We start from the raw sequence: 103,829 nt of genomic DNA on the forward strand, positions 1-103,829 counted from the left end.
GGTCAAAATAGAATAGAAGAACTCAGAAATGGCATTAACGCGTAGTAACGCGAAAGAGTTTGTGAGCGATGGCGACGGATCTCCTAGGGCGATTCTGGAAACCCCTGTTTCGGAAACAGAGTCCGAGACAGATTCGTCGATTGATAGCGGAAAAGAGGGTTACATGATGCCATGGAAGTCTATGGTTGACGTTTTCAAGTTCAAGTCTGTGCGAAAATTAACTTCCATTCCTTTGCTTTCGGTGAGCCATGATATCACTCGGAAGGGTTTGACCAAAAAACTGGCTCGTATTCGAAGTGCGGAAGATGGTATCGATATTGGAGATATTCCCGCGAAACCCTCTTGGAGGAACTTTGATTATGAAGAGTTAGCAGCTGCTACTAAAAATTTCAGTGCTGGTATGAGCTAGATTCTCTTCTTTCTTTTCATAATTTGGTGAAAGTTTCAGTCTTTTTTTTAATACTAGATATAAGTTTTCCAAGTTTGTGCATATGAAGAAATCTCATAGCAAAGATCAGTTCATTTGATGGTTCTCGTTATGTGGGGGAATCAATCCTCCGCTTTTGCAAGTTGTTTGGTATTCATTAATCAGTTCACCATTAACAGAAGAAAAAAGGCAAGGTTGAATGCGATTTATTTCTATTTTGGTGTGTCTTTTATAATTAATTTTGCAAAATTTCATTTTTATTACAAGCATAGACTCTCGTGCCATTAGATAATGTTTCGTTTTCGCCATAACTTTATTGAATGGCTCAAAGTAGTTTCTATCTTGTGATGAAGAAATGTAACGAGAATTTATATTTTCCAACTTTGTCAAATGAATAGGATTATGAACTCCCAATGTAATAAATTCCAGACTCTGCATTCTTCTACTTTCGATGAGGCATCCCTCGTGGGATGTGACAAAATAATTGGTATGTGTGAGAGATTTATCGTTGAAAAGAGAAATCAGAAAAATGGGGTTTTTAGATATCTTTTGTGGGTGAAGTGGGTTTAGAATTCTATTAATTTATACAACATGGTTGATTCTGTATAGTATTATGGTTGATGGTTGATGGTTGAAGGTTGATGATGAGTTAGTGATGGTAATTTGGCGCCATTAGCTTGTGAGTTGGTTAGTGCCTAACTTTCCCTTGGAAACTGTAGAGAGTAGACGAGCTTTTTGACCAAACATAGGGTTCCTGTTTCTGCATGTCCAAAGAAAAGGACATCTATTCTCACATTAATATTCTTTACCCTTTAGTGCAGATTGCAAGTGTACGCTAGATACTAAAGTCTGACACCATGAAAATATGAATAAGATTTATTTTGTTCCGTTAAGTGCGTCATTAGTTTAATACTATCAAACTATTAGGGTACAAAGAAGTATTACACTGTTACATATTCACAAGCCTGGGTATGAGTTGTGTACTTTGCCCAAAAGACACCTACTTTAATTAAAGGCAATTTTCCTTGAAAATACACAGGCGTGCCATTTTCTGGTGCTTTCAGTTGTCACTTGTCAACCGCATTGAACAGTGTCCCACCCTTTAACCTGTAGGATTGGGCAGTGTGTCCCTTGAAAACTGGCATATCATGTCACCATAGTTTGCAAGAAAGTTACTTCTCACTTGGTTTCATCCATAGCACATGCATGAGCCAACTCATTAAATTTGCTATTGTAAATTTGTCAAGGGTACGGCTTCGGTTTAGTTCACACCTGACATCTTCCAAAAGATGTTTATGATGATGTCAAATGTAGTTGCTACATGTCATATGTTTGTGATAGGGACATTCTTGTATGGGGCAGGAACTAGTGTATTGTTTAGTTTATAGTTATAGTAATCAGGCTTTATTATATGCATTTTGGCTGTTTGTTTCTTTCCATCTAAAGATAAATATTCATTCAATCTTATAAGATATTATCAGGAATGTCCCAAATCATTTCTTATAAAGAATGACCCCACTTGAGACAATGTATGATTAATTTGCGGAAAGTTAGAGTTTTAAATGTTCAGCATTGGACCGAGACATAAATATTGAAAATTGATTGCCTTTGTTTTGAAAAATCTCAGCTTTTAGGCAATGGTGAAATAAGTCTAATGAGAAAAGCCGTTGTCAAGTAGTTCAATAAGACGCCAGTCAAATAGCGTTTCCACAATGGAGTTAATTTCAACGTGACATCGAACTATGCATTTTACCAAAATATGCTTCTGGGTCAAAGTCTTAAATTCCACGGGATGTTGTCACCCTTTGAGATTGTCCTTCTGGTCCTATTAAAGTAAAATGAATATTTCCTTTTGGTCTTCCTCATAAAGAGTCTTTTTGTGCCTGAATTCAGAAACTATACATTAATACTGACATGATCAATAACAGTTAACCAATGACTTTTCGTTCGTTTTAATGTTGTAATGTATGACTTTACAGAGAACTTGGTTGGGAAAGGTGGTCATGCTGAAGTGTACAAAGGGTGTTTACCTGATGGTCAAATTATAGCTGTAAAGAGGCTAATGAAGAATGAAAAGGACGCTGCAGATAGAGCTGGAGATTTTTTGACAGAGCTTGGGATTATTGCACACATAAACCACACAAATGCAACACACCTTGTTGGGTTTGGAGTTGATGGCGGCCTCTTCTTTGTCCTGCAATTAGCTGCGCATGGAAGTCTCAGTTCTCTGCTTTTTGGTGCGGAGATGCATCCATTTCTTGCTTCACTTTTCATGTTTTCCTCCTCTTACTGTGCTTGTTCTATTTTTCATTTCTAACAAAGAGGTGTTCAACATGTCAGGTTCTGAAGGCATGGACTGGGAAAAACGATTCAAGGTAGCTGTTGGAGTGGCTGATGGATTGCATTATCTCCATAAAGAGTGTCCAAGGCGAATCATTCATAGGGACATCAAGGCCTCCAACATCCTACTAAACGAAAATTACGAAGCTGAGGTACTATGGCATCAACTTAAAATATAAACTGAATTTTCGAATTATTTTCTATGCGAAGAAAATAACCCGCGCTGTTATAAACTCAGATTTCAGATTTTGGACTGGCAAAGTGGCTTCCAAACAAGTGGGCCAACCATGTTGTCTACCCAATAGAAGGCACATTTGGGTCAGTGCTGTAGCTTCATTGACTCACATTTCCTATTGTAAGCATTATCCTTGTGTTGTAAACAGTGCATGCATGATATGGTTGGTTGCAGGTATTTGGCTCCGGAGTATTTTATGCATGGAATTGTGGATGAGAGAACTGATGTATTTGCATTTGGAGTTTTGCTGTTGGAGCTCATAACTGGCCGTCGTGCAGTTGATTCAGATAGTAGGCAAAGTCTTGTCAGTTGGGTAAGTCTTCGTTATCTTTGCATTTGGAGTTGTAATAGACCTCTAACATGGACGAGTAAGAAAAGGTTGAAGATGTTTATATAATAAAATTGTGCTTATTGTTGTCAGGCGAAGCCACTGTTAGACACAAACAATGTAAAGGAAATAGCAGACCCCAGATTAGGAGAGGCGTATGACCGTACAGAAATGATACGTGTCATGGTGACAGCTTCCATGTGTGTCCACCATGCATCCTCCAAGCGTCCATTCATGAACAAGGTTAGATTTTGTCTTGAAAACAGTGTTGTAAGTTTTTGTATGATGTGAAAGTAACATTTTGTATGATTGTTGAGTACGTAGGTTGTGCAGCTGCTAAAGGGTGAAGAGACAATTATAGACATTAAGCAGAATTCAATTGAACCAAAATCTCAATTGTTAGAGGCATGTGACCTAGAAGATTATACTTGCTCAAGTTACCTGAAGGACATGAGTAGGCACATGCAACTGATCATGGAGTGATCCTTGTTTAGTGAGATTTGTTGTAGGGATGGAGTGATATATATATAGCAGTGTGAGTGGTTAAATCCAAAGTCACAAAGTCACAAACCCATTGGTGTTTGTTATTTAGCATGAACTTGTAGTGAGCATTGCTATAGGTTTTGACTTTGGATTAATGTAGAAATGATGCACAGCGGAGTTAGGATAACTTGTTTACTCTGCAATGCCTTTCAGACATTTTCACCCATACGTAAATATAGTCTCCAGGAATTCAAATTTCTCTTCCTTGTATTTACGTAAATACAAAACTCAACCTTCATCACTCTGTCATACCCTACACATACAAACCCTAAAAATTGTATCAAAAATTAACTACGCTCATGCTTTTTTCATTTTCATCACTTTTTGTCGCCATTTTAAATTATATTTTAAATATATCTATATATATACACACTTTAAATTTGGTCCCTTTTTGTCGTAATTCAGTTCGAAAACAGTATGACGTGAAACATAAATAGTAAAAGAATCGGACCAACATGTGTCCGAACAATTGCTGTTCTGTGCTTTTTTTTTTCTTAAATCTTTTTGGTCAAGAGATAGCGTGGTTGAAGGGTAGGATTACTTTGGTGTTTGTTGCAACTAATAATCATATTTCTAAAAATGATACAACTCAGTACATTGGTTATTTTTTACAAGGGCGTTATTCCCATGGTATTAGAATAATTATTTGTTGAAAATCATACAGACAATAATTTTAACAATATTTTTTAAATAAAAATGAAACTAGCAAGAACAATAATAAACACCTTTCCATATTTCCAGGGAAATTGCACTCTTTCTCACTTTTATCCCGAGAAGAAACAAGGAATATAATTTTTTTTAAGGTTAAAAATTATCTAGCAAGTATTGGTAAAATTCGTGATTTTCTTCGTACAATCTAGTATTTTCCAAAAATAAATTATCTTTCTGCAATTGAGAATTGTATTGACCTTCAAAAACATGAGGTTGTTTCACTTTTCCCTTTCAATTATTTCATCTACACCTCTGAAAATAGTCTTAGGGTTTAATTTTTTTAATCAGATTTCGAAATTAGAAAAAAAGTTTTTTTCTTTCAAAGATTTTATCGGATTTCAAAATCCGACAATGGAAATGAAAATTTTTTCATCGAGTTTCAAAATTTGATGACGAAAAAATCATTTATCGAATTTTAAAATCCGATCAAGCTTTGGATAATTCTTTATCGGATTTTGAAATCCAATTAAATACAAAAAATGGGGTGTAAAATTTTTTAAAATGCAGATGATAATTTTGAAATTTTAAAAAGAAATTAGAGGTGCAAAGTGAAATGATATAAGGTGCACAGTGAAATTTCAATTTTTGAATATTGTCTTACTCAGATTTCAAAATAAAAAAAAATTATTTATCAAATTTTAAAATTCGATGAGATTTTTCAAAAATGTTATCGAATTTCAAAATCCGATAAAGAAAATAAAAAATCTTTTATCGAACATAAAATCGAGTGTAGAATTTTCTTAAATGTTGAGGACAATTTTGAAATTTTAAAAAGATTTAAAAGTACAAAGTGAAATAATTGAAAGTACAGACCAAATATGAGTTATATTCTAGTGGGTGTTGCTCCCTCCACCTCCACAGCCTTCTCCCTCCACCTCCCCAATTATCTTTAATTCCAATTATATCTTTTTTAAAGTTAAAATTTTTTATTTTTATTATTTTATTATTTTAATATTTAAATATTTAAATATAAACTAATATAAATATACATTATTAAAATACATTAAAAAGATATTCAAAAATAATAAATCAAAATATTAAAATATCTAATAAAATAATAACAGAAACATAAAATTAAAACAAAGCTTAAACGGATGACATCCTTCAACGGATGTCAACATCCGTTTAAGGCGAAACGGATGTCGACATCCGTTTTGCCTTAAACGGATGTTGACATCCGTTGAAGGATGTCATCCGTTTTGCCTTAAACGGATGTTGACATCCGTTGAAGGATGTCATCCGTTGAAGGATGTCATCCGTTTAGGCTTCGTTTTCATTTTACGTTTTAGGGTTAAAGGATTATTGGAAAGATTATTGGAAGGATTATTGGAAGGGTTTAGGGTTTAGGGTTTAAGATTATTGGAAGGATTATGACTACGTACCTGGAGAGGAACCACGACAAGCACATTACACCACAAACGCACTGCACCACGTACTGCACCGAAAGCAAGAGGAAGATTGCTTGATAATTCTTTTCACGATCACTGAGTTTTGCAGAAAAATATTTTACTCATACAAGGAACTACGTAGGTTATCAGTGAAATATGTTATAAATGAGTAAAATTAAAAAACAATAATTCTAAAAATAAAATTTTACTGAGGGACAAAATAGTAAAGGGGAGGTGGAGGGAGAAGGCTCTCGTGGTGGAGGCAGCAATACCCTATTCTAGTTGACTTTTGGATTTGAGGCCCGCGTAACTTCGCTTTTTCCAAAATATTGGGCTTAGAAAGATACTTAATCGTTTTCTTCCTGAACTCAAATAATATCTATTTAGGCGTATTTCAAAAAATGTGGGGGTACAGGAAGAAATTTGGAAATGCAGAAAGCCCTGTCAGAGACAATTGGGCCCAAAATGAAATATGTGCCTCTATTCAATATATGTTTGGTATTATATGCATTTATTTATTTTCAACAAGAGTACATTAGTAAGATATTAAATTTGATAACATTTTTCTACCATATGTTCTCAAAAGACGGAGCTAGTATATTATTTTCTTTTCAGAAGAAAAAGAATGTTAAAGTTATACTTTGATTATATTTACTAAAACATTTTTATGGATGAGTAGTATATTAGACATTTCATGTGCATGACAAAAAGAAAACACTATTAATCACAATTATTTGACATATCATTCTTATCTTGAACCAGTTTAACTTTTAGTTATGACTGTAAAAACTAAAAAGTTATTATTATTGTTATTATTATAATTATAAAATTAAACATAAATGATTTTTATAATTTGATTGTAAATAGTTTTTTTTATTTATTTTGTATGTAACTTTTTAATTAGGTTTAATACATCATTTGCTCCCGAGTTTTAGGCGTTTTGTTCAAAGCCGTCCTATCTTTTAAAAAAGTTCTTTAAGACCCTATATTTCGTTAAAAATGGTTCAAAATTGTCCTTTTGGCTTACCACGTTAAAAACATAATGGTGCAATTGTCTTTGTGATGAAAACTGAATGATGTGTAAATTTTTTTATTGTCTGGCAAGGTGAGGTGAATTGAGTTAGCAAGGTATGTGGAAATGTTAAAAAGTTGAAGTTATTAGGTAAAAGAAAAGGGATAGGTTTGTGCAAAATTATGTGTAAAATCAGAAGCCCTAATTGCAATTTTCAAAATCAGAATCTCAATTCACAATTCACAAAATCATGTGCAAAATCAGAAACCCTAAATTCTAATTTGAAATTCACAAACAATCAGAAACCCCATCTCTTTCCCAACATTTCGGCAATCATCGTCCCATTGTTGTCTTTTTCTTCACCTCAAACACCCACAACGAGAAAAAACTCATTCAAAGAGGAGGAGGAAGGTTGAACAATAATTGAGAAAAATGACCGGTGGTAACGTTGGTGGAGCTCCCGGCCAACGACGCACCTTGGAAAAGATGCAACGACATCGACAATCACGTCTAGCTCCGACACTAACGGCGAGGCGAGAAAAGTTCAGCCGTGGGCAAAGGTGGTGTTGTAGTGGCCTCATGCAAAGAAGATGGAGGTGGGTGCGGTAGGTTTCCTTCTATCTTTTGTTGTGGTTGAATTGAAAAACGAATGAAGAAAGAGAAATTATGAATGCTGAAACGGAATTCTTCCAATTGCACCTTCACCGAACCATGAACCCAAATTGAAGATCACTTTCACCATATTCTTGAACCCCAAATCGCGAATAGATTCTAACCTAATTGTAATTATATTTAATCCTCAATTAAACTTTTTTCACGTGATTCAATTTTATTCTTGAAATTTACACCTTAAAATATATCAAACGTGCCCCGTAATGCAAAACTTTACACATCATTCACTTTTGGCCACGGAGACAATTGCACCCTCAGGTTTTTACGCCGTAAGCGAAAATGACTATTTTTCTTTAAATATGGGGCTTACTGAACTTTTTTAAAAGGTAGGACAACTTTGAACAAAAAGTCCAAAACTAGGGACCAAATGATGTATTAAACCTTTTAATTAAAATATGAATAAATTTAAAAAACATTTAAATTAAAAAATTAATAATTAAATTTAAATAAATGGTAATATAAAGGATAAAATTGATAAAATAATTATTTTAATTTAATTTTTTAAAAGATAAAATTAAAAATAAATATGGACAAAGAAAGAAAATTCTTTATATATAGAAGTAGATAATTTTAAATGTAGCCTCTTTTATTATTTAATCAAATACTCCTTTAGAAAAGGCGAGACTTCTAGCAGTTACTTAAGTAGCATTTAATAAAATGTCAAGGAAAACACAAAAGCAAGGACATCAGATAAGTTTGATTCTGAATTTGATGCGTTTAAAAAAAAACTAGTTCAAAACAATTTGTCCATTCACAAACTGTGACCACCACCAGGATTAACACCGGGAATATTACCAGCAATACCTCCGATTTTCCATATGTCTGCTCCCCCGAAGAGCAACCTTCCGTCGGTGTCTCCAAACTCCTCTAGTAATAATAGTATAGGACAAATTGTTGGTCTTGCTCTCGTCGGGGTTTTCATCATTGCCTTTCTTGCTATGGTTATTTTCTTTTTATTAAGGAATAAGCGAGAGAACAACTATTCCACGCCCTCCCCTGGAAAATCTAACATAAGAGGAGCGGTACACCAGGAGATAAAACATATATTTTCTGCAATCATCTTCGTTGTTATTAGTGTTCTAACCAGTTCCCTTCTGCACAACCAAAATCGAAAGATGAACATCAAAACTAATAACAAGAAAAGTTCTTGTCTTTTACAATTACCACTTCAAAAGTGATATGTTTTATAATTTGTAGCAGTTCTTTAAATATATATATATATACTAATTTTAACTTTTAGTTAGAGAAACTCATTCCATTCTTCTTTATTACTTTCTTTTTAAAAATCTTTACGGAGAAGAACCCAAACATACCTATTATTATCATGTCTAATGATTTTGGTGTGATAAAGTGCAGTTGTGCATTACTTTGTAGAGGAGCATTGATACAAGAAGGCCTAGCACCATAGGACCCATCACAAGAAGGATGGCCAAAAAGATCCAAGATGAGTATTCTCCCCAAGGTCAAATACTATTTGCTATTTTTGGATGGAAAATTGGACAACAAGAAGATGTTACAAATTTGCCAAAACATGGAGAACGGTAAAGTGGACATTTCTACACAAGAAGGGGTATGATTATCCTTCTATGGGGCGGCATTAGTAATTGTTTTTCCTCCACATGTAAAACTCATTTGTCACGTGCTTCATAAAGCTTTCTAGAAGCCACACATTTAGCACATGGGTAGTTATTAGCATTTCAGATCTGAAACGTGTAATATGCTTGCTTAAGTCTTGAGATTGATCTATAAAATCTCATAGGCAAAGCTTGTAGCTCACTTTTGGATTGTAGTAAAGAATTTCTGCTGAAATGTATAGCAAATTCCTTCTCCAAGAGTCACTTCTTAGCTTGATTTCCATTGCAACTTTATTCCACTCTAGGAAGCCTTCTGAGTTGTGAATCACCTCTCCAAGCTAGCCTCCACCTCCATTCACCATAAACACCAACAATCCGCTGCCACACCTCCAAAGATCCCAGCCAATCTGATCCAGAAATTCCTCCAGAATCTGCAGTTGCTGCCGCCACTGTTTACTTGGTTTCAGCTGCCTTCCAAGCCTCCATTCACCTCCAATCTCACGGCACATCTTCAATACATCCCCCTAGATGTATCAAGTGGTATCAGAGCCAGGTTCTAACTTGAACCGTGAGATAAGTGGTTTCATCTTTCATTTCCAAACTGTCATTCAATTCCTGCTATGTCTTGTTGTTCTTCTGAATTTTGTTTCTGTTTCAGCATCTATGATGTGTTTAGGCTTCTATGTTTTGAGTTTTATTGATACCAACTCTATTTGCTTGAGTCTCTCATCATTTTATTTGGTTATCTCTTGCTACTTTGAGTCATTTTAATCATTTGAGCATCATTTCCAGTTTTGTCTTAGTCATGTTTGGTTAATTTGCTGTTTTTGTCATCAAATCTGGTTTTTAACCAAGTTTTACGGTTCTGAAAGTGTTTGGATGTGGCTACATCAATTAAGAGCAATGAACAATCAAGAGATGAGCTCAGGTGTTTAAATTTGCCAACCAAACTCAGATCTGCATTGCTTTTCAGTTTCTGTTCTATTTCTTCCAGAAAGTGTTTATGCTGCAACAAAATTCCACTGTTCATTTGGCATTGTGCACTGTTCTATTGGACAACAATTGAATGAGTTAATGTTTGAATCATTTGGAACATGAAATGATTTGATTCCAAGTGTTTTGTAATGTTGTAAGCATAAAAAAATGCAGTAGCCGATCTGCAAAGTGTATTTGAGTTAAAAAATTCTGCATAATTTGAGTTGGATTGGTACTAGATCATTGCCAATCATTCTTAAGTTGATTCTGCTGATTTGAGCAACTTTCAAATACCATTTTCAAACTCTTTTTGCTGTTTTTAATCCAGAATCAAAGTCAATCTACATTTTGACCCTTGTGGTTGTGAATTTGAGCTGAAAATGACCACTGCAGTATTCCAACTTTGTTAAACCGTGATTTAGCTCATTATAGCTATTTCTGCAAGTCCTAACTCATCATTGAAACATGTTTGAGTCATTGGAATGAGCATATAAACTGTATTGTGCATTTGGTCATTTTATGGGTAGATTTTTGCTGGCTGCCGAGAGCTATGCAACAATTTTTTGAGTCCAAAGTTTCAAAGCTTTGCTGTTGATTCAATAAGAGTGGATGTAGCAAAAGCCATTGGTCCATAAAATATCAAAAGTTCAAGTTAAAAAGAGTGATTAAAACATTAAAAGGCAGAATAGGACCAATACATCTTGATTTCGAAATTCTGGTTGCACCTTTGAACATTGCTGTCAAAATTTAATGCAAGTTCATTGAGACCTTTCAACAAACAGTTTGGTCCACTTTCATTGCATAGCTATTTCGTGCTTGATTTTGGTTTCTGGTCTTTTATTGCGTTTTAAATCTGTTCTAGAGCCATTCCTAAGATCATTTTGAAGTGCCACCGTGATTGATAGCCATTTAATTGCTTGCTTTCTGAATTTTGAACACTCTGCACACCATCTGTTTGACAAAAGTCTTGGTGTTGCTGTCACTTGGATGTGATTTTGCTGGCAATTGTGGTAGTAGTTTCTGTGATTAACTGGTTTGTTGGATAGGTGAACTATAATTCAAATGGCTCATTACAAGTGGAAGCATCAAAGGAAGTTCAATTGGTGAGGAAAGTTATTGAAGTTGGCTCTTGAAGAAGGAAAAGTCGTGACCAATTCTGTCCAGAATTGTCCGACCAGCAACCTGCAGCAGAGTTCCATTATGCAGAAACTCAATTTCCTTGTTTAAGCACTTTGCAGCTGAGAGAATTGTTTGGAATCCAGTAGATTCAAGTTCTTTGAGAGAAACCCAAAGCTGCACACATTGTTCCCTTAGCCTATTTTAACTTTTTCCTTTCCAATTTACCAAATTTCTTTTGTAATTTCCATTGGTTTCTTTGGTTGTAAATTCCAAATCCAAGCAAGTGAGGTGCTAGAGTTCACAAGTGCTCTTCCCTCATTTGTAACTAGACTCAAAGAAGTCTCACAACCAAAAATTGAGTAGTCGGTGAGTGTGTCTTAGATCCAAAGTCTAAGCCTCACCTAGGAGACCTCACTTTAATTGCTTTTCCAATTCTCGACTAGATAGCATATATCTTGTGCGAATAGGAAGCTCTCTTAGGGGTCCGAATTTAGAGTTTAGGTTGTGTCCTTTCTTTGCTTTGTGTTTTCTTTGTTGTCTTTAAGACTTAAGTGGATTTAAGAGTGATTTTGATCTAAGGACTCTAGTAAGTAGCCAGAAGCATATTTGGCAAGGATAAGGCTTGGTACTTAAGCATTCCTAGTGAATCACCTCCCTTACCTGGAATATTGCTTTCAAGTGAAAATCTCTAGTCTTTACTTCAAGAATAACATTTAAGTCCATCATAATGTCTAGAAGGCATTCTCCTAGAATTAGTGATAGTGAAAAAGAACATTTTTCTCTTCAAACTTTAGTTAATGAATTCAAGGAAATAAGAAGAGAAATGAATGAAGAGAAAGCTAATAGAGAGCTTCAAAATGCTGTTATTCAAGATGAGTTGAGATTGATAAGGAAAAGTAAGTCTAGGGGAAGTCAAAGTGAAAACTCTCAAGAGGGAGGGATGTCTTTGAGTATGGGTGATTATTACCCTCATCAGCCTTCTACTTCTAGGAGGCATAGGAGAAATTCTCATGCACCCCACCCCATAAAGAAGTCAATGTTGTGTTGCCTCACTTCCATGGGAAGGACAATGTAGAGGCTTATCTTGATTGGGAGATGAAGGTAGAATAATTGTTTGAATGCCACCAAGTGAGTGAAGAGAGGAAGGTCTCTCTAGCTACCCTAAGTTTTCAAGGGTATGCAATGTATTGGTGGACTGCTTTGGTCACAGAGAGGCTTAGACATCAAGTCCCTCCCATCCACTATTGGAATGATCTCAAGTCTGCCCTTAGGAGGAGACACATTCCCTCCTACTATAATAGAGAACTCATGGATAAACTCCAAAGGTTACAACAAAGGTCTATGACAGTTGAGGAATATAGACAAAAGATGGAGTTGTATATGATGAGGGCAGGCATAGTAGAAGGTCCAGAAATTACTTTAGCTAGATTTTTAAGTGGGCTCAATTTTGACATAAGAGATAGAGTTGAACTTCTACCTTATAGAGATTTGAATGATCTTGTTCAAATGTGTATAAAGGTAGAACAACAAAACTTGAGAAAATCTTCTTCTAAAAGAATTCAAGTTCAACCTACTTTTGAAAAGAAAATTTTTAAAGAAAAAAAGCCATTTAAACCTCTAGCCAAAATAGAAGAGAGACCCAAGAAAGAGACACCCTCACACACCAGAACAAGTGAAATCAAATGCTTCAAATGTCTAGGAAGGGGTCATGTAGCTACTCAATGTCCTACAAAAAGAAACATCATTTTGAAAGGCAAGGACATTTATAGTAGTGAAAGTGACACCCCAACTAGTAAAAGTGAGAGTGAGGAAGAAGAAAGGGAAGAGGAAATATATGCTGATGATGGACAACTTCTCATGGTGAGAAGGATACTTAGCAACCAACCAAGTCTTGAACACCTATCACAAAGAGAAAACATCTTTCACACAAGATGTAAAATTCAAGAAAATCATTGTTCTCTCATTGTTGATAGTGGATCTTGTTGCAATTGTTGTAGCACAAGGTTGGTTGAGAAGTTGAAGCTTGATATTATACCCCATCCAAAACCTTATAAACTTCATTGGCTAAATGAAGATGGGGATATAATAGTCAAGAATCAAGTAAAGTTGGCATTTTCCATTGGGAACTTCAAAGATGAAGTTTTATGTGATATAGTTCCCATGGAAGCATGTCATGTGTTATTGGGGAGACCATGGCAATTTGATCATCAAACTATCCATCATGGTCTCACCAATACCATCACTATCCATCAAAAGGACAAGAAGTTTGTGCTTCATCCTTTGACTCCTACCCAAGTGGCTAAGGATCAAGCACAAATGAAGTTTTTAAGAAAGCAAGAACATGATCAAAAGAAAAAGTCAAAAAGAAAGGAGGTATAGAAAAGTGTGCCACCTAAGGTCACTCAACATGAAGTCCTTTTAAACAAAAAGACTTTAATCAATACACTTCAAGTTGAGCAACCTTCATATCTTCTTCTTTGTCAAGGGACACTTACATGCACATCTAGTGATTCAAAGACTTCAACTCTTTCTCCATCCATTCAAAAACTTTTGAAAGAATTTGATGATCTATTCCACAAGAAATTCCAAAAGGGCTTCCACCCATAAGAGGAATTGAACATCAAATTGATTTCATTCCAGGGGCAGTTCTTCCTAATAGGCCAGCCTATAGGACAAACCCCAAGAAACTAAGGAGATTGAGACACAAGTCCAAGAGTTGCTAGATAAAGGCTTAGTTCAAAAGAGTCTAAGTCCCTGTGTGTACCAGTGTTGCTTGTACCAAAAAAAGATGGGAAGTGGCGCATGTGTTGTGATTGTAGAGCTATCAACAACATCACAATCAAGTATAGACATCCCATTCCTAGGCTTGATGATATGTTGGATGAATTGCATGGAGCACAAATATTTTCAAAGGTAGATTTAAAAAGTGGCTATCACCAAATAAGAATTAAAGAAGGTGATGAATGGAAAACTGCCTTTAAGACCAAGTTTGGATTATATGAATGGCTAGTTATGCCTTTTGGTCTTACAAATGCTCCAAGCACATTCATGAGACTTATGAATCATGTCCTTAGGGATTGCATTGGGAAGTTTGTAGTTGTCTACTTTGATGACATCTTGGTATATAGTCAAAATTTGCAAACTCATGAAAATCATTTGAGAGTTGTTTTAACAATTCTTAGAACACACAAATTGTTTGCAAACTTTGACAAGTGTACCTTTTGTGTTGATAGTGTCATATTTCTTGGATTTGTGGTCACCAAAAATGGGGTTCATGTGGACCCAGAAAAAATAAAGGCCATCCAAGATTGGCCTCCTCCAAAGAATGTAGGAGAAGTAAGGAGCTTCCATGGGTTGGCAAGCTTTTATAGAAGATTTGTTCCTAACTTCTCTAGTCTTGCTTCACCCCTCAATGAGTTGGTGAAAAAAGATGTTACATTCCATTGGGGGGATAAACAACAAAAGCTTTTGAGCTACTCAAAGAGAAGCTCACACAAGCACCCATTCTAGCTTTGCCAAATTTTTCCAAAACTTTTGAGCTAGAATGTGATGCTTCAGGATTTGGCATAGGTGCAGTATTATTACAAGAAGGACACCCAATTGCATACTTTAGTGAAAAACTTCATGGTGCCTCTTGTAATTACCCCACCTATGACAAAGAACTCTATGCACTTGTGAGGGCTCTTCAAACTTGGGAACATTACCTTGTTGCCAAGGAGTTTATCATTCATAGTGATCATGAATCACTTAAGTATTTGAAGAGTCAACACAAGTTACAAAAGAGGCATGCTAAGTGGTTGGAATTCATTGAACAATTCACTTATGTTATTAAATACAAGAAAGGAAAATCCAATGTGGTGGCTGATGCTTTGTCAAGAAAAATTAATCTATTAGCCACATTGGGAGCTCAAATTCTTGGATTTAATAACATTCTTGAATTATATTCACAAGATCTTGATTTTGCTCATATCTATGAGGAATGTCTCAATAAGCCTCAAGGAGGATTCTATGTGAAAGAGGGGTATCTTTTTAAAGAAGGAAAAATTTGCATTCCTCAAGGTTCACATAGAAAACTCCTTGTTAAAGAGACACATGAGGGAGGATTAATGGGACATTTTGGGGTAGAAAAGACCCTTGGCATGTTGAAAGAAAAATTCTTTTGGCCTCACATGAGAAGGGATGTTCAAAGGCATTGCTTTAAGTGTATAACTTGTTTAGAAGCTAAATCTAAATCAATGCCTCATGGACTTTATACTCCTTTGAATGTTGCTTCCACCCCTTGGGAAGAGATAAGTATGGATTTTGTGTTAGGTCTTCCCAAAACTTCTAGGGGTTTTGATTCTATCTTTGTGGTGGTAGATAGATTTAGCAAAATGGCTCATTTTATACCTTGCCACAAAGTAGATGATGCAAGCAACATTGCAAAGTTATTCTTTAGAGATGTGGTTAAACTTCATGGGTTACCTAAGGTAATAGTTTCGGATAGAGATACAAAATTTCTTAGTCACTTTTGGCGGACCTTATGGTCTAGATTAGGGACTAAGTTATCTTTTTCTACTACTTGCCATCCTCAAACAGATGGTCAAACTGAAGTAGTCAATAGATCTCTTTCCACTTTACTAAGGGTAGTTCTTAAAGGAAATCACAAATCTTGGGATGAGTACCTACCTCATGTTGAGTTTGCCTACAATAGAGTAGTTCATGGAACTACTAAATTGTCTCCTTTTGAAGTTGTTTATGGTTTTAATCCTTTGACACCCATGGATTTAATACCCCTTCCAAATTCTATTGATTTTATTCATCAAGATGGGGTATCTAAATCTAAATTTATCAAAGATTTACATCAAAGGGTTAAAATTCAAATTCAACAACAAAATGAGAAATATGCCAAGCAACATAATAAGGGCAAGAAAGAGTTAATCTTCAATGAAGGAGATTTAGTTTGGATTCATCTTAGAAAGGAAAGATTTCCTCAACTAAGAAAATCCAAACTCAATCCTAGAGGAGATGGACCTTTTAGAGTGATAAGGATTAATAACAATGCATATCAACTTGATCTTCCTCCTGAATATGGTGTTCATGCTACCTTCAATGTATCTGATCTTAAACCTTTTTCAGGATTTGATAGTGAAGATGAAGACCTTTTGGATTTGAGGGCAAATCCTTCTCAAGAGGGAGGGGATGATACAAGAAGGCTAGCACCATAGGACCCATCACAAGAGGATGGCCAAAAAGCTCCAAGATGAGTATTCTCCCCAAGGTCAAATACTATTTGCTATTTTTGGATGGAAAATTGGAGAACAAGAAGATGTTACAAATTTGCCAAAACATGGAGAAGGGTAAAGTGGACATTTCTACACAAGAAGGGGTGTGCTTATCCTTCTATGGGGCGGCATTAGTAATTGTTTTTCCTCCACATGTAAAACTCATTTGTCACGTGCTTCATAAAGCTTTCTAGAAGCCACACATTTAGCACATGGGTAGTTATTAGCATTTCAGATCTGAAACGTGTAATATGCTTGCTTAAGCCTTAAGATTGATCTATAAAATCTCATAGGCAAAGCTTGTAGCTCACTTTTGGATTGTAGTAAAGAATTTCTGCTGAAATGTATAGCAAATTCCTTCTCCAAGAGTCACTTCTTAGCTTGATTTCCATTGCAACTTTCTTCCGCTCTAGGAAGCCTTCTGAGTTGTGAATCACCTCTCCAAGCTAGCCTCCACCTCCATTCACCATAAACACCAACAATCCGCTGCCACACCTCCAAAGATCCCAGCCAATCTGATCCAGAAATTCCTCCAGAATCTGCAGTTGCTGCCGCCACTGTTTCCTTGGTTTCAGCTGCCTTCCAAGCCTCCATTCACCTCCAATCTCACGGCACATCTTCAATACATCCCCCTAGATGTATCAAGCATGGGTTTAGTGTGATAAAAACGGAAGTAAAAAACTATTACCCTAAACAGATGTGAGTATCTGCCATCGGATGTCAACATCCGTTGACGGATACTCACATCCTTTTAGTGTAATATTTTTTTCACCACTTTCCCAATGCACCTTCAAGCACCACCACCAAAATCGATCTCTCACTGAGTTCCTTACACCACCACCAATCTTTGTAACCGCCCACTAAGTATACTGCGAAACACACTCACACCACCACCACTCTCACAAGACAAATCACCACACTCTTACAGCACAATGAAACACACTCTCAAGCAGAATGAAACAACACAATGAAATAATGAAACAGTAAGGTAAAGAGGAAGAAGAGCTTGTGTGTTGCCGCTACATGCATTCATATAGGGGACCATTATTAGGTCATTAACGGAGTGGGTAAAAGTTGAAAAATATTAACCTTAAAAATTATTTTTTACTGGAGGACAAAACAGGAATGGGAAAGTGCTGGAAACAGTTTGTGATGGTGTAAGAAGCAACTGCCCCATTTTTAACGAAATATGGGACTTACTGAATTTTTTTAAAAGGTAGGATAATTTTGAACAAAAAACTTATAACTAGGGACCGAATGATATATTAAACATTTTAATTAAAATATGGTTAAATTTAACAAATATTTAAATAAATAATTAATAATTTAATTTAAATAAATTGTAATTTAATGGATAAAATTGATAACATAATTATTTTAATTTTTTTTTAAAAGATAAAATTAAAAATAAATATGGACAAAGAAAGAAAATTCTTTATATATAGAAGTAGATAATTTTAAATGTAGCCTCTTTTATTACTTAATTAAATACTCCTTTAGAAAAGGCAAACTTCTGGCAGTTACTTAAGTAGCATTTAATAAAATGTTAAAAGAAAATACAAAAGCTAAGACATTAGATAAGTTTAAGAAAATACAAAAGGAAGGACATTAGATAAGTTTTATTCTGAATTTGATGCGTTTAAGAAAAAAAAAGACTAGTTGAAAACAATTTGTTTTGGTTCCAGTTAAAATGGTGAACTGAATAAAAAAAGAGAATAGCACAAAATATTTATTTCATCTTAATTTTTATGGTTATTTTATATTTTTAACCATTAGCTTGTAATGAAACTCTTTTAACGCCAATATCTGACATAACAAATAATTTTGAATCTCTAAGATAACAAATAATAGAATATAAAAGAAATTAATGAAATTGATATAAACTAACACAAATACGGAAAAACTGACCGTTAATAAAATTTGACCCACTCTAATATACATTATTTTGAAATATTTCAACTAAAATAAAAATCAAATTTTACATTAGATAAAAAATAAATAACCATCATATAAAAATGACATTATTTAAAATATTTAACGGTTAAAAATTAATATGTTAGTCGATTTTTATTCAGATATCCTATTATTCACTTGTATTTAAAATTAGAAAATGAACATTTGTAAAAAAGACATGATTTTTTAACTTTGGGTGTATTATTAGTCCGAATGAGTTAGTTTTTACAGAAAAGTCGTTGCTTGCTTAACTATTATAAAAGAACAGTAAAAGAACTTTTATAGATTAAGACTTGAAAATTTTGTTAAACACTGTAGAATAATAATGAATTAATAATGGAACATTGTATTCCCGTGTTTCACAGAAATGTTAAAAACAGCAATTTGAAAGACAAGATGAATTGGCAATTAAGGTAATTTAGCAAAGGTGAAGATACAAAAGTTAAGAAGCATTTAGGGAATGTTGTGCAAAGATTAAGATGCAGCAAATATTTCTGATTTCTTGAGTAATTAGTTACATATCCAGCTTCCTACTGTAACTAAGACTAGCGAACTCAAAAACCTGATTTTTTGTTTCTTAGGAGCCTAAAGGTGTTAATTATAGAGGAGCTATATAGCTTTTGATTTGTTAGCATAAGATGTTGTAGTTGATTAGATCAATAAGACTGGTGAGGCCAAATAAAGAACTCAGCTGCCGTTGTCGCCGGTGGAGGAAGTGCGGTAAGCCCAGCTACATTGCCCGAAGTGACGGTGGAAACTGCCGTGGCAGCGTTGGTAGGATGAAAATGTTGGAAAAGGTTGTGGTGATAATATGCTGTTGAAGAATCAAAGGGAATTCCACAAGGGATCGAAGCAACAGGCTGGTGAATGGCCGAGAAATTTATGCTTCCACTGACGTTTCCACACGGTGGATTCTGCTGACTGCTGCTCACACCAACTTTCTGTTCCGATTCAAGGGAAAGCTTCAAGCGTTTTGCTGCCCCACCCACTGGAAGAGCACTCTTCATTATAGCTTCCACATCGTATCTATTCATCTCAAAATTTGTTACTGCGTTTGCACCTCTGAACTTTATAGCTGCAATGTCATATGCCTCCGCTGCCTCCTCTTCCGTTGCTGTTACAATCTCAACTCAGTTACTTCATCACACAACAACTATGGATACTGTCAAACACGACAACTATGGAAGAACAAAATATATATATACCGAATGTTCCCAGGTACAGATCTTTGTTTCCAGCTACGCGGCCAATTCTTGCTTGCCACCTTCCCTGTTGATGATGTCTGCAGGATACAACTTACAAGTATTAAAACAGAATCTAACACCAATATGTTATTTTTCTTGTATAATTTTAAATTTTAAACTCCAAACCTTGTGACACCTCTGTATATGGAAGCTCCCCTAGAGAACCCACTACTTTTCCTGCATGAATGAAACTCAAAGTTTCAGTAACAGCATAGAAGTGCTGTGATAAATTTTTATAAGCTGACTCAAGCAAACCTCCTCAGTGATGCAATGAATTCTTGCTTCGTTACATGCTTCATCTCCTCCAATTCCTTTGAATAATTGGACACCTGAGAAAGATGATAGAAAATAAGGCAAGTGATGTTAGTTATAATACTAATCCATGCATTGTACACAAGCGTGCAATACACAGACGAAGCACAAACAAGACACAAAACGGAACAAAAGCTAGCTATCTCTTTCTTTTCATTCTTGTCACGTTAGTATGAAGATACCATGCACACCCTTTCTTGGCACCTTAGCCTGAACTTTTTACATACCAAGTAAAGCATATTTCTTTCACTCCAACCAATTTCTGAAAAGAGAGATTTTTATATATACAAGCGTATTAAAATATGAACACACAACATGCACGATTCCTTGCGTAGAGTGTAGGTTTTCACTCGTTGAATATGGGTAGGATTTCATGCAACTAAGATCTATCAAAAACTGAATACAAGAAAGAAGTGACTGCATTACAGGGAAGTTGGTGGTAGCAGTGGGACCCCAGTACTTTAGAGCTGCCAAATCATAAGCTCTCGCGGCCTTTTCTTCCTTATCGTATCCACCTGATAACCACGACAATGGGTTATGTCACAACCATCTCTCAAACAACGGAAAAAGTTTAAGATATTATTAAGGTTATTGAACCAAATCTAAGTGAAAAGTACTACTTACCCAAATAAACTGTACAAGAGTCAAAAAGTTGAATGACAGCCAGAAATGCACCAAAGTCCCGTTCCATGCAAAGGAAAAGCCAAAAATATCAAACATCAGCTACCGGAATAGTCAAAATTATCTGCCAAAAATTACTTTTCTAACCCAAAATGCAAATGGCCGAAAAGAAAAGTGATCATATGCTTGCCAATTGCCACGGTGCATGCGCACAACAAACCTTTCTTTTTTCCTTTATTTTTTTTCTCTCTCACGCCCTTTATGGCTGCTAGATAGGATGAAAACAACTGTACACTGGATTAGATCCATCAACCCCATCCTCTTTTCCTAGAACAAGGACTAGTCGAATTTTATTTGTACTAAAAGGCTCCATCTACGAAAAACATTAATTTAAAGACAAAGATTGATGGTATCCGTGCAAAGTGATAATCAAATTTTGCTTTCAGGTTAATAAAAATCTCAACAATCATAGTAAGTAGATAGCTTATAGTCAAAGACATATCCCGGCATTAAAAAACAGACAGAAAAAAGAAATGCCGAATTGCCTATCTCTCATGGGAACGAATTGTAGACAAATATTTTCGTCCAATAAAGAGGCTTGGTAAGAAAAACATTATTGTTATTTGTCTCTGGAACATAGAATCTAAGAAATCCCGTGAGTTTGTTTCAGAACATTATTCTGAGATGGGGGCCAGAGGCAGTGTGGTTGAACCCTTCAGAGCTACAGTAGACTCTCCTCCTCCGTCTTAATGTAAGGAAGTACAAATTTCAATATGGGAGTGATGGGTGATGTGGTCAAACACAGCTTTCCCTGGCAAGTGGGAAAGCAAAAGCAAAAGATAAAGCCCTAATGCACCATATCAGTTATGACTCATGACTAATGAGGAAGGGGAAGGACGGATAGATAAGATACTAGACAAGAAGGTGTCAACAAAAGCGTACGGAACAGGGAGAGAATGCAGAGAGAACAGCAACACTGAGAGATTAACATGTCTGACCAGACAAGAAAGCATAGACACCCGACTCACAAGGGGCAAAATGGCGGCACATACCACCGTAGTATATATGCATATACACCCATCAGTCAATCATAAAAAGGACTGTTTACAAAGAAACTCCAGGTGTCCTACCCCACTCCAACCATTAACTGCTCCTTCAATGCATGCAAGCCACTTTTCAGTGCTATATGATCACACCTATTCCTTCCTTATTCTCATTTTCTTTTTCTTTATTTTAAAGAATAGAGAGATAGATAGATAGACCTTGACGCCCTTTCCTGGCTTGACCCTCCCTCCTGCAACTGTTGTCCCATAGATGGGCTTCATATCTACCTGTCCATCGGTGTCTGCAGAATCACAAAAAACATAATTAAAGGAAAATCACAATCTAACATCAAATAGATGTGAGAAGAGGCCAAATTTATGACCTTGACCTCTCTCAAGCCATTGTCAACACTCCGCATCTAAAATCCCTATCTTGATATATTTTCACAAATAGACAACAACTCGCAAGCTGCTTTTTTCAACTTCCAACGTGTCAAAAGATCCTTTCGGTAAGAAAAAGAGAAACCTCATTTTTTAGTACAAGCACCATACAAACAAACAAAAAACATAAAACAGTAATGGATTGATTCAATAATAATAGTATTACATAAATGAAAAATTACTCTACCTGGTGACACCTCTGTAAATAGAAGTCCGCTGGCCGAAGGTATCCACGATCTTCTTCGAGCTACCGGAATCTGCTGCCACCACCGCCTTCTCGGAGCTCTGTGCCACAGCCAGAGAGAGAGTGCCGGTGGGACCACCGGAAAACGCGGCGAACTCGTTCCCAGAGGACTCAATAGAGTGAGTCCCGAACTCGCTGGGTTGTGTTTTTCCAATGGACGCGGAATCATCAACCTCCGAGCCAGAGTTGGTAGAAAAAGCTTGAAATCCAGCAATGGTCTTGAGATCCTGCTGGTCACCAAAATATGCAGAGCCGTGGTGGTCATACATGTGAGTCAGCGAAGAGTCCTGAGTCTCCGTCTGGCTGTCGGAATAGCGCATCACCGCAGAGGAGTCACCGAGAAAGTCCTCAAGCTTGGGCGGTGGCGCATGGCTGACGCTTTGGGACTGGGACTGGGAGGATTCGACAAAACTGACGTCGCTCTGGTTCAGATTCTGGTCCATCAGCACCTGAGGTTTGAGGTTCCCGTTTCCCCACCCTGCACAGAAAACGAACATTTTCAGAGATCTCTCAGTTGCACTTGTTTTATGGAAGCAGCAAACAGTAACTGGTAAGTAAGCAAGGATGTAAGTAGTAAGTAACTACTGTATATTACCGTTGGTGTACAAGTTATCGAGAAAGTAGTGATTCGAGTTAGTTGCAGAAGCGGCGTCGTATTGCACGAACTGAGGTTCCGAGGTTCGGAGCATTTCCATGGGGGAGAGGGAGAACGATAGCCAGTTAGTGGCACGTGCCATTGATTGGTATAGGAATAAGAATGGTGCAAAATGAAGTGCTGAAATAAAACGTTTCTGAAGAAGCAGAAAATGAGTAACAGTTGATTGAGAGACAGAAAAAAAGGCTTAAATAAAGGGCGAAAACTGAAAGAAAGTCTTACTCCGGAGAAGCGTTACTGGTTGAACAGATAGCTACTTCTTCTCCATGTTAGAAAGCAAAGAATAAATTAAGAGAGAAGCAGAAGAATGCATGCAAGGTTGGGTTGCTCGTTTTCAGAGAAATGGTGAGCAAGAGAGAGAGATTGTGAGAGGGTGGTGAGTTGTTTATATAATGGCAAGAGTTTCAGCGTAAAGGCAGAGAGAGTTTGATTTTAGGGAGAGAGATAGAAACGGAAGGGAAAGAAATAATAAAGAAAGAGCGGAGAGAAGTGACTTTTGGCTCTGCGCGGAAGAAAATTTGTCTGAAACACGTCCGCGAAAGATCCGGGCTGGGGCTGTTTGATAGGGTTGGGTTGAGGGAAGGGTGAGAAATTACGAAAGTGGGGTTTGGGTACTTGGATGTTTTTTAAGGAAGGAAAATTAAATTGGGTTTTGCCACACTTGTCTTACATGCAGCTGTTCCGGAAATGGTTTGGGTCCAGTCACAAAATTCAAACCCGTAACTCTTGTTCCCCCACTTCCTCATTCAGCCAACAAATTTTGTCACTTTTCACATTCAAATACTGCCACTAATGGGACCTGCACCGGACGGATACACATTGTTTTCTGATTATATTATTGCTGTTAAACATTATTTAAATATTCCTAATGTTTAATTATTTTATACCATGACGTTTTATTTGTATTAAAGGGAGGATGAATGGAAGTGAAATTTTTTTAATTGATTTAATTAATGAAATAGAATAAAGTTTTTTTTTTCAGTAGATAAATTTGTACAGTGATTATATAATGTTCGTGTTAAAAGTAAATTTAGATTTTATTTTGATAAGATTAAGTTAAATTAAAAATAAAAAAATAAAATTTTTGCACAATATTGAAACCGAATTTTAAATTAAGCTAAACTTAAAATAATAAATTTAAATTGGTGTCAGCGTGGCATCTAACTTATATGGTATAAACATACAAGGCAAAATAACATATAAAAAATAATTAAATTATAATGATTAAATAAAAATAAAATAACATGTTCATTTATTTTAAAATTTTCTAGAATTAATTAAATTCTTGTTTTAAGTCACCAACTCTTTACTAAAGTCTCTTAAAACTTGTGTAGAGATTCATATTTAAACTATTCAATTATTTCCTAATTTTGTTCACTATTCTAAATTTTGTAAATATTGAACATATTAGTGGAGTTTGGTTTGTTTGAAATTGCTGCTTAATGGATATTTATTATCAAGATGTTGTACATCAGCTTGATTAACCTGCAATATCATCAAAGATCATTCACACTAGTCATATTTAATTTTGATCTTTGTCTGATCCTATTGTACAGGTAACCAAGTCATCACTTTCAAGTTTGAATAAAAGATCTTAATTATATTTTCATAATATGTAGCTAACTAACATGCAAAACTTTAAGTGATAATGAAAATACATACATGATTGAGCAAAGTACCCAATGTCCATTAATTTTTGAAGGATATCATCATGTTTGCTGAAGAAAAAAAAAACATGTTTGATTTAAAGTCTCTCCAACAACTAGTAACTTAGAATAAGAACTATATTAAAACTACGACAATTTTGTCATTATTTTTTTTAAGCGAATATATTAATAACTGTGGTCAAGTATGGATTAAATATATTAAGATACACTTAATACTTTTATATTCTAAAACAAAATCGTGATAAAAATTTTTTTAAAACGGATAATATCTCAGAAATACACAATAATTTTACATCACTTAATAATTTCACATCACTTATAAATTGACGTGAAACGTAATTTAAATACATTTTCTTCCTTTTTCACCTTCTAAAACATCTTTTAAGAACAACAAGATAAAATTTCGATCTCTAAATCAGAAATTATCTTAAAATACAATAATTAACCTTAATAATATTTTCGACTTTGATAAAAACCAGTATAAATACCTTTCAATCCAAATAAGACATACAATCATATAAAAACAAATAACTTTACAAATGCGTAAACAACATACAAACAATTTAACATGTTTGTGAATGACAAGATTATTTCTACAAAACAAGTAAAAAAAATACAATGATAATAAACAAAAAGAGTAAACAACTCAAACTAAGGAAACAAGAACAAAGGAAGCATAAAGCTGAAGCACTGTTTTTGCATTCACAAACTTTTAGTGACACTTCTTACAAGTATCTTTGTTTACATTGAACATGATCAAACAGTTCAATGTAGTTCAAGCAAGATTTTTGCCATTAGGAACACCAAAAAGTAAGAGTATAAATAAACAAACAAAATAAAAATAATGTTCTTATAATATCATCCAGTGACGGATTCATGCATAGTAATTATACAAAAACAAATAGATATTTATAGTTTAATTATTTTTAACAAAATAAAAAAAGTGATAATGTGTATAAAAAAAAATTGAATAATCACTAAGAAAAATAATAAGCATAAACTTTTTTCGCTCATATATTAAGATTTAAAAGAAATACAGTTTCATATATAATTGGTCACCAATAATCGAATATAATTATGTTTTCCGGATAAATAATGAAAATAAAAAGTTAATAAAATAATAAATAAAATAAAACAATATTACTTAAATTTGATTAATTTTAAAATAATTCGTTTTAACATATATTGTTATTTTAAATTTTTATTCATTAATTTTGTTAGTAAGTTTTTTCAATTCAAAATATACTTTAATTCTAATTTATATGTTTTAAAAAAATATTTCTATCATCAAATTGTTTTAAAAAATTATTTTACTAATTTTTTTTAAATATATTAATATAGACAAAAATAATTTCATTAAGTCGTTACTCTAATTTTTCTTTACTTTTTTATCCAAATAATTTAGAAATTTTAAATATCTTTTTTATTGAATGAAAAATTAAAGAATGAACGTCATCTTTATTAAATGAAAATTATAGACTCAAAATATTATATTTTTATCTGGTTGTTGTTAATAATAAATTTTGTATTTATGAGGATTGTTAAAAACATTTATTTTAATATATTATTAAGTTTATCGTTTTATAGTAATTAGTTTAAAAGTTCCTTATTAAGGTATACGTAAATATTTAAATCAGGCCCACTAAAAATACTATCTAACAGAATTATAAAATGTTTAAGTATCAAGTCATTTATGTTTTATTTTATTAACTTGGATAAACAATTAAAATTAACAAAAGTTCATTTATTGAATTTATGATTCACATTAATAGATGAGAGACTTTGGTTGTATAAAAGTTTGACCCCTTATTATAATAAGAAATATATGGAATAAACTAGAAGAATAGTTACATTACATAAAATTTTAGAGTTTCAAAAAATATTGTGATGATAACAATTTTGTAGAAATTCTATATTTAAAGAAACAAAATAAGTTAATGTGTGTTACACATTAATTACTCAAAAGGTGCAGATTTTAAAATAAGAAAAGATATGGTGCAATTTAAACTTTTGTTAAGTGGATATATACAATTTAAAGTCTATATATTTATAATCAATAATTTTATATTCATTCCCCTCTTAGTGAATATTACCTTTACATTTATATAAAATAATAATAAAAAATTATCAAAATTATTATAAAATGTTAAAGTTAGTTAATTTAATCAATATATTATTTGAAATTTATTTCTTATTCTTTTTGTTTTTTCTAGAATTATATAATTATATACATTGACATTATATTACTATAAAAAAATTGTATGTTAAAAAGTCTGTTGATAATAGTAAAAATAGTTGATAATTTAATTTTATTAATGACTAAAATTTACTGATATGATAGTTGTCAACAAATTTTATTAATAAATTTTTTAATTTGTTAAAAATTATTAATAATAACAAATTTGCTTATAATTATTTATAAATAAATATTCATTGATAATTTTTGTCAAAAACTATTAGTAAAATTTATTGGTAACAAAATTTATTGACAAAACAGACCGGTCAAATATGTTGGCAACTGAAGTATTTGTTAATAATATAAATTTTAATTTGTTAATAAATTTAACTAATAAATTTTTATAAACAAACTCATATTCATCAATAATTATTAAAAAAAAATTATTAACAAAGCAGACCCTTAAATATGTTATCTACTGAAATATTTGTCAATAAGGACTCGTATTCATCAATAATTATAAATAATCTTATTCATCAATAATTATATATATATATATATATATATATCTCGCAATCTCATTTATACTCTTTAAACTATTCACATTCTCGCCATAAATTACATTGTGTTTATTATTTAACTTTTATTATCGTTTTTTTCATTTTTCTTTTATTTCTTAAAAAAATACATCAAGGTACAAAGTGTTTCTTCTTTTTCGTGGTATTTAGGAAATTATTACCTCACCAATAAGTGTTACTTACATTATTATATATATATATATATATATATATATATATATATATATATACACACATGTACTTAATAACTCTAGTAGTAATTTGAGAAATTATTCTTCTCACCAATTAGTGTTACTTTATTTTTATTAATTGAAAATAAATATATTCACTTACACGAAAAATTAGTATTGTGTAATGATTAAAACTATACATTAAAGACAAAAAAATGTATCACAACATATCACATGATAATTATCTTATTTACTTGTAATTTGTTATGCTTAATTTGTCACTCATTATATATTAGTGTGTTTCTTTTTAATAGAAGGTAAATTAGATTCAACAATAATATAATTAATATATCTTTTTTTACTCTGTTGATATCTTTTATTTTATTGTGACATTTACCAAACAAGCCCTAGATTATATATATAAAAAAAAGTCATTCACGTTTTAAAAACACTGATACAAATTTTCTCAAGAATGTTAGTACTTTGTTTTTTGAATCTCATCTTAAAAACATAGATTATAAGGACTTGGATTTTATGGGTAGCTGTTTCAAATATTTTCTCTATTTTGACGGTGTGTAATTAATATCACGAGAAGCCAAAAATATCATAAAAATAAAATAATAGTATGAATTAAATAAATCTATTTTAAAATATATTTTTAAAATCAGAATAAGTTAATTATAATATCTTACATTTGAGACTATCATCTGTGTATTTTTATTGGAGTCCCGATCATTCTTTTACCATATTTCTGAGTAAAAGTTATAGAATGGTGAAGTTTAGTTATTGCGAGTATATATAGAATTTAAGAAAGTCATAAATGATGAAGAAATCCGAAAAGTCAATAGAGTAGTAATTGAGAAAGTGGTTGATTGATAGTAGTATTAATTAAAGTTGAATAGTGTGAAATTTAATGGTTGTAATTTATTGGAAAAAAAGAAAATTGATAGTAGGATTTTAATATGTCCTTGAAAATAGCGTTTGGTGGTCAAAAGCGTGGAGAGAAGAGAAGGAAGAGAGTGCGTCCAAAGGAATCAGCTTTAGTGATTCTATGCTATGCTACAACTATTAAAAATGAACCTTAATTTTAGCAATGCTTCATTGCAGTTCAGCCTTTTTAACGGTATTTCTTTAAAGAAGCGCCTAATATATGTCTATGAATAATGCATAAACCACACCAAACACAAACTTCAATTCAATTTTCAGCTTTTTTCTGTGGCACTTCTAACAGTCAACACCCCTCTATCTAGATACTCTCATCAACTTCTCTTCATTAACTCACCATCACACAAAGACACATCAGCCATCCCTACATACTTCCTTACAAATATTAATGTAAATTTCCTCAAACAAACAAAAACATCTAACTTATTATACTTCATATCTTCTGTTGGACCTTCAAGATGTTAGTATCTAATTCAATATTATAAAATTAATTTAAAAGAAAACGAAGGTCGAAGTTGTTCTTTTCAGTGTTTGTGTCCTGTTTATATTTTCAACTCTTGCAAATGTGTGACTGATTCACGTGCGATAGCTGCAGCAGTTACGGGCATCAGCACCGCCGTTAGTCTGGCTTGCCACCGCTTCTTTTCCGATGGGCATGTAGGACTTTTCTTCCTTTGCAGAACCGAAAGCACATTGTTACCGTACTTGGTTATTACTGATTACTCAGGGTATTGTCGTTGTTGGGGAAAGAGAAAAGATTGTGCATGTGCTACATGCAAACACAACATAGCGGTGATGGTCATGCACTTATCCACATTGGACCAGAGAGAGAGAGCGTTGAACTTGAAGCGGTGTTCACGACACCACGCATTTTCTTGTTGGACAAAACCTTCTTACCAAAATTAAATTAAACTTTTGCATTATATATATTGATTATTTTTCTCTACCTATAGGAAAATAAATCTATAGGTATACTCTTACTTATAAATAAAAACCAAGTATCTTTGTGAGTGCTAAAATATATGCCAAATTCTTATAATTACCCAAATAAAATCATAAATTCATTTAAATTTGTAAATAAATAAATAAAAATATAAGTAATTCCTGATTATAATTACATGAATGGTTAGTTTGTTGAATATTATATGCCTTACAAAGTTACAACTTCCATCCACATCAACTAGTATATATAGCCGTGGTTGAGATAAATTATGAATGTCGGGTTATAGGTTTCAGAAGTTGTCAAAATTAAAAAATATACGTATGAAAATTACGATGTTTTGCGTCTTGGACAAATTATGATGACCTTTTGAAGTGGAAAACAATAACTCTTCTTAATTACCTTTGGCTAATCATTCTTAGACATGTTTATCCAAGTTGGGAATCAATGAAAGCACGTCCCTGTTCAACGAAAGAAACTTCATGTACCTTATCGCTTAGAATATATGCTACTGAGTTTATTGAAAACGTGATGATGACCCACAATTCAATCAAACAAAAGTGAGTTTTTTCATGCAGGAAAACTCTTATCATATAATCCAACTTAACTTTTCTATCCTTCAGCTTTATCGTAATGATTCTTCACCACCATATTTATTCTAGTTACGATGGTCGACTACCAGTAACTATTCATCTTCTATAACAAAGTGTTTTGAATTATACCATTACCTTTTTATGAAACAATTATGTCAAAATACTTTAGCAAGCGGTTCACACAATACTTTACTGATCGACTCATGTCCCACCACTTTCACTAATGTTTTACCGAACGATTTACACAATGCTTTACCGATCATCTCATGCCTCAACGCTTCCGCTAATACTTTACCGATCAACTACCATTCCTGTAGCAAATCCATGTACACCGCCTTGAGTGCCAAGAACAAAATTCAATTTATTGATGGCACCATACCCTGCCGCAAAAGGAAGCTGATTCCTACCATGCTTGGACAAGATGCAACAACATGGTGGTCTCCTAGCTCGTACATCCAGTTTCCCTTGACATACGCTGAAGTATTCTATGGATGGACAGCGCCTAGACCATATGGGACAATTTAAAATCAAGATTCTTTCAAGGAGATCTTCTACGCATCTCTGAATTACAAAATGAAGACGCCTCTTTGAAACAAGGAGCAATATTCGTGATGGAGTATTTTACTAGGTTTCGTGTAATCTGGGACGAGCTTGACAACTTTCGCCCCGAGCCCACCTGTTCTTGTGAAGTTAGGTGTTCTTGCAGCTTAACTTCAGCGATTTCCAAAAGAAAGCATGAGGATTGCGTCCTACAGTATCTTCGCGGATTAAATGAACAATACGGTAATATTCAGTCGCATGTTTTGTTAATGGATCCTATGCCTTTCATTTCAAAAATCTTTTCTTATGTTGTTCAACAAGAAAGACAAGTTATGAGCAATAATTTCCTCAACAGGCTGGAAATTAAACATGTCGCTACTGTGGGCATTGTCACTTGTTCCTATTGTGGCAAGAATGGTTATAATGAGTCAGTTTGTTTCAAGAAGCATGGATTTCCTTCAAACAAAAATACCATTGTTAAGAAGATTTGTTCTCATTGTGGCAAAACTGGACACACAATTGAGGTATACTACAAGAAACATGAGTTTCCTCCAGGTCATAAATTCCATAACGGCAAAAGTCTCATGTCCACAAGCCAAAATACCAGGAATGATGACAACGATCAAGAAGTACGCTTGACACAACAACAATATCAAGCTCTCAAGGCCCTTATCAAATCTCCCAGTAACCTAGGGGTCTCATCTACTAATCAAATCAGTTCTGTAATATCTGATTCAACTAATACAGGTAATTCCGTTTTTACTCTTTTCTCTCATGAAGGTAAAGATATTTTATCTTGGATTCTAGATTCAGGCACAACAGATCATGCATGTTGTCTCTTCTCTTACGAACTTATATTCGTATGAAAATATTACTCCTGTAAGTATAAACTTACCGAACGACATGAAAACTATTGCCACGCATAAAGGAATTGTTAAAATCAGTGAACAAATCTTCCTAAAAGATGTTCTTTTCATTCTAGATTTTTGCTATAACCACATTTCTATATCAAAGTTAGTTGCCCATAATCATCTATGCATTATATTCACTAACAACACTTGTTTCATTCAGGATCTGAGCACCAACAACAAGATTGGTTCAGTTGAGCTACATGGAGGATTATAGATTTTTCGTGGCCCAATCCGAACCACACAAAGTGTTGCTCAATTTGTCGAACGACCTGCTCAATCTGTCGAACGACATCTTATACCCCGATATATTTGTAAGAACATTTGGCACAATAGATTAGGTCATTTGTTCGATAAGAGACTTGAAATTTTGAGATAAAAGTATGGTTACATTGATCCTAAAACTGAGACTTGCAATGCTTGTCACACTGCTAAACAAAAACACCTTTCTTTTCCTTCCAGTATTACACATACCTCTCATGCTTTTGATCTTATTCATATTGATATTTGGGGACCCTGCTCTAACCTCTCATTACATTCTCATAGGTACTTTCTAACCATTGTTGATGATCATACTAGGTATACTTGGGTGATTCACCAATATCGTGGAAATCAAAAAAGCAAAGCACGGTTTCACGAAGCTCCTCTACAGCAGAATATCGTGCGCCCCAAACCGTTTGTGAAATCCAGTGGCTCAGCAATCTCATGAAAGACCTTCATCTACCTCCTTCTCAACCTGCACTCATCTATTGTGATAACATGTCTGCCATCAAAATCGCTACCAACCAAGTCTTCCATGAACGAACAAAGCACATCAAAATTGACTGTCATCTCATTGGGGAAAAAGTTCAATAAGGCATTGTGAAACTTCTCCCTATACACACTACTCTACAGCTTGCTGACATATTGACCAAGCCTCTTCCTCCTTCCACCTTCCATAACATTAATTCCAAGCTTGGCAATCTCAACATCTACATCAAGCTTGAGGGGGCTATCAGAATACTTTACCGAACGGTTCACACAATGCTTTATCGATCGGCTCATGCCCCACCGCTTCCGCTAATGCTTTACCGATCGGCTCATGTGATTTTTCAACGATCGGTTCATGCCCCATCGTTTCCACTGCTAAACGATCGGACGTCTCCGCCTATACACGATCTGATTACCCGTCTGATTCATTGTATGTTCTACCGAACAAATCTTGTCTCACCACCTCTAACCGTTCAGTGCACTCGTTCGCCTCACATCCTGACTGACCGTTAGGACAGTTCGACTCTTTGAAACCATTACTCTAGAATTTCCATTTATTTGCTTTTACCGCCTTTTTACTCTATATAATTGTACTTTTTGCTTCTTCTTTGAATAAGAATTCATTCATAATTAATATTTTTCAAATAAAGCTCCAAGTGTGCTTCTTTCTCTTTGCTTTTGTAAGTTTGTCTTAGTTTCTGTTTTGTCACGATGCACACAGAATGTTCATTGCACAGTTTACCCAGAATCTCCTTTGTAGCTAATTCATTTTGAGAACTCGTGTAGATATTGTCTAATAATTTTGGTAAATTAAATAATTATACTCTTAATGTTCTATCCAATGTAAACATTGTAAATAAAAATTCTATTTAAAAATAGCCCTACAAAATTGTCTTCATTTATTACAATTTTTCAAAGTGAAAACTACATATACAAGAACAACACAAGATTATCGTTTCCTTATTATATATAATAATAAACCTCTTTTATCGAAATACAATCCCAATTTTCCTATATTAACCACTAAATTGAAAACAATGTATCTATTTATTAAATAAAATTCCATCTTCTTACTTCAAGGGTAATTCCTATCTCAACTGAAAAATATAAAAGTAAGAAACAATTAAAATTCTTGCATTTGGTACACGTAATTTTTAATGTTCACTTTGTTCTTGTAACCATGAACCGCGATGGCTTAAGTTGTTCGTTTCATAAAAATTTAGAATTATTTAGTACTTCGTTATAAGATTACATGTACAATTAATTGATTTATTTAAAATTGATGTTTACGATAATTGAATTAAAATAAATATATTTGATGATTTAAAAAAAATATTGAAGAAAGTATTTCCGTAAAAAAAAATCTTAAAACTATCGTATTAGTCATGTTGATGTTGTTTAAGAAATCAATGAATAAATTTTGGCGGTATAATCATTACCTCTGACAATTTAATTATACTTGATTAATTTATGTATTAGTATTATTATATTATTTAGGATTAGAGACTAAAAATAATTTAAAAATATTTTTTTTTCTTTAATCTCTCAAGACAATTTTTAAGATGTTATTTTAATAGACTTTTAAGTCGAAATATTAAGGCTTTTTTCAACTTTTTAATGTGTCTATGAAAGATAAAATGTAATAAATGCGAACTCCAAAACAAACAATATCTTGTATACAATGGTGTGATTCAATAATGTTATTTCAAAATACTTTAAATCGAAATATTGACATATTTTTCTGTTATTTCAAAATACTTTAAATTGAAACATTGACATATCTTTCCATTTGTCAATAATGTATCATTTAAAAACAAAATTATACTGAAACTCCGAACTCTAAAACAAAAAAAACATCTCGTATGTGATGATATGATTAATTCTAAAGATGTTTCTCTCGAAAACAAACTTGAGGGAAAAACAATTACAATCTTAATCCTCGAAACTTATGATTAACTCATTTCTATTTCTTCTTCTAACTCAACAGTTTTAATTTTTTTTTCTTGTCACTCAACAATTTATAGATATGTTTAAACATGTACAAGTGTATTAACCAATGGTTAAACTCGAAAGGTATATATATAAGGGAGGACAATGTGTTGGTCCCTTTTGGGACAATGTATAAAGAATTGGAGAAGTTACAATGACATTAGATATATTTTAATTAGAGAAGAAGTATTATTGTGAAAAAACAGAGGAACTTTTGGGCAGTGTGGGTGGTGGTTCCTAAGAAATGGTAACATGAAGTTTGTAATGACAAATGAAAAAGAAGGGTGTAGCAGAGGAGTCGACCAGTGTGCGAGAAAACGGGAAGCACGAGCAGTAAATGGGTTGATTGATGAGCCTCTAGGTGTAGCAGAAGACCAAGTTCAATACATGCACTATACTATTATTACCACTATCTATCTATCTATCTCTCTCTCTGTATATATAATAATGTGTGGCTTTTAAGATAAAAATGGAGTGAGCCCGGGAAACATGAGTGCATAAAGCAGTGGCGACTAATACGCATGATCCTCTGCGTTCTACCCCATCTAGACCGGCAGCACCTACGCACCCTTTCATTTAGCATCCAATGTCACTCTATCATGCATGCTTAAAATATCTATAATATATACCCTTCGCTCTCTACCACCACATACCCACAATGGTTGCACTTTTTGTCTCTTTCAGGAGTCGCGCCCATTTATTTAACTTATGTTTCATTGCTTTTCTATCACTTTTCTACTACTAATATTAATATTCATAAAAAATATTTTTTTTGTTTATTTGATTATATTTTATGGTGTTGAGAAAGTGTTCTATGTTTCAATTTTCATGGATTATTGGTAGTTGAACTAGTTATTTACTTTGTCGATAAAATGCTACATTTAGTTGAACTAGTTAGCAATTGTTATCTATATATAATCTATTTTTTTTAATATTTTCATGCTAATTTTTAATCTGTCCTATGTTGTCTCCTTTTTCTTTTCGTCAAAGTAATACTTGAAGCGAATCAAAGACTCGGAAAAATATATGATACCAAATTGGTGTATATTCATAATAGTTGAATAGAAAAAATAAATAAATTAATTTTACCATTAATGCTACAAAGTGGGAGAGCAACATCTACTATTTCTAAAAACGTATAATAATTCTAATGGTGTTGTAATCAATACCAATAATAGATAAAAACTTAAATAAATATTATTTATTAAAGAGAATGTTAAACATAATAAATCCATAACATATTACTTCATAAATATATCAAGTATAAAATTCCAAAATTCCTATACATGACAAGATGCAAATAAAAAATGAAGAACTTTTGTTTTTTTAAGATTAATTATGACATTTTATTATTTATGCTTCGGTAAACTTTACTAGGGTTTATGTATTACTACGGTTGATATATAACAATCAATAAATTAAACTCCCCCTTCTTGTTTACAACCAGATCCGTGCATACAGTCAAGAAATTTATATTATCAATGGAAGTGAGGCGTATCAATCGGTTCATTATAATATATAAAAGAATAGTTAATAATTAATGGGGTCATTGAAAATTGAGAGTAGTGTGATGCATTCAAAGCTCAAACTTATTTCCTTTTTTTATTAAAAAGGAATGTGATAAAAATGTATAATAGCTGTGTATAACTAATGCACATAACATAATCAATGTTCTAAAAAAACGATAAAGTATATGTAAAATTTTTGTTAGTGTTCTATAGCATATAATTACTTGACAAAGCCAGTCCCTTAAAATTTCTTCATGTACAAAAAGAAAACCATCGAATATTTACAATTTTAAACCATTTGGCTTATAAGAGTAAACACGATTAAAGTACGTGGTTTATATCAAAGTCGTGTGTTAAATCTCAAAAATGGCATGTGTAAGGGAGGAACAAATGCCTCAACCAAAAGAGATTTAACATTTTATAGAATTTCTCAAACCACAGCTCATCTCATTTTCTGAGAAATCTGCATCTCTCCAAAACTCAAGCCTCTACCTTTCTCCTTATTCTCTCTAGAAATTCTTCATCCCTTTTCATTCTTTTCTTCAACCAGCCATTGTTTAAGCAAACTAGGAGTCAAGACCATTGTTTTCCACCGATTAAAATCAAGCTTATGAATTCTCAATTAATGACCATTTGGTTTAGTGTTGATTTGAATTAATGTAGCATTCGTCTAGACATAACTTTTGTTGTAAACAACATTCAGTATGTCATATGCTATAAATGTTTGATCGCTCGTCTTGAACTGTCTTGGTAGTGCTCGGCCAGATGCCGCACTCGGTGTCGTCATATTACCAAATTAAGTAATTGAAATTGAAACTAAGAGGGTTCGGACTAAGCTTGTAGTGTTTTGGTCTAGCTCTTAGATTTTGGTTATGAGCTTTAGTATTTGTCTATGTCTAATTATAGATGTTCTATAGTATAGTCAAATCTTTGGATTCTGTCTAGTAAATCTCTCGTTCGGTCATGTTCACCATAGGAAACAATATCCTGTTCGGTCATGTTCACCATAGGAAATAATATCCAGTTTGGTCATGTTCACCATAGGGAAATAATATCCAGTTCGGTCATATTCACCATAAGGAAACAATATCCCGTTCGGTCATGTTCACCATAGGGAAACAATATCCCGTTCAGTCATGTTCACCATAGGGAAACAATATCCCGTTCGGTCCATGTTCACATAGGGAAACAATATCCGTTCGGTCATGTTCACCATAAGAAACAATATCCCGTTTCGGTCATGTTCACCATAGGAAAACAATCCCGTTCGTGTCATGTTCACCATAGGGAATAATATCCCATTCGGTCATGTTCACCATAGGGAAACAATATCCCGTTCGATCATGTTTCACCATAGGGAAACATCTCGTTCGATCATGTTCACCATAGGAAACCATATCCCGTACGGTCATGTTCGCAGATAGGAGGTGTTCTACAGTCAGTTTTGTTCATAATAAGTGTTGATATTTCAAGTCAGTTACATTAATGATGATGTTGTTTTAATGTTCGGTTTGAAGTTATTTAAAGGTGTTATGGAGAGGAAATATGTTGTTAATGAGGTATGATATTTAAAAATGTGATATGAATGGAATAGTATGGATATGAAGAAGTATGATGTGATTGTATTATATGGATATGAACAGTGTTCCAAGGATGAATATCTCAGAAATGGTTATGGAATTGTAAAGTATGAATATGGTCAGACTAAGCTGTCGCTCATCCTGACATTCTAATGGTCACCGAGTCTCAAGTAGAGAATGTAGCGCATGTGGTGAGAATATCAGGAGGCCTGGTTGTGTATAGCTTGGGGTTCCAGCTATCGGACTAAACTCATGTGTAGACTTGGGTTTCCAGCTACAGTGAGGGATGAAGGGCTAACCTCGTGTGGCGGCTTGGGTTTCCAGCTGTGGTAATTATGATGATTTTCCAGATTACCTTTCCACGAGTGCAAAAACGTCGTAGCTATATAATTCATACAGTCCGAACAGTCGGAGTAAAGTGAATAGTCATTGCATGCATTGTTGTATGGTTATGCTTGGAAATGTATGATTGGTTGTTACATGATGGAACTATTGATTTCACTAGTGCAGCGAGGGGCTTTTACCGCGGTTGATTTTCACTATACGTCGCGGTTCTTGAACCGCGGCATATTCAGCCGCGGTAGTAAGTCAGACACTTTATGCCGCGGTTCGAACCGCGGTATATAGGCTGCGGAATATGCCGCGGTTGTCTAGGAACCGCTGCCTAAATTCATTTTTTTTAAAAAAAAAAATTAAAAAAAAATTAAAAAATGCACTATATGCCGCGGTTGTGGTTAGAAACCGCGGCATATTCCCCTGCAGTTTTTTAAAATTGCAGGTCTGTTTTGTGTATCCACTACCACAAAAACAGACCTACATATAAAACATTTACAGAAATTCAATTTCAACATAACAAAACACATGTTCAAATGTATTTCAACATCAAATAAAGTAGAGAGTCTAAGAAAATTCTATCTAATCAAATGCATTGTTTAAATCTAATCTAAGAGCTATTGTATAATCTAACTATATATTTTAAGGTTTATAAATAATACAAGAACTACAACACACATTACCAAAACTATAGCAAAAACCATATCATACATTACCAAAACTATAACAATTTCATGCATTATCAAAATAAAGCAAAAATTATACCAACTATAGAAACTTCATACATTACCAAAACTATAGCATATGCAAAAATTAATGAAGAAATCGCGTTAAAAATGCAAATGGACATAATACCTGGAAGAGGAACGGCGGCGGAGAGGGTGAAAAACGCAACACAACGGCGGCGGAGAGGGTGAAAAACGCCAGGAAATCACGATTTGAACGGCTAAAACTCGTTTTTATCGTCAAAAACGAATAATGAACCGAACAATTTTGAGTTTAAACGGTTAAAACGCAAAATCTGAGATGAAGGTGGGTTCGAGGAAGAAGAAACGCGAAAACAGAGAGAACGCGCGAGGAAGACGATGCACTGTTCCAAGTTTTGTTTTTAACTCTGAACGGGAGAATCTACCGCGGTTCACTACTTAACCGCGGTATAAAAGGCATTTTATACTAATTTAAAAAATTATTTTCAAACTATATGCCGCGGTTCAGCGGGCAACCGCGGCATAAACTCGAAATATTTCAAATAAACATTAAATTAATTTCATATAGGAGAATTGCCGCGGTTCCCCAGAGAACCGCGGCATATACCCCTGAAACGTGTTCAACACAACTGTCCCCCCAACTGCCTTTCACAGAATTTGAAAAGTTACAGGGGGTATATGCCGCGGTTCTCTGGGGAACCGCGGCATATACCCCCTGTAACTTCTGAAATTCTCTGACTGCAGAGAAGTTGAGACGTGACAGGGGTATATTGCCGCGGTTCCCAGAGAACCGCGGCATATACCCCCTGTAACTTTTCGAATTCTCTAGCCAGTCAGCCCTGCAATAAATTGGCAGGGTATATGCCGCGGTTCTCTGCACAACCGCGGCATATACTCTGTTATTTAATTTTTATTCATACGTGGCGTCAAAGGCAATCGTTGACTGGGGTATATGCCGCGGTTCCCAGTAGAACCGCGGCATATAGGTTCGTTTTATTTACAAAACTGCCACCTCGCACCATTATGCTGCGGTTTTCGTTGAACCGTGGCATAATGTGCGCTGTAAAAACCCGATTTTTTACTAGTGTTTATATCATATTTATGTGAGTTATATGTTCACATAGTTAATTAAAGTACACTAGCTTACCCTTATATTCCTGTCTTGTCAGGTAGTTCGTTCGGTCGTCCTTGTCCTTGCAATGATCACCCTTTGGGTGTGAGCAGAGTGTGCAGAAGATTCTGGAGCAGATGCTGGCAGGAGAGGAGGGATTCCACTAAGAGTAAGACCGTTCGGTCTTGACTTTGTTTGTATTTAGTATAAGATCGTTCGGTTAATACACTTCTTGTATGACCGATTGTCTGCTCTTTTGGGTTGAATTAGTTTAGGTTTCTGTAAAGTTTTTAATTTATGGTTATTTTTAGGATAACTGTAAGTTAAACTTTATTCCCTGTAACTATTCTATTTCATTATAATGTAAGAACCTCTAAGTATAGTTTATAGCTATATTTTTGGGATTTACACGTGTGAACAAAATGACTAATAGTCAAAAAGTTCAACTCTATCTTCCAAATGAACTACTTTTACTTATTAGTAATTCAACTCTATCTTCCAAAATGACTACTTTTACTTATTAATAATATTTTTTAGAAACCAAAAATTGATGAATTAAATAAAGTGTTTCAGTTACAGGATTGAGGTAATTCATTTCTTAAGTTCTGTATATTTTGATGATAGTTTTCATCACCATTAATTTTTCAATCCGTTCGGTTAAACTGAGAGATTACCTGCAGAAGGTAATCCGATGCCAAAATTTCAATATAATATAATTATTTATCTCTTTACTTCAAACTTATATTTATATATTTCGAAATTAACTTTGAATTATTGTATCTAATTATAATTCAATTGGTGTTAATAATGTTTTGTCATAAGTTAATCTTCATCAAACCTAATATTTTTATAGACATGACCATTTTGTTTATTGCTCGTCTCTGGAGTAATCGTCGTAATATTCATAACTGTATGGATCCAAGGTTTACCATCCAATATATACATAAAGTTAAGTATATTAACTTGTTCGAAAATTTCTAGGAGAACCTATATTGTTTATTGATTGAAGTAATTTATAAAGCATAACTTACCTTTACATGTATGTGGTTTTCTCTCTTTTGAAGGAGCAGTGCATGGACACACGTAGATGAAGGGTGAAGAGATAGATATGCACGTATTAGTGGCTGATTCGTTGGGTCTTCGGTGCAACACTAAAACAAGCAAAGTAGATTTTATTTATTTTTTCTTTATTTGTGGAACAATGCATGTTAATGTGTTTCGTGGCCTCAGATTGTGTTTGTTAATGGAGACACTGTTATATGCTATGACCTTCTCTTCTTCTCATGGACTACATCTACTTGTTTTTTTACCAATAAATTTACTTACAAATCGTTTTCCTTTAATCACTTCTTGTTTTTTCACTTTCTTTTAATGCAACTCACATAAATTTCTCTTTCATTTATAATCCATATATAATAATATATCTTCTATATCTTTTTTCTTTGTTTTTTATGTTTCGTCCCTGTTGTAAATAAGGATTCATGGTTTTCAATGCATCACTAGTAAAAAAAGCCCTTTTTACACGTTATATATACCCCGTTTTACTAAAACCGAAGCATATAAAAACGCGGTGGTATTTTTGTAAATATGTGTAGTTATATGCCTCGGTTGTATATTAACCGATGTCTATAAACTTTACTGTCTCGAGTAAAAGGCGAACCGAGGTAATTTCCTGTGACTGAAAGGCTTTAGGCACCGGTTAAAATTTGACCGAGGTAATACTCTGAGATTAGGCACCGGTTTAAAATTTAACCGAGGCAATACCCTAGGTTAAAAACCAATTCTCTTTGCACTCTGCACTCTCGCGCGCCCTCTGCCTCTCACCCTCTCGCCTCTTCCTCTTCCCTCTTCCCCTCTTCCCTCTTCCCTCTCGCCACTCGCCCTCTCCCTCTCGCCCTCTCGCCTCTCGCCTCTCGCCTCTCGCCCATCGCCCTCTCGCCCTCTCGCCCGTTCCCCTCTCGCCCTCTCGCCCTTTCCCTCTCGCCTCTCGCTCTCTAGCCTCCAGTTTCTCTTCTCCACCAAACCCCAACCTCAGGGCACGCCGCAAGCCGTCGTTCAACCCTTGCCGCAAGCCGCGTTCATCCTTGCCGCAAGTCGCCGTTCATCGTCACGGTAAGCCTTCTGCCCTCAAACATTCATAGATCTAAACCCTCTATTAGGGTTTCTTCTCCTTTTTCACCATTTCCCTTCGATTCCACCGATTAAAAACCTTGTTTTCACCGTTAAAAACATTTTCCACCGATTAAACTTTGATTTACACCGATCAATGGGTCCAAAATAAGTTTCCTTTTTCTTCTAGGGTTTCTAGGGAAAGAGGGCTTTAGGGCGGCGACGGCGGCAGTGGATGGAGGCTGTTTGTTGTTGGGGTCGAGGAGGACAGGCGTTTGCAGAGGCATGCGGGACAGAAGCCGGTGAAGGCTTCGTCGGGGTGGCGGGCAGAGGCGTTTGCAGAAGAAACTTGGCTTTCTGTTCACCATGTGCGAAGAGGAAGAAATTTGGCTTCTCTGACTTCTGTTTCATCCATCCTCTGAGTTTTTTCTGAGTTTTTCTGAGTTTTTTCTGTTGCTGTAATATTGCAATCTGAGAATGGAATTCTACTGCATCTGTAGAGCGACTTTTCACATTATGTTGTAATATTGTTTCTTGTTTTGATTCTGTTATGAAATTCTTGATTGTTTGTTTTTAGATTTTTGAATGAACCATGAATCAGTTTGGCGTGACAGAGTGAATGAATTTCTTATCTAACTTCTTTCATTTTTAACGTTTTTTAACGTTTTCAACCTGGGATTCTGGGTTCTGGGTTGAAAAAATTAAAAAAAAATCCTCTACCTCCCGGTTGAGGTTCTCAACCGAGGCCGTAGAGACCAAAAATAAACCGGTTTAGAACCGAGGTAAAAGGTTATCATTTTTTACCTCGCCTGAATAGCTCGGTTCAAAAACCTTGTCTATCAGTGAAATTAACCGGTGCGTATCGTTTACCTGTACTAGTGATACAAAATATCCAAAAGGATTTTATCTTCGGAGTGTAATTTACAATCACAATATATACGAAAAAAGAATAAAATAATAATGTTTTGTAATGGTACATTCAATGATGATATATTCATTTGTTATAATATAATTGCATATAAGTATAATAGTTACACATGTTTACAAATAGAATGTGATATTGTAACATCTATAAAGAGTTATTACTATATGGTAAGTTAGAACGTTAAAGATCAAAATATAAAGTATAATCTTACCGTCTTCCAAATAATCATAAAATTTAAACTTTGTATACAACTAATCTACTATCAAAATTATTTACAATACTACTCTAATTAGTCTATCTGCCGCATCACCTCCGTCCAAAGTCTGCTCCAGAGAAACTCCTTTCCCTCTACTCACATCCACAGGATGATCATTGCAAAGGAAAAACACCACACATACAAAACACAATCACAAATAGAAGGTAAGCTAGATTAAAAAGATTCATACTTTGATAAACATACCACATATACATAAATATTCATGCAAAATAAACTAGTTCAAAACATCCTAACATGTTATCACTTAGACTTGATTGTCTGGACTTTGAATGAATACCGAGCTATGGCGAGTTGTGCACCTTGTGGTAGCCGCTACTGCTTTGCAAAGCTATTGTCATGGTTCACCCTACCACACACAAGGTTAGTCCGTTACACACAATAGGCCTCCAAGTAGAGCCTACAATAGGACCTCCTACTACTTCACCACATGAATCATCTTCTATATTTGAGAATGAAAGATCATTAGAGTGTTAGGATAACCCCCAATACTGAGCTCCCTGTATTCATTCTAATACACTCCAACCATACCAAAAGAGTCTACCCTGGAACCCCTATAACCATCCTGAAATCATTTGAACCATATAATTATTGCATACTTTCACCATTTCATGACACACATAACTTTTAATACTCACATAATACACATACATAGTCATACATCATCCATATTTGAATCAATTACCTAACCCAACCAATAAAGATCAAATAATAAAAGAATACATAGTATATGAAATAGTCGCTCAACAACCTACTCGCTGGGCGACCACAAACTTTACATCGCACGACGATCTAGCTCGTTGTGCGAATCCACTAACAGTGATCCCAACCTCCAATTCACTCGCTCAACGACTCAGCTCGCTGTGCGAATAAAATAACCAGTGGTACCAGACCTTGAAATCGCGCTCAGCGACATCACTAGATAAGCGAAACTAATCAAACAGTGGACCATCCCCTCAACTCACTCGCTCAGCCTCCCCAATGCGCTGATCGAATAGAATCACAGTGCTCCCAGACCCAGACATCTCGCTCAGCGACCCTTCTCTCTATGCGAACCAACAAACAAAGAGCCAATCTCCACGACCACTCGCTGAGCGACTCTACTCGCTGAGCGACTCTACTCGCTGAGCGACTCTACTCGCTGAGCGACTCTACTCGCTGAGCGACTCTACTCGCTGAGCGACTCTACTCGCTGAGCGACTCTACTCGCTGAGCGACTCTACTCGCTGCGCGCCTCTACTCGCTGAGCGACTCTACTCGCTGAGCGACTCTACTCGCTGAGCGACTCTACTCGCTGAGCGACTCTACTCGCTGAGCGACTCTACTCGCTGAGCGACTCTACTCGCTGAGCGACTCTACTCGCTGAGCGACTCTACTCGCTGAGCGACTCTACTCGCTGAGCGACTCTACTCGCTGAGCGACTCTACTCGCTGAGCGACTCTACTCGCTGAGCGACTCTACTCGCTGAGCGACTCTACTCGCTCAGCGAGTCTGCATAATCTACAGTACCAATTCTGCATAATTACGCAACTTCTAATCCAATTATTTTTCCCAACTTCTAATCCTCCTAAATCATGTTATAGACTTAATTTAACTTGTACAACTATTTCTATACCATACAAACATCAGTCCACAGAGTTTTCTAACCCCATGCCACTTCAAAACCTCCAAAACACCAACTTATAGACCTAAAACCCAATCTCCCACTTTTGGCACATTTTTTTATCAACTAAGTAGTTCCCACAAGTCACAATTGACTTAACTTGGCTATTACAATTGACCATATGAGCCTCTAACCCCTAATTCTCATTTTGACTACTCCACTTCCCCAAAACTAACTCTAAACTACAACAATGTGACTCTATTCATAACCAATACATATTATCACAGATTTCTAACATTCCACACAGCCAACCACAAACTAAACATCATCCAATTTGAGTTCAATATCACAGTTCCACAATTGCACACTCAAAATAGTCAAGTCACACATGATATATTTACTCTAAAAATCCTAACTTTAGTTCATTCACACAATAAACTTATAATCATCACATATACATATTAATTACTAATTAAAGCAATAATCTAACTTCCATTACCTCAACTCAATTGCACAAGTCAAAGAAAACCTCGACCGAAGCTTGCACTGCAAGGAAATTCTAGAAAAGCCTATAAATCACCAAGTGGTGACAGGAAACGACTCTTAGAACTTAAATGGAACTAAGAATCAGAAGGAAACTGAAAACACATGCAAGAGTAGAAATTTTGTATGATCACCGAATTAGAGAAAACCTAAAAAAGATGAATGAAACTTACCGGCTCAATTCAAGAAATTGATCGATAAGAATTGTAGCCCTTGACGCCAAGATCGCCTAGACACTTCCTGATCGTCAAACAGATTAATGGGGAGTAAGAATTTGTAGAGAGAAGTGAGAGAGAACAAAGAGGAAATACTTTAGAGAGATAGACAGTGTTTTAGATAATGAAACGAGTTTTATAAATTTCTATTTATATTATGAGATTATTTTATAATAAAAATTTGGTCTCATTATTTTAATACACTTATCTACTCTAATACTCTTTTTTTGTAGGTTCTTATATAAATAATATATTATGATTGGTTTTCTCATAGAATAGTTTGTTTTACAACATTTGTGTACTGTATAACCGTTCGATCAATTTAAAATTAGGCAGTTCCACTAGTTTGGAACGTCTAAAGAACTGGTCAGTGAGAAAGACGAATTGAGTAGTCGGCCTTAAGCGAGAATTAGGATAAGGTTATTGCATTAAACCTAAGTACGATTATTACCAGTTGGGTTGTGATGACGTTGACATTAATCTAAAATCTATTTCAAAATCTATAAATAAAGGTTTGAGGTATTGTGATAGGTTGGTTACATTTAATACACATTTATTGATAGAACTGTCAAATTTCTACTGACTTTGGTATCAGAGTACTTTTCTGTAAGTAATCTTCAAATTCGACTGAATGATAATGAGAGTGAAGTGAAGAACAATTACCTGTATTTGGAATAAATGAACAAAGAAAGGAGAGCAAAATATATATAATATATATATATATATATATATATATATATATATGATTTATAATACTTGAAAATGATAAATTATATACACCCGTGAGATAAAAAATTGCAATGTCATCTAGTATATTTTATATTTTATATCTGGTAATAATTAGATTAAAGTCAGTTTTAGAGGGTTTTCTCATTAGTTGATAGTGTAAGAAAAGAAAGTATATAACTGGAAATTAAATTCAAAATAAAAGTGCGTATTATAAACTTATTATGATTTTCATTTGTTAGGATAAACTTGAAATATTCACCTTAATAGTTTTACTTTATTTAACTTAAGTGCATGTACCAAGGAAAATGAGCACAGGTTTAACTTCTAATGAGACAATTATTTTCACTGTTGACCCTTCTAGAATTACATTAAAAACAAAAAAAAAACTAATTTCATCTTTTTATCAACAAAATACTAATTTTATATATACATACATATATATATATATATATATATGTAATATAATAATAGGTTAATATAAAAATTACATGAAAAATTTAGTAAATAATAGTTAATTAAAATGTATAATATAGGTATTCTCCTATTTTATATGCAGTAAAATAACCACGATCTTAAAAAGAACTAATATAAAAGAGAGAAATATAACGGTTGATCTTCTCCATTTGTACCTGCACAAAATCTCATGAGTATATTATGTTCTGCAACACCATTGTTATAGTTTTTATTTAATATGTGAATTTTTTTCTAGCATGAGATTTTTTTTTAAGTTGATAATGATTCAAGTTGATCCTTTTAGAAATATAGAAAATTAATTATAACAAGGCAATAGCTGTCAATATGCCAGCTTAAAAAATAGTCAATTATATAAACGGACTTTGACTAAAACTTTGTCGTGTAGCGTATCGATGAAACATTAGCGTCAATTATGCTTTTCATATTTCTATAACAGGAATGTAAAGTTCTCCTTCAACATGAAAAAAATAAGATTCGCAAAAAAATTCTCAGTCTTTTGTTGTCTTTCATCTCAGTAACAACAAAATAAAAATAAAACAATACTTTTTTGCTATGTTATTCACCAAATTCGATTCTGCATTTATAAATAATTCTATGTTATGTTTTCCACAAGGTTCAAAACTAATTCAAGTTAGTGCTGTAGAACTATATTCAAACTCCAATTGTGTGATTATGCGGGCTCAGGTTGGATTACTATTCTTACGTGAGTGTCACCTCACTATCAATCATATAAATTTGTGTTTATTAATATATTAATGATGATTATATTACATTAATCCAAAGAATATGATTTTTTATTTATTTATAGAATATGTTTTTGTTTTCTTTGCGTTAAGGATTACATTAACAAAGAGATTTTTTTGGGTCATGTGTTTGTATATTGAATGTGCTATACTTAAAAAGAAGTTTGAAATTCGACCAAAGCATGCTACATTTTGAATTTCTTTACGTTATTAATATTCTTTGGATACTATAATTTCAGTAATTAAATAATTCTTTTGCTCAGGTTGTTATTTCAGTATATAAAAAAATAATTATGCAATTTTTGAAAAAAAAATGTTTCATAAATGTTTTGGAGATCAATTAATGATATTTAATATTAAGTATTTTTATTAAAGATCTAAAATTGCCTATGGAGTGATGTTTTAATGAAAACATTCAACACTTTTACTGGAATCACGCAAGAAAATAAGTGAAAATTAAAAACCTGTATGATTCTTCTAGGAAAAATGCAAGTCCAGTGGATTTTTTTAAAACAAAATTACAAACTATCTAAAATAACACACAATTAATAAGTTTTCCATGTATCAAAAGGACAATGGAGTTATAGTGATACTCTCAAATAACTCTTCATTTTTATAATATTTTTTTTATTTGATGTGAAACTTTGATAAACACCTGTTAAAGAACAATACATTTAGATTGGCATATAATTTGTTAGTTATTTTGATAAAGACTAATAGTAGCTTCAAAATATTCAAGAACCTTTGGTTAATCAACGTGTGAGCATTAAACTAAGTATTTAATAACATATATTGTGGACACCAAATGTTGTATTATCAAGAGCGATGCATATGTGTCAATTAAAAATGGATAATGATACTTTGACAACATTTTTCTTAACAACATTTTAACATTATTTACGTATCATTCTGTGATTGGTCCAAAATTACTTCACAATCAATAATAATAATCATAAACATAGACTAATCACATAATGTTGTTAAAGTATCATCCATTATAAATATGTGAACTCTCTTAACTTTTATGGAAAATGTGAAAGTTACGAATATTATAATGTTGCGTAAGACATTTATTTTGAAAGAAAACACACACTTGTCATTTTCACTTTATTTCTATGAATTCATATCCGTTTTTTGAGATTTCTTTCCTTTTTCTTTTTAAATTAACCTAGAAAAGCATAAAAACTTTTTTTTGTCATTTTATATAAATCTTATGTTCCTCATTGTTTAAGGATTTTGTTGGTTTTAAACTTCATTTTTCTTTTGTCTAAAGTTTGATAACTGTTGTGGGTTACTAAAAATTTTGTGATAATGACATGTGATTGGTTGTATATCCTTAGGTTAAATTGAATGTGATGAATATAATGAGTGTGAGGAATATGATGAATAAGATCAATGAACATAATATAATGAATACGATGAAATCAATCTGTCAAATAAATTTTGATCGAACGAAATTAACTAACAAATTTACATTATTATTGGTAGTCGTTAAGTTACCGATTTTTTTAAATGAATCTTGGAAAAAAATTACATTACTCATAATCATCATATAAACAATTTTATCAAATAATTTTGATTGATAAACAAACTTACATATGGATAATGGTCGGAGTTAAACAAAGCATTGCATAACCACTTAATAAACCGAGTTTACATATAATTGATCATAACTGTCAAATGACTAATTTCGTTAAGTAAATTTGATCGAACAATTTACTGGAAAGAGTAGAGAACTTTGAAAGTTATATTTAATGTATTAGAATTTAAAATTAAAAAAGAAGTAAAGAAAAATATATTATATATTATTATAAAAGTATTAAGTGAATATATTTTGATTTAATGAGTGTTTCAACATGGGCAGTTTTATTGAAGTATTGAATTATATAGTTAAAATTTGGAAGCATGATATAATGATAGGGAATACTATATTTTGACAGATAGATGGAATAGAAAAAATGGTTTGGCAGGGGTACAAGTTGTGTACGTACACAATGAATCTGTTTTGCAGGTATCTTTGAGTAATGACTAGCTTAGCTAGTTTGATTCTCTTGACGCAGCACCCATCAACTTGCATATATCAGCTCACTGCTACCTTTGCTTCTTCTTGTCTATCCCCTTTCCTAACGCCATGTGCCATCACACGTGCTAACTGCACCAGACAACACGAATGTGCAAACTGCTTCTCTGCGACCACCATTTCCACACTTAAATATTCAAATCAAAACGTGCCTATGTGTTTTACAACATGCTCCGTTGCTATTTCTACACATATCTTCTCTCCATATCATACCATACTTTTTTATTTCAACTTTTGCACAACATCACTTCTAATAAAGAGACGACCGAGTCTTGGTTTTGTTTTACACTTTGCAAACCTGCTTTTATTAAGTTTCAACTTCACGTCTTTTACCCAAACTATATATTCTGCAATTTGATCATCCACCTCCACCCTAAGCTATCTAAGAAAAAGAAAAATAGAATAGAAATTAAACGAAAAAGTTTAATAGAAGTCACTAATAACTTTTAAACTTAATTCAATTTTATAACTTTACCTTTTTTTATGTTGGTCTGTATTTTTATTTTTATTTGAAACTTAATTTATATTTAAAATTTTAACAATATTCTTTTTTTAGAAGATTATTATGAAAGAAATTTATTAGAAAAAGGCAATATCAATATGACGTGAATTCAACCATATAAATGATAAATGACTGATACAACTTTTCATTCATAACGAATATATACTACTTTAAGACTTATATTTATATTTGAAATTTCAACATATATCTCGAGAAAAATTAAATATTAATATATTTAATAAATAATAAAATTTTCAATGACTGTGAGATAATAAATTTGTAAATTCTAATACTATATTAAAAATAACACTTAATTCAATCTTATGAATAGGAAGCGGTGACTTGTTTTAATAAGTCACATTAAATTAAATATGATAATAAAAAAAGTTTATTGAGAATAGTTATGGTAGAATGTATGCACTAATCGTATATATATTAAGAAGGTTTGAAAAAGTAGAGAAAGATGAGGTTAATTAATGAGTATGATATGTTTTGAAAGTCCTGATCATTATGGGGGTGTGATTAAAGTTTTTGAAGGATGATGATGAGGAAGTAGATTCTTAAAGTGAGACTGAGACCAAGGGATCCTAATCATCGTTCTCATCTTCTTTCTGTAAAGATTAAGCTCTGGCTTTTGACCATTGACCCAGAGGCACGTGCACCGCATCCTTCTTTTCGTTCAAAACGCAGAAACGATGATTTCGGCGACGCACGTGCACTCCCTTGTCCCGACACACACTAACATAATCATGCCTTAACTCTCACCTTTGCATTCTTTAATCTTCCTTTCCTTTTTTTAATCTGCTTTTAATACCCCTTAAATTAATCCCACGGTTAATTTTAATGTAAACCCACGTTAATCTTATCACATAAAACTCAAGTGGTACCCACCATGCACGTGACCGTGCCTAAACTGTAACTTCTATTTTAAGCTTTTTTTTAACCTCAATGCAGAACCAAGTACTAATTTATTACTCAACACCGCCATTTAACATGCATGGATTAAAATAATCTACGCTTTTCTCGATCAAACTTTTATTTACTCCTTCGGTTTATGTTTTTCTTTGTAAAACGGACATTATTTCATTGCTATAACTCACTACAGTACACTGTTACTTTCAATTTTTAATATCTCCATTTCAAACTATATCATAATTATTTTTGTATTAGTTTTCGTGGTTTAAGTCTCAGTTCACATTATTGTTTCCAAAATTTAAAACATTTGACTTTTCTGGGGTTTGTTTGTTGCAGTGTAGATACGTAGATTGGCTTCAGACTCCACTGATTGAAAAAATAAATAAAAGTTTTATGCTATTTTTTTTAAAGATAAAAATAGATGTTTTTTCAAAAAGAAAAATTATGACAATACGAGGAAACATATGGTAAATAACCATCATGGCATCAATTATAGGTCAAGTTTTAAATGGGAGAAGAGAGACTGAGGTTACGTGTAATATATGGAAAAGATTAAAGATGAGGGAGAAAGATATTGAAGGGGAGGAGTGCGATTAGCAAGTAGTTTGGGAAAGGTGTATCAACATCGAGGGGAGTGTGAATAGTTTTACTGTAAAATTCTAATGCAATGCAGCTCGGTCCAATTCAATTGGATATTAACAAACGGGCTTTAGTACTTAAAAATCATGGGGCTATTGCTTCCTGCAATTCCACAATTGCTAATTGCATCTCTCACAGTCATAGTAAAAGGCTCAAATATCCTCTACCACTGCAAATTATCACCACTTTCATCATCATCTGCAAAGGAAGAAAAAAAAGAAAATTAAAAAATGAAAAATATTGTTTCAAAAAGCTTTTACCAAAACACTTTTCATGTTTTGGAAAGCTCTTTTTATAACACATTTTACGTAGAAATGTTTCAGAAAATTCATTCTAGAAGGCTTTACATATGTTCGAAAACAATTTTTCCAAAATATATTTAATGTGTTCCATAAATTCTGTGTTGAAAATTTTGTTCAGAAAATTTAGGAAAACTTGTTAAAAAAGTTTCCAAAACATGTACTTTTAAAGTCAGGGAAGGTATAATGATCATTTTAAAATTTTGAGGTGGTGAGCAAAGAAATTGTAAGGGTGCAGAAAATTAAAGCCAAATCATGGGCTGTCAATTACAAGTTGGGCATTTCTTCCTACATCTTTATGATTTTAATCTGCAGTCCCATAGATGGTCAAATAATCAATTTGCCATGAAATATAAAATTTAGGCTTATTGTGAATAAATTCTGGATTATACATTTTGAATATATATATATATATATATTTTATTCAGCTACCACTACCAATACCAAACCCTTCATAAATATATACAAACACTCTTAACACAATACACTCAAATAATGAAGGCCAAATTTGAAAATTTGAAAATTTATGAGGGTATAAACTGAAATTATGGGGTGCAGGAAGAAATGTCCTAAATAACAGATAAATAACCCTCTTATCATAGACCAAACACTGGACTTTAGTTGTTAACTTGTTACGTGATAAAAAAAGATGTTTTTTTTTTCCACACAGAGCTTTTAGATCAACTATGCTAACAAATTGAATAATATAACTCCATTCTGAGGGTGAACATTTAAAATTAATTTATTATAAAAAAAATTAATTTTTTTATAGTATTTCACAAAACCAAAAGTAAATAAAAATAAGAATGGACGAATTATTAAATAAGAGAGCAGTTTAGATTTTGGGGCACGCTTTTCTACATATGCCGCCTAGAAAGCGTGTCTACGTCACCGTATTGCATAGCTTATGCAAGTGATCATTTTGAAGATGCTTTATACTAAGAAATGAAAAGGATATTTTTTTTTGTTATTATTTAAGAGTTATTTAATATAAATAAAACGAAAAAAAGAAACAGAGAGAAATGAAATAAGTTATTTAAATACTATACTATATACATAATAATCCGTATGAGTAATTAAAACAATAAAAATAAACCTGAATATCTTCAACAAATTTGATTCAAGTTTTATGGGTAATAAAATTTGTTTAAAAAAATTAGTTGTTACTATAACCCAAAATAGTTTCATATTAATTAAAACAGAAAATATTCCAAATGTGTAGTGATTAATGATATCAATAAAAATAATTAAAATCGGATTATATAACCTGTATAAAAGTATATACTGTAATGAGAAAAAAAAAAGTGAATAATAGGTAGATATGGTAGAAGAGTAGGAACTACGAATGAAAATGAAAATGGCTAAGAAGATGATGCGTAACTACGACCCCAGCACGCTTTGGCAATCATCACACGCCATACACAAAAGTCCAAACTTGGACCTCACCTTCGACCCTTCCCTTGGAAATCCCGATTAAAGCACTAATACAATAGTCTTTAAATCAAACACTTGTGAAACTACCAAAAAAAGCTTTGAAAATCATCATATACCACCCTTTTTTACTCCCTCTTTTACAATGTTAAAGTCTCTTTCATACGTGTGTACTGTGACATGAGTTTCACTGGAATTACTCTTCCTGCTTGTAGCCGATAGGGAGTTGGAGTTTTGAAGCTTGGAACAATCAAATGGATGCAATCCAAACAGAGAAAGTTTATGTTGCTGTTGGTAATGATGCACAAGATGGATTTAAGGCTTTGAATTGGGCTCTAAAGAAATGGAATTCTCATCCAATTTCCGTTGTTATTCTCCATGTCACACACAATACTCCCATGGATTATGTCTATACACCATGTAAGTTGGACTTGTGTATCGGCTTTAATTTCATCCTCCGCACTCAAATTCAATTGGGTTTAGCTTAGTTTTGAGATTCTTTTGCAGTTGGGAAACTTCCAGCAAGATCTGTGAGTGAGGAGAAACTACAAATTCTCAGGAAAGATGAGCAAGAGAAAATCAACAAGCTGTTTGCCAAGTATGTTGCTTTCTGTGGCAAGGTGTGTACATTCGAAACGAAATTATAGTTGTTAAGTCCAATTACTCAGATCATACGAAAAGAAATTTTGTATATTGCAGGTGCCAGCAGAGATTCTTCAAGTTGAGAAATCTGATGAACCAATGCAAAAACGAGTCATAGACTTGATCTTTGGTTTAGGAATAACCAAATTGGTCATGGGATTTTCATTCATGAAGCCCTCCGTGTGTGTAACTTGCTTGCTTTTCTTATCAAAGAATTTCGTTTTGTGAGTAATGCTAAATTGACTTGTTTTTCTTTGCTATGTGTTCGGTCTCTTGATTAGGAAATCTAAAGGTGCTATTAGTGGATTGTTCTATGTTCATCAGCACAAGCCTTCCTTCTGCGAGCTGTTCATTATTTGTGGGGGGAAGCAAATTTTCCTGAGAGGAAAAAATGATGAGAAAATCATGGAGGATNTATTATTTATTCTCTTTTGATAATTATTATTTATATTTTGCTTAAATTTAAATGCAAATTATACTTTAAATTAGGTAAAACCTATTTTGCTAGCAAACTGCAATATTTGAAAAAAAGAAATGCTTATCGTCATCTTTTGACTTCAAACTTTTCTAAATGAATACCGTGCTCAAACTTTTATTAAATTTATGACTTGGTTTTATCAAGGCTTTGAAATCCCAAAAAGTGCTCTATTTCCTGAAGTTTTACACAACCCTGGTTGTTGTGCTTGTAATTTTCAATTTAGTTATTGTATTTTGTTAAATATGATTGACACAATACACTCTGATGCTTAAGTCATAATTTTTTTTTCTCTGTAAATCTTTTATAATTCAACAATGGTTCAAAGTAAAATTTATCTCAATAGTGACAATTGCGCCTTAACTTTGTTACTTAATCCAGCAGTCATGAGATGTTTTCCTAACCTATTAATTGCTCAGTTCTTTTCAACTATCTCATCACTTACCGGATCGGTGATCTAAGTCCATAGTAACATTTTACATAAAAAAACCATTCTCAAAATTCAACCACTTTTCTTTTGAACCATTACAAGATAACAAAAATCAAGGTTCATCGGTAACCAAATGTGACAGTAGTATTTAGCGAACTTTGCGTGGACAAAGGTTTAGATTTTTGAAATTTTAAGTATATTTTCTTTTCATTTTTTTTTTCCTTTCCGAAAAGTAGACAAAAAATCCTCTTCCTCTTTGATGAAGGAAAAATCAAGGAACAATACTGGAACATGACAACTTTAAAGTAAGTTTTGTCACACTGATTTCAAGAATTTTTATGATTTTTGTTCAACTACTATATAATACATTTATGAAACTGGGCAAACAATTATTTGTCTCTGCATAAAAGAATTAATGTAAAAAGTTATTTGCTAATGTTAACAGTGCTCGGCTTTTGTGCCGAAAATTTCAACAAAAATATTTGGTTCAATTTCATTAAATTAAGGAAGTTGTATTTTGTTTTTTCCGCCTATGGATGTTTTTTTGGTGGTAATAACAGTTAAAAAGTATATAAAAATAGTCAGTGTTAAGAGGAAAGAAAAAATTCTAAGTGTTTCAGAGTTGAAAACGTATATTGTATATATAGAACTTAAGAAGATATGAAAGATTGAAAATAATGCAATCTAAAATAGGAGAGTTGGTACAGCTAAAAGGGATTATGAACACAAAATTTAAAAGAGAATTCACTTAGAGTTTCTCTCAAACACTAGTTCCCTTAAATACAAATTCAAGGTTAGTTGCTGAAATTCCAGCTTATATATATATATATATATATATATATATATATATATATATATATATATATATACTTTGTTTTGTTTGAGAAAGTATAAGAGAACCATAAAAAAAATGTTTACCCCAATGCCTAAAAAATATTCAAGATCACCAAGTTATTTGAGAGCAAAAACAACATGTAATTTTTTGTTAAATGCATCATATGGATTAAACAAAGTAAAAGTGTGAACAATAGGTGGTTCTTGTGAGTACCAGTGGAAGAATCAACCACAAAGTTATTACTATTAAGAATATATTTGGTTTATATTATTTTTACCTTTATAATTACTATTTTCCCCCTTATATAATCTTGTTTATTTTCTCAAAATTACTTGCATATTTAATATTATATTACAAACAAGTTATTATTTATAAATAATCACCTTATCACTAACTATTAAATTAATAAAATTAAGAAAGTTGAGAGACTTCATCGTACTTTAAATCTTAATCATACAAAAAAATCAATCAATTGTCATAACCTATACAATAGCGAGTTTGCTAAGTAAAATACATTTCTGAGATCTGAAATCTAAATTTTGAATTTTGAATAAATTATTCATATTATAAAAGGCAACACATTAATGGTTGCTAGTGTAATATTTGTTAGCAAGAAATATAGCAAACATTTATCTCAAATGGATATATAATAATTTATATGGTTAGCTTTTTCGTTAACCCTTCAATTTACACATACATGAGTACAATTAAGTGTGTGTTAGGAAGTTGAAAAAAAATTAAGTTTAGTTGAACTTAACTTTTTTAACTTATGTTTAGTAAAAAGTAAGTTGATTATAACTTGATTTATATTTATTTTAAAAAGTACTTTTGTTCAAATGATAGTTGTTTGGATAATATTAATGAAAAGTAATTTCGTATGTATAATTACTTAAATGTATATGAATTTACAATAATATTATAATTTGAATTGATGATTTTTTTTATTTATTTTGTAGTTTGATATTGATATTATTAGTGAACCTTACTTTTACCATTTTATTTGTTATTAAAAGATTAAATGAAAACAAATATGTAATTGAATTAAGAACAATTGAATACATAAGAAAATAATACAACAATTGATTGTATTGGAGGAAAATGAAATACATATAACCTATAACTAAAATACTAAAAAATAAATATAAGATAAGAAAACATAATATCAAAATTAATGTAAGTTACATATGACTTGTAATTTAATTTTAATTTAGTCTCAAACAAGATCCATTTCCATTGAAGAGGTAATCGTTAAAGGTAATGATTATTCTTCATTGATATGATTATCATTCTCATGCTCATCTATATTTTCATCTGTAATGCTTAAATTCAAAATCAGTTTCAAATTTTCTCCTAATAAAGTTGTGTTATTTAATGTTGAATTGACTATTTAAACTGTTTCAAATTTGAATTTTGATATATAACGTAAAATTTGCAAGCCTATTTTTCCACACTCCAAATGTCATTTCTGTTGTGTATTTTAAACTTGAATGATAGTAATCGAATACTTCATTGATTTTCAAATTTAGATGACTGCCTAAAATCAGAAAGGTGGTATCGTTCACATTTATATGAACCAACATATCCTATCGGTGTTGGATAACCTGAATCCATCAAGTAATATTTGCATAATAAAGAATAAAATTATTGAAATGTAAATTGTAAATATAAATAAGTAATAATTATAAGAAACATATACCTGAAGATGGATATCGGAAATTCATGGTTGGAGTTGTGATGATATTCTCAAATACTCGCACATCATGAGCGGTGTCTTTTCATCTCCAGTAATGTAAATATAAAGCACATGTCCCAATCACAAACTGCCATCGCATTTTGTGTTGGATATCATTTTCTTCCAATAAATTTAGGTTGTTCACTAGGACTAACTACACATAGGATATGAATATGAGTATCATTAATGGCTCCTATAGCATTTTTAAAAAATGGCCAATAAATATCGTCAATCCTTTTTGTTTCGTATGTGTAGGGCTGTGGGGTTCCAAGTCTTCCAAGTCCTCCCGTAGTCTTGTCTCCTTGGCGGATCCTCTCCTGGCGCTCTGGTTCTCCTCTTGATCCGGAGGGGTGGAGACCTACAAAAGATTCTCCAATGCCAAAGTCAGTTTCAGAGCAGTGGCTATTTTCAGTAGTAGCAATAAATGTGCATTCAATGTAACCTATCTACCACTCACCGTGGACCTGTATTTATAGTTTTCGCTATGGGCTTGGGATTAGTGAAAAGTTAATCACGGCCCAAAACGGCCCGATAGCTTCTAATTTCTACTTACCTTTAAACCAGGCTACTTTTCCTTAAGTCATGTTGATTAGTGTTTTGGCGGGCGTGGACGTCCGCCCATGTGAAATGGGCGTCTGCCTTGCGCGCACGGAGATCCGCCCATGTGGGTCCGCCCATGCGGGCTCTTTGGTACGGCGTCCGGTTTCGCTTGGCCGTGTCCGCGAAGGTCCGCCCATGCGGGATCCGCCCATGTGGGCGCTTCCGTACGGCGTCCGGTTTTGCTCGTCGTATCCGCCCATATGATATGGGCGTCCGCCTCGTCCGCATGGAGATCCGCCCAATTAGCTTGGGCGTCCGCCCACATGGATCCTTCCGTACGGCGTTCGGCCCTTGCAGATACACAAGCCCCCCAAGTCCTAGTGCACGTAGTGAACGTAGGACTTTAGGTCACCTAACGGACAAGATTTCATGCCGTGGCTGTTGTGCCGGGCTGCTCTGTGATGGTAAGATTCCTTGTGAGTTCTTCAAAGTTTTTCTTATAAAGAGGCTCGGCCCGGTTGGTAGGTGTTCCTCCCTGCTACATGAGGGTTAGGAGAGTTTATACCGGGTCTAGGTTCAATCTTGGGCCGGCTCTTCAACGCATGAGCCTCCGGCGTGCCTTTTACGATTGCGTGCAGGCATTGTCGTAAGTACGGCGCCTGGCACTTCGGCGCCCCTCGTACGGCGCCCGGCATTTCGGGCGTTTCGGCGCCCCTCGTACGGCGCTCGGCATTTCGGGCGTCTCGATATTTCGGGCGTCCTTCGTACGGCGCCTGGCACTTCGGCGCCCCTCGTACGGCGCCCGACACTCTCTGGTACACAAGCCCCCCAAGTCCTAGTACACGTAGTGAACGTAGGATTTCGAATACGGCGCGTGGGGGTCGGGAACCCGTAATTGGGCTTTATCCAGTGGGCTTTTTGAATTCGAATTTTAGGCGGGAAAACACGTGGCGCGTCCCCATTGAATGGAGCTGAAGCGTCGCCAAATCTGGAGCGTTGGTTGTACCTAATCTAAACGGCCGAGATGCATCTGACGGTTACTAATTTTTCCCTATAAATAGTGTGTTTAAACGGGGTCATTTTCACTTATCTTCTTTACTCAGGAGTTCGAGATTCTTTTTCCCTCAGGTAATAAATGGCATCTATGTCCATTGAGTCAGGTTCTGGGTCGTCGGGCGGAGTCCGGGAGGGGTCGGCGCAGGGCGACAGCGGCGATTCTCTAAGTTCGGCTTCTTCTCGTTTTTTGGAGGAGGCGGTTGGGTCTTCCGGAGGGGACCCTGGGTCACCGGTCTCGATGAACGACCGGATATTTAATGGTGTGCCTCTGTTCTTGTTAAAAGGCGGTATTCGCATAGTCGGGTCACCCTTCGAGCCGGATGGTGAAGGGACGGTGATATCGGAGTTGGCTCCCGTCGTTCCCAGCCGATATGCTTCTTGCTATGCTTACAGCAAGGATTTGGAATGGCGGATCCGCCATACCCATATCGTACGGGATATGGAGGATTCGAGGTTAATTCGTGCCGGGGTGACTTTGTTGAACGAGAGGGTCTTTCATGATGGGCGGTCTAGTCCTTATGATTTCTTCTTCATGTACGTGACCTTCTTCACCCATCTTTTCGTCCGGGTGCCCTTTACTAATTTTCAAACGGCCGTTCTTCGGGAAGCTAATGTGGCTCCGACGCAGCTGCATCCCAATTCGTGGGCGGCTGTACAGGCGTTTGTGGCGATGTGTTCAGCAGTGGGTGTCACTCCTACCATCCCAGTTTTCTTTCACTATTTCGAGGTCCGCCCTTCTTCTTCTGGCGGTTGGGTATCCTTTAACTCGGTGCGGGACAGGACCCTATTCCGCCCCTTCTCCGATTCCTTTAAAAATTTCAAGCAACATTATTTTAAAATAATCGTTGACAAGGACGGCCTCCGTGAATTTTCTGATGGTGAAGGGAGGCCGCTGTTCCCATTCTATTGGACGAGGGACCCTCGACGAATACGGGCGACTTCAATCGGGGATTTGACAGCACCCGACCGAGAGGCCGTGCGCACCATTAACACCCTCCCTCGCCGGATCTCCGCCCGCCACCTGGTTGAATGCCTTAGTCTTGAGGATTGTGGACCAAAGGCGTTCGGTATGGTCTTGTCACATTAGGTGTGCTCGTTTTTCGCATACTGACGTTAATTTTTCTGAATTTCTTTGTTTTTTGCAGAACTAATGACTACTCCGGGCCCCCGCAAATCCAACTTCCTGACCGTGAGGAAGAAGTCCGGTGCCAGCTCGTCGACGGCCCGGCCAACCGGCGCTCCCTCAGTGCCGCGCCCTCCCCCTGCCGGCGCGCCGACTGGAAGGGTCCCCCCCACTGGTAAGGCCGGGGGTCCAGCCGTGAAGATTAGAATCCGGGAGCATCAACCGGAGATGGCGGCCGTCCAAGGAGGTCCAACGTCTGGGGCGGCCATGACTTCCGCGGATCCTACTCGAAAGAGAAAAGATCCTACTGCTGAGGGACGCCAAGACAAAGAGGGCTCTTCGTCTCGGTCAGCTTCCAAGAAAGCCCGTAAGGACAAGGGCAAAGAGAAAGAGCGGGAGAGGGTATTGGCCGTCCCCATTCCCGGCGGTGTTTTCAGCCCGGAGTTCAGCATGAGCGACCGGGCAAAATTCCATATGAGCTCCTCTCAGCGGGCGCTTATTGAACCGTTGTCCGAGCTGGAGCTAACCAACGCCATGCTAGAGATGTCTACCCGGACATCCGCTCTGGCCTGGTATCTAAGAAAGTTTGCTGACCGCCCTGGCGTGGCGGAGGTCCGGGCCGAGCTCGACAAGGAGAAGAAGAACGCAGCCTCCCTTCAGTTGACTTTGGAGCAGATGGTCCTTAACCAGGATGAATATGATAAGAAGATCGAGCAGTTAGAAGCCGATCTTGAGGAGGCCAAGAGGGAGGCCGCCGAAAGTTTGGCAACCGCCCAGGCCGAACAGGAGCGCTTGGCGGAGGAGGGTCGCCAGCTGAAGGCGGAAGTAGCCCGCCTAAAACAGGTCGAAACGGATCATGCCAGGACCAACGAGGAGCTCACTCTTGAAGTTACTAAGGCCAAGGAGCAGGTTGCCGAGTTGGAGTCGACCATTATGTTTGAACATGAGGAAGGGTTCAACAAAGCCCTTCGTCAGGTAACTCTGCTGGCGGGCATCCAGGATCCGTTTTCTTTGGGCGTGGATATAGAGAAGGACGTTTTCGACGGCGTCCTTATGGATTTGAATGCGGTTGAAGACGACGGGCCAACCGTAGAGGCGGCATCCGGGAAAAACGTTTAGAATTCTTTTTCTTTTAATTTTTTGGTGTATGTCGTGACCATCCGCCCAACATCTCGGATTGTCCAGAAGTTGGCCGGGCGGTCCTTTTGTAAATCGGCGCGTTTCAGCGTCCCTGATTAATACACAGTTGGTTTTTCCTGTTTCGTATATTTTGTGCGCCTTTTATTCCTACAAAGGACTTGCTTTAATACCAGTCCGGCCGGGGGGAATGACGCCTCCTTTTCCCGGGCGGGTGTCGACGCTTAACTTTTAGATGTTTAACTTTCGCTTCATGGCCCACCCAATCAAGCTGAGTCGTTCTCTTGGGGTTCGCCTCGTCGCCCAACCAAGTTGAGAGTCGTTCTCTTTGGAACGCTCGTTCGCCAGCTTGGGTTTGGTAGGGCGGACGTCTCTTCGCTTCGTCGCCCAACCAAGCTGAGAGTCGTTCTCTTTGGAACGCTCGTTCGCCAGCTTGGGTTTGGTAGGGCGGACGTCTCTTCGCTTCGTCGCCCAACCAAGCTGAGAGTCGTTCTCTTTGGAACGCTCGTTCGCCAGCTCGGGTTTGGTAGGGCGGACGTCTCTTCGCTTCGTCGCCCCACCAAGCTGAGAGTCGTTCTCTTTGGAACGCTCGTTCGCCAGCTTGGGTTTGGTAGGGCGGACGTCTCTTCGCTTCGTCGCCCAACCAAGCTGAGAGTCGTTCTCTTTGGAACGCTCGTTCGCCAGCTTGGGTTTGGTAGGGCGGACGTCTCTTCGCTTCGTCGCCCAACCAAGCTGAGAGTCGTTCTCTTTGGAACGCTCGTTCGCCAGCTTGGGTTTGGTAGGGCGGACGTCTCTTCGCTTCGTCGCCCAACCAAGCTGAGAGTCGTTCTCTTTGGAACGCTCGTTCGCCAGCTTGGGTTTGGTAGGGCGAACGTCTCTTCGCTTCGTCGCCCAACCAAGCTGAGAGTCGTTCTCTTTGGAACGCTCGTTCGCCAGCTTGGGTTTGGTAGGGCGGACGTCTCCAAGCTGAGAGTCGTTCTCTTTGGAACGCTCGTTCTGAATTAGATGTCTACAAAACAAAGTGAGTTTCATAGGAGAGAATAGAACTTGATTCATTAACCATGGGGGTACATTACATCAAGCCGTGGAGGTTAACTGAAATAAAACTTTAGATGCGTGGCGTTCCAAGTGTTAGGGATGGGACGTCCGTCCATGCGCTCCAGCCTATACGCTCCGTTTCCCAGGGCCTCCATTACTCGGAACGGCCCTTCCCACTTGGCGGCCAGCTTTCCATGAGTTGGGTTTCGGCGGGCGTCTCCCGCTTTTCTCCATACTAGGTCCCCCTCCTGGAAGCTTCTTGGTCGGACCTTGGAGTTGTATTTTCTTTCCACCATGCGCTTGCATGCTTCGGCCCTCAGCGCCGCTCGATCACGCCGTTCGTCCAGGGAGTCCAACTCGATTCTCAACTCTTGGTCGTTGAGGTTCAGGTCCTCGACTTCTCGCCTCAAGGACGGTTCGCCCAGCTCAACCGGCAACATAGCATCAGTACCATAAGTTAAGTTGAAAGGGGTTTCGCCTGTGGTTCCATGAGGTGTGCATCTATAGGCCCATAGGACCTCGGGCAGTTCGTCCACCCATGCTCCCTTCCTTTCTCCCAAACGCCGCTTGAGTTCCGAAACTATGGTCTTGTTCATTGCTTCGGCTTGACCGTTCGTCTGGGGATGCTCCACGGAGCTGGTAATGTGCTTGATTCCCAATCCTCTGAAGAATTCGGCGAGTTTTTTATCTATAAACTGCCGGCCGTTGTCTGTGATGATGGATCGGGGGAGGCCGAAGCGACATATCAACTTCCAACAGAATTTCTGGACCTGGGCGGCCGTGATGGTCGCCAAGGGCTCGGCCTCTACCCACTTGGTGAAGTAATCCACCGCCACCAAGAGGAACTTCCTCTGCGCTTGCCCTACTGGGAATGGTCCTACGATGTCCATTCCCCATTGGGCGAATGGCCATGGGGAGGATATTGAACGTAGGGCATGTGGCGGAAGATGGGTGTTGTTGGAATGTTCCTGACAGCGAACGCAGCGCTGGACGAACGCTTTTGTGTCCGCCTCCATGGTAGGCCAATAATACCCGGCTCTCAGTAACCGGGCTTTTAACGTTCTCCAGCCTGTGTGGAAACCACAAACGCCGTTGTGTAGCTCGTCCATGACATAGCATGCCTCTTCGTTCCCCAAGCACTTAAGGAGGGGGGAGGAGAATCCTCTTCGGTATAAGTCATCCCCCACAATAAGGTAACGGGCGATTTTCTTGGCTTCGCCCGGACCTACCGCCCGCCCCTCGTCCTGGCGGGTCATGATCTCCCTGATTTCTGCACGCCAGTCCTGCCTTCCATCGGATACCGCCGAGCATTCTACCGAAGGCTGAAGTAGAACCTGCCGCACGACAGTAGTCAACTGTCCCTTTTCCTTTCCCGAACTGAGTTTAGACAGTACGTCCGCCCTCGTGTTTTGCTCTCTGGGAATGTGCTGTATGTCAACCTTGTCGAACGCCCTTGCGAGTTCCGCCGCTCGTTGGTAGTATCGTAAAAGGCGCTCCTCTCTGACTTGGAAGTTGCCGTTCATTTGGCCTACCACCAACTCAGAGTCCGTCCGGCAGGTTATCCTCCGCGCCCCCATGTCTTTTGCCAACTCGAGGCCGGCTATGAGGGCCTCATACTCGGCCTGGTTGTTGGATACTTTGAATTTGAATATCAAGGAATGCTCCAGTAAGAATCCGTTGGGGCCCTCAAGAACGATGCCGGCCCCGCTTATCGAACGCCCGGACGCTCCGTCCACGTACAGATTCCAGTCTTCTAGGCCGGATGGGGGTAATTCGGCCGCGAAATCTGCCAAATGTTGGCCTTTAACCGATCCCCTTGGTTCATAGCGCAAGCCGAACTCTGAGAGCTCTACTGCCCATGCCACCATCCGTCCAGCTAGGTCCGGCTTTCTGAGGATTTTGGAGATTGGGAAGTCCGTCCGGACTATCACTTGATAACTTTGAAAGTAAGGGCGAAGCCTTCGGGATGCGTGCAATAAAGCCAAGGCCACCTTCTCTACCCGCTGATACCGGGTTTCTGCATCTAGGAGCGTTCGACTCACGAAGTAAATTAATCTCGCTTGAGGCCGTTCTTGCATCAATACGGCGCTGACGGCCGTTTCAGATACTCCCAAGAAGATATGCAAATCCCCATCCGGAACCGGGCGGTTCATGACCGGTGGGTTACTTAGGATGGCTTTGACGTCTTGGAACGCTCGCTCGCATTCGTCGTCCCATGACGGGCCGGCCCCTTTCTTCAGCTTACGCAGGACCGGCCTCATCCGCTCTGCTAGCTTGGGGATAAATCGGGACAAGGCAGTGAGGCGTCCGACCAGTCTCTGGACTTCCTTAAGGGTGGCCGGACTCTGCATTTTCAGTACCGCGTCACACTTGTCTGGGTTAGCCTCAATCCCCCTTGATGTCAGCATAAAACCCAAGAACTTTCCGGCGGCTACCCCGAACGTGCACTTTGCGGGGTTTAAGCGCATGCCGAATTTCCTTACTTGGCGAAAAACCTCCTCAAGGTCTTGGATGTGTCCCTCTCCATCTGCCGATCGGACCACCATGTCGTCCACATATACGTCCATGCACCGGCCTATCTGGTCCCGGAAGATTCGATCCATTAGGCGCTGGTATGTCGCCCCCGCATTCTTCAGACCGAACGGCATAACCTCATAGCAGAAGTTAGCCTTCTCTGTGATGAATGCTGTCTTCTCGATGTCTGGTCCGTACATGGGTATCTGATTATACCCGGAATATGCATCCAGGAAACTCAGCACTCGGTGTCCGGAGGCGCCGTCCACCAGGGCGTCTATGCTGGGTAGGGGGTGCGAATCCTTTGGGCAGGCCTTGTTCAGATCCGTGTAGTCTGTACACATGCGCCACTTCCCGCTAGCCTTCTTCACCATGACCACGTTAGCTAGCCATGTGGTGTAGGTGACAGCCCGGACGAAACCGGCTCTCTTCAACTTCTCTACCTCCTCTTCGACCGCCTTGCGCTTCTCCTCACCCATTCTTCGTTTTTTCTGGGCTATAGGTCGTGCATTCTGGAAAAGCGAGAGCTTGTGGCACATCACCGCCGGATGAATGCCTGGCATATCCGCTGCCGTCCACGCAAATAGATCACGGTTCCTCCACAAGAGTGCTCTCAACTCCTTTTCCATTTCGGGGTTCAGCTCCCTGGCGATGAGAGTGGTTTGGGCAGGTTCCTTTCCTATCAGGATAGGTTGGGTTTCTCCCATCGGTTCCAGCCGGTCCTCGGTATTCGTCCTAGGATCAAGGTCGGCCATGGCCACCTCCGAGCCGGCCGCCCGCCTTTTTCCGGGACGGACGTGCAACTTCAACCCTGCCGCGTAACATTCTCGCGCCGTCTTCTGGTCCGCCCGGACTGTACAAATAGTTCCCTTCTCGGAGGGGTATTTCATTGTGAGGTGGGGGGTAGAGACGATCGCTCCAAAAGCGTTTAAGCACGGCCTTCCGAGCAGCACGTTATATGAGGTGCTCGCCTCTACCAGCAGATACCGGACCCTCTTCTCCTCGCTAGATCGTCCGGTACCCAACCTCGTCCTCAACTCCACATATCCCCTTGTGTCAACTCTTTCTCCTGCAAACCCTACTATCTGCCCATCGTAGGGGACAATCAGATCTTCGGAGATATCCATTTGCAGGAAGGTCTTCCAATAAAGGATGTTGACCGAACTTCCTTGGTCAACCAGAACTTTGCTTATCCCATACCGTGCTATCTCCGCCGTTATGACCATTGGGTCGTCCTGGTCGGGATCAGGGGCGTGAAAGTCCTCGTCCGAGAAGGTAATGGGCGGCATGGAGCGACGCGGCTTGTCAACCAGATGGACGGATTGGAGGGCCCGAACGTGGCGTTTACGGGCGGAAGAAGATGATCCTCCTCCCGCGAATCCCCCGGAAATGGTGTTAATGTGTCCTCTCAAGGGGCGTTCCCGGCTGCGGCTTCGACTTCGGCTCGGGCGCCTTTGGGAGCGGGGTCGTTCCGCTCGGGGATCCCGCGGCTTATCCTTTCGGTAGGCCGGTCTCTGGGCGGGCCGTTCGGTTGACTGCGACGGGCGCTCGTCTCGGACGTACTTCTTAAGTTTTCCCGCCCGGACGAGTTCTTCTATTTTGTCCTTGAGGGTCCGGCATTCTTCAGTGCTGTGACCCATGTTTTTGTGGTAGGAGCAATGTTTGCTCCGGTCAGCGCCCTTCAAAGTTGGGAGTCCCTCATGCTCCACTATCAGTTCTGCACTTAGGGCCTCTCGGAGAATTTTCTCCCTTGAGGCGTTCAAGGGCGTATATTGTTGGAAGCGAGGTCCTTTCTTCTGCTCCCGGGGCCTAAGGCCGAACGTTTTTCCCGTAGAATTGGCGGGCTTATTACCGTCCGTCCTCTCTCCCCTGGCTTCTTGATTTTCTTTTTTATAGGAGAGCTTCATCTCCTCCACCCTTATTTCATCAGCTGCTCTTTCCCTCAACTCCTCCATTGTTTTGGGTGCTCGCCTGCAGACACTATCTTTGAACGGCCCCGGCTTAAGAGCCGGCAGGATGTAGTGAAGGGCGAGCTCCGGCGTCAGGCTTTTCACTCGCCGGACGGTCTTCTGATACCTGTCCATGAACGTCCGCAAGGTCTCGTCCTTCTCCTGCTTGAGGGTCATTAATTCGAATACGGTCAGATCTTGAGTGCTGCTGGCCGCAAATTGTTTGACGAACAGCTGTTTCAATCCGGCAAAATTTTCTATTGAATTAGGGGGGAGGGTGTTGAACCATTCTAGTGCCTCATCTTCCAACGAGAGTGAGAATGCTCGGCACCAAATGGCGTCATTGCCTGTTCGGAACGCCATCGCGTTTGAGAATGTCTGGATGTGGGACGCGGGGTCCGTCGTTCCGTTATACATTTTGAACTGCGGAGCCATGAATTGCTCCGAGATTTGGACATTCATTATGTTCTGGGTAAATGGGAGTAATAGGGTGGATGAAGGCTCCGGCTTGATAACCATCCGCCCGTCTTCGGCAGCGCTTTCCGCGTGCACCGACTTAGCCTTGCTTTCCGCTGCCTCCGATCCGGAAGGCCTCCAAGTCCTATCGCTCTCGGTACCCGGGGGCGGGCGTTCTCCTTCCACCCCCTTTCCTTTATCCTTCGTTCGTTCTTCCCCGTTCATCCGCCCGATCTCCCGAGCTATCCGGGCTTCGCAGTCGGCCTTCACGGCCGCCATCTCTTCTTCATGACGTCGCTGCATCTCGTCCATTTTTTGCTGTAGCACGCGCATCATCTCAGCGGGATCGTCTAAGCTCATATTTCTCGTGGTCACCATTGGGTTTTTTAAATCACACGGCCCCACGGTGGGCGCCAAATGTTTCGTATGTGTAGGGCTGTGGGGTTCCAAGTCTTCCAAGTCCTCCCGTAGTCTTGTCTCCTTGGCGGATCCTCTCCTGGCGCTCTGGTTCTCCTCTTGATCCGGAGGGGTGGAGACCTACAAAAGATTCTCCAATGCCAAAGTCAGTTTCAGAGCAGTGGCTATTTTCAGTAGTAGCAATAAATGTGCATTCAATGTAACCTATCTACCACTCACCGTGGACCTGTATTTATAGTTTTCGCTATGGGCTTGGGATTAGTGAAAAGTTAATCACGGCCCAAAACGGCCCGATAGCTTCTAATTTCTACTTACCTTTAAACCAGGCTACTTTTCCTTAAGTCATGTTGATTAGTGTTTTGGCGGGCGTGGACGTCCGCCCATGTGAAATGGGCGTCTGCCTCGCGCGCACGGAGATCCGCCCATGTGGGTCCGCCCATGCGGGCTCTTTGGTACGGCGTCCGGTTTCGCTTGGCCGTGTCCGCGAAGGTCCGCCCATGCGGGATCCGCCCATGTGGGCGCTTCCGTACGGCGTCCGGTTTTGCTCGTCGTATCCGCCCATATGATATGGGCGTCCGCCTCGTCCGCATGGAGATCCGCCCAATTAGCTTGGGCGTCCGCCCACATGGATCCTTCCGTACGGCGTTCGGCCCTTGCAGATACACAAGCCCCCCAAGTCCTAGTGCACGTAGTGAACGTAGGACTTTAGGTCACCTAACGGACAAGATTTCATGCCGTGGCTGTTGTGCCGGGCTGCTCTGTGATGGTAAGATTCCTTGTGAGTTCTTCAAAGTTTTTCTTATAAAGAGGCTCGGCCCGGTTGGTAGGTGTTCCTCCCTGCTACATGAGGGTTAGGAGAGTTTATACCGGGTCTAGGTTCAATCTTGGGCCGGCTCTTCAACGCATGAGCCTCCGGCGTGCCTTTTACGATTGCGTGCAGGCATTGTCGTAAGTACGGCGCCTGGCACTTCGGCGCCCCTCGTACGGCGCCCGGCATTTCGGGCGTTTCGGCGCCCCTCGTACGGCGCTCGGCATTTCGGGCGTCTCGATATTTCGGGCGTCCTTCGTACGGCGCCTGGCACTTCGGCGCCCCTCGTACGGCGCCCGACACTCTCTGGTACACTTTTGAATTTTTGTATGAAAATGACGAAACCTATAATCTTGTTACTTGACGTATTCAAAGGTACCTTGCGGGAAGGTCTACTTGTTGTCTCTCCTGAGTATTGAAATCTTTCTTGTATCAACCTATTGCCAACTCCATCACCAATCATATTTAAGAACATTGTTACCATTCCTTGACCCCTATTCGTTTAGGTGCTTTTAAGCCATGCTTTACTAATTCAACACAAAGTTTGATTAAATACATGTTTTTGCATTTGAAACATCTCATATCAACGAATGACACATATTTACAAAAGTTCTTGTACCCAAGAATGACTCATTTATTATTATTTCTACATGACTTTTTACATAAATATTTGATTGCATACTTACTAATTAATGCCTGACTTCTTTATCTTCATTCATATTCTATCAGAGATGGTATTGAAGAGAGAAAACTGGAGTAGAAGAAGCACCCATAGCGACAGCGAGGTGGAAGAACGTGGAAGCAGAGGAAGATCAAAAAAGGTAAGTAAGAATTGTAAAACTCATATATTTTATGTGTTGATAGTTTGAGTTATTACAAGAGAGAAAAGGGAAACCCTAGTTTATACAGGGTTCCTACAAAACAGAGAGAAAGAGGAAAAATAATAGTGATATGCTACAAATCCTAAGAAAAGTCCTTTCGAAGGGCTGAACTTGATGTACCTAAGGATATGCTACAAATCCTGATAGTGATAATTAATAGGTGCTTGAATAAATTGATTTAACAAATTGATAGTAAAACACAAGTCAGGTCTAGTATTGATAAGGTAAAGTAACTTCCCTTTCAATCTGCAATAGGAATTGGGATTATCCATGTAGTTTTCTGTTTTGTACAAAGAATTTGTTGTTTAGAAAGGGGGTAGAACATGACTTGCTTCTGAGCATTCTGGTTTCTTTAAGAATATCCAGAGCATATTTCCTTTGACAAAGATGGATACCCTTCTTAAACCTAACCACTTCAAATCCTAAGAAGTATTTGAGCTCTCCTAGATTTTTTATTCGGAATTGATGGTGTAGGAGAGCCTTTATGTGATTGATTTTTGTCATAGAATTTCCTACCAAAATAATGTCATCTACATACACAAGTAGGGTTGTGAAATCTGTTGATGTTTTCTTAATAAAGAGAGAAATGTCATATTTAGATTGAGTGTAATTAGTAGATATAAGGAAAGTATATAATTTGTCAAACCATTGTCTACTGATCTGTTTTAGACCATATATAGACTTAGTTAGTTTGCAAACCTGTCCCTTATCATGAACATTTAGACCAGGTGGTGGTTCCATGTAGACTTCTTCATTTAGGTCTCCATGTAGAAAGACATTATCTACATCAAGTTGGTGTAGAAACTAATTCTTTGAGGTACCAAGGGTAAGCAGTAATATGACAGTGGTGGGCTTGACAACAAGAGAAAAAGTGTCTAGAAAGTATTCCTTCTTGTTGGGTATAACCTTTTGTCACTAAGTGGACCTTATACCTTTTTATAGTGTCATATGCTTTGTATTTGATTTTGTACACCCATTTACAACCAATGGGAGTTTTTTCAAGAAGGAGTTGAGTTAAATACCATATATCATTCTTCTCTAAGGCTTTGATCTCATTCTGCATAGCATCTGCCCACTCAGAATTCATTTTGGCTTCATCATAGGAATTGGGTTCACTGTTGACAATTACAGCCATGGTGTATTTTAAGTGTTTCTTAGATAAAGAGTCATAAGACAAAATGTCAGAGATAAGATAGGGAGTTTTCAAACCCTTTTTTACACATAGGGATTTAGATAAAGATTGGTTAACTTGATGTATGTAGTCATTCAAATATCTAGGGTCCTTCTAACTCTATTGGATTTTCTTTGACTGTGAACTCCTTCACTTTCAGTAGAACCAGTGCTTTTAGTACTGACATTTTCAGTGAGGTTTTGGTCATCATTGTTACTCTCAACCAGGTTTTACTCATTAACAGAGTTATAGCTGCATAACAGATCAATAAGAAAAAGTATTTTATCCTCTTCATTACCATGAGTTTCTTTATTGTTTTGTTGGCTTTTGTATGGGAAAATATTTTCATAATAGATAACATTCCTACTTATAAAGATCTCCCTAGTGTTGATCTCAAGCATAATCTAACCTTTCACACCATTTTTATAACTAAGAAAAACGCCTTTTCTAGCCCTAGGATCTAGGTTATTTCTGTTATTTTCTAAAGTGGAAGTAAAGCGTAAGCAACCAAAGATTTTTAAATTGAGATAAGTTGGAGGAGAATCATACAACAGATCATAGGGATTTCTCCCATTAAGGACAGGGAAAGGAAGCCTATTTATCAAATATATGGCATGAGAGACAACATAGGACCAATAGGCATTAGGAATATTAGATTGAAAAAGTAAGCTACGAGTTATGTTCAATATGTGTTGGTGTTTACGCTCAACAATAAAGTTTTGTTGGGGAGTTTCAACACAACTTCTTTGGTGCTCAATACCATGAGAATCATATAAAGTAGTATAGTTAAACTCAGGTCCATTGTCAGTTCTAATGATTTTAATGGTTTTATCAAATTGGGTTTTAATTTTTACAATAAAATTATACAGTTAATCTCTAGCACGACCTTTATTATGCATTAGAAAAGCCTAAGTATGTCTATTATAATCATCAACTATAATGAGAAATTATTTATGACCATGAATAGAAAAGATGGAGATAGGGCCCCATATATCACAATGTATCATTTCAAAGCAGTTAGTAGATAAATAATTACTTTTAGGAAAGGAAAATATATCTTGTTTGGCATAATGAAAATCACAAGCATTATACATAAAGAAAATTTTTGCATATCTATTCTATAATTTTGTGTCCAGGGTGACCTAGCCTATAATGCCACAAATTTAATTTATACGTTCATAAGAGAAAACAAATTTAGGTATAAAATCTTGGTCAAAAATAGGAAACAATTATAAGTAATAGAGACCCTTGTAGACCTTAGCACATCCAATCATCTTCAATGTAGAGTTGTCCTGTATTTGACACATCTTAAGAAGAAAAAGTTAGGGTGTAGTTTATGTCCCTAGTTAAACTTTGGCAAAATATTAGGTTGAAAGAAAAATTAGGAATGTATAAAACATTAAAGATAAAAATCTTTCAAAATTAAATGCTTATTTCTTGTTGGGAAGTGACAATGGAATTATTTGGAAGTTTAACAAATATAGGTTTTATCTTATGGAAGGTGGCAAAGTGTTTTTTCTCATGGGTCACATGACCACTAGCCCTTGTGTCTATAATCCAAGAAAGCATACCTTGTTTGTCCTCTATTGTGTCCCTCTGTATTTGACTAATGCTATGGGAATAGTTATCAACTTTTTCTATCATTTGTAATAATTTTTCCATTTGTTCTGGAGTGAAAGAGTTGAAGACAATGTTAATGTTTGTCTATTGGGTGAGATGTGTCTCTATAGGGGCAGAGCAAACATTGTAGAGCTCGATTCACTCTGTCCCCCTCTTTCTTGAATGTTGTTGTCACTCTTCTTGTACCATGGTGGGTAACCATGTTTAGAGTAACATTCATCCATAATGTGGTTCGTCTTGTGACAGTAGGAGAATTGTTTCTCATAGTTAGGATTTATTCCTCTCCCTTTTCCTTGACCGCAAGATCTAGAACCACGTCCATGAGACCTCTAGGTCTATTTTGATTTCTAGTGGTTCTGTTTGTCAATAGTCTTGGCTAGAATTTTGGTTTCAATGTTCTGATTCCTGAGGCCAAAATCTTGCCTTTCTCGTTGCATGATAAGGGGGAAGACACGATTGATGTTGGGAAGATGCTCCATCAATAAGATTTGTGTTCTTACAGTGTTATTAGTGTCATTTAGGCCCTTTAAGAAACAAACAACATGTTTCACCTTTCTGTATTTGAGAGAAATTTTAGACAAATCACAATTGCAAGGGACATCATAGGTACAACCTGGTATGGGTCTAAGAGACTCCCACTAGTACAAAATCGCATACAACATCGAATATTTTGGGCTTTTAACGGCGAATTCGCGAACGACATCATATCAGGAGACGTTAAATTGACGTCAAATTTTAAAAATTCAACGTTAAATTAACGTAAAATTTTGTCAATATACGACGTTAATTTAACGTTGAATTTTGTCAATATACGACGGTAATAATTTTTTTTTGTTTTTTTTAATTAATTGTGATTCTTTTTTACAACTCTACTATACCTAAAAAGCAGAAAAAGAACAAATTTCATTTTTTGATAATTTATAAAGCAAGAACTATGAACGTGTAGTGTACAATCAACAAAAAACAACAATAACCACCAACAAATAAGTTCGATCAAACAACAAGAACAAATATGTTCAACTAAACAACAACAAACAAGTTCAACAAAATAAACAACAAACAAGTTCAACAAACAAGTTCAACAAATAAGTTCTTCAAAATGAAAACTAACCTTCAAAAGGTGTTCGTCGGAATAATGTGTCCTCACCAGTGACAGAGGAAGTAAAACGCGCCTATGAAGGACAAGAGCACGAAAATAATACATAAAGTAGTTAATTAACATGCATTTGTATCAAATGAAAGAAAGATTACATGTGATGGTCGTCAAACTTCATTCGAGAAAAGTTTGAGAAGAGAAGATGGTTTCACGCGCTAAGATAAAGTGAATGAATTTTCAATCTCCCGCTCAAATTTTTATTGAATTCACTAACCTTTTGACGTCTAACGCTGGGGCATTCGACGTTTTATATCCTTTTACGTCGAATTACAATTCTAAGCGGTGTTTAATAATTGCATTTATTTACAAAAATGTCACCGGTCATTTTTAACGTTGAGTATTCAGTGGTTGGACGTTAAACGCGTGACGTTATACACTGTTTTTGTACTAGTGTCCAATTTTTCTCATAGGATCTTTAAATTAGTAAAGAACTGACTTACACTTCTTTCTCCCTGTTTGACGAAGTGAATGTCCTGAAGTAAGTCATAAATCTTGAAGTAATCACCTTTGGAGAACATTTCTTTCAGTTCATCCCATAGTTCTTTAGCATTTTCCACATATATGACACTTTCTACAATTTGTGAGGAAAGAGTCTTGATAATCCAAGATAGGACCATCATGTTACATCTTTCCCAAGCATCGAATAAGGGGTCATTTCTTTGGGGTTTCTTGATTCCCCGTCTATGAATTTGATCTTGTTCTTGGAGAGAAGGACTCTTCTCATGTTTATACTCCAAGAGGCATAATTGGCTTCATTTAGAACTTGAGATATGAAAGTGAGGCCTGGATTATCCCCAGGATGTAGGTAGAAGGGGTGAGAGGGTTGATGGATTGGTCCATGTGCTTCATAATACCAAGAATGGATAAAAGATTGGTTGGACACTAGGATTCAAAAATCTTTAGCACAACAGATGTAGAGTAGGCAATAAACCTACTCTAATACCATATCAGAGATGGTATCAAAGAGAGAAAGGTGGAGTAGTAGAAGTACCCATGGCGGCAGCGAGGTGGAGGAACATGGAAGCAGAGGAAGATCGAAAAAGGTAAGTAAAAACTGGAGAACTCATATATTATGTGTGTTGATAGATCGATCTGTTACAAGAGAGAAAATGGAAACCCTAGTTTATACAGAGTTCCTGCAAAATAGAAAGAAAGAGAAAAAATAAGTAAAATTCCCAAATCCTATATCCTCTTGTAAAATATGAAATTAAAGTAGAATCTTCATTATGTTCTTCCACATATTCTTCATTTCAATCCTCCATGCTTTAAACCTATTAGCATAAGAAAGTTCAAGTAAGAAAAGTTATAAGAAATCTATAAACTTCTAACTTCATATCAAAAGACTTACCATTTGCCTTTTAGCCCACCACTCATTTGATGCATGTACTGTGTTCCTTACGTTATCCCATCCTAAACTTGTCTCTTTGCCAAACAACTTGTACCTGGCCATTCCTTCTTAAGATTATCCCATTTTTTTCTAAATTGACTTTTACCATATTTTCTTCCACTTTTCTTGTTGAATTCAGATTCAACAACTTTCCACTCTTTTTTTGTAAGGTTAGTACCATTTATTTATCTTTTATAAACTTGATCCAAGCACAATTCAGTAAACATCTGTGTAGCTTTCACATCCCATGCTGCTTTTGCCTTAATTCTCTTGTCCTTACTCATTAATCTATTAAAAAACATCACAATTCGTTTATAATAAATTATTAAAAAAACTCAACACAATGCATAAAAATGAATCAAAAAGGGATCGATAAAAAAAAAATCAAAAGTTCGAAAGAGACAATAACAATAATAATGAATAGTTTAATAACAGGCAATGTAACAAATATTAACAAGACAGAAATTGTAGTTGGAATAAACAACAAATGCATTAAGACATAAAAAATGTTTACAAATTCAAAATAATCAAGAAATCCAAAATTAGAGAGTCTACATGTAGATAAATCAAACGAATGAAAAAAAAATCAAAAAATAAAGAACTCGCATGAATTTGGAACAAGAAGAGGAAAAAGAGAATTTGTCTATCTCCAAGCAAAGAATATCAAACCCAATAAGAGGAGGTGAAATTGAGTATGTTGTATTTATTGTGGGTAGTTGAAATTTAAATCAGAAGAGAAGAAAATGGAAACTTTATTCAATAGAAAAGCATCATGGGTATTGCTTTGAATGCAACAGTCATTTGGGCATCTTTGGCATTCAACGAAACATAAAACAAATTTGTCAAACAAGTGGGTGTGACTTTCAATGACTCTTCACTAAGTTCCTATGAAATTTATATATAATAATTTAAAGATAATTAATTATATAATCTTTTCATTTAAAATTGATCATCATGTTCCAATGAATTACTATGAAAAATCTATTACAAAAAGACTTTCTACAAGCTTTCTTACTCTATAAGCTTTCTTATGGACTTCAATCTCTAAAAGTACCTTTATATACAATTCATGTAATTTTTCACATTAAGTGGATAACTTTCAAGTTGTCCTGATTTCATTGTTTTGTACAATGTTAGGAGATTTTTATTACGAGTTTATTGTGAGTTTTAGTTTGTAATAATTTACATATGTTTAAACAATGATTGATTAGAGATAATTTCAAACATAAATTTAAAATTGTATCTAGACTTCAACATAGACACTACTGGAAGGAGAAATAACCTCGGTGATCCACACTGAAAACAACATCCTAATAAAAATGATGATAATGACTAATGGAAGATGAAGATTAAGATGATTAACTAGGAAATTCTAAAACAAAACACATTTACTTATTATAGACCCAATAGGAATAAGTGTTCATCCAAGTACTAAACACTATTTATAAGATATGAGATTGCTTTTAGCATTTATTGTTTGATGTATTATTAATTTAAGTGTCAGAATAACTTTACAAACTTCTTGTAATATTCTTAAGACCGAAATACTCAGACAAGTTGACGCAAAAACATATCAAATTTGAGAACAACATATACAAGTAAAATACGAGTATATTTTGGTTTCATAAGAACATAAATTATTACTATAAAAATTACTAATTTTATAGTAGACAATATTAATAAAATGAAAAAAAAAGTACGTCTTGATTAAATCTCACATTGAAAGAACATCAAAGATGATCAACGCATCAAAACTTGAGTATGTGCTTCTGCTTTCACATTTAACACTGATATGCATCTTCATGTGCAGAGCACCCTTGGCGGAGGATGAACCACGATACCAAAACCTACGTGGCCCAGTTCACCGGGCCGGCCCAATTTTTAAACCCATCGCATCCATTGGATTTTCTTCAGTTCTTCTTCCTCCTCTGTAACGTTTTTTCTGACTGCATCAGACACCATAGCCACCGCACAGTGTGGTTGTGTATGGTTTGTAAATGAAAAAATCCCAATCCCTGTTCCTTCTTCTGCAACATCAGAATCGCAAACCCTTCTCTTCCACTGCTCCTTTCCCTCACGAAACTTCTCTCCCCTCTCAAATCTTCCTCATTCTCTCTCGCCCCCAATGGCGAAAAGACCCTTCCCTTGATTCCCTAATCCCTGCCCTAACCCCTTCCCTTCTCTCCTCTCTCTTCAATCTCAACCCCGACCCTCTCACCGCCCTAAATTTCTTCCGATGGATCCGCCACAAACACTCCTTCGTCCACACCCTCCGCACCTACGAGTCCCTCCTCCTTATCCTCGTTCGACACGGAACCCTTCGTGCCGCCGAGAATGTCCGCAACTCTATGATCAAGTGCTGCGCCTCCGCACACGACGCCAGGTTTGTGCTGAATCTCCTCCGCCGAATGAACACCGCCCCCGAGGGTCACCAACTCTCGTTTAAGCTCTCTCTCACTTCCTATAATAGACTCCTCATGTGCTTGTCTCGTTTTTCTATGTTTGATGAAATGATAAGTTTGTATAAGGAGATGTTGGATGGTAACGGGGATGACGGTGGTAATGGAAATGGTGATGTTTTCCCTAACCTGATCACGTTGAACACCATGTTGAATTCTTATTGCAAACTGGGGAACATGTCTGTGGCAAGACTGTTTTTGACTAGGTTGTTAAAATGTGGGTTTTCTCCCGATTCGTTTACGTATGCTTCCTTGATATTGGGTTATTGTAGAAACAATGCTGTAGAGAGAGCTTATAGAGTGTTTCGGATTATGCCGCAGTGGAGGAATGCAGTTCCATATACTAATCTTATACACGGGCTTTGTGAAGCTGGGCGGCTTGATGGTGCTCTTACCTTGTGGTCGCAGATGAGGGAGGATGGTTGTTTTCCCACTGTTCGGACTTATACTGTTCTCATCGGAGCATTGTGCGAGTCCGGGAAGGAGGTGGAGGCTTTGAGTCTTTTTGGCGAGATGGTGGAAAGAGGATGTGAGCCTAATGTTCATACTTACACTGTTTTGATTGATTATTTTTGCAAGCAGAGTCGGATGGAGGAGGCGGTGGGGATGTTAAACAAAATGGTGGAGAAAGGCATGGCTCCTAGTATTGTCTCGTACAATGCCTTGATTGGTGGTTATTGTAAACGGGGGATGATGGAGGATGCTATGGGGGTTTTGGGTCTGATGGAGTCAAAGAAAGTTTGTCCCAATGTGCAGACGTATAATGAGTTGATTTGTGGTTTTTGTGAGGGTAAAAGTATGGATAGGGCAATGGCTCTACTTAATAAAATGCTTGAGAATAAATTGTCACCAAATGTTATTACATATAACACATTAATACATGGGCTGTGTAAAACAGGAGTTGTAGATAGTGCATCTCGCTTGTTTCATTTGATGATTAAAGATGGCTTCAGTCCGGATGAGTGGACTTTTAGTGCTTTTATAGGATCTCTCTGTAGAATGGGCAGGGTTGACGAAGCTAATCAGACCTTGGAGTCCCTCAAGGAAAAAAATGTCAAAGTAAATGTTCATTTGTACACAGCTTTGCTTGAGGGATACTGCAAAAATGGGAAAGTTGAAGATGCCCTATTATTGTTCAAAAGGATGCTTGCAGAGGACTGTTTGCCTAACGCAGTCATGTTCAATGTATTGATAGATGGCTTACGCAAAGAGGGTAAAAGGCAAGATGCAATGTTGTTGGTGGAAGACATGAGAAAGTTTGGTGTGAAGCCCACTCTTCATACGTATACCATTCTTATTGAGGAAGAATTGAAGGAATTTGACTTTGGCCGAGCTAATGAAATTCTCAACCAAATCATTTCTTCTGGATATCAGCCTAATGTGGTCACGTATACTGCATTTATCAAGGCATATTGTAGCCAAGGAAGATTAGAGGAGGCTGAAGAGATGGTGGTCAAGATTAAAAATGAAGGCATATTGCTTGACCCCTTTATCTATAATTTATTAATTAATGCATATGGATGCATGGGACAACTTGATAGAGCATTTGGTGTTCTCAAACGCATGTTTGATACTGGCTCCGAGCCTTCTTATCAAACATACTTCATTCTAATGAAGCATCTAATCATTGAAAAACATAAGGAAGGTAGCAATCATGTGGGGCTTGATTTAAGTAATGTATCTTTTAACAATGCAGATATATGGAATAAAATTGATTTTAAAATCACTACCATGCTCTTTGAGAAAATGGCAGTATGTGGCTGTGTGCCCAATCTTAACACTTACAGCAAGCTTATTAGAGGATTTTGCAGAGTAGGACGTTTGGACATAGCCTTCAGTTTGTATCATGATATGAGGGGAAGTGAAATCTCTCCCTCTGAAAGTATTCATAATTCTCTTCTTAGCCGTTGTTGCAAGTTGGGAATGTTTGTGGAAGCAGTGACACTGTTAGATTCTATGATGGAATGTGGTCATTTAGCACATCTGGAATCATATAAGCTTCTTATTTGTGGGCTGTTTGAACAAATGGACAAAGAAAAGGCTGAAGCAGTTTTTCATAGTTTACTACGTTGTGGGTATAATTATGATGAAGTGGCTTGGAAAATTCTAATTGATGGCTTAGCTAGGAATGGATATGTTGATCAATGCACAAAATTGCTGAGCATTATGAAGAAGAATGGCTGCCATTTACATTCTGGGACATGCTCTATGTTAACGCAGGAACTGAAAAGAGTTGAAGAAAACGATTGTTAATTTTTCCCTGGAATGGAACGGTTACATTTCTTTTTATAAATATCACCTAATGTCTCTGGTACGGATACATAATTTAGTTTCACAGCAAGACATTTTGGTGCTTTATTTTTGTGTTGATAAACTATTGAATGCTGCGAGTGGATATTTGCTTGTCTGTTTATATAAATATCACCTAATGTCTATGGTACTGATACATAATTTCGTTTCACAGCAAGACACTTTGGTGCTTTATTTTTGTGTTGATAAACTATTGAATTCTGCGAGTGGATATTTGCTTGTCTGCTCTGGTGCTGCAAGTGGATAACTATTGGATGTTGGTAACCGTCTTATCCTTGTGAGTTATATTTCACTCATTACTTTTGAAATAGAGATTAGCTAAGTTATTCACTTCTTGATGTGAGCTATGCAGTATATTGCAGTGCTTTGTGACATACCTGACAAAGATGAGACCAAGCCTACACCAAAAGCAACTGCACCTGTACCCTTTTTTGAAGGTACTGATTGTTGCCCCTTCTATTTTTTCACAGGTTTTCTACTGTACTTCCTGAGCTTTAATTTCAGGATCAAGTTCCAGTAAAAAATCTGTTGGTAAGAGGCGTGGAAATGTAATCTGGAAAATTTAATTTATTCCAGTGAATTAGGCTGATCTACGTTTCTTAGAATTAGGTAGATTAATGTGATTTTTTATTTTTATAATTTATTCCCTTTTTTTCTCAATTCGGTGAGATGAAGATGTCTGTAAATAAGTACCATATGTAATATCTCTAAACACAAGTCAGAAATACAACTTAGATTTTTTTCCTTTCCTTTCAATTCTTTCTTTTTGCATGCATTGGAGGCGTACCATGTACTGTGACCTGTTCCATCTCCACTTAACTGCTGAGCTCCCTGCTCATGCCCTTATCATCTCTTCTATGCAGCTGTTTTGTTTTGTTAATTGATGGACATTTGCTACTGTTTGGCTCTAGCTGTTTTGTTCTAACCTCGTTCGGTCTTTGGATCTCTCTTGCAAAATTCCACATGTTTGGCTGCTACTCAGTTTCTGTCTGATATAACTACATTTGGCTCCTTTATTGTACCCTATTTTTACTGGCTTCCTTGCAGCATGGTGTCCTTTTCCACTGTCTTAATTGCAGCATTTATCACCTTCATAGGCTGTCTACATTGTAGGCATTTAGCTGCAGTCTTCAGTGTTGTTTCACCTCTGATAAAAAAGAAAACATTGTTAGAAGATTCAGGAAAAAATTTCCAGTGAGAGGTAGACTGGTTTCCTTGTATTTGAATAATTTTCATTGTCTTCTATACTCTATTAGTTGATATGAAGAAATTTGTAAAGGCCATACGTAATCTCTTTGAATACAGTTCAGATTTATTCCTTTCTTACGAGTATTTTTAAAACAAATCCATTTCTAAGGTAAATAAATTTACATTTCTCGATTAAATTTAATGTACTATAATACAATAGCATGTGAGGAAAGTGTTTTTTATCATAGGAACTTATTTCACTGTATATATATTTTAATGTAAAATTTATTGTTATGATTTAGATGCATATTCTACAATTGCTATCATCCATGTAATTTCAACTTATTTTGTTGAACATTATTTGTTCCTACTTAAAAAACTTGTACATCTTAATTTTATTACGCATATTCTTTAATTTTGAGTTCATATATTTCTTTTATTTGGTTCAATTCAAAAAATGGCACAAAATTATGCTCAGTAATAATACTTACTTGAAAATGTTTAACAAATCACCATTATTAACCGAGTTTATTGAAACTGTATTTTTCTAATTTATAAAGTGATACATTTTTATTGGCTTAATATATGACTAGGTTCCTTTAGCAAGACAACATAATTTTGATACCAAAATGCATTTTAATATTAAACTAAAATAGGACAATTAGGTTCTCTAACCCATTGAAAATATTATTTTAGAAAAAAAGGTTAATTTGATTTGAGTAGTGTAGTAGATAACCAAATGGGATAACATTGTTTGAGAGACGTAATTTTATCTGTTTTAAGTTGCTTGCTTAATATCTGTGTTTGTTGTAATATGTATCTAATTAATCAACGCGTTGTCGCATTTTAATATACAAATAAAAATTTAGCATATACAAAAAAAAAAAATCAATTGATCTGTAACTGGTTTAAGGAGCAAAGATCCAGAGCGTCGTAGTATAATATAACCATGTTTTTCGAAATATCTTTCCCTCCATTACGCTGAAAGGCAGAAAAAATTTCCTCGCAAATTATGTTGCAATCAAATAAATAATGACAAACATTAAAGCAGATGTATACAAAACATCCCTAGCAAAACTCAGCACACTCGAGAGCAACAGTTTCGGAAAATATATTTGATCCATGCATGGTGATTGATGGCAGTGCTGGGATGAACTATGTGAGCTACTATACAAAGAAAACCAAAGAAAAAGTTCTATTACAATGAGGGCAATGCCAAATTCATAGGACCTCCGGGGATGCACGCAGCCGTTAACTGAAAAAGCCTATTTACCATTGGGAGAGGTCAGTCTATTTTCGTCTAGATCATGTTTCGATGTAGAATCCCCACCCATCAATTCCGAAAAGCCCTCTACCTTCACAGGAGGGGCTCTAACCATGCTAATGTTCCTAAATACACAAACAATGAAGTCTTAGTAAAGATAACATAAAAGCCACCCTAAATGCAGCGTTCATTTATTTTAAATAACTTACGGCGACTGCATTGAAGGAATCTGTATGGAACCCATCTGTCTAAACTGAGATGCAGATTGAGAATGGAAATTTGACATTGCAGCCATCTGCTGCTGCTGCTGCTGTTGCGGTTGTGGCCTAAACTGCATTTGGGGATGTCTAGAAGTGAAGGCATTACCATCAATTGGTAAATCTTGGTTTTCAATCTTGACTTGAACCAGGGGTCTTTCCTTATCTATATCCATAGATGGGCGAGTAGCTACAGCACGCCTTCTCATTCTCTCAATTTGCTGTTGCTGATGAAAAGCCATATTTTGGGAATGAAGCATCTGCTGCATCTGTGGATGCATTTGCCTCTGCATTGGAACCTGCACATTAACGATGGATTGGGTAATACTGCATAGCAGGAATCATTAATCAATCTAGCTAAGAACATATTTAAAAATTCTTAATGAGGAACAAAATTAATTAGGCAAATAGGATGCAAACAAGACCATATAGATGACACAGGCAAAAAAATTCAATGAGCACAAATTCCCTTCCTTCATTATACCATAATTGGCGAGGGACAGGGCAAATACATTTTTTCTAATATATCTCAAAAGTACTAAATGTCAAATAATCGTCATCTCCATCTGCTCAGGAAGAAAAAAAAGAAAGGAGGGATGTCTACTACATTTCTCCAGAGATCAAAATGGGATAAATGAACCTAATGAATATAAAAAACTTAATAACAATGTAAACAAAACAAGTGAATATGAAATATAAAAACATGAAATATAGCACCTAGTACTATAACTTGGATATGAGCAAAAAAAATATGGGGCAGCCACAGATTTAAATTAGCATGAAACTGCAGTTTTGTAATGTTCGTATTCAAATAGCATTCAAGAGAAGAAAAATATTTTTTGATGAATGATATATAAATAATGGTCACTGGCCAAAGCAAAATAAAATCACAGTTCAACATGAGGCATGGTGTAATTCTGTTTTGAGGAAGCACCAAATACATCAACAAAAATTCAGGGTTCTCTAAAGATCCAAAATAAGGACATTCACTCTAGGTCTCACTGCCAGTTCCCCTATTCATGTCCATGCATCATACAAGTGGCTACAGCATTAAATAATGGACACAAAAGTATATGTAAATACTTGTTGAGGTAGCCGAAGGGAACTCTGCTGTTGTTGCTGCAGCTGCGCCTGCATTCCATGAACTTGTTGCTGACTCTGTTGTACATTATTCTTAGAGCCATCTTTAACCACATCCACCAATGGTGCAAAATTACTATGAGCAAGAGCAGAAAATGTCAAATACATCCGGGCAAATATAAATTAGAGTAAACTATCGCCTAAAAAAATCCTCGAACAAGCACAACACATTTCATCTATGCACCAAAAAGCTCACAGCACCAAAGTTTGTGATCACGCATCTCTTCCTCTCCCTCACTGATTTCTATTCTTGTGAATGTTTATAAACAAAGTAACATTGTAGTCTTAGAGCAATCCCCTTTGCAACATATCAATGCAGAGTAAGATTAACATATTCATGCAGCAAACATTCATCAGAAAAACTAAACAGAGGAAAAAGTGTCTAAACTCACCTAAAACCCACTGTTTTAAGCAACATCTTCAGAAGCTCAATAGCCGAGCACTGTTTCTTATAACTATCAGCAAGAACTTTCAAATTCGTTCCTATTTTACAAATCCGTTCACTAAGTACTTCAGAGAAGTCGTCAACCGAACCTTCCATGGCACCTTCAAACCCCACGCCCATCAAGATCCGCGCCACCGCCTTTTGAGCCAATTTCGTCGCCTGCTGGGGCCCCAAAACCTTCCCATTCCCCTCAGCTCCAAATTTCCCACGGCTCACGCCTCCTCCATGCTCCATACTACCAGGCTCAGGCCTAACCCCGAGCCTCTCCATCATAACGGAACTCCTAGTCGCTGCAATAGGAGGCAAAGTATCAAGGACACTAAACACCTTCACCTTCTGGTTACCACTATTTCCCACTCTATCACTCAACGGAAGGGCGCTATCAGGCACGCAGTTCAACGCGAACGCTATCTCGGGAAAAACAGCTGAATCACCATCATCAACAACAGCTAAACCACCACCGTTCGGCTGCAGCGTGTGATCCGCAACCGAATTCACATCCTCCTTAAACGCCAGACGTCGTTTCTTATGGTTAGTAACGTATTTAAGATACGAAGCCATCTCCGCCGGCGAACGCGATTCGCCGGAAACTATATTTTTACTAGCCTTGTACTTATCAATCACCTGACTGTACCACGTTTCCGGCAATTCAGATTCAACGTACCTGGACCCGGTAGCGGAGACCGTTTTATTAGATTGATTCTGCGTGAAATTGAAAAAATGTTAATACGGGGAAGTAATTAAAAGGGAAGAGAAGAGATAGGGTTTTACGTACCTTGGAGTCGTGCGAGGGAGTGTCGAGGGTGAAGTAGATGTCGTCGGCGTGCAATTGGAGGTAGGTAGGGTTGAGGCGTTGGAGATAGGAGTTAGGGTTAGGGTTTGGGGAGAGAGAAGCGGTGGCTTTGTCGAAGAGAAGCGCGCGGACCCTGAGTTGAAGAGGGACGTGAGTGGAGGAGGTGATGAAGGAGTCCCAGGCGGAAGGGGAAGTGAGGAAGGGTGCGAAGCCGGCGTAGGTGGAGTCGCCGAGCCAGGTTCGCCACACGCCGCATGTTTCGAGCTTCCGTGCCAGTTCGTAACCGCGGCCATCCTCCCCCAGCAGAGCCATTGGGGGTGCCACCGCACACCTCAGTTTGGAACACTTTCGTTTTGGTCAAACAAACGCTTTTCTCTGGACTCACTCTCCACTTCAACAACACACTGGGCTGGCCCGTTTAATTTTTGCCCGTCTCTCGTGTGCAGGATAGGTAGCATAAATTATCGTATTATTTTATACATTTATTTCTTTCAAAAATAAAATTATTATTATTTATATTATTTATATTATTTATATAGATAAAGTAATATGGCTTAAAAAAATGTTTTAAGTAAAGAATTATATTATGAACTTAATGATAAAACTTACAAAATTAAATCATATATTTTCACCTTCTCACATTTGATTCCTTTAAAATACTTCAATTCATATAATATTTTAACAACTAAAATATAGATTTAAATATTCTTAATTAATTTTTTCCTAATTTTTTTATTGAACATTTTTTTTTTCAAAATTTCAAGTTGAGTCCCTAGGCAGGAAATTGTAGTAGTATAAATATGTTTTGAATTGATTGAAAGTGTAGGATGAGATGAATTGGATAGTTTGAAGAAATAAATGTTGTGTTTTGTTGATTTGGTATGTTATTAGAGTTCAATATGTGTAATTGTGATTTCTTGGTATGTTGGTCTTAAGGATTTGTAAACTGGGCTCAATTGGTTCTAAATGGTACATTTGATGAGAAAATTGGTTGTGTATTCTTATAGATTGATATGTTATAATTGATTGAGTAAATATGATAACAGTTAAATGTGAAATATGTGTTGCATGTTAACTTGATATTTGATATGTGAAATTTGAACTAAAATTGTAAATTGGTATTGGCTACTAATGAGTCATTTTATAAGAATTGGTATTCTTTTTAACTTGAAAAGAAGATGAGGACTAGGGATGACAACAAGTCAGGTCAAGCACAAATAATGTTTATCTACAATCCGACCTAAAAAAAAAAATTCACCCGCTACCCATACGGATATCCGTTTAAAAAATATTCATGGGTATTTTAAAACCCGCGGATACCCGCAAATATTTAAAAAATATATATATTTTTATAAATTACTAAAATAAAATTACAAAAAGTATATAAAGCATAACATAAATTAAATTAAATATACATTAAAATTTAATTTTAATTAAATTTAACTTAATAAAATATAAATTAAATTTTTACTTTTATTTTTTGCGGGTAGCGGATATCTGCAAGTATGGATAGTATAATATCCACACTCGACCCTTTTATAAGCGGGTATTAAAATACCCACTCCCCACAACCCACGGGTAGTAAATATCTACAGGTACCAACTATTCGTCGCAGATTTTGTCCGTGGATACCCGCATGTGTGAATTTTTTTATCATCCCGACACTCATTAGGACCAAAGGTATGTAGATTTGGGCATGGGTTATGCAGACTCCTTGACTAGCTTGCCTCGTTCGATGAGTGTCAAATTTGGATTTGGTAAATAGGTTTTAAAGGCTTTCTCTTTAGGCGAGCCAACCTCTAATTAGGCGAGTTTGTGTTTCTTATTCCGAGTCATCTCATAAATATTGGGATTCTCATTTCAGTAACTGTTTGATCGAGTTTAAAGTTTGCCAGTTAGTCTTAAACATACGGATGTTCATATTGACGGTTGAGATCTTTGATTAGAGGTTTGTAGTTAGATAATTTGTTTTTGTTTTTTTGATATATATAATGGAGATGTTTTAATTGAATTGTATGTTAATGTAATAGAAAATAAATGATAAATTATTAACATGTAATTTGAAATAAATAATATGTGATTTATGTCATGATAATGTCATGTATGAACTATGTGTGAATGTTGCATGTACTTTAAAGTATTTGTATTTTTCTTTGGTTTGATATGGATGATGTGGAATGAGAATGTTAATGATGTTTAAATGTTGAATGAGATGATAATATATGGTTGTTAAAGTGATGAATGTGGATTGGTTTTCAAAGGGAAAGACCTTCCACTCCTGTGTTAGTTGTATTTAGTAAGCCCTCAGAAAGAGATTATTCCGACTCTACTAGATATTTTAACTCACATAAAGGAAAATATTTAGTTAGTGAGAGTCGATAGAGGTTCCTATGAGGAGAATTTGTGTGAAAGTAAAATAGAACCTTTATCGCATGTTATAGTTGAACTAACCTTGTTATGGAGAAGTTATGGTTTTATAAGCCAAAATTCTATCGGATTCCTTGTGATAACTGCATAATCTCTAAAGTATGCTTCAATACACAAAATCCTTTAGAGGTGTTGTAATTTATCTATATAATGGTGTATAATTGAATTAATGAAGTTAATGTTTTGTGAGTGATTGCTTAATTTAATCATTTTGAACTATTTATATGTCTTTCCCTTTTAACTTACCTTGTTTTTTGTGTTTGGCTTTAAAGGTAGGGGATTCAGAAGAATAATCAAGGCTTAAATGCTTACTCCGTCCCCATGTTAAGAGGTGAATTTTTGTTTAGTACCCAGTTTTAAAATTGAAGACATTGAGTTCCAAAATTGTAAAAATTGTAGAAATAAAGTCTTATCCGTTAAGTTGGTAAGAAATACGTGAAGTTAACTTCACGTTTACATAACTTCACGTTTACATTGCACTTTTTTTTTCTCTCCTCAACTCTTTCTGACACCTTTTTCTCTCTCTTTTCTATTTCTCTCAACTGTAGCAATGACCATAGCTTCAATCTCTCCCTGTTTGCAGGTTGAACCAGAGTATACTCCATCACCACGACCCTTTGTCACTGGAAGTGATTCACCTGTAAGTGCGGACTAAAAAACACAAAGGAAAAAGAGGATAATTGACCAATTACGCATGTGGAGAATTCAAAGAACAAATACTATAACATAGATATATAAAGGTTTAATTGCTTCCTTTGTCCCCAGTTTGGTTGAATTGTGTCAAATTCATCCTTATTTTTAAAAAAGTTTCATTGTCATCCTCACGTGGTGTAAAAGTTTCATTGTCGTCCTCACGTGGTGTAAAAGTGTCAATTGAATCCAAACATAGAAAAAATTTGTCTCAAAGTAGTCATTTTTCCTATATATTTGTGTCTTCCTTTCATACAATCAAGTACAGATATTCATTTTACCTTATCCAATTTAAGGCTTTTCATAGCTCCAGAGAAGTGACATATGAAAGGAAGACACAGAGATATAGGAAAAATGACTACTTTGACACAAATTTTTTCTATGTTTGGATTCAATTGACACTTTTAAGAAGCCGAGCATCTGTTGGAATAATATCTCCAAGCTTGATGTTGATTATGTCACCAGCATCTGTGTGGTGTAATATATTTCGAAACGAAATTATATCCACTCACAGCAAGTTCAAAAGCTTCCATAAGATCAAATGGTAGGAACCATACATTAAAACGATGACGTCTCGAATTAATGAAGAAAGAAATAAATAAACATATACTAAAGACCTTTATTCATGATACAAAAAACTGTGCCTAAACAATAGTAGAGAACTCTCACCCAACAAAAGCAGCAATAGATGGAACTACAATCAGAAGATAATATCCTCATCTTTGTCACCCAGAATCAACAGATTAGAGGAATTGTAAGAAACTGCTTTGTGCAGAGGTAAATTAGACTCAACCTTCTTCAACAACACTTGCTTCTCAATCTCCCTCTTCTTATACCCTTGAATCTTCTTCACCCTGAAGAAATCTTCCCTCTTGAGCTCATCCAACTCCCCTTGATGTAACTAATTGTATTCTCCAATCGCGGCTTCACCACATTCTCTAGAGCGTTAACCCTACGATTTGTGGTCTTGATAGCCTCATCGAGAGTAGGGAACGAGGTCTGAAGTGAGGCGAGCTCGACGAGAACCTCGATGGCCTTGATGTAGGCGGCGCGACAGTGCTGCACCTGCTGGCTGCCCCGCACCAGTCCGGTGAGGTCGTTCTTGTTGGCGTTAGCGTCGGAGGTGTACTCGAACTTGGGGAGCTTGACACCGACGACATTTTCCTAGCGCAAGCGGACGCGGAGGGAGGCTTCCCGGACATTCACGAGGACCACGTGTTTGATATTGTCCTCGACGACGTACTTGGCCTCGGTGAGCGCGAACGACGAGGTTTTCATGATGTCGCCCATGGACTCCTTCGCGGTCACGATCTTCTTCAGGATCTGACGGAACTGCACCGTGAGCGCATCACTCTTCTTCAACGCATCACTTTCTGCTTTTAGTGAATGCTGAGACAAATAGGAGAGAGAGAAAAAGGTGTGAGCAGGAGAGACAAAAAGGGCTCAGTGTAAAGTTAAGGTCGTTACTATCCACGGATAAAACTTTATTCATATAATTTTGGGATTTCAATTTCTTCACTTTTAAAATTGGATACTAAACAGAAATTCACTTCTTAAAATAGGACGAAATAAGTATTTAAGCCAATAATAAATTATACTTGAGTAGAGGATGATAAGATATGAGGTTTGAGAATTAGTAAGTGTGAGACCCTAAATAATTAACTCTGAAATACATGTCAAATCACAATCAATTTCACTGCTGAGTCACCTGGCTGCTTTCATTAAGGCACCGCGCCACACACTAGGATTCATTAAAAACGCACTAAACGCTGCATGCACGAGTGCCACTTGTCACGTTGGAAGATTCTGAAGTCAGAGTGAGTGGGCAGGTGTCGGCTTGGGAGACGTTCATCCTAACGAACTTGGATTGAACAAAATGATTTTTCGAAAAACCCTTCCACTCACCTGCATCACTCATCTTCTTCCTCAGAACCTAACCTTTCATTTTCTCCAGCCTCTTTCTAAAAACATCCAACTTCTCTCTACTGTAAATCTCACGCCTCTCCTCCAATCACATTTCAGAACCGTAGGAACGTTCTCGGAGACGCTGACGTTATTTTGGACCGAACAGAATTAGGATCTAAGCTGGTAAGTCCTCTCCTCCAGTTGTTCGTCCATTTGGTTTCTTGCGAAACCAGATTCTGGGTTCATGCATGGGTGAAATCTGAGTTATGATTGATTCTGGTGTATAGATTAAGTGGAAGTCAGTAAGTGGACCTTGGAGTAGAACACTGTTAGAGGACGCACCATACCCTACTTTAGGACGTTTCGCATATTGATCCGGGTAAGGGAAGCTTATATGTTTAATTTATACTTGAATGTGGTATGATCTGATTTGGATGTATGCATGTTGATGATTGAAATGCATGTATGCAGTATGAATGCGAATGTATGATGTATGATGATTGAGATGTATGATCATGAACATGAATGCTTATGGTGTGTGAAGTAAATCTGGATGATGATATTGAATATGAAGTAATTGGAATGAATGTTATAAAGTTTATAAATTAAAAATCATATGAATTATAAAGTATAAGTTTAAATGTTGGAAATCTGAAATCTGTTATGGTTGAAAAATCTGAAACTTAAATCACTCTCTATGATAAATTACGCTCGTCACCGTACGGTCTTATACCGTTCGGTTTCCCTGAAAATAACTTAGAATGGAATTCTTTCATTTGGGAAGAACTCTGCTTGAGAGCGAGCGTCCCTAATTAAATGTCTGAGCGTTCGTTTCAGCTCAACTGTATATAAATACATTACACTTTAAAATAGGTAACGTTCGGTCTTATACCGAACGTTCGTCCTAAACAACGTTTGGTGTTAAATCAAGCGTTCGTCCTAAAGAGCGCTCGGACTTATTCTAAGCGTTCATCATGATTGATTCTTGGTCATCTACCTAAGGGTTCGTTTTAATGAAGTGTTCGGTCTTAGATTGAACGCTCGTCCTTATCTTTGATTCATTAACGAATGTAAATAGCGTTCGTTCAAATATTACAGTATTCATCCCCTTACGTTCTTTCAAATACTGACATCGTTTCTTTATATATAAAATTTTACAAAGAAAATTCTAAGTATTATTGACCATCCTGGGTACATTGAATCTAGTCCAAGATCTTCTTTATTATGAAAATTTTTCTAAGTATCATTATGCCTTCAAAAGAGTCAGTTCATTTAACTGACCAAACAGAGAGTCACAGTCGTCCATCCAGTACTTATTTGGACGTTCGTCCTAAATTCTTCAAAGGACTGAACGTTCATCCTTTTATGCTCTTAAAGTTAAAGATGAGAATGATGATAAATTATAAGATATTACCATGTGAACACTATATTGAGTGATTCTATGAGTATGGGATTTGAACGAGCGTTCCATGGAGGAACGTCTCTTATATATATATATTTGAATATTAAATTTGGTAAAGTATGACTGTGGATGAGCTACGCCAGGCTTGGTCCATCCTGATATTCCGTGACACTCATCTTCACGTAGAGGGGAGTAGTTCATGTGTGGGAATGGCAGGAGGTCCTTAGTCCATAAGTTAACATGGGCGACGTAAGAACGGACTAACCTCGAGTGACAGCTGATTAGGTATATCCCGGCTACTACATCACTCGGGTGCGAGGACGCCTGTAGCTACACGGTTTCATACAGTCCGGACGGTCGTCATATATATATATATATATATATATATATATATATATATATATATATATATATATATATATATATATATATATATATATATATATATATATATATATACATATCTATATATATATATATATATACATATCTATATATATATATATATATATACATATCTATATATATGTATATATATACATATATGTATATGTATATATATATATGTATATGTATATGTATATATATATATATATGTATATGTATATATATATATATATGTATATGTATATATATATATATATGTATATGTATATGTATATATATATACATATGTATATGTATATATATATATATATACATATGTATATATATATGTATATATATATATATATATATATATATGTATATATATATGTATATATATTTATACAATGTTACCTGATGTTACATGTTAAACTATGTGATTGTGGAATGATATGTTCACTGTATGTGTTGATGTATATCTTAAATTATATAAGCTTACCCTTTCGTTTTTCCCTGTGTTGTCTACTGTCTATGTACGTTCGTCCTGTCTTGCAATGATCATCCGTGTGGATGTGAGCAGAAGGCGAGGCCACTCTGGAAGACGTTATTGAAGAAGAGAATTTGGTCGAGGTGGAAGTAAAAGCCGAGCCTTAGAACGCTCGTTATGTTAGAATTGTAAATGTTAGATTTCATTTTAACGTTCGGTTAAATATTTTGTAAAACCGTTCGTTCTAGACTTTCCTTATTTCCGTTTCGTATATGGTATTTTCTGTATATAAGCCGTTCGGCTTTGGAACCTTGATCCATTGTTGTATAGACTGCACTGTTTTACTGTTTTAATGTAATTAATTCTGATTATGGTAATTACTGTATTTTGGGATGTTACAGTAAGACTACTTAATGATAAGATAAAACATAAATTATGCTTAGATATATAATTTTTGTTTTGTATAGATCTTAATAGTTGACAAACAGTTATTTATCTTTTTGAAATTTAAGTTAAATTTTTCTCATGGAGAGTTTGTAAATACATTTTTATATACTTATATGTTAGTTTATGTTTTTTATCAAGTATGTAATGCTTTAAATAAGTAAGGTAAATCTTACTAAACTAGCGTGTTACATTTTTTTTTCATTTTGAGATACTTAGTTTAATAAGATAAATTTTTTTATAAATTTTGTATATGCTAAAATTTGTATGTTTTTAAATAACTTTTATTACTAAATTTGGTTTAATTATATATTTGGTCATCGTATTTGTTAGGTTGGTTCAATTTCATCGTCGTATCTTTTTTTGGTTCAATTAAGTCTCCATTTTTTTTAAAATTGATCAAATTTGGTCATTTTTGTTAGATTGTCGTGTATCTACATGCCAAGTGTTAATTTGTAGTATTTTCAATTACTTTCAATTTTTAATTTTTTTAATGAATAAAATGAACTATCATGTGTTAGGTCAGTGTCATGTCACATGACAGTGATAGGTCATTATCATGTCACATGACAGTGATAAGTCATTATCATGTCACATGACAGTGGTAGTATCACACATGATAGTGGTAGTGCCATGTAACAGTGACATTGCATCACGTAGTGTTACTACCACATGGTAGTATTTGTTTTCAGTTTAGTCCCATTTTTCTTTTAAAAAATTAACAATTTGGTCCTTTTTAATTTGAGACTAGACGAATAAGTATTCATAATTATAACTTATATATACATGTTTAAATATTTTCTTAAAATTTTGCACATCAAATCACTCCACTTAAATATTCAAATTAATTTTTTACATAAAAAATTTATATTTTAAAATTATAATTTTTTAAAAATATTAAAAATCTAAATGTAAAGTGATACTTGTAACTTTTAAATTTTTAATGTGAAAAATATACATTTTTTAAACATTACAAGTTTCCCTTTATATTTACATTTTTATTATTTGTTTTAAAAAATTAAGTTTAAATAGAGATTTTTTATGTAAAAATGTAAAAATTAAAATTAGTAATAAAAAATATTTAAAAGATGTTTACATAAAAAATTAAAAGTTTTAAAATATTTATTAATGAATTTATTTAAAAAAGTTATTATATAAAAGATTATAAAAAAATTATACTATTAAAATAAATACAAGAAAACAAATATGATCATATAAATATTTATAAAACTATAGAAAGTTAAAAAAATCCCATTAATCAAATTCTTAAAAACCAAATAAAAAATATGCTCATCTACAAGTTTAGGAAAACAAAATTAAAAGGAAAGAAAGAAATAAAAAAAGTAATTGATTTTAATATATGGGAGAAAATGAAAATTTATAATTTCATATAAGAAAAAATAAATAAAAAATATTTAAGAAATAAAAAATAGAAAAAATCATTAAAAATATAGAACTTTTTTAAAAGAGAATAATAATATAAAATCATATGTTTTATTGTCACAAGACCAAATCACAAACACAAATGTTTTCTAAATCCATAAGAAAGTGTGCTTGAAAAAAATACTTCGCTGCAAGTTCGCAATGTGCATTAATGATAATAAATGTTAGGGTTAAATATGTTTTTTGTCCCTTAAGTATCACACGATTTTGGGTTTAGTCACTGCTTGAAACTTTGATTGTTTTTAGTCCTCATAGTTTTGAAACTATTACTATTAGTCCTTAAAATTGAACGGCGTTAACTTTTGTTTGACATAGCAAACGGCAAGACCACGTCTTATGCCAGCTTGTCTCTTCACTCTTTGTCACGTTGCTTGTGCTTGAGAACTTCGTTCATCTTCTTCGGCACAACAACTGCTTCTAGTGTACCATCACCCCAATCACGCAACAGCCCAAGCCACAAATCAAGCAAGCATCTCCATTCTTCACCTGCAAAGAATCCAAACAGCGGAGCCCCTTCTTCAAACAAATGGAGCCCTAGGGAGGGGTTTGCCTCCCCTTACACGTGTGCACCCTAGCCTTCATCGGACCAACCGCTGTGTCGAACCTTCCGCTCAGTCCAAGGCGTCGCCGGCGACACCAATCGCCATCCGGGCCATTTCCAGCCGCGGCGTCGATTTCTCCCTCCTTGCCTTTTTTCGCGCGCGAGAGAAGCTCTCTCGTTCCTCCGCCAATCGTCGCCTGAGAGAGCCCAGCCTCCGCGAGCCACAAACCAGAATGGTCACCGCCAACGCCGTCCTCGACAACCAGTCAGAGTCATAAGGACTGGTCTCCCCTTCCTCGGATTCGGCGCGGCCCAAAAGTAGGGGTTATCATCCCCATTTCGGCGAAGCAAACGACCGCCAACGTCCACTGTTCCGCGCCGTCAACACCTTCTCCATGGCATTCCAGAAAACGCGAGCATCCATGGCATTCCCAAGATCACCTGAAACTCAAACAAATCCAGAAAATGCGAGCAACCCCAATCGTAAATCGCACCGTGCCGAAAGACGCACACCTAGTTCGCTTCGACCAATCGAGAACCACGACCAAGTGAAATCCCAAATCGCGAGTGTTGCGACGAACCCTAAATCGCCTAAGCCTCTCCGCTGTCGCGCCTTCATCTTGCAAGCTCCCCTGCAGCGACGCCATCCTCCATCAACGCCACCTTCAACGCGCAAAATCCTTGCAAGCCACGACATCCTTTCTCGCATCATCACCGTCATCCATATGCGCCATCACCTGCATCAGACCTGCAAATCCAAAAACACAGTAGAAACTCCATTCGCCACCTGCAAGAGAGCAACCCTTCCTTTCTCGCGTTCTTGGCTCATGATGGCGTAAGATAGAAGAGCAAAATTGTGGCACAGGTGCAGGGGTAAGTTTCCCCAATCTGACAAACCCTAATTTGGTATGGAAGGGGGCTGACACGTGTTAGATTCTTATTGGCCAGATAAAAAAGAAAAGCAACGTAGCAAAGAGTGAAGAGACAAGCTGGCATAAAACGTGGTCTCGCCAGCAATCAAAGTTTCGAGTAGGGACTAAACCCAAAATCGAGTGATACTTAAGGGACGAAAAACATATTTAACCATAAATGTTATAATTAATACATAGCTAAATTATCTTGTAAAAAATATTAATATTAGATTTATGAACTTTTGTTAAACTTAAACCACGTATAGATGATTATTTTATTTAAAGTTTCACTAACCCATTCTACATTTTGACTTATACTGAAATGTTCTAACCAACGTAGAATCATTAAAGATGACCTAAATCATATGCTACATAATCCAAAATGGTATAAAAATATATAAAAGTTTAAAATAATTTTATATACATATTGTAATTTGAGATTATTTCATATACATATATAAAACACAGATTTAGAAAACTAAAAATCATTATTTAAAAATACGACTTTATTTTATTAATGGGACATGCTTATTTATAAGTCTTCGTGAGGAAAACTTTTCTTCGTTGGGAAAACTTTTCATATAAGAATTATTATAATTCGTATGAATCGGCCACCAAAATAAATTATCGACTGATATCACTGTTACGTTTATCAAAGAAAATGTTTACTAAAAAAACACAAACCTCAATAGATATAATTTTACAAGGAATTGATTATAAAATTGACACGAGCCTTTTTTCTAAAACCTTAAAATAATAATAGATTATAAAAGATCTTTCATCACTTTTATATAATTGTTCTATTTCCAACCATTTAAATACAACTTTTATATCAATACAGTACTTGTACTCGTACTTGATTTCCAACCATTTAAATACAACTTACCTATATTTCTATAATCTTTTGAAAATTTGTCCTCGTGTTAGTACATTGTATATTTTATAAATGGCTTAATTACCTACTTAGTCCCCATGTTCGGAGGTAATTTGCTGTTTAGTACCCGGTTTTAAAAATGTAGGCATTTGGTACCTATGTTTTGAAATTTGTATCAATTGAATCCTACCCACTTAACGCCGTTATAAATCTAACGTTTTTTCTGACTGTGTATGTGATTTGTGGACGAGCGGTTATGGACGAGCGTTCGCTTCGCTGGACGAGCGTCCTCTTCTGCCTGACTGGGCGTTCGCTTCGCTGGACGAGCGTCCTCTTCTGCCTGACTGGGCGTTCGCTTCGCTGGACGAGCGTCCTCTTCTGCCTGACTGGGCGTTCGCTTCGCTGGACGAGCGTCCTCTTCTGCCTCGCTGGACGAGCGTCCTCTTCGCTGGACGATCGTCCTGAACGCTCGTCCACAAACGCTCGTCCACAAATCACATACACAGTCACAAAAACGTTAGATTTATAACGGCGTTAAGTGGGTAGGATTCAATTGATACAAATTTCAAAACATAGGTACCAAATGCCTACATTTTTAAAACCGGGTACTAAACAGCAAATTACCTCCGAACATGGGGACTAAGTAGGTAATTAAGCCTTTTATAAATCAATGGTTTTTTTCTTTTTAATTTTAGCGATGTGAAAAGACAAAGTGATATTTTAGCTTATTAATAAAAAGACGTACGTGATACGAAATATATTAATATTTTAGTTTTACAAGTTGAAAAATTAATATATATTAATAATGTAAAAAATGAGTTGTAAAGCAATTATTTGTCTTGAAAGATGTAAAGTATATTTTGAATGAAGAATATAAACGACTGAGAGCTGCTCTAGCTGTCGCATGTCGGTGGAGAGAGATAACAACATGGCGGAAGAAGAAGAAGGGGAAGCAGGTGGACACCATGTGCTCCTCTTACCAGGACCAATGCAAGGCAACGTAAACTCCATGATGAAGCTGGCACAGCTTCTAGCTCTGCATCACTTCCACATCACCTTTCTCACCACCGATTTCATCCACCGCCGCCTCCACCGTTTCGCCGACATCCACTCTCTTTCACAAACCTACCCCAACCTCGAGGTCAAGTCCATCTCCGATGGCCTCCCAGATGATCATCCTCGTTCCGATAGCAACGCTTTAGCTGACCTCTATTCTTCAATGAACTTGCACGCAAAACCTCTCATCATAGACATTATTCTCTCCCAAACTGCTGCAAAACCCAAAATCACGTGCCTCATTGGTGACGGATTCTTTGGAGGCCTCACTGCTGACGTGGCGGATGAGGTTGGGATACCGGTCATTCATTTTCGCGCCATCAGTGCTTCATGCTTCTGGGCTTTGTTCTGTGCTCCAAATCTCTTTGAGTCCAATGAACTTCCAATCAGAGGTATAAAACTATAAATTGTAATGTATGCAGTACTTGTTTGTTTGTTCGAGAGCCCTGGTTTACAAAGCTAATAGGTATGAAACTTCTAGTAGTGTTTAACGTAGTTTTGAGAAAGTGATGAAACCTAAAAATAGAATGTAAGTTGGAGTTTAGATTGAATTAACCTAATGAGAGAAGTTTTATGTTTGTTTTCAATCATCATGCTTGATACGATGAGAACTGAATCGAAACTTATTGAAGGAGAGGAAGACATGGATCGCATCATAGCCACTCTCCCAGGCATGGAAAACATTCTCCGATGTCGAGATCTTCCAGGTTTCTTTCGAGGAACAGAAACCAACCAATTAGTAGACCCTTTAAAATCCACGGTCTTTGACTGCCATCAAACGCTTCGAGCCCGAGGAGTCATACTCAACACTTTCGAGGATCTAGATGGTCCTCTATTGACCCAAATGCGTCTTAAGTTTCTCCGAGTCTTCGCCGTCGGTCCTCTCCATGCGCACTTGAACTACAGAAGAGTATCTGACGCGAAAACGACGCCGTCCACGAGTTCTTTCTGGGAAGAGGATAGAAGTTGCTTGACTTGGCTTGACTCTCAGCCGTTGAAATCGGTGCTATATGTCAGCTTCGGTAGCATTACTACCGTAACAAGGGAGAGGCTGATGGAGTTTTGGTACGGTTTGGTGAACAGCAAGAAGAGGTTCTTGTGGGTGATTCGGCCTGATATGGTGGCCGGAGAAGACAACGATGAGCGGGTAGCGGCTGAGTTGGAGGAAGGGACTAAAGAGAGGGGGTTCATAGTGGGGTGGGCGCCACAAGAGGAGGTGCTGGCACACAAGGCCATAGGTGGGTTCTTGACGCACAGTGGGTGGAACTCAACCTTGGAGAGTTTGGTGGCTGGAGTGCCCATGATTTGCTGGCCATACTTTGCGGATCAGCAGATTAACAGCAGATTTGTGAGTGAGGTTTGGAAAGTTGGGTTGGACATGAAAGATTTGTGTGATAGAGACGTTGTAGAGAAGATGGTAAATGATCTGATGGTTCATAGGAGGGAGGAGTTTCTGAAATCAGCTCAAGCAATGGCTACGTTGGCTGACAAGAGTGTGAGTCCAGGTGGTTCTTCTTACTCCAGTCTCCATGATTTGGTTGAATTCATTAAATCAGCTAGCAGGAAAATTAATTGACACTACACAATTCAAGTTTCCTTCTTGTAACCATGGCTCACATCCAATTTTAATCCTATGAAACCAGTTGAGGTGTGTCAGTGAGGTGGCCCCTAATGGTATCTTATTATTTAAGTTCCTTTACTATTTTCACCTAATAAACGCAGCTTTTCTTTTGGGGGTTTTTGTCACATCTTGATGTATTTGGTTCTTCTGGTTTCATTATTTCATTTTTCGTGTATAACTCTATACACCGGAATATGTTGTTTTTTTTTTCAATGAAAATAGTGTAACTTTCCATCGATTTTATGAAAATGGTCAAATTTTAAAAAATTAGTAAATCGTGTTTGGGGGAAGACGACTTCTTCAATGGAAGTCGTGTTTTATGTACATGATATCTCACTTTAAAATGTTTAAAAAACAAGATGAATAAAAGTCATTAGATTTGATAACGACGATGATTGTAGTAATCTTGAAAATGAGGATGAAAATGAAGATGCTGCATTACCCAAAAAAAAAATTAGTATCATAAATTTAAAGTAATTGGAGTGACTTTGTTTAAATATTGTGTATACATTATATTTTTAGACATATTTGTTTTTGGCAATACCTGTTTACAGTGATAAAGCGGTGAAAGTTGTTTTGGAACATTTCATCCATTTCTGCATTATTTCGATGAGGTTATCTTAGCATCTGGTGGCTGAATTGTTGATGTTGCCATGGTGTATTGCTCTGTGCTGTTAAATACCCACTATAGTGCTATATATAGTGGATTATTGGTTTTGTGTAATATTATGCATTTGATAACACTAGTATATTGTTGAAACTTTGTATTCTTTTCGTGTGTCTAAATCAGATATCTCTTTGTTTGTTCAACCTGATCATAAAGATTTTTTCCCACCTTCTTTTCATGTAAAATTTGAATTTTTTCCAGTAATACATATTGTGGCTTTGAAATATTCAGTAATATATATATATATATATATATATATATATATATATATATATATATATATATATATATATTATAATTAAGAAAAATAAAAGTAAAGATATTTAATAGAATCGATTTTGAATGAATATTATCTTTTCAAGTGTTTATTTTTCTTAATGTATGAAATATACTTTAAACATATATAAAGCAATGCAAAGGGTATTTAAGCATGGATATGACTAAATAAATAGATACTTTAAATCATATTAGAGTTGCATAAAAAATAACTACAAAATTTTTTTCACGCACTTTTTTAGTGTTTTTTTCATTTTAATTTTTTTAACTAATATTCTTATAGAAGGGGGTATTTAATTAACTTGTATAGTGTATATAACTAATTTTGGTTTTCGGCAAATGTTAGCCACTAACATGGTTAAAAAAAATTAAAGTTTTTGTAATGTGCTGTTTAGATTTCATAATTGCTTATTTGTTAGTATTGTAAGAACTGTATTTGATGTATCTTATGGATAAGAATAACTCAAGTTATTATGTATATAATGGTATTTAAAAGGGATATACGTAAGATTTAATTATTGATTGAAAGGGATATACGTAAGATTTAATTATTGTTTATTTGATGTATCTAATTTTTTGGTTTAAAATTTCGTTTTTGTTATTATTTTTTGGTTCAATTTTGTTTTTTTTTTAATTTTTAAAAATGTTTAATTTAGTCTTTAATGTTATAATGTTATAGCTAAGTGAGTTCGAGTGGTTAGGTAACATTTGTGTGAAATGTGACAATAATATGTTGACTGTGGAGTTATACTGCAAAATTTTAATTTAGGTTTTGCACGAATAAAAAAGAGTGAGTTGTTGGAGATTAGAAATTGGAAACCTAAATTTGGAGATTTGTTTGTTCATTCTTGGAGAAGAAAAACCACTAGTGCAGCGAGGGGCTTTTACCGCGGTTCTTGAACCGCGGCATATTCAGCCGCGGTAGTAAGTCAGACACTTTAGGTCGCGGTTCTAACCGCGGTATATAGGTTGCGGAATATGCCGCAGTTGTCGAGGGAACCGCGGTCTAAAGCCATTTTTTTAAAAAAAAAAAAAAAAGACACTATATGCCGCGGTTCAACCGCAGCAAAAGAGTGTAGAATATGTCGCGGTTAGTGTCAAAACCGCGGCCATATGTCTCGTTTTTTAAAAAAAACGAATCACTATATGTCGCGGTTGTGGTTAGAACCGCGGCATATTCCCCTGCAGTTTTTTAAAATTGCAGGTATGTTTTTGTGATATCCACTACCACAAAAACAGACCTGCATATAAAAACATGTACAGAAATTCAATTTCAACATAACAAACACATGTTCAAATGTATTTCAACATCAAATAAAGTACAAAGTCTAAGAAAATTCTATCTAATCAAATGCATTGTTTAAATCTAAATCTAAGAGCTATTGTATAATCTAACTATATACTTCGCAGCAGCGTTCCTAATGAATAATAGTGACTTCTCAGGAACTGGTGTAGTAGTCTTGAATCTCTGCAAAAGACAATTCATTTTAATTAGTGTATATGAATTCAACATCGCGGATCATGTCCTCCAATTTGTCTTCATCCGGTCGATCTTCTTCCATGGTGGAATCAGTAACATTTACACTTTGAGAGTCAGTGGGAAAATCCATTTCTTCGCCGTGCCAGATCCATGTTGTATAGCATCTTAGAAAACCATCACATATAAGATGTTCTCTAATTTGAGTTGCGTTCAACTTTCTCCCATTCAAACAGTTCACACAAGGACATCTAAACTTCACTTCATCATCAGTTCTCCCCTCATTACGTTGCGCAAATTGTATAAATTCCTCTACACCTCTCTCGTACTCAGCACTAATACGTGGTAAATTAATCCAATTTCGATCCATATTCCTAAATATTACATAAAAAGATAAGCTACTAAAAATCAAACTTGCAATTTCATACATATCATTGAAACTTAGTGAATAATATTTTAAGGTTTATAAATAATACAAGAACTACAACACACATTACCAAAACTATAGCAAAAACCATACCATACATTACCAAAACTATAACAATTTCATGCATTATCAAAATTAAACCAAAAATTATACCATACACTACCAAAACTATAGAAACTTCATACATTACCAAAACTATAGCATTATCCAAAAACTAATGAAGAAATCACGTTAAGAATGCAAAAGGGCATAAATACCTGGAAGAGGAACGGCGGAAACGCTTGGTGCAAAGTCGCAGCGGAGAGGGAATGACGAGTTTCAAACCCTTTTGATCGGCTAAAACTGTTTCAAACGCGACACAAATGAGAAAGGACCGAATAATTTCAAGTTTAAACGGTGCAGAAACGCGTACCTGAGATGATGGCTGTCGGAGGAGAAGAAAAACGCGAAAACAGAGCGCTGCGCGCGATGAAGAAGACGACACTGTTCCAACGTTTTGTTTTTTAACTCTAACTGGGGAATCTACCGCGGTTCACTACTTAACCGCGGTATATAAGGGGTATATGCTGCGGTTTAACTCCCAACCGCGGCATATACTAATTTAAAAAATTATCCTAAATGGCATTTTTGAAATTATTTTCAAACTATATGCCGCGGTTGCCCGCTGAACCGCGGCATATACATCGAAATATTTCAAATATATATTAAATTAATTTCAGATAGGAGAATATGTCGCGGTTGCTCGAAGAACCGCGGCATATACCCCTGTAACGTGCTGCACACAACTGTCTCCCCAACTGCCTTCTGGGGAATTTCAGAAGTTACAGGGGGTATATGTCGCGGTTGTCCAGAGACCCGCGGCATATACCCCCTGTAACTTCTGAAATTTCTGACTGGCAGAGAAGTTGAGAAGTTACAGGGGGTATATGCCGCGGTTCTATGGACAACCGCGGCATATACCCTTGTAACTTTTCAAATTCTCTGACCCAGTCAGCACCTGCAATAAATTGTCAGGGGTATATGCCGCGGTTGTCCAGAGAACCGCGGCATATACGCTGTTATTTAATTTTTTTATTCATACGTGGCGTCAAAGGTAATGGTTGACTGGAGTATATGCCGCGGTTGTCCAGAGAACCGCGGCATATATGTTCGTTTTATTTACAAAACTGCCACCGCGCACCATTATGCTGCGGTTTCTGTTGAACCGTGGCATAATGTGCGCTGTAAAAGCCCAATTTTTTACTAGTGAACCTATAGCATTCGATCATTGAAGTCTTTTTTTCTTTTTAACTGTTCATTTGGTTTTCGGTTTCCAATTGTGTGTTTGTGAGTCTTAATTTAGTGCTTTATAGTGTTTAATTACGTGAAAAAAAAAGTTTGGAGTTGTTGCTTTAGCATTTGTTGCAAATGCATGTATTTTATAGTGTTTACTTTGGATGATAGTATTTTATAGTTAACAACTTTTTCACAATAACTACGTGTGAAAATTTTATTGGTTGAAAAGCTACAATTGTCAAAATGTTGTCATGGAAAATTGTTAAAAAAAAGTTTTCCGTTTACTTTATATTATCAGCATTGCAAAGGTATTATGTGGCTTGTATGTGGTGAGTGGGTTGTGGTTTCCAGAGGGTTTGATTTGAGGTATAAGTTGTAATTTGTGTTCTTTTTATGACATTAGAACTTGACATGGTAAGTGGTTATATTATATAGGTTGGGATGTGTGATGAGGTTTTTGAAGTTGTGATCTACCATGGTTGACACTTTGTAGATAATGGACCCTCAAATATAGTGATGGAAAACAAGTAGATAAATTTGTGACTCATATTGGTACAAGGTTATTTCGAGACATTGGAAAAACTGTTGCGGTCAACAAGCTCAATTAATATACGAGCACACCTATGAATCATGGGCAAGGAATAAAAAAAATATTAAGATATCTTTAAGGCACAATCAACATATATATTTCCACATAAAACTATAAAACTTTCGAATGATCTTTACGTTATAAGGTATTATTATGTAGTAATAATAACAGAAAATTCATGACAGGACAATGTGTATTTCTTAGAGAAATTCTTATCTTTTAGTTTCCAAGAAAACAAAAGATAGTGTCACAATCTAGTACAAAATTATAATATAAAGCCTTAATTAATTTTAGTGCTAAAGTAGCTTGGATTAGATTCCTGTTGACAAAACGAAAACTACAAAATGCTCAAAAAATCAATTATGTGATGTGATAACCTAAGTGACAAGTCAATTGCTTCTAATTCAATCATGCACTTGCTATTTCTAAACACATTAAGATAGATGTGCAGTACACACGAGATCAAATCTTACAAAATGAAGTAATTGTGGTCTATCTTCCTACTATTGATAAAATTATAGATTATTTGACTAAACATCTCACTCATACAAGATACAACTTGTTAAGAGACAAACTAAACATGATCATGTGACCAACAATTAGAGAGAAAAAACTAGACATAATCAAATATTATGTTAAATATTTAAATGA

The 103,829-nt window shown here is 36.2% G+C and overlaps 7 protein-coding genes and 1 pseudogene across 10 annotated transcripts in view; 4 read left to right on the plus strand and 4 right to left on the minus strand.

The window, feature by feature from the left end:
- The window catches only part of LOC148196363 (receptor-like cytosolic serine/threonine-protein kinase RBK1), a 4,720-nt gene extending 606 nt beyond the window's left edge, over positions 1–4,114 (plus strand). Inside the window, exons 2-8 of the mRNA XM_088095482.1 lie at positions 1–398; positions 2,407–2,664; positions 2,768–2,919; positions 3,006–3,085; positions 3,177–3,315; positions 3,424–3,573; positions 3,655–4,114. The exon at positions 1–398 is cut by the window's left edge and continues 14 nt beyond it. Coding sequence (XP_087951608.1) covers positions 29–398; positions 2,407–2,664; positions 2,768–2,919; positions 3,006–3,085; positions 3,177–3,315; positions 3,424–3,573; positions 3,655–3,813 — 1,308 coding nt within the window. The 5' untranslated portion in view covers positions 1–28 and the 3' untranslated portion in view covers positions 3,814–4,114. The remainder of the gene's footprint in view (positions 399–2,406; positions 2,665–2,767; positions 2,920–3,005; positions 3,086–3,176; positions 3,316–3,423; positions 3,574–3,654) is intronic.
- A 14,863-nt stretch (positions 4,115–18,977) lies between these two features.
- LOC124831180 (AP2-like ethylene-responsive transcription factor AIL6) lies at positions 18,978–23,953 on the minus strand. Its single transcript, XM_088094724.1, has 10 exons — positions 23,324–23,953; positions 23,042–23,237; positions 22,390–22,924; positions 21,981–22,063; positions 20,722–20,730; positions 20,524–20,612; positions 20,041–20,114; positions 19,912–19,962; positions 19,747–19,823; positions 18,978–19,655 (listed from the first exon to the last, which is right to left on the minus strand). The coding sequence occupies exons 2-10, from the start codon at positions 23,181–23,183 to the stop codon at positions 19,198–19,200; spliced, it is 1,518 nt and encodes a 505-aa protein (XP_087950850.1). The 5' UTR covers positions 23,184–23,237; positions 23,324–23,953; the 3' UTR covers positions 18,978–19,197.
- Positions 23,954–53,178: 29,225 nt separating this feature from the next.
- LOC148196364 (putative U-box domain-containing protein 50) lies at positions 53,179–54,154 on the plus strand. Its single transcript, XM_088095373.1, has 4 exons — positions 53,179–53,497; positions 53,585–53,697; positions 53,777–53,901; positions 54,001–54,154. The coding sequence occupies exons 1-4, from the start codon at positions 53,332–53,334 to the stop codon at positions 54,152–54,154; spliced, it is 558 nt and encodes a 185-aa protein (XP_087951499.1). The 5' UTR covers positions 53,179–53,331.
- Positions 54,155–62,138: 7,984 nt separating this feature from the next.
- LOC148196365 (uncharacterized) lies at positions 62,139–67,861 on the minus strand. The gene is made up of 2 exons (XM_088095374.1): positions 67,745–67,861; positions 62,139–67,541 (listed from the first exon to the last, which is right to left on the minus strand). Exons 1-2 carry the CDS (start codon positions 67,859–67,861, stop codon positions 62,139–62,141), a joined length of 5,520 nt encoding a protein of 1,839 aa, XP_087951500.1.
- Positions 67,862–76,204: 8,343 nt separating this feature from the next.
- LOC148196366 (uncharacterized) lies at positions 76,205–79,962 on the plus strand. Of its 4 annotated transcripts, none has more exons than XM_088094813.1 (3): positions 76,205–79,214; positions 79,368–79,490; positions 79,566–79,962. In XM_088094813.1, the coding sequence occupies exon 1, from the start codon at positions 76,442–76,444 to the stop codon at positions 79,154–79,156; it is 2,715 nt and encodes a 904-aa protein (XP_087950939.1). In that variant the 5' UTR covers positions 76,205–76,441; the 3' UTR covers positions 79,157–79,214; positions 79,368–79,490; positions 79,566–79,962. The 4 variants fall into 4 exon arrangements, with proteins under 4 accessions (XP_087950939.1, XP_087950942.1, XP_087950940.1 ...); XM_088094816.1 differs by having other exon boundaries at positions 79,684–79,962; XM_088094814.1 differs by having other exon boundaries at positions 79,368–79,473.
- Positions 79,963–81,399: 1,437 nt separating this feature from the next.
- On the minus strand, positions 81,400–84,722 carry LOC124826719 (uncharacterized). Its single transcript, XM_047299626.2, has 5 exons — positions 84,283–84,722; positions 83,455–84,209; positions 83,006–83,138; positions 81,875–82,221; positions 81,400–81,790 (listed from the first exon to the last, which is right to left on the minus strand). Exons 1-5 carry the CDS (start codon positions 84,610–84,612, stop codon positions 81,667–81,669), a joined length of 1,689 nt encoding a protein of 562 aa, XP_047155582.1. The 5' UTR covers positions 84,613–84,722; the 3' UTR covers positions 81,400–81,666.
- A 3,122-nt stretch (positions 84,723–87,844) lies between these two features.
- LOC124826715 (V-type proton ATPase subunit D pseudogene) lies at positions 87,845–88,894 on the minus strand (annotated as a pseudogene).
- A 7,756-nt stretch (positions 88,895–96,650) lies between these two features.
- On the plus strand, positions 96,651–98,592 carry LOC124826720 (7-deoxyloganetic acid glucosyltransferase-like). Its single transcript, XM_047299628.2, has 2 exons — positions 96,651–97,238; positions 97,479–98,592. The coding sequence occupies exons 1-2, from the start codon at positions 96,695–96,697 to the stop codon at positions 98,420–98,422; spliced, it is 1,488 nt and encodes a 495-aa protein (XP_047155584.1). The 5' UTR covers positions 96,651–96,694; the 3' UTR covers positions 98,423–98,592.
- Positions 98,593–103,829: the final 5,237 nt, after the last annotated feature.

This window comes from Vigna umbellata, chromosome 7 (genome assembly GCF_029865625.1).
Source record: "Vigna umbellata cultivar VRB3 chromosome 7, Vumbellata_1.0, whole genome shotgun sequence".
Taxonomy (NCBI): domain Eukaryota; kingdom Viridiplantae; phylum Streptophyta; class Magnoliopsida; order Fabales; family Fabaceae; genus Vigna; species Vigna umbellata.

What these genes read in the sequence shown, in the direction of transcription:
- LOC124831180 (XM_088094724.1), bottom strand. Translation starts at nt 23,183, where the DNA reads ATGGCACGTGCCACTAACTGGCTATCGTTCTCCCTCTCCCCCATGGAA. An exon ending in TTCATTGCATCACTGAGGAG is followed by an intron (nt 19,963 to 20,040) that starts GTTTGCTTGAGT and finishes TCATTCATGCAG; the next exon opens with GAAAAGTAGTGGGTTCTCTA. An exon ending in TCTGTACCTGGGAACATTCG is followed by an intron (nt 19,656 to 19,746) that starts GTATATATATAT and finishes AGATTGTAACAG; the next exon opens with CAACGGAAGAGGAGGCAGCG.
- LOC148196365 (XM_088095374.1), bottom strand. Translation starts at nt 67,861, where the DNA reads ATGGGCGGACCCACATGGGCGGATCTCCGTGCGCGCGAGGCAGACGCC. An exon ending in ACTTAAGGAAAAGTAGCCTG is followed by an intron (nt 67,542 to 67,744) that starts GTTTAAAGGTAA and finishes AATCTTTTGTAG; the next exon opens with GTCTCCACCCCTCCGGATCA.
- LOC148196366 (XM_088094813.1), top strand. Translation starts at nt 76,442, where the DNA reads ATGAAAAAATCCCAATCCCTGTTCCTTCTTCTGCAACATCAGAATCGC.
- LOC124826719 (XM_047299626.2), bottom strand. Translation starts at nt 84,612, where the DNA reads ATGGCTCTGCTGGGGGAGGATGGCCGCGGTTACGAACTGGCACGGAAG. An exon ending in CTCCCTCGCACGACTCCAAG is followed by an intron (nt 84,210 to 84,282) that starts GTACGTAAAACC and finishes AATTTCACGCAG; the next exon opens with AATCAATCTAATAAAACGGT. An exon ending in ATTCCTTCAATGCAGTCGCC is followed by an intron (nt 81,791 to 81,874) that starts GTAAGTTATTTA and finishes TTGTGTATTTAG; the next exon opens with GAACATTAGCATGGTTAGAG.
- LOC124826720 (XM_047299628.2), top strand. Translation starts at nt 96,695, where the DNA reads ATGTCGGTGGAGAGAGATAACAACATGGCGGAAGAAGAAGAAGGGGAA. An exon ending in CAATGAACTTCCAATCAGAG is followed by an intron (nt 97,239 to 97,478) that starts GTATAAAACTAT and finishes AACTTATTGAAG; the next exon opens with GAGAGGAAGACATGGATCGC.